Source organism: Phocoena sinus, chromosome 19 (assembly GCF_008692025.1).
Source record: "Phocoena sinus isolate mPhoSin1 chromosome 19, mPhoSin1.pri, whole genome shotgun sequence".
NCBI classification, from domain to species: Eukaryota; Metazoa; Chordata; class Mammalia; order Artiodactyla; family Phocoenidae; genus Phocoena; species Phocoena sinus.
Window position 1 is genome coordinate 1,615,062 of NC_045781.1, and position 144,179 is coordinate 1,759,240.

A 144,179-nucleotide genomic window follows, 5' to 3' on the forward strand; every position below is an offset into this window, starting at 1 on the left:
TGGTCGGGGGAACTAAGATCCCGCAAACCGCGCGGGCCGGCCAAAAAAAAAATTGAATAATTAATATCCCTCTCTCCTGCGGTCTTCGGGTAGTAATATATGGTCCTCCTATTCCTTGCTACCCAAAATGGGGTTAGCAGCGCTTGTGAACTTACTGAAAATGCAAGTTCTCGGATCCAACCTACACCTTCCGACACAGAAACCCCCCGGAGGTGGGAACTCTTATTAAAAGTCATTACCACCTCCCTCCCCCAAAGTACGACAACTAAAATGGAAAAATACTACAACCTACCTCATGGGAAGTGAGATGAAACATGCTTAGCACAAGGCCTGCTGCTAAATACACACAAGCTATTATTGTTATTATTCATCATCTCCACAAGGTTCTCACATATACAGCTATAGGAGGATGTCAGAGGCCTCTCTTTGCAGAATCACTGATCACGTTTTTTAAAACAGAAAATACAATCACTCCCTGAGTCAGCAAGTAGCGTTATAGATAATGGTAAAAATTTTGCATAGAGCACACCTGTATACCTGTAGGTTCATTCTACTTTTTTTTTTAAACATTAGATGAAGAAGTCTTGTCAAAGGGATGCATTTTTACAGAAGACTAATTGCTCTTAGGCTTAAGTGGGCAGTGGAGTTAACACAGTTTCATATCATGGTATACTTCATAAGATGACATCATAGTTCATGTCTAATTCACAAGAACAAAGACTCAAACTCCACCTGCCTTCCCCTCTAACTGTCAGGGCAGGCAGACCTAGGTACAAATGTATGATCATGACATGGTCCAGTCTGATCTCTAGTGGCTCAAGGTCACCAGGTCTGGTCCTCCTTCTCTTCAGCTCCCAAAAGAGCAATAATTCGTGGGGAGGTGTGAAAACTGGAAACAGTGAGGTCCAAAGAGGCAACCCCAGGAAGGAACATAAATGAGAAGATAAACTGAAGACACATTATTCACAATCACTCCTGCCCATTTCCATTGGCCAAAATTTATTTGCATGGTCCCAAATTAAATAAGGGAAGCTGGGACATGACTGTCCTCTTAGGTGTCCAGGAGGAGAAAACAGTATTGGTGAATGACTAGCCAGTTTCTAGCACAATCCTTGATTTGATCACCAGACACCCATTTTTTATTCATCTTCTACATTCTACACTCTTACACCCTCATTCATGTGACCAGATCATAATTTGTTTAAGCATGTTCCCATTTATGGTTGAGTGAGTTGTTTCAACCTCTTGGCTGTTATCAATAAAGTTGTTATAAACCTTCATGTATATATATTTAGGAGAAAAAAAAATGCCCTAATTTCTAATGGGTATATGCTTAGAATTGGAGTTGCTTGGTTATAATATATACATATGTTGAAATTTAATGGTAATCTTGACACATAAGAGTTAAAACTGAAATTAATGAAAGCACTGTGAGAATTAATTGGCATGTGGAATTTACAGTAGAGACTGTTGGATATATTATCATTTGTAAATTGCTATGCATCCTTTATATCTGTAAAGTTTGTAATGAATTTATGTAATCTGTGTGCACTTTCTTCTCAAGAGCAGGTGTTAAACATTTATTATCACATTCCTATGTGTACAGATCTGATTATCTGCATTTGGGAACGCCTGTGTAATTGTGTATGTGACCGAGTGAGCTCTTTTGTGTCTCTCTGGATTGCTGTACCTATTTATGTATGACCATTTGTACATCTGCTTCTGTCAACATGGCTGTGCAAAGGTGTCTACCTTTGGCTCTGTACATGGAGCCCTCTCTCAATGTACCTGTTTCCGCTGTCCCTGTGATCTCCTGTGTAGTCTTTCTGTGTGTCCAGGAGTTTTTCTCTGTGTCTCCATACTCTTTCTGCATGCCTGTGCCCGTGTCTGCAGGTACATGTTTGTGCCAGTGGGTGCATCTGCCTTTTGCCCATGCATGTCCCTGTGAGCACCGTTCTTGGTATGTATGGGATTTGTGTGCACACGTGTCTGTTTTCATGTGTGTGTCTTTAGTTAATATAAATATATCCTCTCTATTCTGCTTGTGTCCTGGTGGGAATTTGGGTGTGCCTCTGCATAGGATTTTGTGTCCCACATATGTGTCTGTGCACATCTGCCGATTCATTTGTGGGGAGTCCTATGTGTGATGGTCCTGTAGAGTCCACTCCTGGTCTATACATGTCCCACGGCGTGTCTGGGTGTGCCCTGCGTGTGCCTCCCTCTAGGTGCCTATGCTGACCCCATGTCCCTTGTTCTGCCCTAGCCCAGTCACCATAAGGGGACCTCTTCATGCCACTCAGGCTCTGCAAGCAGTTGGGCACTCCTGGAACAGGGTGTCTGCTGGGATATCTGTGCCCTCAGCTTGTCCCAACTCAGAATTCACCTGCTCTGAGAGGCCTCTCTGACCAGTCCCCAGGCCCTGGCCTCAGAGTTCCCTACACTGAACTTTCAATTTCTCAAGTGCCCCAGGATCACTCCCACACCCCCATCACTGCACAGGATGTTCCCTCTGCCTAGAACTCTGTGTGTGGTGCTGATCTGTATTACACGTTTAAATTATATGCCATGGAAGGGGTTATGACTGGAAGGGGGAAAGCAGAGTTCAGGGGGATCCTGGGGGCCAGGCTGCTGGTCTGGCACTCACCTCTGAACTCTGGGTTTCTCCTGTTGAATATTGTTCACCTAAAAGAAAGACTGCCATCTATTGTTCCAGCAAAGATTGGCTTACTCAGGGTCAGCTGAGAATTGTAACTCGGAGTCTGCAGCCATGGCGAGCCACCAGGCAAGGACCTGCACAGCAAAGGTAGGAGAACACTTTTATAGAGGGAAAAAGTAAATTAAGAGGGCTGTAGTAAAGAAAGAGTCGAGGGCTTTTCACTGGCTGAGTCCTTGCCAAGAAAGAGGAGGAGTCTTTCTTCTTCCTGTTGAGCTCTGCTGTCAGTTGCAGGGTGTGAGAGTTTCCCCTGCTGGCCTCCTTTTTTTTTTTTTAATGTTTTATTTTATTATTATTATTATTTTTTGGCTGTGCCACATGGCCTGTGGGATCTTAGTTCCCAGACCAGGGATGGAACCTGGGCCCTGGCAGTGAAAGCGCCGAGTCTTAACCACTGGACCGCCAGGGAATTCCCTCCTGACTCTATTTAACCTAGGTTTTTATTTACTATTTTTTACAATATAAACAAGTTCACAGAACACCAACCTCAGTCAGGGCCAATCAGTGACCATGATGAAATGAGACAATGACAAAACCACCCTATCATCATATCTGAGCACAGACAACCAGAGTCCTGTGCAAACAAGCAGATAGCCACCTTTTCTGGGTAACATGAGTTACAGCTCCATCTTCCAGTAGCTGCTGCTTTAGTGCCGCTGCCTTCCCCTGCCTTGTAAATAACAAATTTCAGGATATCTGATCATAAAACTAACTCCGTTTCCTGACAGCATCCAGTTCAGACCAAAGCTCCATTTCCTTAAACTCTTCTCCAAATCACTGAACACGAGCCCAGACCCTAGAAAATGTCCTAACACCTTCATACTGAGGGCCCCACATTTCCCACGGTGTGGTAACCCACACTGCAGCACACCAATAAACCTCACTGCTCCATCACAGGTGTCAGACACGTTCCTGGTGCTGGACGCACTAGCACCACATATCTGCAGACCCGAATGGCCCCCGAACTCCAGACTGCACATCCAACTAGATCGATCTTTCCTCTTAGATGTCTGACACGCATCTCAAACTGCACGAGTACAAAACCCAACTCACCTCTCCCTGCCCTGCTCTCACTGCCCACCCCTCTCCCCTCTACGGCTGCAGTGACTGTCAACTGGTTCCTGCACCAGACAATGCTCTTGTCAGTCTGTGTTGACACCTGTTACCTTTGCTGGAGATGTTCTTCTGCGACTCCAACCCTGCCTGGGGGTCCTGCATCATTCAGGGGTCTCCACATCAAGCTCTTCCTTCTTTCTAATTTGCTTCCTAAGCTTTAGTTCAATGTCCATCTTCCCATTTTACACACAAGAACACTGAACCCCGAAGATAAGTGACAAGACCAAGGTCATGTGGTTGGGGATAGGCATGGTGGAGACAGGCTGCAACCCCAATCAATCCCAACTCCAAACTGAAGGAAATAAAAACAGGTTTTTAAAGAGATATATGCACTTCCATGTTTATTGTAGTTCACAATCGCCAGGATATGGAAACAACCTAAGTGTCCATCAGTGGATGAATGGATAAAAATGTATATATACCTACAATGGAATACTACTACTCAGCCTTGAGAAAAAAGGAAATTCTGCCATTTTCGACAACACAGATGGACCTTGAGGATGTTATGCTAAGTGAGATATGTCAGACAGAGAAAGACAAATACCATACAATATCCCTTATATGTGGAATCTAAAAAAACAAAACAAAACCAAAAACTGAGCTGGAAAACAGTAGAATGACATTTACCAAAGGCTGGAGGTGGGTGAGGGGATGGGAGAGGTGATGATGTTTAAGGGTACCTACTTACAACTAATAATTCTTGGAGATGTAATATAAAGTACAGGGATTACAGACAACAAAACAGCATTATAAACATTAAACTTGCCAAGAGACAAGATCTTATTTGTTCCCACCACTAGAAGAAATGATACTTCTGTGGCACAACAGAGGCTAAGGCTACAATGGCACTCATACTGCAATATAAATGTATCGAATTAAATATGTTGTACATTCTTAAACTTACACACCGTTATGTCAATTATATCTCAATAATTAATGAATAAATTAAAAAATGAAAATGAAGCCTTAAATGGTTTTAAGCGGTACACTAAAATGTACCCATTCATAAGTGTGTCCTTATCTCCTTAGATCTAATTTTAAACAACATTCTTAGTATCCTAATTTCTTTTAAGTTTTAAATGCTTCATAATTCAAGGCTTCACATAAGACAATATTTTGTAATAAATAAATATTTGCAGGGCTGTTCTCAAGTGTCCAGCTCTCCCGCTCTCCTGGCATGGCATGGCAGACAGTGCATATGTAGTAATTCAGGTGTTTACCTCTCAAACACTGCTCCTCCCCTGCCACCCAATAACAATAAAAAACAACCAATAAATTGTCACAAGTTTGTCAGGAAAACTGGAAAGAAGTCATAAATATATTTCTTTTCCTGTTACATCTACTTCTTTTCTTCTTCCTCCCTTGTTTTTGTCTTTTAAATATTCCTGTGATTGCTTTTTCAGTGTATACTAAGGGTAGAGCTATAGCTGAAGATTTTTGAAATTGCACAATAGTCACTGGTTCTCTCTCCTTTATAAATTCTCAGGTGCAAAGTCCTAGGATGGGTCCATTTCCAGTATGACTCTTTAGATGACAATAAGTGATGATTGGCCTTAGAAGATTTTCTCACAGCAATGACACTTACATGGTTTCTCTTTGGTATAATTTCTCAGAGTAAGACGTTTCCTCTGGTCAGATGATTTTCCTTAGGAGTTACATTCGAAAGGTCTTTCCCCAGTATGAGTTCTCTGGTATCACAATAAGTCCACTTGTGAAAGGCTTTCCCCCATCTCTTACGCTCATGTGGTTTCTCCCCAGAATGAATACTTCGAGGCTTGGTGAAGGATGAACGAAGGCTGAAGGACTGTCCACATTCACTGTATTCATGGGGTTTCTCCTCAGTGTGATGCTTCATGTGTTGAGTCAGGGAAGAGCTGTTGAGAAAGGCTCTCTGATATTCTTACACTCAAAGGGTTTCTGTCCATTGTGGATCCTATTAGGCCAGATAGAAAAGGGTGAATGAAGGCCTTTCCACATTCATTGCACTCAGGGATCCTCTCCTGTGAGAACCCTCACATGATGAGTGAAAAAAACAGCTGTCAAAAAAGGTTTACCCGCATACTTTGCATTCAAAGTGACTTTTCCTGGAGTGGGAAATATTATTTGGGACAAAAACAGACCTGACACAAGAGACTTTCCCACATTCTTTGCATTCATAAGGCTTCTCCTCAGTGTGAATCTGTTGTAGCTGCATGAGCTCTGACCTGCAGTTGAAGGCCTTCCCACAGTGGAAGCAGTCACATGGTTCTGCTAAGCATAAATCCTCATGAGTTGACCGAGGTCTGCCCTCTTGAGAAAGGCACGTCAACGTTTGTTAAACCCTTTCCCACATTTCTTCCACTTGCAGAGATTCTTCCCTGCGTAGATCATGGAAGCTTTACCTGGTCCATGTTGAGTTCTGTTCATGAAAAGCATCTCCTGGAGGATTGCTCTAGTAAAACTCCTGAGTGGAGATTATCATCTGTCCTCACACCATTGTGTTCAGAGCTCATCCTCCGGAGAAAACTCTCCTTGTGGGAAACTGTCCCTGGGTTCTTCCTGCAGTTCTAATGGCCCTCACTGTTTCCTGGTTTGCCCCCAACAGAGAGTTAAAGAATCAAATGACCCTGGAGCAACATTCCCTCCATGAGGGCAGCTAAGAAGCTTTATGGCCTGAGGTTGTGCCTTCTGGCCTAATGGGAATCCAATACCCAAAAGGGCCTATTAGTGAGGACAGCAGAGAATAAGCTCCCAACACTCCGGTGTGGCTTCTCCCCATTGTGAGGGGCCAGGTGCTGGCCAAGAAGTTCTTCCAACCCTCCCTGCAAGTGAAGGCCTTCTCTGATACACTGGATCTGCAGCACTTCACAAACGAGGCCTGGATTTTCCCTTCTGAAGACTCCACTCCACTGCTTCTGCATCCAGTCAAGGTTTAAACTATACCAAAAGTCTCTCCTCCATGATTCACATGTTGGGAGTATGAGTGCTGCCCAGATGGTGTTCCCTGTGGCTCAGCCAGGTGCAAAAATGTCTTTCAAGACTGGGCCACACATGTCACAGGGGTGAGCCTTTCGGGTGGAAGGATCTGCCTTGGGAGTTCTCATGTGTGACACTCTCACAGAAACTCCCTGCTCAGAAGGTGCAGCCACATCCTCCACTCCATGCTAACAACCTGAAAAAAGATGAATGCTGGTGAAGTCCATGTTCAGTTGGTAGCAAATGGCATCCAATAACAAATATGTGTCTGATACAACTGGCAACTAGTCTATGGGACTATGGGCATCATAGGGGACCCAGAATCAGGATGAGGAAGGGCTGCTGTGTGCTGTGGGCCTCTATAGCTTAAAGAATGAAGGACAGGCTTCCCTGGTGGCACAGTGGCTGAGAGTCCACCTGCCGATGCAGGGGACACGGGTTCATGTCCCAGTCCGGGAAGATCCCACATGCCGCGGAGCAGCTGGACCCGTGAGCCATGGCCGCTGGGCCTGCACGTCCAGAGCCTGTGCTCCACAACAGGAGAGGCCACAACAGTGAGAGGCCCACATACCGCAAAAAAAAAAAAAAAGAATGAAGGAAACCTTGCAGGAGAGGATACCAGGATGGGATACAGTGTGAGCAGGAGAGGCATGCTCTCTGAATGACACCTTGCAAATGATCTCCCAGCAAGGCTCCTGGTTTCTTGTGACAGGTGAGTGCTATGAAAAAGGGTCTAGCCAGGACCAGAAAAATCTGGCCAGATAGAACATTTAGTGTTCAAGGAAAATTTAAGGATATGTGCACATCTCGTGACACGTTAAAAGAAACCCAGTGCTGTAGAGTGCCGCATGGAGCAGCAAGAGAATAGCAGATAAGATGCGCGACTAGAAAGGGGGGTGGGACTAACAGGTACCTAAGGTCAGAGTAAAAGTGACAAATGAGGAAGGCATCAAAATTGGGGAAGGACAAGTGGGATAAGGTTCGCCACTGGTGTTGCCACCTAAACACTAGTAGACGTGGCACAAAGTGCTGGTATAAAGTGAAGCCAGCGCTGGGCTTCCCTGGTGGTGCAGTGGTTAAGAATATGCCTGCCAGTGAAGGGGACACAGGTTTGAGCCCTGGGCCGGGAAGATCCCACATGCCGTGGAGCAACTAAGCCTGTGCACCACAACTACTGAGCCTGCACTCTAGAGCCCACGAGTCACAGCTACTGAGCCCACGTGCTGCAACTACTGAAGTCCGTGCTCCACAGCAAGAGAAGTCATTGCAAGGAGAAGCCCATGCACCGCAAGGAAGAGTAGCCCCTGCTCGCCGCAGCAACGAACCCAACACAGCCAAAAATAAATAAAATAAATAAATTTCTAAAAACATAAATAAATAAATAATAAAATAAAATAAAGTGAAGCCAGCCCTGATTCCCGCACCTTCCGCTCACCAGGGCTAGGCCTCCTCCAGGTCTTCTCTGCTGTGACTGGAGCCACGTCTACCTTCTCAGGCACCCTGGGCTCCCCTCTGGCTCCAGCTGGGTGGCTCCATGAGACCTGGAAACCGCAAGTCCTGATGGGAAGGAAGAGCTGGTGAGTGGCCAGCACTGACCCAGGGAGACACTCTCCGCAGAGAAGATAATTAAATATTAAAAAAAGAATCTTGGAAGAGGGCTTACAGGAAGAGCTCAGTGTTCACCACAAGGAGTGACCATATCAGCGCGTGCAATTCCATGTCAGACCTTAGAAAATTAGAGGAAGGACGCAGAACTTGGGCCAGGGATTTGGACAGACACCTAGCCAAGGAGCGGCCAGGCCATCTGGAATCTCTGGGGCAGAGGGGAAGACTTCTCACCCCCAAATTCTTCATCTCAAAGCTTTGGGGCAGTACAGGTTGGTGGTGCACATCGCCCAGCCCTGATACTCACACTATTTACCCCAGGGAACCAAGGAAAGAAGCCGTGCCGTGACAGAACTGTGAGACAGAGAGAACTGCCCCTTGAGAAAAACAAAAGCCAGCCCAGGAAACTGGGAATCATGTCCTTGTTAACTCTCTCCTGCTGAGTGTTGGCTGGACCTAAAAATTACTTTCTAATGAATAGAATATGGCAAAAACGATGAGATGGCACTTGCGAGATTAGGTGATAAAAATACCAGTTTCTATCTTGGATGCTGTTTCTTGCTCATTATCATGGCTATCAGCTGCCTTGTTGTGACCTGCTTATGGAGAAGACAACATGGCAAGAAACTGTGGGAGGGTTCTGGCCAGCAGCCAACAAGGAAATGACTAGTCTAACCAGGTGAGCTTTCAGATCAGATGGCAGCCCTGGGCAGCTTGCCAGCAAGGTCATGAAAGACCCTGAGCTAGGGGTATCCAAGCAGGATATGCCTGATTCCTGACCGAAACCAACTGTGAGATAAACGTTTGTCTTTCCAATGCACTTAGCTTTGGAGTAATTTGCCATGTAGCAACACATAACTAAAACAGAGACTTACCCAGTGATGACACAAGTGCAAAGTTCTCCAGCATCACATCACGGTACAAGAGTCTCTGAGCTTCCTCAAGGAGCTCCCACTCCTCCCGGGAGAAGTACACGAACACATCCTCGAAGGTCACACAGCCCTGCCACGATGGGGACAGTTGAGCTCACGGACAACAGGACTCCCCAGTCTACCCACTCATCTAATCCCCCCACCCCGTCCCTCTCCTCCCCAGCCTCCCAGCTCAGAGGCGATGCCAGCCTTGGCACCACTAGTGCCTGCTCTCTCTTCATGTCCCTCTGATTACTGTGTCCAGCCCAGAGCAAAACCAGGCACGTGGGCAGACAAAATACTATCTCAGCTGAGTATGGCATGACAGACCTCAAACACTCTCCTGCCAGCCAGTCCTCCTGGTGTTATCCAGAGCCTACCCCCGAGGCACAACTACACTTAGGCTCAGCCTTCCCCCACAAGCCCCCAGGACTTGGGCCTTAAGGCTGTCTGTTCACCCTCCTCCCCGGTCTCCCTGCCTCCTCCCTCACTTCCACAGTCTCCACTGTGCAGCCAGAGGAAAGCTTTCCAATGAATTTTGTGTTAAATCACCTCCACCTTCTGTCCAAACTTTCAGAAGGGAGGTCTAGCTCCTCGGGCTGCCATTCCAGGCCTGACTTCTGCCCGGCTGCTCTGTTCCCTGATCACTCCCAACTCAGTCTCACCGAGTATTTGCACATGCACTAGGACACCGTTCTGATATTTACTCCCTTGGTTGCCAGTACAGGAAACTATGCATAAAATCCTTGGTCTGAATTCAGTACCCTGCGCCACAAGTGACTCCCTCCAGAGACTCCACGACCAAGAACTGGGAGAAGAAAAGGCAGAGTCCCAGGACACCATCAGCTATCGCAAGGGGCGGGGACCATGAGGGTGTGGCCTTGGGTGACCCTCCACTCACCTGCGCTGGATTCATCAGTGCTGCTGCACCTGCCACCGCCAAGGGACCCAGTGGGCTGAATGGGGCCCTGAGAGGCGGGAGACCAGGGCGGAGTCACCTCGGGCTGCGTGTCACACTCCGAATCTCGCTATGAAATGTCAAACGCTAGAAAGGCCCAGGCCGCCGCCTTCGGGGGCCCTGTCAACGGAGCGCGTGAGAAGACCCGGGAAACCGTGAGGTCCCGGCAGGGCCTGGCAAACACGAGGCGCGAAGTCGCCTGTCCCACGGACGGGGACACAGTGTCACAGTGAAGGAGCCGGGGCTGGGGGCGTCACGGCCCGGACAAGGTGCGGAGATAGCCCCCGGCACCTCGCTCTCCTTCCCCGTCCTGCCCTAGAGATGCGGCCCCAGTGCAACGCTCGAGTCCACGTGGCCGCCGTCCAACCAGCACCCGCTCACGGACGGATGTTCTCCTGCAGCGAGGCCGGAAGTCCCGCCCCGAAGCCGAAGGAAACGCCCCCCTCCTAGGTCGTGATTGGCCCAGGGCTGGGGGCGATAGCGCCGGTGGCATCCGCTTTTGGGTTACGTAGTTAACGCCCAGCCTGTGCCCACGCGCGTGCGCCATTTCCCTTCTCCATGGCAACGGCCCAGCGGCACCGCGGGAAGAGACTGGGAAATAATTTAGCTCCAGGAATCCTCATACGGGGCGGGGCGGGGCTTCGCTTCCTTTTAAAGAAAAGTGCCCAGATTTCCGTAGGCCTGGGGGAAATGCCCCGCCCTCCCTAATCGTGTCACCGCAGGACCTGGGAACCTGTTAGCAATGCAAGCTCTGGGGCCTTACCCAGACCTAGAGAATCAGAAACCCTGGGGACGGGGCTCAGCACTCTCTGCTTTCAGGAATCCTGGTAGCGCTCATTCAAGTTTAAGAACCATGGCTCTACTGTGACTAGAATGGGAAATACTAAGTCCCTCGTGGTTATTTACATAAAAAGTGCCTATCTCATAGTTCATGCTCAGTAAATAAGAACGATTATTATTACTGTCATTAGCATTAACATCACAATGCTTTCGCGTACAGGGCTTGGGAGAATAAGTCAGGGATACCTCTTTGCAGGATCCTTGGCGTTATTTGTGAAAAAGCAATGATTCCTTGACTTGGCAAGTAGCCTCATAGGCATTGATTAAACGCTTTACATAAAATCATACATTTGTATGTACTACTTGGCGTATTTATTTCTTTAAGAGCACCGCAGGAAGGGTTTGTTTTTTTTTGTCATACCGAGTGCCATGCAGGATCTTAGTTGCCCGACCAGGGATTGAAGCCGAGCCCTCTGCAGTAGAAGCACAGAATCCTAACCACTGGACCACCATGGAAGTCCAGGACAGCTTCTTAAACTACAGGTAGGCATGATGCCCAAAGAGTTGCATCATTACAAATAAGGCCACATGATTCAGATCTTCAGACATCGGGACTAACTGCCCTCAGGTCTAAGTGGAGTGGAGCTGATATGGTTTCATGTTTGTGACATAAGATGACATGTCATCTAGTTCACAGTAACTGGGGCCTCCCTCTCCCCCTCCTGTCCTCCCCTTGACCTTCAGGACAGGTAGACCCAGGTACAAATATGTGATCAGGAGATGGCCCAGCTTGAAGCTTAGAGGTTTTTCAGGTCATCAGGTCCTGTCCTCATCAAAACACCATCAACCCATCTCCTGAACCTACAGTACGCAACGGAGCACTAAATCCTGGGGAGGTGTGAAATCTAGAACCACTGAGGAGATTCCCAGAATGGTGCACAAATGCAAGAACAGTTAAGACACACAGTCACAATCAATTCTGCCCGTATTCAACTGGCCATGTCTCATTCACATGGTCCCAAAGTTAACTGTAAAGAAAGCGGAGACACGCTGTCCTCCCAGGCATCCAGAAAGAGAAAACTGGGGTTGTTAATCATCTAGTCAGTTTATGTCACAATCCATCAACCTCGTCACCAGATACATATTATTTCTCCTATGCATTCTACACTGTCATCCTTTTATTATTCCAACAACTCAAAACCCCATCTAATGACTAAGCCCATCTCACCGTTACAGTTTCTAGGATGCGTTGTTCTTTGTATCAGGTTCAAGTACTGTTCCTTAACACCAGGAGACTATCAACACAAAATAAATCGTCTCCACTCACACCTAACATATAGTGGGGTCAGGGACATAATGGAAGGACATGTGAAGGTGCTGAAGAAATAACCGCCAACACAGATTTCTATACTCAACAAAAGTGTTTTTCAAAACAGAGCACGAAATATGAGAATCATAATAGAAAACTAACCCACACAAAATGAATCCTAAGGTTAAATTTAAGGCCAGAGGAAAGTGATTCCAGGTGAAAAGTCTGCAGTGACAGAAGGAATGAAGATCCAAGAGAAGGATGCACCTGTGAATCAATACAATTGATTCATTACCTGTGTAAAACATGAAAAACATCTCCTTGTTGAGAACAATAAAACTACCATGCAGGGGCTTCCCTGGTGGTGCAGTGGTTGAGAGTCCGCCTGCCGATGCAGGGGACACGGGTTCGTGCCCCGGTCTGGGAAGATCCCATATGCCGCGGAGCGGCTGGCTGGCCCCGTGAGCCATGGCCGCTAAGCCTGCGCGTCCAGAGCCTGTGCTCCGCAACGGGAGAGGCCACAACAGTGAGAGGCCCGTGTACCGCAAAAAACAAAACAAAACAAAAAAACCTACCATGCAATCCTCAATAACATCCCTTACATCGTGCAAAAGGAGGGTAATGGTATTAACTCTATACTTTTTTGTGTTAAAGACATTATAATTTTTAGCTTAAGCAATAATAAAATAGGAGTATATACATTCCCAACTAAAAGCGAAGTTTAGAATGTAAATAATCTACACAAATTTTTAAAAGAATGCATATAAGACACAGAACTGAAGTAAAGATAAGCACACAACAGGAAGATGCATCATACAGGAAATGTATATGGAATAAATGTTTGAATTAGTAGTCAGTAGTTTTCAGTGGGTTGAAAAATATACAGCAATATTCAGTTTATAAGTCACAGTTCGAAGATATGTTACAGAAATAAAGCAAATAAAAATTTGGAAAATATATACCTTATAATTATTAAACAAAAACACAAAAATGTGTATTTGTATCTGAAAAATAGATACAAGGAAGAAAATAGCAGGAAGACATTATACTTTAAAATTTGTACACAATGTTAAACATCAATTCAATTTACATAAAACAATTTTACTATAAGAATAAAGAGTTAAATCTATAAACAAATTAGAATATTTTAATGTTACCTCAGTAATTAATTTTTATAAGGCAGGAATAACATTGGTTATGTTCTGTTAGGTTCATACACCAAAATGCATAAATCTGACCTAACAGATACATATAGAACTGCATAAACCAACTGCAGGATGTTTGCTTTTTAGCACAAACTGAATATAGGTAAAACTGACAATTATAGGACCATAAAAAATAAATCTCTAACTTGCATAGAATGTAATAAAACAGAGACTGTAATAAAACAGAGACTGAAATAAAACAGGACAGAGAATAGAAACAGAAGATGTGATTGAAAACATTTAAAGATATAGGACCACAAAAAAACTCTTTAACTTGCATAGAATGAAACAAAACAGAGAATGAAATAAAACAGGACAGACGTTAGTAACAGAAGATGTGAATGAAAACATTTAAAGATGTGCTTGGAAATTAAGTTACGAAATACGAAATAAGCCATGCCTGAAGGAAGCAAAGATAATCAAAACTGGAGAACATGTTTTTTGAAAATAATGACATCCCCAATGCCAATTTGATGGGCTTTTTGGGGTTTTTTTCTTTGTTTGTTTGCTTTTGCGGTACACGGGCCTCTCACTGCTGTGACTTCTCCCGTTGCGGAGTGCTCCGGATGTGCAGGCCCAGCAGCCATGGCTCACAGGCTCAGCCGCTCCGCGGCATGTGGGATCTTCCCAGACTGGGGCACGAACCCGTGTCCCCTGCATCAGCAGGCGGACTCTCAACCACTGCGCCACCAGGGAAGCCCTGATAGGGCTTTTATAAGCAGTATAATGGACAGCAGTCCAGCAAGTTAGGAGAAACAGATGGGATCTGCCCTTGTCTTGAGAATATGGGCTTGGGCTGGTCACCTGGCTTCTCTGCACCTCAGTTTTCTAATCATTAAATTGAAGGGGTCTCTATGGTCCTTTAAAGTGTTCAAGCCCTATTATTCAAAGCATAATCTTGTTTTTAAATTATTACAGGATATTCAACTTGAGACTTCACTTTACAATGTTTGAGAACTAATGACATCCCTACATATTCTCATGAGATGCAATTAATAAGTTAAATTAAAAGGAATCTCCAGGCCCAAATGGTTTCACCAGAGAATTCTACCAAACATTTAGAGAAGAAATAAAACCAATTCCTCAAAATCTCATCCAGGTTGGGGGGAAGGGGGTGGGGGAACACTTCTTAGTTCATTTTGAGAGGCCAATACTACTCAGATACCAATAACAGTATAAAAATAAATAAAATATAGACCAATATGCTCATGATTTTACACATAAAATTTCTCAACAAAACACTGGCAAAAGGAATGTGTGTATATATACACACACACATACATATCATTATATTCCATGTTCCGTGACTGCAGGGATTACTGCAGATATGTAAGGCTGGTTCAACATTCAAATCCAGTCAATCCATCATATCAACAGGCTACAGAAGAAAAGACATATGATCACATCAACTGAAGGAGAAAAGGCATCTGACATAATTCAACACCTATTCATAATGAAAGCTCTTAGCAAATGAAGGAAACCTTCCAAACTAGATAAAAAACATCTATATAAAAACCCACACTATCATCTTATTTAATGGTCAAGCAACACTGAACGCTTTCCCCTTAACATTAAGAACATGACAAGTGGGCTTCCCTGGTGGCACACTAGTTGGGAATCTTCCTGCTAATGCAGGAGACATGGGTTTGAGCCCTGGTCTGGGAAGATCCCACATGCCACAGAGCAACTAAGCCCATGTGCCACAACTACTGAGCCTGCCTGCCACAGCTACTGAAACCTGCATGCCTAGAGCCCGTGCTCCACAAGAGAAGCCACTACAATGAGAAGCCCGTGTACTGCAATGAAGAATAGACCCCACTCGCCAGAACTAGGAAGAAGCCTGCATGCAGCAATGAAGACCCAATGCAGCCAAAAATAAATAAATTTATTAAAAAAAAAAAAAAGAATAAGACAAGTGTGTGCTCTTTCACCATTTCTATTCAACATTGGACAGGAAATTCTGGCTAGTAGAATAAAGACAGGAAAAGGAAATAAAACTGATACACATAAGGAAAAAGTAAGATGTTCACTATTCACTGATAACATTATTGCTTATGAAGAAAATCCTGATGAATCTACCAAAAAAAAAACTCTGCTAGAACTAATAACTGAGTCCAGCAAGGGCACAGGATACAAGGTCAACATATAAAAATTAATATTTCCCTCTAACAGTAATGATAATGAGCAAACTGAAATTAAAAATCTCAATACCACATATAAAGACTCCAAGAAAAGGTGCATGGATGAAGATCTAACAAAATATGTTCAGAATCTGTAAGGTGAAAATTATAAAACACTAATGAAATAAATCAGAGTATCTAAATAAATGGAGAGACATACCACGTTCATGGAATGGAAGACTCAACATAATAAAGAAGCCAAGTCTCACCAAAATGATCCACAATGTATCATCTATAAAAAATCCCACAAGATGTTTTTAAAATATAAACACATGATAAAATTTATATAGAAAATGAAAGGAAAAATTGACATGGAAAGCTAAATCAATCTTTAAAAACAATAAAGAAGATGGAATCACTTTACCTAATTTTAAGATTTAATGAGAGCTACAGTATTCAAGATAATGTGGTATTAGCAGAGGTTTAAATACCCAGATCAATGGGATAATATAAAGAACTCAGAAATAGACCAAAATGAATATGCCCAACTTATTTTTTACTAAGTTCACTTCAATAGAGGCAGGGCAGTCTTTTCCACGAATGGTACCAGAACTGAACATCCTGAGGCAAAAAACACAACCTAAACTTCACATGGTAATACAAAAATTAATTCAACATGGACTAGAGATTTAAATATAAAAGGTAAAACTATAAGACTTTTAGGAGAAAATATTCAGGACCTAGAGCTTGCTGAAGACTTCTTAGACAAGACATGAAAAGCATGAAGAAGGGGCCTTCACAATAATGCCATGGATTAACATAACAAAAATGACTTGGCCTTCAATGGGAATACAAAACTAGACATGCGGTCATTTGAAAGGCCCCGAGGAGGGTTCAGAGTGAATGCATGATTATTTTTATGTCTTTCTGTACAGTATATTTCTTAACATGAAGGAATACTATCACGTTGCTCAAAAAAAAAAAAAAAAAAACACAAAACAAAAACAACCAAAACTCCAAAGAAGTAATTTCAAAATACCCTGACAAAAGATACTAGTCATTTAGTCATTATACTGGGACTAAGCCAATGGCAACAACTGTGGAACACACATGTACCTGCACCCACACATGCTCATTTCATCTGTTAAAATTCTAGTCACTTTCCTTGACAGTGACTCTTCACATAATCTTTTATAAGATTAAAAATGAGACTACCTCTCTGCATGTATCATTATCCTTTAGCTTAATTTAGCTATGTGTTTTATTTTGTTCTGGCTCTAATTCGACCTCTAGAAAGTCACTGAGGTGGACCTGAAGAAACCTCTCTAAGGAAGAATCAGAGGGAAGAACTGGGATTCATCTGGGAAGGTCGCACAGCTACAGTCATCGTCACCCCACAGAAAAAAAAAAGAATAAACAAGTAGATTAAGTATGAGTGTTGGGTGGTTAATGACACAGTATGTTCTCAAAAAATCAGTCTTAAATATGCAGTAAAATGGGCCCACTCATACATACATCTTTATCTCCTTAAATATGAAAGTATTTCATAAGTCAAGCCTTAATATTTCTCATAAAGACATATGCTACTCAAGGATAGAGACGATGTTGTAGAACAAAGTTGGCTTGCAGTAAATATTTTCAGACATACCCTCAACTAACTCTCCTGACACTGGACAGCAGTGCATGTATATTCAAGACAAATAAAAGGAACAAGGCCCTCTGATCTCTGCAACAACACTCCCCTTACCTCTACTAAACTAAGGAAGGGATGACAAATTGCCACAGGCCCATCACTGAAATCTGAAAGCTGTGTTTGCATTTTTCTCCTCTCCTCCTCTTTTGTTTACAAATATCCCTGAGATAATTTTGTAGCGTAAGCTAATGAGAAAGATGTGGCTGAGGGTTTTGCTAAGTGCACAATAAAGATTGGATCACTCTCCTGTGTGAATTTTCAAATACAGAATAAGTTTCTAGGCTGAGGCCATTTCTAAGATGACTCTTTAGATGACAACTGATATCCTGCAATAGCTTTTCTCATGGAGAAGAAAAATGAGAGGTTTCTCTTTGGTATGAATGATCAGATTCTGAGTAAGATGCTACCTCTGGCAAAAGATTTTCCTCAGTCGTTACATGCAAAAAGTCTTCCCCCAATAGGAGTTCTTGAAGACTGACTGAGGACTGCCCACTTGTGAAGGTTCTTCCCACATCTGTCACACTGACAGGGTTTCTCCCAGTATGAACCCTCTGATGCTGAGTGAGGGATGAGCTGCGACTGAAGGCCTTTCCACACTCACTGCACTCATAGGGCTTCTCCCCTGTGTGGATGACGGAGTGTCGAATGAGGCTTGTGCTCCAGCAGAAGGTTTTCCCACACTCGAGGCATTCATAGGGCTTCTCTCCACTGTGAATCCGCTGGTGCCTGGTGAGGCCTGACCTGCGGTTAAAGGCCTTCCCACACTCCATGCACTCATAGGGCTTCTCTCCAGCATGGATGCTAATGTGTCGAATGAGGTCCTTCCTAGTGCTAAAAGCTTTCCCACATTCTTTGCACTCAAAAGGTTTTTCTCCAATATGGGCCCTTTTATGCAAAATAAAAGTATAGCAGTAGGTAAAGGCCTTTCCGCATTCAGTGCACACATAGGGCTTCTCTCCAGTGTGGATGATGGCATGTCGAATGAGGTTTGCCCTTTGGCAAAAGGCTTTGCCACATTCCATGCATTCATAGGGCTTCTCTCCACTGTGAATCCGCTGGTGTCTGGTGAGGTATGACCTACGGTTAAAGGCTTTCCCACACTCCATGCACTCATAAGGCTTCTCTTCAGTGTGGATGCTGAAGTGTCGAATGAGGTCTGACCGATTACTAAAGGCTTTCCCACATTCTTTGCATTCATAGGGTTTTTCTCCAGTGTGGGCTCTTTTATGTAAGATAAAAGTGGAACAGTGGGTAAAGGCCTTTCCACATTCACCACACACATAGGGCTTCTCCCCGGTATGACTCCGCTGGTGCTGCTTGAGGTGTGACCTGCGGTAGAAGGCCTTCCCGCACTCAAGGCACTTGTATGGCTTCTCTCCAGTGTGGATGACATAGTGTTGGATGAGGTCTGTGCTGTCACAAAAGCCTTTCCCACATTCGTTGCATTCAAAGGGTCTCACTCCACTATGACTCTGCTGGTGCCAGGTGAGATGTGATCTGCGGTTGAAGGATTTCCCACACTCCACACACTCAAAGGGCTTCTCTCCCGTGTGGATGATGTAGTGTCGAAGGAAACCTGTCTTATCTCGAAAGGCTTTCCCACATTCTTTGCACACAAAGGGTTTTTCACCAGTGTGGCTTCTGTTATGTAAGACTAAATTGGAGCGGTGGGTGAAGGCCTTTCCACACTCACTACACTTGTAAGGCTTCTCTCCAGTGTGAATCCGCTGGTGCCTCGTGAGGTGTGACCTGCGGTTGAAGGCCTTCCCGCACTCTGTGCACTCATAGGGCCTCTCCCTGGTGTGGATCATGTGGTGCTGGAGGAGGTGTGTGCTCTTAATAAAGGTTTTCCCACACTCTGTGCATTCATAGGGCTTCACGCCAGAGTGAATCTGCTCATGTCGAACAAGGAAGCAATTCTTGTTAAAAACTTTCCCACATTCCTCACACTTATAGAGGTGTTTTCCTTCATGTATCAAGGGTCCTTCATGTATCAAGGGTCCTTTCACTGGTCCACGTGAGTCACATTCATAAAGAGTATCTCCTGGAAAGACTCGCTGCTGAACAATCCTTGAGTGAAGACCATCATGTGTCCCTAAACCACCATGTTCAGGGCTCATTTTCCCAGAGAGCTTCTCCCTCTGGGGGTCCATCCCCGGTCTCAAGTGGCCTTCATGCATTTCCAGTGGCCCATCCTGATCCTTGGTTTGTCCCAACAGGGAGTCCCCTGAGGCTCGCTGAGTCAGTTGTTCCTGGGGCGAGACTTCCTCAGACAATGCCAGGTGAGAAGGGGTAGGCTCTGGGGTATCAGCTTTTGTGTTGCCACCTGAAGGGAATACAATACACAAAAGGCATATAAGTGATGGCAACACAGAAGAAACTAAATCACCATGTCAGTGAGAAGATGAAAATAGTGGCTCTGTACCTGCTGCGTTTTCAAATCTCTGAAACCCAGGTGTGCAATTTCTTTCTTTTTGGTTCTTAGATTCTTGAAAATTTTAGAGGGAAAACCCAAAGGGACAGCATGGGCAGGGGACAGAATGTCTGGAGACGAGGGGCAGGTAGACAGAGGAATGATGACACTGTGTGTGGTGTGTGCTCGAAGCCAGAACATCTCAAGGTGCTAGGAGGCCAGCAAAGGGGCACCTAGTGCAGTAGGTGGGAGACAGGAAGAGGTCATGCAGGCTTCCCAGATGCGGCCAGACCTACTGACGTATAGAGAAAATGGGAAGGCCCTTTCAGCCTTTGGAAATACAACGAACAAAGGCACAGAATCTTCCAGAATCAGGGAACTGCCGTGCATGAGAGGATAAGCTCCCAAGATGGGATTAGTGTCCTTACCAGGAAAGATACTAAGGAGCTTGCTTCTTTTCTCTGCCATGTGAGGACAGAATGAGAAGCCTGCCATCTGCACACCAAGGAGCAGGCCCTCATCAGATGCCAGATCTGCCAGCACCTTGATCCTGGATTTCCCAGACTCCCGAACTGCGAGAAATAAACGTTTGTTACTTGAGCTGCCCACTCCGTGGCATTCTTGTTACAGCAGCCAGACTAAGGACGGTATGAGTAATGTTCTCATTCTGGAGTTTGGTGATGTTAAGAATATTATTTTCAAAAAGAAACAAAGGAGCAAATAATTTAATTAATACATCAATTAATCAAGGTCATTGATTAATCAGTGATGACAATGTCCCCATAAAACCAAGGTTTATGATTAACTGAAACCTGTACCTGAGGTCCACTAAACAAAAGTTAGAGGTCACATGAGTATTATGGTTAAGAACATGGTCTCTGACCACAAAAACCCTAGGCCCAAATTCCAAAAGAACACAATATTAGCTTTGTGGCATCTGGTAAGGCACTCAAACTCCAAAGGCCTTCATTTTCCTCTTCTGAAAAATAAAGCTAAAAATAGAGCCCACCTTGTAGGACTGCTATGAGGATGAAGTGAAACACTACATATACCATGTTCTGGAGGGTGCCAGACACAGGGCAAAAAAGTCAATCAATTAGCTTTAATTTTTTATTATGGGTTAGTCCAATAATGTACACCTGGGACCTAACTAGGCAGCATGTAAATTGGAGATGTGAGAATGAGAATGTGTGGATTAACCTTGGAGAGCATTTAAGAGTAAAGAGAATGAGCCATGAGGTGCCCGATGAGCCAACATTCAAGTGATGACCAGAGAAGGAGAATGAAGGTCCAGTGAGAAGAGGGGCAACGAATCCAAGAGGGTCAAATGCTCAAACACGACACAGTCTGGAAAGTCTGTCTTGCGTCCTAAGCTCATATGGCGTGGCGGTCAAGAGTGCTTGCTCTGGAGCAGAACGACTCGACTCAAATTCTGCCTGTACCCAGCCAGCTAATGTTGGACAAATTCTTAGCTGTTTCCTGTCTAAGCTTCCTTGTCTGAAAAACTGAGAGGCTCTCAGTTTCTGCCTCATAGGCTGTTGTGAAAGCTAAATGAGAAAATGTCTGTAAAGCACTGGGCACAGTGCCAGGTGTGTTCAGTAAATTGTGGTCCATTGCTCATGATCGTTTATGGTTGTGCTGTATTTGAAGATTAGGAGCAAAGCAGTGACCGTGTAAGGAAGAGTTTCAGTGCTGTGGTGCAGAGGAACCTCCCCCAGACCTCAAAGAGCAAAGGGAACATTACCAAGAGCTGCCAAGGACAGGGACAGATGGGAGTCTTTCATAGATGAATGGTGGGGATGTTAAAGGGGGCAGACACTCTGCAGAACTGTCTGGCAGTTTCTATCAAAGCTGAACATACAGCTACTCCATGACCTGACCTGCACACATACCAGAATGTATTCCTAATGGAAATCAGTGCTTACATGCACCAAAAAACATAACATGAATATTCTCAGCAGCATTAAGTTGAAAACAACAGGAGTGCCCATCAGGAGGGGAATGGATCAATGAAGGGCAATTTTTCAAGCAATGAGCTATTACACCGTATTAAGAGTAAACAAATTCCAACCCCAGGTAACCACATGAAAAGAATCTCAGATATGATGATCAAAAGAAGACACATACGACAGACAGCATGCTATGGGGTTCAACAGTCAAAACGAATCGGTGCCGACAGTCTAAATAGGGATTACCAAGCACAAGGGGCTATCGAGGGCGTGAGATCCCAATGAGATGCTGGAAATATTCTACATATTGACTGAGGTGGTGCTTACATGGGTTAAACATACCCAAGCATTCATGAAGTTAACCTCTTAAGATTTTTACACAACACAGTGCTTCTGAGGAGTGCTTCTGGGTGTCTGACTGACACTCAGAGTGTGGGAGGATGGAGAAGGTGGGAAAGGGTAAGATACAGAGCATAGTTGGAAAGGCCCTGTTTACTTGCAGTTCAGAAGGAAATATGAGATACTATCATTACTCACTAGCACTAATCCCACGATGTTAATAATACTAATAGCTTACTTTTGCTGAGCCACTCACTATGGGTCAGGCCAAGTGAGAAGCAGTTTCATACATAATCTATTACATCCTCCAACCACCCAATGAGACAGAAACGATTATGACTACAATTTCTCAGGAACAGACTGAGTGTAACAGACCACACTAATCAAACCATTTCATTCCTTTCCTTGAAAACACTCAGCCTCATATCCCAGCCCCAGGCACCAAATGACAAAGTCGAGTATCTTGTCAGTGGAATGTGAGTGGAAACAATGTGTTGGAAGTGGGTGTGACATTTTCCCTTCTCTGTTTTCCCTCTGCCAGCTGGAGGATGCCAGGAACCCTGAAGGTCCCACGCTGATGACAGAAGGTAGCTGAGTCCCTGAATAACTGTGTGGTCAGAGCTCCCTACTGATCCGCATCACCCCTGGTTCAAGAAAAACACTTTTCATGTGCTGAGCCATGGAGATTTTGGAATACACCTGTTAGAACAGCTAGGTTTACCTTGGCCAAACTTATATACAAAGGCACAACGGGATCATGGAACTTCCCCCGGGCCACAAGGCTGTGTGGTGTGTCACACCTAGTTTTTAAGCCCAAGTACATGAGCCGAGAGCCTGAACTTACCTGATACGCCCCACATCTCCCCAGGAGCAGTGGAGAGTGTTATGGGGTAGAAGGACCACAGGTTAAAAGGTTCCACAGATCCCATGCCTCCAGAGAGGCCATGACAAGAAAATTCTCACAAATTTTATAGGCAATGGTCCTCCTGCTGTCTGCAACCTGCTGTGATGCCCGCTTGGCCAGCTGTTGGCACTTACCTGGGCAGGAGCTTGGGGAGAGGCCTCTCTTCCACGTCTGTAACTCTGGGCTGTGCTCCAGTGGGTGGATAAGCTCTGGCTTGGGCAAAGGACATCCTGTTCACAGAGAAAAAAAGAGAACATGAGGATTTTGGTGAAAATAAAGAAACCTCTCAACCCAGATTGGGACTGCAGGATTTGCAAGAGACCTCGGAATGCAGCTGCTCCCATCTAGGCAAACAAAATGCTGCAACTAGGAAACAAACTGTAAAAACACCTTCCTTTGTCCCCGAAGACTGTAGACATTAGTGCTGGCTGCATAGACAGCACCAACTCCCTTTGATCTCCATCCCACAGAACCCAGCACCGTTCAGACGTACCTCCTGCAGACGTTTTCTAATTCATTAAAGTCAGGGACTTCAACCTCCTGTGCATCAGCAACATCTGGGGTGCCCAGCTACCACCACACAGCAGTTCAAACAAAATCTCTGGGAAGGGCCTGGGCATCAGATTTTAAACGCTCCCCAGGTGATAGTAGCCAACCTGGCAGGCTAAGAAGCCCTGGTCTCCATCATCCCACAAACGGCATCATCAGTATCTGAGGTAGGCAGGTGACCTACGACAGCTGCTCTGAGTAAAAAGAAAGCTTTATTTCAGGAAGGGCTGAGTGAGGCCCCTGCAGCTTCTGCCATCCAGAAGCATCTTGTGACTCCTGTGAGGGAACCAGCCTGAGCATCAGAACCAAGGAAGAAAAGAAACAGATACCTGGGTTGGTACCCCCAACCTGGAAGCCAGCATCACCTCTGAGCTGCTTCTTTCAGGGTGTAGACTGTTTGAGCTGGTCTGTCATGTGTACCCAAACATATATCAACCGATGTGGGGGTAAAGGCTGTAGATAAATCAATGGCAAAGGTACCAGGACCCGCACAGAAAGCACATCTGCAGATCCTGAACCAAAGCTCAGGATTCGTTTGTCATCACTAAGCAAATGTTCACTCCTGTCTGCTACATGCTCAGCACGGGGCTCAGGGACAGGGCAGTGGAAAGCGAAGGAGTCTTTCTTCAGCTGTCAGGAGTCATGCTCCCTGCAACCACAGGGCCTTTGCACGTGCTGTCCCTTCTAACTGGAAGGCTGTTTTTTTCCCTACTTTGCTCGTTCTAGATTACTCTAATTCTTTGGGTCTCAGCTCAAATGTCACTTTCTGAGATTTCACTGAACTGTGGCTCCTGAGTCCAGGTGCTTCATCTATCTGCCATATTGCCATGGAATTTTTAAATCCTAACAGTTAAGTCAAAACTAATATTTAGTCGACTTCCTGTTTCCAGTTCTGCCTGTAAGGAGATTCCAGGTCGCCACTCCATCCTAACAACAAGTGGCAAACTGAACAGACTGAAAAGTCAACAAGTCTTCTTGGATCAATAACGGAGGGGAGGAAACAAGGTAAACTGCTATCCGCAGGACTGGAGACACCGGGAATACAGTGAGTCACAGCTTACAAGAGCAGAGACTCATGAGCAGAAACTGCCACAGGAACCAGCGCCAGGATAGGAAACCTGAACGATAATGAATGGATTGGTGGAGGTTCAGTGCAGACAACCCTGACAGTAAAAAAAAAAAAACTCCAGGGGATACAGTCACTATGAAATTTCTCTCCAGAAGCTCAACCAAGTTCCCACAAAAAATAGAAGAGAAAAATCCCCTTGGGCTTCTGGCAGGGGGGAAGGAAAAAGAACCAATTATGAAATATACCAGAGCACTCTCTTTAACCAGGCCTGTCCTCAGAAGAAACTAGTTAACCAGATCCTAAACTGCTGGGGTTTTATCAGAGCCTAAATGGCCTGGAAGAAGGGAAATACCCAACTCCAGTCAACTTTGGCCATCCTGTCCTACCTTAGTGGAGGAGATAAAACACTTGTGACATTCACAGTCCAGAGGGATAGGCCCACTAAAAGACTGAGACCAAATCATAGAACTATAAGAACACTCTTTCCCTCCTGCCCTGCCACTACATTTTTTTTTTAATTTATTTTATTTTTGGCTGTGTTGGGTCTTTGTTGCTGCATGTGGGCTTTCTCTAGTTGTGGTGAGCGGGGGCTACTCTTCGCGGCAGTGCGTGGGCTTCTCATTGCGGTGGCTTCTCTTGTTGTGTAGCATAGGCTCTAGGTGCACAGGCTTCAGTAGTTGTGGCTTGCGGGTTCTAGAGCACAGGCTCAGTAGTGGTGGCACACGGGCTCAGTAGTTGTGGCGCATGGGCTTAGTTGCTCCGCGGCATGTGGGCTCTTCCCAGATCAGGGCTCGAACCCGTGTCCCCTGCATTGGCAGGCAGATTCTTAACCACTGCACCACCAGGGAAGTCCCGCCCACCACATTTCTAAAGGCCTATTTACAGCAGTTACTTTTGCCCAATACATCATGGCCTATTTACAGCAGTTACTTTTGCCCAGTATATCATGTGCAGCTATCAAAAAAAATTATGAGTCACACTAAAAGTCAAAGAACACAATTTGTTTTTGTTTTTTTTTGTGGTATGCGGGCCTCTCACTGCCGTGGCCTCTCCCGCCGCAGACGCACAGGCTCCGGACGCACAGGCTCAGCGGCCATGGCTCACGGGCCCAGCCCCTCCGCGGCATGTGGGATCCTCCCAGACCGGGGCACAAACCCGCGTCCCCTGCATCGGCAGGCGGACTCTCAACCACTGCGCCACCAGGGAAGCCCCAAAGAACACAATTTGAAGAGACAGAGCAAGCATCAGAACCTGACATGTCAGGGATGCTAGAATTATCAGATCAGGGATTTTAAATGACACTGATTAATATGCTAAGGGCTTAATGAACAAGGTAGACAGCATGCAAAAACAGAGGGGGAATGTAAGCACATTGAAGGAAATCCTAATTAAGAACCAAAAAAAAATGCTACAGATCAAATAACACTGAAGAATGCCTCTGGTGGACTTATCAGCAGACTGGACACAGCTACAGAAAGAATCTCTGAGTTTGAGAATATATCAATAGAAACCTTCAAAACTGAAAGCAAAGAGGACAAAGACTGATAAAAACAGAATATCCAAGGACCACAGAACTATAAAAGGTGTAATATACAAGTAATGCGAATTTCAAAAGGAGAAAAAATGAGAAAAAGAAACAGAAGAAATACAGGAAACAATAATGACTGGGAATTTCCCAAAATTAATGTCAAACACCAAACCACAGATCCAGAAAGCCAAGAGAACACCAAGCATGATAAATGCCCACTACCCCCACCCCTGTCCCCCAACAAAAAAACCAAACAACCACACCTAGGCATACCATTTAAAAACTACAGAAAATTGAAGATAAAGAAAAAATCCAGAAAGAAGACGAAGGTCAAAACAAAACAAAACATCTTACCTATACAGGAACAAAGACAAGAATTACATATGATTTCTCCTCAGAAATCACATAAGAGAGTTGAAAGATTTAAAGCGTTCAGAGAAAAACCTCACCAATCTTGAATTCCACACCCTGTGAAATTATCCTTCAAAACTGAAAGAGAAATAAAGAATTTCTCAAAGAAACAAAAATTGAGGGAATCTGTTGCCAGTAGACCTATCTTATAAGAAATGTTAAAATAACTTCTGTAGAGAGAAGGAAAATGATACAGGTCAGAAACTCAGATCTAAATATAGAAAGGAGGAATACTGCAGGAGAAATAAAAGAAGGTAAAGTTAAAACTTTTAGTTGTCTAACCAATCTAACAAGTAACATTGTGTTCAGAATAATAATAGTAATAATGTATTCAATTATGCTTATGTACATAGCTTACACACACTTATACATATACATACATACATATAAATGCTTATTTTTATATATGTATAAAATATACATTCCCATTATATATGCACTTACATAGTGAAACAAATGGCAGCAATGATATGAAGGATGGGAGGACAGAATTAAGATTATTTTGTTATAAGGTTTCATGTTACCAGTGAAGTGATATAGTGTTATTTGAAAGCAGACTTAGATTAGTAGCCCTTTGGCACATTATCATTTACATTAACACTCCTACAAAACGAAATACTTAGGTATAAATCTAAGAAAATATGTACACTTTTTTTTTTTTTTTGTGTGGTACGTGGGCCTCTCACTGTTGTGGCCTCTCCCGTTGCGGATCACAGGCTCCGGACGTGCAGGCTCAGCGGCCATGGCTCACGGGCCTAGCCGCTCCGCGGCATGTGGGATCTTCCCAGACCGGGGCACGGACCTGTGTCCCCTGCATCGGCAGGCGGACTCTCAACCACTGCGCCACCAGGGAAGCCCATATGTACAAGATTTATATGAGGAACTCCACAAAGCTCTGATGAATGAAATCAAAGAACAAAATAAATGGAGAGAGATTTTATGTTCATGGATAAGAAGACTCAGTACTGTCAAGATGTCAGTTCTTCCCAATTTGATCTATAGATTCAATGCAATACCAATCAAAATCTCAGCAAATCATTTTGAGGATATCCAAAACTGATTAAGTTTATATGGAGAGGCAAAAGACCCAGAACAGCCAACACAATATTGAAGAAGAACAAAGTGGGAGGACTGACGCTAACCCAACCTCAAGACTTACAATAAAGTTATAGTAATGAAGACAGTGTGATGTTGGTGAAAGATCAATGGAACAGAATTGAAAGCCCAGAAATAGACCCACATAATACAGTCAACTGATCTTTGACAAAGGTACAAAAGCAATACAATAGCTAACAAAGCTAGTTTTTTTAACCAACGGTGCTAGAACAGGACATCCACATATAAAAAAAAAATTACCTAGACAGACCTTATACCCTTCACAAAAATTTACTCAAAATGGATCACAGATCTAAATGTAAAACACAAAACCACAAAATTCCTAGAAGATATTATAGGAGAAAACCTAGATGAGTATGGGTATGTGATAACTTTCTAGATACAACACCAAAGGCGTAATCCATGAAAGAAATGATTGATAAGCTGGACTTCATAAAAATTAAAAACTTCTGCTCTGCCAGAGGATGAGAAGACAAGCCACACAATAGGAGAAAATATTTGCAAAAGACATATCTGATAAAGGACAGTTATCCAAAATACACAAATATCTCTTAAAATTAGAAAGTAAGAAAACAAAAACGACCCAATTTTAAAATGAGCCAAATACCTTAACAGACACCTCACCAAAGACAAGAACAAAGACCTTAAAACACACCTCACCGAAGACAATATACACACAGCAAACAGGCACATGAAAAGATGCTCCACAGAATATATCATCAGAGAAATGCAAATTAAAAAAAGATACCACTACATACCTATTAGAATGGTCAAGGGACTTCCCTGGTGGTGCAATGGTGAAGAATCCACCTGCCAATGCAGGGGACACAGGTTCGAGCCCTGGTCTGGGAAGATCCCACATGCCGCAGAGCAACTAAGCCCGTGAGCCACAACTACTGAGCCTGAGTGTCACAGCGACTGAAGCCCACGGGCCTAGAGCTCATGCTCTGCAACAGGAGAAGCCACCGCAACGAGAAGGCTGCACACCACAACGAAGAGTAATCCACGCACCGCAACAAAGAGTAGCCCTTGCTCGCTGCAACTAGAGAAATCCCACACGCAGCAACGAAGATGCAAAGCAGTCATAAATAAATAAATATAAATGACAGAAAAGAAGGAAGGGAGGAAGGGAGGGAGGGAGGGAGGGAGGAAGGAAGGAAGGAAGGTCAAAACGTGGAACACTGACAACACCAAATGCTAGCAAGGATGCGGAGCAGCAGGAACTCTCATTTAATGCTGGTGGGGATGCAAAATAATATCACCATTTTGAAGACAGTTTGGTGGGTTCTTAAAAAACTAAATATACCTTCACCATAGGATCCATCAATCACAGTTCTCGCTATTTACCCAAAGGTGCTGAAAACTTATGTCCACATAAAAACCTGCACATGGATGTTTACAGCAGCTTTATTCATAATTGCCAAAACTTGGAAGCAACCAAGATGTTCTTCAGTAGGTAAATGGATAAACGATGGTAAATCTAGACAGTAAAATATTATTCAGCACTAAAAAGAAACATGCTATCAAGCCATGAAATGAGAAACAAATGCATATTACTAAGTGAAAGAAGCCAATCTAAAAAGCTTACATACTCTATGATTCCAGCTATATGACATTCTGGAAAACACAAATGGAGACTGTAAAAAAGATCAGTGGTTGGTGAGGGGGCAAGGATGAATAGAGAGGACTCTTAGGGCAACAAAAAAATTCTGTATGATACTATCATGGATACATGTCATTATATATTTGTCCAAACCCATGGAATGTACAACACCAAGAGTGAACCCTAATGTCAATTATGGACTTTGGGTGATCATGATGTGTCAGTGTAGATGCATTAACTGTAACAAATGTACCATTCTGGTGAGAATATTGAGAATGAGGGAGGGTATGCTCGTGTGGGGGGAGGGGGTATATGGGGAATCTCTATACTTACCTCTCAATTTTGCTGTGAACCTAAAACTGCTCAAAAAAAAACAAGCCTTAAAAAAACAATAACTATTAATAGGTGTAACCATATTCCAGGGACTGTGCCAAGCAATTTAAATGCATTAAAAAAAAATTGAATTAAGTTTATGAACTAATTTAGAAATGAAATGACATACATATTTAAAATATTGAGTCTTTTCATTCAGGAACAAGGTAAATGTCTTCATGGATCTAAGTCTTTTTTAGGTCCTAAGCAAAGCATTATATTGACCTTCCTGTGGGTCTTCCATGAAAAATTCTATTTTAGGATTTCCTTATAGCACCCACATGAAGTACATACTGCAATAAGCACCATTTTATAGATGAAGAAACAGAGGCTCAGGCAGATAAAATGATTTGCTGAAACCATGGACACGATGAATGGCTGAGCCAAGATGAAAACCAAAGTCTAGTCATCTCTGGCATCTGGCATCTGTATTTAACTACAAAGCTACACAACACTGTTCCAGAAAATGCTGAGTCCAAGTGTAGGGTGATGACCATGACAACAAGGATGACGATGATATCACTAACAGTAGTGACAGCAGCAGGAGTCACAATTGCTAACCCTGCACACAGCCAGGCATCACCACGCACTGTTCTGAGCCATTCACCTTCACGACAGACGTGTGAAGCAGGTACTGTATTACTTCATGAGATACTACCTATGAGATAACTGACATACAGAAGCGTTCAGTAACCTGCCCAGGAACACACAGCTCATAAGCAGCAGAGCAGGGATTAGACATCAGGGGTCTAGCACCAGAACCTGGACTCCCAAGTGCTACACGAAGAAGGAAACAGCAAACACTTCCCCGTGGGAGTCAGCAGCCTCAGACCAAGTGGGCTGTGGTGGTGAGAGGGGTACATGAGCAGAGGAGTCAATCCTCAGGAAACAGGGCCAGAGGAAGGAGCAGACGTGGAGGCGCCAGAATTCAGCATTTCATGAACTACTAAAAATAAAAACTTGGGTTCGGAATCCCACACAGTGATTTGGTCAAATAGAGACATTTGCACGAACATCATATATCATTTATTCTAATCAACAATTTCACAAAAGGACGGACAAAAAATGCAAAGCAGAGCTGTTGACAACCAAGATGTGCCTTTTAAGTTGAATGGATTAAGCTTCCATTCACAACAATGGAAGGACTCACAACAATGGCCCTATTTCCGTTACTTGCTAAGTACAGCGTGCTGGGAGAATTAAATGAGTACAGCATGAACAGAGAAACAAGATAAACATACAGCAAGAAACAGAGATGAGGAGTGAGTGAGCCTCAGAGAGCAAGGACTTAGTGACTACCTCCTGCAAAATAGCTGCAGCAGAAAAAACCGCTGTGAAAACAAAGTGACACGAGCAGGCCCACGAGAGAAGGCAGAACAAGAGACCCAGAAGCCAGGGCATAATCATGCTTCTCTAAGTCCCTATGTCAGTCCCTCAAGGAGCTCAGCAGGAATTCCTACCTCTGGGTTCTGTGAGACACCTCCATTTCCTCCCAACACATCCTTCTCCTTTGGCTGTGACCAAAGGCAAACTATGTTTCTTGTCCGACCCTCCCTAAGTGAGATACAAGGAGACCAGGCAGCAAGAGGTGAGTCCAGAAATTAACTGAAGCTGTGCGGAGGAGGGTAGATGGGCTACAGAGGGCTTCTCAACCACCAGGCCTGGAGCCGGAGGGTGGAATGAAGCAAGTGACAGGTCCCACATGGGTTGGGAAGGCCTTACCCAGAGAGACCAGGAGCCCGCAGGTCTCCAGCATCACCTCCTGGTACAGGGTCCTCTGGGCGGGGTCCAGCTGCCCCCACTCCTCCTGGGTAAAAGTCACGGCCACGTCCTCATAAGTAACAATCATCTGGAAAGTCAAGCAGACGCAGTTGTGTTGGTCTTGGGGCTATTGATTGAATCAGAGCCCATCTCTCTCCATGGCAAAGATGCAGAGACCAAACAGCCCCTGAAGGCCGAGCTCTGTGCTGGACTCCAGGAGGCAGACACTGCTCTAGACTGATCACAGCAGTGTAGCCGACAGAAGCCTCCTAGGCAGGAGGCGACGGAGAATGACACGAGGTCGGGACCCTCCTGCATGGACTGTGAGGCACAGAATGGTAAGCGTGCTAAGGTGTCAGACAAATGGGAAAGACTAATAATGACAACAAAACAATACCAATAATAATTACAGCAACAGTACCCCACACCCACTGGTCTTCATTGTGTGCCTGCCTCGTGCTGAGGCATTTACATGTCTTGTTAAAGTGTCTGAAAGTCCCCAGCTCTTAAGTCCCACCCACTCCTGAGGTTTGAATCCTAAGTCCTAAAGTCAGCACTTGCCTGCTGTGTGAACTTGGGGGCCTCGCTTAATTTCTCTGAACGTTGATTTCTGAATCAATACAATGATTCTCACTGAGCAATAATAGTTATGAGAATTAAAGAAAAAAGAAACACTGGGTGACTGGTCACAGCCAGTGAGGTCAATGCCGTTATCATCTTCATGTCAGTCGGGAGACATGAGGCCCAGGGAGCTCTACCAGTCCGCCCAAAGTTTACATGTGTTGTGATCAGAGGCAGGATTTAAAAGCAGGTTCCTCTGGTCTGAGGTCTAACAGCATAACCATGACCCACTGGCAAAGTAAAACCACAGTTAATGAAGATGTGAAGCATTTTAAATAAATTTCCCAGTTATATTCATTTCAGCCACTGCTGAAAATAATTCTGCAGACGTGGGCAGAGGAGCAGATTCATCATCACCCACCTCACAGGAGAGTCACCTGAGGTGGTGGTACCTGCTTGGGAAGTGGCAGGGCCTGGACCAGCTCCTGCTGCCATGTGAACCTTGGAGACTCCCAGGGAGAATCCACAATGAGCGATCACTTCTTTTTTCTACCTGAGACCTGACAGCATGTATCCCGGAGGAAAGAATACTTCAGGGACCAGGGAATAGGAATTGCTGAGGACACTGGAGGCTGTAGCCATGCTTATATCATGGCCTTTGATTGGCCATGATGTCTGTCCTGGCTGAGCAGGATGGAACATTCAGCCAACGGCCACAACGTCTGGCCCTCCCAGGACACGTCTCAGCAGATGGGGGAGTAGGGAGGATTCTGGCAATCGCAAAGACCCTCTGGGGGTTCCTTAAACAACCAATATACCTTTTATTTGGTCCACACTCTTCCTCATGCTGAAATGCCATGTCCTTGGTTCATGCCAAGACTGCCTACTGGAAGGAAGCCTGCTTGGCTTGCAAAGTTTACTTTAGGTGTCACCTCCAGGCAACCCTCTCCACTGTTCGTAGAGAAGAGGGTAAAAATACAGGCTGTGGTGGCGACATACTGGTTATTAGTTTCTGCTACTAAAGAACTGCAGTGAACTTGGGCAGGAAACTGAACTTCTCTGAGTCTCAAGTTGTTCTCGTACAAAACAGTGATAATAACAGAACTTAGCTCTGAAAAGGTGAGGATTACATGAGGTGATATATTATACCTGTCTACCTGCTAACAGCAAGGACTCAGTCGAGGCCGGCCGGCTATTATAGTTCTTTTCTCATTGTTTTCTCTTTGCTCCCACAGTATCCTGGACAAATTCAACCAGGCATTTTGCCAGGTTCCCTACACAAAAATGCCAGAACACAGGCAACAGGAAGGGGCCATTTTAAGCTAACTGCTAGAAAAGGCCTCTCCAAATAGGAGACATCTGCGCAGAGGCCAGAAGGATGTGAGAGGGAAGTCCTGCAAAGATATAGGAACAGTGGGACTTCCCTGGCGGTCCAATGGTTAGGGCTCCATGCTTCCACTGCAGGGGGCGCAGGTTCGATCCCTGGTTGGAGAACTAAGATCCCCCAAGCCCTGCAGCACGGCCAAAAAAAAAAAAAAGATACAGGAACAGTACTCCAGGCAAAGGCCAGTGCAAATATAAAGATTGGGGGCGGGGCGCGGGGACAGAGAACTTACCATGGTCAGGTTGGTGTGTCTGCAGAACAGTGAGCCAGGGAAGAACGGAAGGTCAGAGGTCGGCCGGGAGGATGGGGAAGCTGGAATTCTAGAATTTTAAGTGTGACGGGAAGGAAGGAAGCATCATTCATCCTTCACGCACTGATGAAACACCCGTCGGAGACCCAAAACTGTGGTAAGACCGCGGATAAAATAACGAGTCAGCGCCACTTGTTGTAAGTAAACGACGAGGACAAAGAGAAACCCAATGGCTTACTTAGCCTCCAGCCTGCCCAGGAGCCCTCTCCGAACCAGCGGAGAAGCGGCAATGCCAGCAATATGGCCCACTCACCCGTGCCGGGTCCAACCACGCCGCAGCCATCACGGGACCGTGAGGAGAGAGCGGGGCCAGAGAGGCGGCTCCAGGATTCAGCCGCCCGCCTCCTGCCCAGAGCAGGGGGGTGAGGGGGTTGGGGTTAGGGGGGTCACCTCGGCCGACGGTCGCACTCTGAGCCTGTTTCCCAGGCGCAAAATGCGCAAGAGGCCCAGGCCGTCGCGTCAGAGCTGCGGGGACGGGGTCGGGGCCCCGGCAGGCGCTCACGGGACACTCCCGTTACGGAGGACCCGGGGCGAGTGTTGGGCTAGTACACCGACGCGGAGGTAAGACACACCCTCCTCACTGGCCTGCCCAGCTCGGGGCTGGGAAACGCACCCGGCCCATCGCCACAGGACCCACAGCCCCGGAGGACCCAGCCGGCACAGATAGATGACGCAGCTCTCCAAACGGTCGGAGGTCCCGCCCCCGCCGGCGCGCGCCGCAGGAAACCACCCCCGTCCTGAGCCATCACTGGCCCAGCATCGGCGCAAACACGCGGCGCTCAGCCTTCTGGGTAACGTAGTATTTTTTTCCCCTGCAAACAACCAGGTGTGTGGAGCAACTTGCCTCAGAGCATCAGTGAAAGCAGTACTTCTGCACTCTCTCCTCAAACACCATGAATGGTCTCTATCGGTGGAAAAAGACTCCCAGACTCCCAGATTTTTTTCTAGCAAGGAATGTGAAAAATGTGTCCTGACCCTGGAATTCTGTCACCTGCTCCTTCCTGTTCACCCCTAGTATCACTTTAAAGCTCACTGTGTAAAGCCCTGTAGGCCACTGTAAAGAAGTCATAATATGTTCCTTGTGTGTTCTAGAATATACCCAGGAATTAATTTTGTATGTTAATATACACAGAAATGGGAATGATTGTCATGAAGGAAGTAGTTTATGCTCACACATTCCTAGAAACGGGCACATCACAAAGGGCCACGAGGAGAAGACCAGGATGGGTCAGGTCAGGAGGTAAGAGAGGTGAAGAAAGCATGGTCCACAGCTTTTATTGTGTTTTCAACAGGAAAGATAAGGCAGGGTAGGATAAATTTGGTATTGGCTAGTTTGAATACTGTCAACAGGTTTTGGAGCATACGGGCTGACTTATTTGCCCGGCACAGGCCCTTAGATGATGAGAAATATAGTCTCCTAAGTGTAAGAGTCAGAAAGAGGAGGGTTTCCAACTAGGGGCTTTGGGTTGCTTAATTTACACATGAAAGAAACAGCCCCTAAGAGTAGTTTGTTACCTCTAAGAATTGGCTAGTCCTGAAAGGGGCATTCTTGGGAATTTCCTGGCAGTCCAGTGGTTAGGACTTCATGATCTCACTGCTGAGGGCCCAGGTTCAATTCCTGGTTGGGAAACTAAGAGCCCACAAGCCACGCTGTGTATCTGGGGACCTCAATTATTTGTCTTTCGCCATTTTCAGACGTGTGGGTCTATGAGAAGGGCATGTGGAACAATCTCTCTAAAATACCAATCCCACGGGAGATAACTGGGATCTTACTAACACCATCATCCCTTGAATACCTGCTTTCTACTTGCTCACCTGGACAGCCCCTCCTTGGAATTGCTCCTTGCTCTGTCCATGACTCTCTACCTTGTTGCAACTCAAAGATCACATCTGGCTTGATGCACTGACACCCTGTTCTTTGAAAGTGACATAAAAATGGCCAATTTGGGGCTTCCCTGATGGCACAGTGGTTAAGAATCCACTTGCCAATGCAGGGGACACGAGTTCGAGCCCTGGTCTGGGAAGACCCAACATGTCGCAGAGCAACTAAGTCCGTGCGCCACAACTACTGAGCTTGCACTGTAGAGCCCGCGTGCCGCAACTACTGAGCCCGAGTGCCACAACTACTGAAGCCCGTGTGCCTAGAGCCCGTGCTCTGCAACAGAGAAGCCACCGCAATGAGAAGCCCGTGCACCTCAACAAAGAGTAGCCCCCGCTCGCCGCAACTAGAGAAAGCCCACGTGCAGCAACGAGGACCCAAAGCAGCCATAAATAAATAAATGTATATTTTTAAAAAAAGACTAAAAAGGGGGGTGGGGCACAACAAAAAATATGTGCTTAATACACGGATCTCCAAATTAAAAATCACAGCAGACAGAAATTTCCTTCAAGTCATCCAGCTCGTTAGAACAAGGCCAGGAAGTGTAACCAGTGGTCTGACTAGAGGGTCCATGCTCTTGACACTGCTCCAAGGAAGGGAAAATAGTGCCCATTTACAATTTAGCTTAGACCATTCAATTGTCAGGTGTGTAACATACCTGTGAACAGATCACAAATCTTTAACCCTCAAAACTCAAGGATGACGTCTTTGAGCATTCCAGAGGCACCTCAGCATCCGATAACTAAGACAGGAAAAGGCAGTCTGCGGGCCAGAGTATGAGTACAAAGGGGAGAGGCAAATACTCCCCGAGACCAGATTCCTACAGATCTCCAGCATCACGTCTCTGTAGAGGGCCCTCCCAGCTGGACCAAATGCTCCCATACCATCTCAGTAAAACTCACAGACAGGTCCATGAACTTGACTAAGCCTGCAACAAACCCTTTAATCTCCAGTTATGCACATTTAATGATGTAGGAATTATTATGACCCCATGTTCTTTAATTTTTTTGTTGAAGTCAAAGGCTACAAGTTTCAACAGTGGGAACAAAAAGTAAATGAGAAACTGTTGACACATGGGCAATGGAAATACACAGCATTGACCTGGTCGTTACATCTTTGTACAAATAAAAACAAATAAAGGGAATATTTGCAAGTCAAACCACTGACGACATATCTAAATAGACACAGATTTATTGAGAGGCAAGATTCTTTCTCACAAGACATTCTCTATATTTTGTCATCACTAAATTAAGTCTTGACCACTATGTAAGAATTTCCACTCTGACATAACTGATTGTTTTCGTTACAGTGATTTACATGTATATAAGCCTTCACCTCAAAGTTATGACTTATTTCTTGTTGTAGCAAACTGTATTTGTTAAAGAAATTTGAACTTCCTCAACATTTAGGTATCATTTAAGTCACTGTGAAGAAGAGTTAATATAGCATGCTATCATTTGAGCTTCAAAGTTTGCCCTTGGCTAAAGTTTGAGGCCTTAGATTTCGGGAGGCTTCCTATCATTCCTAGAAATGATGAATGGCTCAGTGCACCTATTGTTTGTGTAAACGAGGTGGCTTATGCTGCTAACCTGTTATGCTTCTGGAGGTCTAGAATTCTGTTATGCTCTAGACAGAGTGCCCAATAAAAATCATAGGCACTGAGGTTCTAGTAAGTTTCCCTAGTAGACATTTCACACATGCAGTCATAATTCCTTGACAGAAATTAAGCACTCAGAATTCCTAAAGCTTGTCCCTGGTTTCCTCTGGACTCCAGTCTTTGTATCTTTTCCCTTGACTGAGACTGCTTTGTATTCTTGTGCTGTCATAAACCTTCGATGTTCAGTATAATATGCTGAGTCCTTTGATGCTTCCTAGTAAGTCATAAACCTGGGTAGTCTTGAGGACTTTCAACACAGTCATTCATTATGACTTTTAAAGTCTTATAGATCTGTCCATAAAAGCCCATATAGTTTCTCTTTGTGGTCAACATAAGTCATATACTGTGCCAACTATACACACAGCTTTGTGTAAACTGTGAGGGAGGCAAACATAAAAATACACTACTGTGTGGCCATTCACTAACACACATATATTGAGTGTCTACTGAGGAAAATAAAAACGTAAAGTGAACAGAATCAGACAGTGGCTGGATGTGAGGATGATAAAAGAAAAATGGCTGTGAGGTGTCTGGCTTTGTCAACAAGACAGAAGATAGTGGAATTCACTGAGATTGTTTTTTCAGGCACCTCAAACACAATGTCTAAAACCAAATGCCAACCTTAGCCCTTTTCTACCTCCCTGCTTCCTCAGAGATTATATTTCCTACAAAGTTACAAGAGATGATGCAACCATTGAAGACTGAGTTTGGTTTCTCACTCAAACTGAAAGGATGGCCAAGATGTACTATAAAATGAGAAAGGGGGTTACAGATCAAATGAGTATTATTTGATCCGTTTTAGTAAAAATGAATTGTGATCAGGAAAACAAAGATTCTACAAGAAGGAATCTAGGAAAGTGATAAGGGTATGGACTCTGCAGCCAGCCTAAATGGCCTCCAATCCCTAATCTCATACGTTGTAATGACTGTACAATTTTTAGGCAAACTCCTTAATCTTTCTGTTCCTCAGTTTCCTGATTTGTAAAATGATATTACCTATCACATAGACTTGTTGCAAGGGTTAAGAGTTGATGTGTTTAAACATTCAAAACAATGGCTGATATACAGTAATACCACGTTTGCTTGCTCTTAGAATTATTATGGGTGCATCCTTATGGTGATGGTCTTGGCCAAATGACACATGCATAAACTCAGTGTATATGAATACACAGAAGGTGTGGAAGTATGAACAGAGGGTAACAGACATGAGAAATATTCAACCTGGAGACACAGATTTGGGGGAACTCTGTAGATCACTGAGTATAAAATGCATTGAGTGGGAATTAACTCACTCATGGAACACACCACAAGTGAGAAAGCAATGACCTTGGATGGACCCTGGGAAGCACATTGTTTAATACATGGGCTAAAGACACAGACTCTCTGAAGAAGGGTAAGAACTCACAGAAACCAGGAAAGGACCTTCAAGTCAGAGAGGTGGGCAGCAGTCCAACAGTGATGGGAGGGCGGGAGGAGGAGAGAGGACAAAAGGGAACTTTGTGAGACCTGCTTAAGCCAGGCAACCATGGTGGAGGTCATTCTTTAGTTGTCAGTGGAGCGAAAGGGACATGATGGGGTGAGGACAGGCAGTGGACAGAACAGTCACACAGGGTGTATCTGTGAGAGAAAAGAGAAGGGCAGAGCTCAATACACATGTAGGGCAGAAAGTGCTTGGGGGTGAGGAACACAGGTATAGATTGTGAGGACAGAAGGGGATTCAGAGGGAGAATTTAAAGACCAAGAAGTAGAGGCACAAAAGAAAGACAGTGGCCCTATACAAGTTGGGGAATATGGGAGAATGTGTTCAACAACAAAGAGGAAGACTGAACCTGGAAGACAAGTAGCCCATTCTCCTTTGAGGCTATAACAAGCCTTAGAGAGCTCGGAAATTTTACACACAAATCTTCCCTGGAGAACACAACTCTGAACAATCTGAAGGTTGCCCAGTTTTATTTTCTTGAGAAATATTTGTGGATAACAACACAGAAGATGGCAGGTCTTCCATTCCTCCAGATACTTCAGGATTTCTATTCCAGTATCAAGATAAACCACCAGAGAACCACTGACTTTGGACTACACAGTTTTGCTTGTTTTCTCAGAGTCCTTCTTTGGCATCATAAACTAGGCAAAGAAATAGAAGATGTGTAAAAGAACCAAACGGAAATCAGACAATTGAAAAATTCAAAAATCAAAACGAAAGTTCACTGGATGAGCTCAATAGCAGATTATATATGAGAGAGAAGGAATCAGTGAGCTCAAAGAGAAATCAATGGAAATTAATCAATGTGAGCAACAGAGAAAAGCAGACTGGGGGAAACAAAAAGATGGGAGCCTGAGAATCCTATGGAACAAGAACAAGAGAACAAAGGGCTGAAAAAAACTATTTGAAGAATAACTAAAAAGTTCCCAAATTTGCCAAGTGGCATACACCACAAAATGTGAAAAGCTGAGCAAACACCAAACAGGACAAGCCCTCCAAATTTTATGGCAGGTTACATCATAATCAAACTTCTGAACTCTATATACAAGGAAAAAACACTTTCAAAGCACTTGACATAAAGGATACATTACAGATAGGGAAATAATGAGTCAAATGGCAGCAGATTTCTCAACTGAAACAGATCAGATTTCCCATCTGGAAGACAGAAGGAAATTACTTATTTGCCTTTCAAGTACTAAAAGAAAAGAACTGCTGACCCTGAATCCTATATCCCACAAAAATATCCTTTGGGAATGAAGGAGACATAAAGACATTTTTAGATGAAGGAAAACAAAAACATTTGTTACCAGAAAATCTGCACAAAAGACAGGCTATAGATTTTCATGGGGCAAAAAATTTAAAAAGAAACTGTTAATGGAAGAAACTTGAGATTTCAAGAAGGGAGAAAGAACAATGTAATGAGACTGTGCTTCTGAGTTTTGTAAAAATTGTTTGACAGTTGAAGCAAAAAGAACATCATCCAATATGGTGTTCAGTATATGAAAAGGAAATACTTAAGACAATTATATTAAAAGAATGGGGAATGTAAAGGTACCCAATGGAAGTACGGTTTCTACGTGTCAAAGTGCTAAAGTGTTGATACCGTAGGCTGTGATAAGTTATGTATGTACAATACAATACCTAGAGTAACCACTAAAATACAAGAGATATACTCAAAAACATCACAGATATATCAAGTGGAATTCCTAACATTAAAGTAACCCACAAGAAGGCAAAACAAACAACAAAAAGTACCCCCTCAAAACCAAACAAAAACAGAGCAACAAAAACATCATAAAATGGTAGTTGTAAGCCCTAAAAATATCAATAATTATTTTAAACTTAAATGGCCTAAATATACCAATTTTAAAACAGAAATCAGTAAGATGGATATAAGAAAATGAGCCAAGTATATGCTATTCACAATATTCACATATTACATTACTTCAAATGTAACAATATAGATAAGGTTGAAAATAAAATTATGGAAAAATATAAACCATGCAAACATTAACCAAAAAACTCAATAGTGGCTATATTAATATCAGATAAAGTATACTTCAAAGCAAAAAATTTTAGAGGAGCAAAAAGAAAGCATAATGATAAAAGGGTTATTACACCAAGATGACACAGCAATTCTAAATGTGTATGTACCAAACAACAGAGCTTTGAAATACATGAAGTGAACACTGACAGAACTTAAAGGAGGAAGAGACGATTCTAGAATTAAACTGCAGGACTTCAACACCCCTTTCTCAGCTGTTGATAAAAATATGAGGCAGGAAATCAGCAGATATAGAAAATCTGAAAAACACCATCAATGAACAGTATCTAGTGCATACATATACAAACTCCACTCAATGACAGTAGGATACACACTCTTTTCAAGCAGCCTTACTGAACATTCATCAAATATCCTGGGTCATAAAACAAACCTCCAAAAATTTAAATAGCCAAATCAAACGTAAAAGAAATCAGAAGAAAGCACAAAATACTCCAAACACTGGGAAAGTAAACAACATCCTTCTAAATAATCCATGGGTTAGACAGTCTCGAATAAAGAAATATTTAGAACTGAATGAAATGTAATTAGAACATAAGACAAGAAGCTAAAACAGTACTGTGAGGGAAATTTATAGAACTTAATGCTTACATTAGTAAAGTGAAAAAAAAAACCCTCAAATCAATAACCTAAGCACCCACCTCAAGAAACTGCAAAGGAAACTACTATCAAAGCAAGTAGAAGAAAGGATATAATAAAGACCAGAAAAAAATAATAATTCAGTGAAATTAGGAAAAGATAGAGGAAAAAATGGTATAAAGTGCTGGTTCCTTGAAACAAAAAAATTGATAAATGTCTAAGAAGATTGACAAAGATAAAAGAGAGTTAACACATTTCCAATAATAGGAATAAAACAGGGGCTATAAGTACAGATTCTGCTGCCATCAAAAGGATAATAAAGGAATACTTTAAACAAATAAGAAAATTTAGATGAAATGGGACAATTCCTAGAAAAAGATAAACTATAAAAACTTATCCAATATGAAATAGATACTCTGAATAGTTCTATACATATTAAATAAAATAAATACATAATTAAAAAGCATCCAAAAGAAAAATCTCCAGGACTAAATGGTTCACTGGAGAATGCTACCAAACATTAAAAGAACAAATAAAACCAATTCTATACAACACACTGTCTTGTGAATAATACACCACCTGTTAACACATGTTAGGAGGCCAGAATCACCTAGACACCAAAACCAAACAATGACAATTGAAAAAAATATATATAGAGAAAGAAAACTACATATCACTGTCACTCATGAAATTAGAGGAAAACTTCCTCAACAAAATACTAGCATATTTAATACTGTAATATAATATATAAAAATAATTATACTCCATGACCAAGTGGGGCTTATTCCAAGCATACAAGGCTGGTTCGACATTCAAATCTCAAATGAATGTAATACATCATATCAACAGGCTACAGAAGAAAAAACACAGGATTCTATCAATTGATTACAAAAAAAAGCATTTGACAAAGTTCAACACTCATTCACAACAACAAAAAAAACACAGTAAATTAGGAACATGGGAAACTTTCTAAACTTGATAAAGAAAACTCTATGAAGAAAACCTTACAACTAACACCATAGTTAATGATGAAAATTGGAATGTTTTTCCCCTAATATCAGGACCCAGGCAAGAACATGTTTTCTCACTACTAGTATTTAACATCATATTGGAAATCTTAGCTAGTGCAGTAGGACAAGAAAAGGAAATAACAGGTATACAGATGGGAAGAAGTAAAACTGTCTCTAATTGCAGATGATACTTCTATGTAGAAAATCCCAAGCATTCTATCAAAAGAAACAGCAAGGTTGCAGGATAACAAAATAACATGAAAAATATACATATTTCTGTATACTACCAAAGACTGTGTGGAAATTCAAAGTTTAAAAATCAATGCCATTTATAATTACTCAAAAAACAAAAACACCAAAAAAAAACAAAAAAAAAAAAAAAACAAAAACACCTGTATATAAATCTTAAAAACATTGTACAGGACCTATTACTGAAACTTATAAAATAGTAATGAAGTAAATCAAGCCATATCAAATAAATGTACAGACATAATGTTTTCATGAATTGGAAGACTCAAAACAGCAAAGATGCCAACTCTCAACAAATAAATCTGCCAATTTAACTTAATTTCTATCAAAATTCAATACAGCTTTTTTTTCTGGTAAAAACAGACAAGCTTATCCAAAATTTTACATGGAAATTCAAAGTAACGAGGAATGTTAATCAGTTTTAAATAAGAAGACTGAAGACAGAGGACTCACTTTACCCGATTAAAAGATTTACCACATTAACTAGAGCAATTAGTAAACCAATAAAATAGTACAGGACCAAGAAAAAGTCTGAGTATTAGGTCTTTAAAACCACATGAAAAGGTTTGTTTTTAAAGAATCAAAGCCTAAATAGTCTAAAATGGTTCAACAGAACATGCCCATTCATATGTGTATTCTTATCTCCTTAAATATAAAGGCATTTGATGGCTCAAACCAAAAAATTAAGGTCCTTAAGAATAGAGACAATGTTTTAGAACAAAGGAGATGTTCAATGAAAGTTTTCAGACCTAACTCTCTTTAAACTGGATAGCAATGAATGTATATACAAGACACATAGAGTCTAGGTTCTTTACCATGGAAACAAAACTATCCTCCTGCCAATTAACTAAGGAATCAATGACAAAGTGCCATAGCTTGGCAAGGAAGTCTGAAAGAAACATTTTGTAGTTCATTTTCTATTTTAAGTCTCTCCCTTCTTTTTAAAAAAAATTCCTGAGATAACACTGAAGTGTAAACTAAGAAGAAAGATGTAGCTGAAGGTTTTCCTACGTGCATAATAACCACTGGGTCTCTCTCTTTGATGAATTCTCAGATGTAGAGTAAGGCTCTAGGTTGGGTCAATTTCCAATACGACTCTTTAGATGACAACTGATATCCTGCAATAGGTATTTTCACAGGGAAGAAAATTGTGGGGTTTCTCTTTGGTATGAATGATCAGATTCTGAGTAAGATGTTTCCTCTGGCAAAAGATTTTCCTCAGTGGTTACATGCAAAAAGTCTTTCCCCAATAGGAGTTCTTGAAGATTGACTGAGGACTGCCCACTTGTGAAGGTTCTTCCCACATCTGTCACACTGACAGGGTTTCTCCCAGTATGAACCCTCTGATGCTGAGTGAGGGATGAGCTGCGACTGAAGGCCTTTCCACACTCACTGCACTCATAGGGCTTCTCTCCAGTGTGGATGATGGAGTGTCGAATGAGGTTTGTGCTCCAGCAGAAGGTTTTCCCACACTCGAGGCATTCATAGGGCTTCTCTCCACTGTGAATCCGCTGGTGCCTGGTGAGGCCTGACCTGCGGTTAAAGGCCTTCCCACACTCCATGCACTCGTAGGGCTTCTCTCCAGTGTGGATGCTGAAGTGCCGAATGAGGTCTGCCCGATTGCTAAAGGCTTTCCCACATTCTTTGCACTCAAAAGGTTTCTCTCCAGTGTGGGCCCGTTTATGCAAGATAAAAGTGGAGCAGTGGGTGAAGGCCTTTCCACATTCAGTGCACACATAGGGCTTCTCCCCAGTGTGAATCCGCTGGTGCCTCTTGAGGTATGATCTGTGGTTGAAGGCCTTCCCACACTCGAGGCACTCAAAGGGCTTCTCCCCAGTGTGGATGACATAGTGGTGAATGAGGGCTGCGCTCTCACAGAAGGCTTTCCCACATTCACTGCATTCGTAGGGCTTCTCCCCAGTGTGAATCTGCTGGTGCCACATGAGGTATGACCTGTGTTTAAAGACCTTGCCACATTCAAAGCACTCATACGGATTCTCACCACTGTGGATAATGTAGTGTCGAATGAAACCTGGCCTATCTCGGAAGGCTTTTCCACATTCTTTGCACACAAAGGGTTTTTCTCCAGTGTGGCTCCTGTTATGCAAAACAAAAGTGGAGCGGTGGGTGAAGGCCTTTCCACATTCATTGCATTTATAAGGCTTTTCTCCACTGTGAATCCGCTGGTGTTGTGTAAGGTGTGACTTGCGGTTGAAGGCCTTGCCACACTCCATGCACTTATAGGGCTTCTCCCCGGTGTGGACCATGTGGTGTTGAAGGAGATAAGTGCTCTTACTAAAGGTTTTCCCACACTCTGTGCATTCATAGGGCTTCACTCCGGAGTGAATCCTCTCATGTCGAGCAAGGAGGCGTTTCTTATTAAAAATTTTCCCACATTCGTTGCATTTAAAAATACTTTCCTCTTCCTGAATCATGAGATCATTACCAGATCCACATGAGTCATGGTCATGGACAGCACCTCCTGGAGGGACTGGCTCCTCTACAATCTTTGAACACACACCACCAGGTGTCCCTAAGCTGCCATATTCAGAGCTTGGTTTCCCAGGGAGCTTGCCCTTCTGGGGTTCTATCTCTGGTCTCAAGTGTCCTTCTTGCATTTCCAGTGACCCTTCCTGATCATTGATTTGGCCCAACTGGGAGTCCTCTGAAACTCTTTGTATTAGTTGTTGCTGGAATGAGACTCCCTCAGACAGGGCTGGCTCACAAGTGGTAGGTTCTGTGGCCTTGGGCTTTCCTTTGTCACCTGAAAGAAATTCAATACACAAAAAGATCTGTTAATAATGCCAACATGGAAGAAAGAAAATCAGTATTTCAGTGAAAAAAATGAAGATGGAAATAGTGTCTCTGTGTCTGCCATGTTTCCCGACCTCTGAATCCCAGGATAACAATTTCTTTCTTTCCTGATCCTTGGACTGTTGGCACCTTGAAAGGGAGACCCAGAGAACTAGCTGGGTGAGAGGACAGGGGGCTGGAAAAAGACACGGTCAATTCCAGACTGGATAGTTATGCAAATAAGTAACTCATCTGGGCTCACAGAGAGTTCATGGTGAAGAGATGACTCAGTGCAAAGCCTGAAAGCCCAACTATGTGATCAGAAGGTTGGGGTTTTAAGCCATAAGATAACAACTAGACCTCCAGAAACAGAAGGAGGGCAGGAGACTGAGTCATACAGGCACTGATTTAATCAGCTGTGCTTATGTAATGAGACTTGGTGAAATTCTTAGGTTGGCAATATTTCATGCATATATTGCCATACATCAATGCCAGGAGGCTAACGAGTCTGAGGACATAGTAGCTTATGTTTGGAACCTCTCCAAAATCTGTTCCTAAAAAACATCTGATGCAAACCTATTGGACAAAGACTTTACAATAACCATCTTAAAAAAGCTCAAGGAGTTAAAGGAAGATACAGAGAAAGTCAAGAAAACTAGGTAAAAACAAAATGGAACCATCAATACAAAAAAAGAAAACCTAAAAAGAAATGAAAAAGAGGGAATTCCCTGGTGGTCCAGTGGTTAGGAGTCCATGCTCTCACTGTAGGGGGCCCAGGTTCGATCCCTGGTCAGGGAACTAAGATCCCGCAAGCCATGTGGTGCGGCAAACAAAAAAAGAGAAAAGAAATGAAAAAGAAATTCAGGAGCAACAAGTTCAGTAACTAAAATGAAAAACTCACCAGAGGGATTCAAAGAAAAATTTGAGCAGGAAGAAGAAATAATCTGCAAACTTGAAGACAGGACAATGGAAAATATTGAGTCTGAGAAACAGAAAAAAAGAAAAGATTGAAAAATAGTGAGTAGAGCCTAAGGGACCTGTGATACACCCAATGAATCAACATACTCATTAGGGAAGTCCCAGAAAGAGGAGAGAGAAAGGGTCAGAGAGAATATTTGAAGAAATAGCGGAAAACTTCCCAAATTTGATGAAACATCCAAGAAGCTCAATGAATTCCAAGAAAAATAAAGAGACTCACACTGAGAAAATTACAATCAAACTTTTGAAAGCCAAAGATAGAGTATGGCAAGCATGAAGCAACTTGTTACATACAAGGGGCACTCAATAAGATTATCAGCAGATTTCTCATCAGAAACTTGGGAGGCCAGAAAGCAGTGGTTCGATATATTCAAGTGTAAAACGAACAAAAAGTGTCAAGTAAGAATCCTGTATCTGGCAAAGCTGTCCTTCAAGAGGGGGGAAGAGGGACTTCCCTGGTGGTCGAGTGGTTAAGACTCCATGCTTCCAGGGGAGGGGGTGCAGGTTTGTCAGGGAATTAAAATCTCACATGCAGCTTAGCACGGCCAAAAAAAAAAAAAAGTGAGGAAGAAATTAAGACATTCCTATATATGAAGGCTAAAGGAGTTTGTTACCACTAGATCTGCTCTGTAAGAAATTCTTAAGGGAAAATTCTTCCAGGGTGAAATGTAAGGACACTAGACAGTAATTCAAAGCTATACCAAGAAACAGAGATCCTGATAAAGGTAAATACATGGGCAATTTTAAGAGCTAGTATGACTTTGTAACTCCACTTTTAAAAAATATATATATATGTATATATATATATATGTATTTATTTATTTATGGCTGTGTTGGGTCTTTGTTGCTGCACATGGGCTTTCTCTAGTGGCGAGGGGGGCTACTCTTTGTTGCGGTGCATGGGCTTCTCATTTTAGTGGCTCCTCTTGTTGTGGAGCACAGGCTCTAGGCACGCAGGCTTCAGTAGTTGTGGCACGCGGGCTCAGTAGCTGTGGCACACGGGCTTAATGGCTCCGCAGCATGTGGGATCCTCCCGGATCAGGGCTCGAACCCTTGTCCCCTGCATTGGCAGGCGGATTCTTAACCACTGTGCCACCAGGGAAGTCCCGTGTAACTCCACTTTTTGTTTTTACATGATTTAGAAGACTTTTTAAAATTGTTAATCTAAAGGCTACTATTATTGTAACTTTAGTTTATAACTCCATGTGTAGTTTCCTACATAATTTAAGAGACTAATGCATTCAAAAGAATTAGTGGTTTAAGTTTCTAGGCATACAATATATAAAGATGTAACTTTGTGACACGAACAATTGAAAGGGGAGATGACAGAGCTGTAAAGGATTTTTGTTTGTTACTGAAGTTAAGCTGGTATAAAATCAAATTAGTGTTAAAACTTTAATATGTTAGATGTCATTCCCATGGTAACCACAAATAGCTATAGAATATATGCAAAAAGGAATTTAAGTGTTTCACTACAAAATATCAACTAAACACAAGACTATAACACAGAAAATGAGAAAGAAAAAAGCTATAATGCATATAGAAATCAAATATCAAAATGACAGAAGTCTCTCCATATCAGCAATTACTTTAAATGTAAATGGATTAAACTCTTCAATTAAAAGACAGAGATTATCAGAATTGATAAAAACACATGATTCAGAGACTTCCTTGGTGATCCAGTGGTTAAGAATCTGCCTTCCAATGTAGGCGACACGGGTTTGATCCTTGGTCTAAGGAACTAAGATCCCACATGCCTTGGGGCAACTAAGCCCTGGCACCGCAACTACTGAGCCTGCACGCCAGAACTAGAGAGCCCACATGCCGCAACTATACAGCCCACGCACTCTACTACAGAGCCCATGTGCTACAACTACTGAGCCCGCAAGCTCTGGAACCCACGTACCACAACTAGAGAGAAGCCCACACATTGCAACAAAGAGCCCACGTGCTGCAGCAAAAGATCCCACGTGCCACAACTAAGACCCCGTGTAGCCAAAAATAAATAAATAAATATTAATTTCTTACAAAAACCCACATGATCCAACTATATGCTTTCCAAAAGAGACTCACTTTAGATCCAAAGACACAAACAGATTGAAAGTCAGAGGATGGAAAAAGATATTCCATGCAAATACTAACCAAAAGAGAGCAGAGGTTTCTATATTAAAATCAGACAAGATAGGCTTTAAATCAAAAAAGATTACAAGTGACAATGAAGGACATTATATAAATAAAAGGTATAATACAGCAAGAAGATATTACAATTGTAAACATTTACATAATGACAGAAGATCAAAATACATGAAGCAAAGAATGACAGAATGGAAGGGAGAAAGAGCACTACAACAACAGATGGAAACTTCAACGTCCCATTCTCAATAATGGAGAGAACAACCAGACAAAAGATAAGTAAAGAAATAGAGGACTTAAATAACATAATAAACCAACTAGATCTAACAGATACATACAGAACATTTTACCCAACAACAGTAGCATACACATTCTTCTCAAGTGTACATGGGACATTTTCCAGGGCAGACCATAGGTTAGGCCACAAATTAAGTAAGTCTCAACAGATTTAAAAAGATATCATACAGGGTTTCCCTGGTGGTGCAGTGGTTGAGAGTCCACCTGCCGATGCAGGGGACACAGGTTCGTGTCCCGGTCCGGGACGATCCCACATGCCGCAGAGTGGCTGGGCCCGTGGGCCATGACCACTGGGCCTGTGCGTCTGGAGCCTCTGCTCTGCAGTGGGAGAGGCCACAACAGTGAGAGGCCCACGTACCACAAAAAAAAAAAAAAAAAGGTATCATACAAAGTATGATTTGTGTCTAATGAAAACAAAAACTTAACATACCAAAACTTACAGGATGCAGAGAAAGCAGTGTTAAGAGGGAGAGTTGTAGCTATAGATGCTTCCAGTAAAAAAAAAAGACCTCAAATCAACAACCTAACAACATAATTAAGTAGGAAAAGAAAAGCAAACTAAACCCATACGTAGCAGTAGGGAATATGAAAGATTAAAGATAAATAATACAGGGGACTTCCCTGGCAGTCCAGTGGTTAAGACTCTGCGCCCTCAATGCAGGGGGCACGGGTTTGATCCCTGGTCAGGGAACTAAGATCCTGCATTCTGTGGCCAGTTAAATAAACAAACAAATATTTTTTAAAGGTAAATAGTGCAGAGAATAAAAAAATAGAGAAAAATCAGTGAAACAAAAAGTTAGTTATTTGAAAAGATCAACAAAATTGACAAACCTTTAGCTAGATGCACCAAGAAAAAAAAAATTCAAAATATTAAAATCCGAGATGAAAGTGGGGATATTACTTTTGATTCTATAGAAATCAAAACAGAGTATAAGAGAATACTGTGAAGAACTATACACCAATAAATTGGAAAACCTAGATGAAATGAACATATTCCTAGAAACACAAAACCTGTGAAGACTAAATCATGGAGAAATAGAAAATCTGAATAGACCTATAACTAAAAAGGGATTGAATTAATAATCAAATTCTCCCAACAAAGAAAAATCTTGGACTTGATGGCTTCACTGGTGAGTTCTAACCAAACATTTTTTAAGAAGAACTAAGACCAATCCTCAAACTCTTCCAGAAAACTAAAGTGGACAAAACACTTTAAAACTCATTCTGAGACAAGCATTACCCTAATAGCAAAGCCAAGTACGCTACAAGAAAACTACAGAGAAATATCCTTTATGAACACTGATGCAAAAATCTTGAACAAAATATTAGCAAAATGAATTCAGCAACATATCGAAAGGAATATACACCATGACCAAATGCAGTTTATTCCTGTAACGTAAGGACAGTTCAACATATGAAAATTGATCAGCGTTAACACATCACATTAACAGAATGAAGGAGAAAGTCCATATGATAATCTCAAATGATGCAGTAAAAGTCTTTGACAAAATTCATGATAAAAAAAAAAATCAATGATGAAAGTCTGAAAGCTTTTCCTCTAAGATCTGAAACAAGTTAAGGACATCCATTTTCACCACTTCTATTAAACATAATACTGGAAGTTCTAGACAGAGCAATTGGCAAGAAAGAGAAATCAAAAGCATCCAAACTGGAAAGGAAGAGGTAAAATTATCTTTGCTTGCAGATGGTAGTTTATTACATGTAAAAACCACAAAAACGTCACAAAATAACTGCTGAATAAATGAGTTCAGCAAAGTAGCAGGATACAAAGTCAACACACAAAAATCAGTTGCATTTATATACATGAATAATGAACAATCTGAAAATGAAATTACAAAACAGTTCTATTTACAATAGCATGAGAAAGAATACTTAGGAATTAATCAACGAAATGAAACACTTGCACAATGAAAACTACAAAACATTGCTAAAAGAGTTAAAGATGATGTAAATAAACAGAAACACATAGCATGTTCCCAATTTGGAAACCTAATATTGTTAAGATATCAATACTACCCAAAGTGATCTACAGATTCAATGCAATCCCTATCAAAATCCCAGCAACATTTTTTTTTAAATCTTTTGGCTGCGCCGCATTGCATGGGGGATCTTAGTTCCCCGATGACCGGGGATCAAACCTGCGCCCCCTGCATTGGAAGCCCAGAGACTTAACCACTGGACTGCCAGGGAAGTCCTCCAGCAAAATTTTTTGCAGAAATAAAAAAAAATCCCCCCTAAAATCTATAGTGCATCTGAAGAGACCCTGAATAGCGAAAACACTCTTGAAAAAGAAGAAGTTGAAGAACAGAAAATTCCCGATTTCAAAACTTACTACAAAACTACAATGATCAAATACAGTGTGCGACTGGCATAAAATCAGACAAATAGACCAAGGGAATAGAATCGACAGCCCAGAAATAAACCCTCACATATATCATGAAATGATTTTTGACAAGGGTGCCAAAACCATTAAACGGGGGAAAAGACAGTGTTTACAACAAATGGTGCCAGGAAAACTGAATACCTACATGCAAAAGAATGAAATTGGACCCTTACCTAACATCATATACAAAAATTAACTCAAAATGGAGAGAAGGGACTTCCCTGGTGGCACAGTGGTTGGGAGTCCGCCTGCCAGTGCAGGGGACACGGGTTCGAGCCCTGGTCCGGGAGGATCCAACATGCCGCGGAGCAGCTGGGCCCATGCGCCACAACTGCTGAGCCTGCGCTCTAGAGCCCATGAGACACAACTACTGAGCCGGCATGCCTAGAGCCTGTGCTCCGCAACGAGGAGTAGCCCCCGCTCACCGCAACTAGAGAAAAGCCCATGAACAGCAACAAAGACCCAACGCAGCCAAAAATAAAATAAATAAATTTATAAAAAAAAAATGAAGAGAAGAAAACATAGGGCAAATGTGGCATGGCACTGGAGTTGGCAAAAATTTCTCAGATATGACACCAAAGGCACAGGCAACACAAGAAAAAACAGAAAAATTGTAGTTCATGAAAATTAGGAAAATTTGTGATCAAGACACTACCAACAGAGTAAAAAGATAATCCAAAGAATGTGACAAAATATTTGCAAATCATGTATCTGAAAAGGGATTAATAACCAGAATATACAGAGAACTCAAACTTAACAAAACAAATAAACAAAAAAACAGCCTGATACAAAAATGGGCAAAGGACTTGAATAGACATTTCTTCAAAGATATACAAATGGCTAACAAGCACAAGAAAAGATGTTCAACATCACTAATCATTAGGGAAATGAAAATCAAAACTATAATGAGATACCAGCTCACAACCATTAGGACAGCTATTATCAGAAAAAACAGAATAACAAATGTTGAAGATGTGGAGAAACTGAAACCCTTGTGCACTGTTGGTAGGAATGCAAATTGGCACAGACTGTGGAAAACAGTATGGCAGTTCCTCAAAAAATTAAAAAAGGAAATATTGATACTACATGATTCAGTAATTCCATTTCTTGTTATATGAATTCTTTCAATTCAAAAGAATTGAAATCAGGGTCTCAAAGACATTTGTACACCCATGTTCACAGCAGCATCATTCACAATAGCTAAAACATAGAAGCAACCCAAGTTTCCACCAAGGGATGAATGGATAAGTAAAATGTGAGACTGAGACACACACACACACACACACACACACACACACACACACACAAGAATATTACTGAGCCTTAAAAGGGAATGACATTTTAACACATACTACAACATGGATAAACCTTGAGGACGTTATGTTGAGTGAAATAAGCCAGTCACACACACAAAATAGTGTGTGACTCCATTTACATGAGGTACATAGAATAGTCAAAAATCACGGACACAGAAAGATTGTGGTTGCCAGGGGCAGGGAATGGTAGGGACATAGGGGGATTACTGTATAATGGGCACAGAGTTTCAAATGATGAAGAGTTATGGAGAAGGCTGGTGGTGATAGCTGCACGACATTATGACTCTATTTAATACCACTCAATGTATACTTAAAAATGGCTAAGATGATAAATTTTACACTATCTGCGTTTTACCATACCCACAAAAAAAGATAACATGAGTAATGCACAAAGAATCCCTACAAATCAGAAAGAAAATGCAGGGCTTCCCTGGTAGCACAGTCTGCCTGCCAACGCAGGGGACATGGGTTTGAGCCCTGGTCTGGGAAGATCCCACATGCCACGTAGCCACTAAGCCTGTGCGCCACAACTACTGAGCCTGTACTCTAGAGGCCAAAAGCCATAACTACTGAGCCTGCGTGCCTCAACTACTGAAGCCCGCACACCTAGAACTTGTGCTCCACAACAAGAGAAGCCACCGCAATCAGAAGGCCACACACCACAACAAAGAGTAGCCCCCGCTCGCCGCAACTAGAGAAAGCCTGCACGCAGCAACAAAGACCCAACGCAGCCAAAAATAAATAAATAAATAAATTTGTTAAAACACAAGAAAATGCAAACAATAGAATAAAAGAGACGTTTATCACGAAATGACATTTCAAAGAAGAAAACTTAATTCATAGATTGACTCACAATCATATGATAAGGTGCTAAAGTTCCTTATGAATGAAGGAAAAGCAAATCAAAACCATGTGGGATACAATTCTGTATTCACTTGATTGTCAAAAATTGAGGAGCCTTATAATAGCAGGTATTGGTCAAGGTATGGGTTGAAGAAACCTCCATTCTTTCCTGGTGGAAGTGTAATTGGTTTAGCCCCTTTAGAACACAACAGGAATTATCTTGTAAACTTGAGAATTTGCACAGCCTATAATCCAACAATTTCACTCTAAGAAACATTAAAAGACAGCCTAAACATGAGCAAGATGACCAATATATACAAATGTTCTTGGCAGCACTGTGAGAGTGAAAAAACGTGAACAATTAAATGCTACAGACAATGGATGAATACAGTGTGAGACAGGAATATTTTTAATTTATTTTCTTCACTGTAAGGAACTTCAGCATATTTTTACTTTGAGCAGAGAAAAGGATAAAGTTATAAAACAAGCAGAATATAAGTGATGAAGGCACTTTCATGAAAAGCTATTTTCCAGATTCTGATGTCGGAACTGGCCATGCACAGGGGCAACACCTCTTCAACTAGGTGAAAAGAGAAGCTACAGATAAGGGAGTCCAAATGAGTGTGGAAGGGCTGAAGATCAAGCAATATGAGGCAGACTTTACTTTCAACATGAAAACTTGCTGACACATTAGTGGTCACATGCTCAGGCATCTGTGGCTACACCTGGGGTAGCTCATGCAGGACAGAGAACTGACCAGAGGCATAAAGCAGATGTAGAGACCAGTTAGGGGAACTACTAGCATCCCGCAAGGAAAAGATGATGAGAGCTTGGACTCAGAATGTGGGGACAGATCTGATGGGAGGTGGTAGAAGTGACAGATTCAGGAGATGTACATGATGTAAAATGGACGGGATGTGGGAGGTAGCCGGATATAGGGGCCGATAGAGGTGGAGGGGTGAGGATACAGTCTCTGGGGCTGTATCCAGTCTCCAACCTGCCTAGACGGCAGGACTGTGCGCTCTAACTTGGGAGAGGAAGGAATGAGCATCGTGACGGGTTCCTTGCCAGGCATGCTGACTGGGTGCCTCTGAGATATTCAGGTGGAGAAGGGCAGAGAGCAGAGGGCAGAAGCTCGGAACTGCCTCTCTGAGGGGCTGTCGACGGGCTGCACACAGACACTCGCAGGCTGGTGGGGCCACCCGAGGGACTAGGAGGGAAAGAGCACGACTCTGTTGGGGCCCCATCACCACACACGGCGGCCCCAGTACCCTCAGCAGCCCAGATGTGGGGCACAGCAGGACAGGTGTCACCGTCAGGTTTTACCAAACAGGAGGAGTAGGGAGACATGCAACAAGGGAAGGCTTCTTGAGTGTCTGGACGGACAGGGTGGGAAAGGGGAGGCAGACGAGAGCTGGAGAGGAGCTGGGAGAGGAAGGAAGGCCCTTTTCCTCAGAGGTCAGAGGGAAACGTGAGATGCATTACTCATTACGATACAGGGACATGAATGACACCAACGGCTTACTTCCCACGAGCCACTGACTGCAGCGCAGACGCTGTGCTAAGCGGTTTTAAGCTTTAACGCATTATGTGACCACGTCCCCAACAACCCGGAGACGGAGCAACTATCAGGAACAGACTGAGCGCAGCAGACCACACTCGCCAAACCATCTGCTCCTCCACCTGGACACATGGCTCAGCCCCATCTCCCAGCCCCGTCCCCCGAGTGTGGCCAAGCGCCTAGTGCCTGTCAGTGGAAGCGGGGGGCTGGTGTTTGTGCGAGTCTTCCTTGCCCTCTCACTCTCCTCTGCCTGCTGCAGGAGGTCAGGACAACCTTCAAGCCACATGCTGCCGGCAGAGTGGACCCAGGTTCCTGAACAGCTGTGTGATGCACAGTCACACGGACCGGGTGTGCCTCAGAAAAAGTGCTTCCAGGGACATCCCTGGTGGTCCAGTGGTTAAGACGCCGAGCTTCCACTGCAGGGGTCACGGGTTCGACCCCTGGTCTGGGAACTAAGATCCTGCACGCTGCGAGGCATGGCAAAGAAAGAAATACAAAAAAAGAACAAGTGCTTCCACATGCTGAGCACCAAGATGCTGAAGTCTGTCTGACATGGCAGCTAAGATTTAACGTAGTCATACGTATATATACAAAGACACAACGAGATCCCGAAGTTCACTAGGGCCACAGAGCTGGTGATCGGTGAAGCCCAGGCAGCTGGAGCCCAAGACACATCTCAGCTCATGCACCCCTATCCTCCAGGAGGACAGAGGGACCTGGAGTCAAAGGGCTCCGTGGCCTCCAGACCACCACAGAGGCCCGAACAAGACGCTTCCCCAAGGAACCAGGGCCAGCGACCTTCCCCTGCAGGGTCTCCCAGCTGCCCAAACCTTGGCTCCTACCTGGACAGGTGCTTCGGGAGAGGTCTTTCTTCACTGTCCACAACTCCTGCCCCTGCTCCAGTTGGTAGATCAGCTCAGATCTGGGAACAGGACACCCTGTTCATGAAGAAAGGAAGAAGACACTAGGATTTCTGTGAAAACAAAGAAAACCTCTCGATCTAGTGTGGGACCTCAGGATGTGGACAAGACCTCAGAATGAAGCTGCTCCCATGCATATACAAAATGCTGCACTGTGAACTGGAAACCAAAGACATGCCACACTGCAATGGAGTTTTTATTCCTAAGTCAAAAACTAACATATAGTGTATAATCGTAGTAAAAGGACTGTGTTCAAGCAACTTAAATGCATTACATCATTTCAAAATTGAAATAAATTTATGGAGTAATTTAAACAACTAACGTATTTAAAATATTGACTCTTGGGAATTCCCTGGCGGTCCAGTGATTAGGACTCTGTGCTTCCACTGCAGGGGGCAATGGGTTCAATTCCTGCTGTGGAACTAAGATCCCGCAAGCTGCATCGTGCAGCCAAAAAAAAAAGAAAATTGACTCTTTTCATTCAAAACAAGTTATGTGTCTTCATTGATCCAGTTCTTTTTTTAGAACCCAAGCAAAGTTTTGTATTGTTCTTCCTATAGGCCACAGAGGATTCTATCCTAGGGTTTCCTCACAGCATTCCCAGCAAGTACATATTGTGATCAGTACCATTTTTAAAAAAATTATAGTTCATTTACAATGTCAGATTAGTTTCAGGTGTACAGCAAAGTGATTCAGTGTATTTACACACACACACACACACACACACATATATTCTTTTTCAGATTCTTTTCCATTATAGGTTATTATAACATATTGAATATATATAGTTCCTTGTGCTATACGGTAGAACCTTGTTGTTTATCTATTTTATATATGGTAGTGTGTATCTGTTGATCCCAAACTCCTAATTTATCCCTCACACCCCACCCCCCAACTTTGCTTACCATAAGTTTGTATTCTATGTCTGTGAGTAGCCCTATTTTATAGATAAAAACCATACAGAAACCAATGCTCAGGCAGATAATGTGATTTGCCAAAGAGGCCAGAATTGGTGAATGGCTGAGCCAATATGGAGCCCAGGTCTAGCCATCTCTGCTCTGTGTGCTGTTTTACCACAAGGCTACACACACTGTTCCAGAAGGTGCTGGATCTAGGCACGGGGATGATGAGACTCCTGAGGAGTAACAACGGCAGTGATGGCAGCGAGCTTCTCAACGGCTAACCTGCATGTAACCTGGTCACACGAGGCACTGTTCTGACCCCTGCCCGTAAGTTAGCCATGTACCCTTGCTACGGCCCTGGCAAGTAGATACCATCTTACCCCATTTTACCAACGAGCACCCCAAGGCACAGACAGCTTCAGTAACTTGCCCAGGACCACAAGGTTTTAAGGAGCAGAGTGGGGACTGAACATAAGAGTCTGGCTCTGGAGCCTGGGCTCCCCAGCACCACACTAAGGAGGAAACAGCAACACCCCTGAGTGGGGCCGGCATCCTGAGACCGAGTGCAGGGCAGCCGTGAGGCAGGGATGTGAGCACGAAGATTCACCCGCTGGGAACAGGGGCCGGGGTGGTGGGGCAGACTCAGTGACCCTAGATTTCAGCGTTTCATGAACAACTAGAAAATAATAAAATTGAGAATCTTACACAGTGGTGTATGGTCACATCGGACATTTATAGAAACATCAAATAACATCTACTTTCATCAGTATTTCATAAAAGGATTGTTGCTTAAAATAAACCCACAGAGGACAGCTTCATCAATGAAAGTGTATGTTCTTTACTGGGTAAGTTCAGCTGTATGAGACTCAGTGCAGTAGCTGAGTTTTCCTGACTTTGCTAAGGACCAGGAGAGCATGAGAATCAAATGGGTGCCTGGAACAGGGCTGATATGCAGTCAGTCCTCCAATGACCAGAGTGAGCTGTGACTAGCATTAACATTAATATTTTTCTTAAAAGTGACCCACTTTTTATTTTTCTTACATTCGTTCAAAAAGGGAATCCTCATTGTAAAAACAAAACAAAACAAAAGGGAATCCTGGGCTTCCCTGGTGGCGCAGTGGTTGAGAGTCCGCCTGCCAATGCAGGGGTCACGGGTTCGTGCCCCGGCCCAGGAAGATCCCACATGCCGCGGAGCAGCTGGGCCCGTGAGCCATGGCCGCTGAGCCTGCGCGTCCAGAGCCTGTGCTCCGCAGCAGGAGAGGCCACAACAATGAGAGGCCCGCGTACCGCAAAAACAACAACAACAAAAAGGGAATCCTGTTTAGCTCTGATAAATGGGAAACAGAAACCCAGAGTCACTTGAGTCGATGGCAGGTCAACCTGAAAAGGCAGCAATAAAATCCAAAGGATGGGGCTTCCCTGGTGGCGCAGTGGTTGAGAGTCCGCCTGCCGACGCAGGGGACACGGTTTCGTGCCCCGGTCTGGGAGGATCCCACATGCCGCGGAGCGGCTGGGCCCGTGAGCCATGGCCGCTGAGCCTGCGCGTCCGGAGCCTGTGCTCCGCAACGGGAGAGGCCACTACAGTGAGAGGCCCACGTACCAAACAAAACAAAAGAAAACAAAACAACAACAACAACAACAACAAAAAACTCCAAAGGGTGAGGTTAAGTGCCAGCGAGCTTATGCTGCTGCTCAGGGACGGGGATCCCTCTGTTGAAAATGGGAAATTAGCAATAGTGGGGGTGGGGGGAGGTGTTCAGTACTGAACCCGGATTTTCACTACATAATCAGGAAGGACACAGAATAAAGGAATGGCTTCCTCGGGGTGTCTCTCAGTGTCCCTGGTGAAGTGTCCGTGAGCCTTCAGAAACAGGGTTTCTCAGCCTCTGTTCAACTGACATTTAGATCCAGGCAATTCTTTGTTGAGGAGAAGGGGAGGGAGTACGTATGTCCTGTGCAGCATAAGGATGTGTAGAAGCGCTCCAGGTCTCCACTCAATAGATGCCTGTAGCATCTACATCCCAGTTGGGACAACCCAAATGTCTCCAGACATTGTCATGTGTCCTCTGGGGGACATCATCCTTGGATGAGAACCACTGGCTTACAAGGATATAAATAGGGTGACGGGAAAAAGCGACTGTGACAGGGAAGGGGCCTCCAAGAGATTTCGTGATCAGGAAACAGCTGGTGAGGAGGTGGTGACTGTGCTGAGAAGGGGTAGCCATGTGAAAAGCCCAAGCACACCCACACCCACCAGGCATAGAGAACAGCAACTGCAGAGGCCCGAGGCAAGTACGTTAAGTATGTGCACAGGAAATAGCAAGACACCAGCGTGATCAGAGCAGACTGAGCTCGGGGAAAGCATGGGGAGGAGAGTGAAGGGTGAGCAGGGCCAGATAGTGGACATTCTTATTTTTTAAATTTTGTTATAAAATATCTAAATATGTCAAACGTTTCCTAATTTTGTGTAACCTCTTCTCATTAACACAGAATACAATCCCAATTCTCTAAAAACAGGCATGTCTTACCCTATGCCCTGGATTTACAGCTCTCCTTTCCCTCAAACTGAGAGGTCTAAAGTGATTATCCTCAGGCTGCTGTTTCTCCACCTTGGCTCTCTTGCCCTTGTGGGCTGGATTATCCTTTGTTGAATGGGGCTGTCTTGTCCATCCTCAGGTACTAAGCAGCATCTCTGGACTCTAACCTGCTAGATGCCGGGACCACCCACACCCCAGGTGTGACAGTCAAATGTGGCTGCAGACTTCCAAATGTCTCCTGGGGATAAAACTGCCAAGTACTGAGAAGCACTACTCTCTCAGCTTCTCTCTCTTGGACTAGCAGAGGATCTTGGCCAGGACTCAGGGAACAAGAGACAATCATGAAGGCACAGGAGAACAGAAAAGCCCCATAACCGAGATCCTGTGGTTTAGAACAATACCTGTTGGCACTGAAGGCAAACACCTCCCAAGGCCCCACCTGCCTCACCCTCTTCCTGGAGACCATCCCATCACTCACAGCCCCGTGGACTGGGTTGCAGGGGATACGTGAGCCAACCAGTCCCACCCAGTCAGCTCCCTGTCTGGAATGTGAAACAAGAACCTCAGACAGAGGCCAGTCTGTGCTGGGCACTGGGGTGGAGGCTCAGGGAAGTATGGGCTCAGGTGGCCACTCCTGCACTGCCTCCATCCCTGGAGCCCAGCAGCAGAGAAAGAAAAAAAGAGAAACAATATAAGTATGCAAAGAAGTAGAAACAAGGTATCTTGGGGCCCCAGAGAGCAGGGACTGGGGTGGCCACTCCTGTCACAAACTTGCTGAGGCACAAAAGCCATTTTGAAAAGACAGAGACATGAACAAAGCCAGAGGGAAAACCAGGACAGGAGATCCAGAAGTCAGGGCATAATCCTGGTGGTTCCCAGTTCCTACATCAGTCCATCATATGGCCCAACAAGAAATTCTGCCTTTGGGTTCTGCAGAACACCCCTGTTTCCTTCCATCATTTTCTAGGAGCCAAAAAGGAACTTTATTCAAAGAGACACAGGGATAGCAGGCAGGAAGAGATGAATCTCAAAAATGACTGAAGTTGTGAGGAAGAGGGAGGAAGGGCTCCTGAGGCCGTCGTGACCAGCCAAGACGGAGCCAGAGTTTGGGATAAAGGAGGTGGCAGGTCCTCTGCATAGCAAAGTGGCAAGGCCTTACCCAGAGACACCAGAAGCCCACAGTTTTCCAGCATCACCTCCTGGTACAGGGTCCTCTGATCCAGGTCCAGCTGCCCCCACTCCTCCTGGGTAAAAGTCACGGCCACATCATCGAACGTCACAGACACCTGGAATGTCAAACAGAGATAGTAGCATTAGCCTTGGGATGGTTGGATGGGATCAGAACCAGTCTCTGCATCGCTGGTAAAGGTGCAGCAAGATCAAGGCCCTAATCACTGGGTACTTCCTCTGCACTGGGCTGAAGGGGAGGTGGACAATGCTTTGGACATAATACGATACAGCTATACTTTGGAGATATTGGGGGTTTGGTTCCAGACCACTCCAATAAAGCCAGTCACATGACTTTTTTTTGGTTTCCAGGAGCATATAAAAGTTATATTTACACTATACTGCAGTCTATTAAGTGTATGATAGCATTATGTCTAAAAAAATAATGTAGACACCTTAATTAAAAATTACTTTAAAAAAAAAAATTACTTTAGGGACTTCCCCGGTGGCGCAGTGGTTAAGAATCCACCTGCCAAAGCAGGGGACACAGGTTTGATCCCTGGTCTGGGAAGATTCCACATGCCGCGGAGCAACTAAGCCCATGTGCCACAACTACTGAGTCTGCACTCTAGAGCCTGAGAGCCACAACTACTGAAGCCCGCACGCCTAGAGCCCATGCTCCACAACAAGAGAAGCCACCGCAGTGAGGAGTCCGCGCACTGCAACAAAGAGTAGCCCCCGCTTGCCACAACTAGAGAAAGCCCGTGCACACCAATGAAGACCCAACGGAGCCAAAAAATTAAAAAAAAAAAAAAAAAAGTACTTTATTGCCACCTACTGTATAGCACAGGGAACTCTACTCAATGCTCTGTGGTGACCTAAATGAGAAGGAAATCCAAAAGAGGGGATATATGTATACGTATAGCTGAATCACTTTGCTGTACAGTATAAACTAACACAATACTGTAAAGCAACTATACTCCAATAAAAATAAAATTTAAAAAAAGGAATAAACTGAAAAGAAGGAAAAAAAATTTTTTTAAGTACTTTATTGCTAAAAAATGCTACCCATCATCTTGAGCCTTTAGTGAGCTGTAATTTTTTTGTGGGTGGAGGGTCTGAACTATTGTGAGAACTACCAAAATGTGACACAGAGACACGAGGTAAGTGAATGCTGAAACGCTTGCTGGACGCAGGGTTGCCACAAAACTTCAATCCGTAAAAACACAGTATCTATGAAGTACAATACAGCGAGTTATGCCTATAGTGTAAGAGAGAGGAGCCTACTATGCAGGAGCCATTGGAAAATGACACAAGTCAATGGAAATGACATTGGAACTGTGAGATGCAGACAGAAAGGACTCTAGGATGTCAGAGGACTGAGTAAGTGATGATAATATCAATAACGTTAACAACAGCAGTACCTGAGCTTCACTGGTCCTACTACCTGCTGGTCCCCATGCTGAGTGCTTTATGTTGTCTAAAAGCAACTAAGTCCCTAGCCGTCGTTTTCACCAGTATCTCCTGATTAAACACACTCCATACAGAGTTTTCCTTGTTAATGTTACTTCCACCACCATATTCTATACATTCTCCTCAATGTGAAATGTCCAGCAGATGCAGGACCACATCCCTATGTGACCAGAACCACTAAGTAAATATAAAAAATCCAGCCACTCCACTCTCAGATGAACAGCCCCACCAATGCAGATCTATCATTTAAATGCTCCAAGACATCGCCTCATGGTTTTTCACCTGCACTTTCAGTGCTCACATATCTCTGCATTCTAGCTTCATCCTAACAGCTTTCTTGAGTTAATATTTCAATTAAAGACCTAGAAATTCCTAATAAATTGGTTCATACCTAGGAACCCTGCAATATTACTCATTTCTGGTACTGGATAAACTCATATTACTGCGCACATTTTGGGCAGGTAGGTAAGGATAGAAAAATTAACTAGGGCGTCAACATTGACTACCAGATGATATGCGTTTAATTAATTAAAACTCTCCGGCAGGTAATCCTACAGCATCCTCTATGATTGTTTAAGGGCGCACATATGGATGGCTTTCTCTGGTTGGTTTTAAGTTGGAAGTGGGGACAAGGATTAGGGAAAGGGTCAATTATTAATCAAGTCCTGGCCATTTGGGGCCGATGTTACATAAGTCACTGTTTCTTTTTCTGGACTGTCTCTAGAGATAGGAATCTGGCTTCTGGCAAGTCTGACTTAGGCCGGGCTAGACTCCTGGGTTGTTGATTGTAGATAAGGGACTGGATTACGGGGCAGGTTGTTTGTCAAAGTTCTATTTTTACACGCGGTCTATTTTCCATTTGCATATTCAGTCTCGCATGTTCTAAGACTGGAAATAAAGTCAGTGACGAGCCAGCTTCACCGGTCGTACACAAACACAACTGCAAAGAGAAATCTAGCGCCTCTCTTGACTTCCATCCTGCTCAGGAGCCCTCTCCGAACCAGAAGAGAAGCAGCAAGGCCAGAAACATGGTCCACTCACCCGCGTCGGGTCCATCCACGCCGACGCCATCATGGGACCCTGAGGAGAGAGCGGGGCCCGTAGAGGCGGCGACAGAGGCGGGTACCGCGGGCTCAGCCGACCACCACCCGTTCCCTGCCCTGGGCTGGGTGGCCGATCGAGCGGAGGCTCACCGCTCGCTCAAACGCGCGGAGGGGAGCCCTAGCCTCCTTTCTGCTCATTTGCGAAGAGCCGCACTAGAAGCGGCCACGGAACTGCTATCGCCTGCCCACAGCTGGCGTGGACGGAACAGTCGCGCGCTAATGACATCTACAGCCAAAGGGGTCGGAAGTCCCGCCCCTGCGCAGGAAATGCCCCCGCCCTGGGCCGTCATTGGTCCAGCGCCTGCTATAGACGCGCGGTGCACCGCCTTCTGGGTAATGTAGTTTTTTCTTAACAAACAACCGGCCTCGGAGCGCGTTCCAGAGCCGTTATTCCTCCATGTAAACGACCTAGGAGGCCCAGGGGTACTTCCCTGGCAGTCCAGTGATTAGGACTCCGCGCTTCCACTGCTCGGGACCTGGGTTCGATCCCTGGTGGGGGAATTAAGATCCCACAAGTTGCAAGGCACAGCAAAAAGAAAAAAGACTTACGAGACCCAGAGCCCTGAAACAGACCCGCCTCTTCACAGGGGACACAACTTTGGGGAACCAAGGAGCACTGAAGGTGCAGGTGAAAAAACTATGAGCCAATGTCTTGGAGCATTTTTTTTTTTTTTTTTGGTTGCACACAGTGAAAGCGCGGAGTTTCAACCACTGGCCCGCCAGGGAATTCCCTTGGAGCATTTAAATGATGGATCTGCAATGGTAGGGCTGTTCATCTTAGAGTGGAGTGGCTGAATAGCTTGTATTTACTTAGTGGTTCTGGTCATATAGGAATGTGGTCCTGCATCTGCTGGACATTTCACATTGAGGAGAATGTATAGGATATGGTGGTGGAAGTAACATTAACAGGGTAAACTCTAAATGGAGTGTTTTTAGTCAGGAGACACAGTGGTGAAAAAATGCCCAAAATGATCAGAAAACATGTTTGAGCTCCTCGCTGAGTAGTCTGGATGTTTACTCTGGTGCAGTCAAGCTTATTGTAAATGAAGGGAGCAGCTGCCACAAAAAACTGCAACAGGAGGATATAGGGGAATGTTGGAAGAAAACTCCCAAAATTGCTGCAAGCAGAGCACATGATTTCAGAAGAGGTTGAAGATACATTTATTATCAGGGATGATTTATCCTGACGCAATAATATGACAACACCGCGTAAGTGCTAGTGAATTCATTTGAGAATTGGATGGCATTGATGTGCAGTGAAACATTTTATCTTGAAGATGGCACCATGTTGGATGTCAGTATAAAGAGAATGGACCTCTGGATTGATTAGTGTCCTGTTTTACAAATGACATACTCCTGAAAATATGGGGAAAGTTGAGTTGAGTCTAGGAGCCACTGGGATAGGTGGTAGGTTATGTATGCACCACTAGGGTGGTTATTTGCATAAAGTAGTAATTTGTTTTCAAGAAGAGTCGTTAAGTCACAAAACCTGCGGCCCAGGAAGGGCATCATTTTGGGCTGCTCTCGTGGGAAACAGTTTCTACAGAAATAAAGATTCTAGGGACTTCCCTGGTAAGACTCTGTGCTGCCACTGCAGGGGGCGTGGGTTCAATCCCTGGTCGGGGAACTAAGATCCCGCATGCTGTGTGGTGCGACCAAAAATAAATAAATAAATAAAATAAAGATTCTACTCAATCACACACCAACTCATGCAACTATAAAGACCTGGTACAAAATGATTCAGCTTTTATTAATTAGCAAGATGCATCTTAAAAGAGAAGAAACAAAAGACAGAGTAGATACCAGAGCCAGGGGTGCTCCATGAGCAATCACAAAGGATTAGGCGTACACAGGGCTCAGGAAACCATTTGAGCAGATGGGGGCAGCACCCTCCGAGAGTGGGCCCGGACCCACGGGTGCTCCAAGATCTGGACCAAGGGCAACCGCTCCGAGGGCTGGTATCTGAGAAGCTTGGAGATCAAGTCCTGAGCCCCCAAAGGCATTGATGGGGGAAACCTTACATCTACCTGATGAGGCCACAGAAGAAAGGGAAATATGGTTAATTTCCTTCGTCCATTCAAGGCACTGTTCGGGATCTTAGCAGACAATCTTTGTGTGTGCCCTGGGCTACGCAGGCCCACCAGCCCCCACTGACTAGCTCCCACATGAATGCCCAGAGTGTGGCCTTCCCACCTGGAGGATGCGTCTGTAGGTCTCATTATGGGAGGGGCTCTCAAAGGGCGGATTTCCCACCAGCAGCTCATAGCAGAGCACCCCAATGCACCATAGATCCACCTTCTCATTGTATGTTCTCCCCTCAATCATTTCTGGGGGCAAGTAGTCCAGTGTCCCACACATTGTCCTTCTCCTAGAGGGCAGAGAAAGGAGCACTAAGCAGAGGATCAGTATAAGGGAAACTCCTTCCCCAGCTTTCAATGAGACAGGAGACCCTAGGAAATCCTGGCAGCCCTCTCCCAGGCACAGGAATTTGGAAACACCAAATTTCAATACAGATCAAGGTTTGAAGAAGGCAAGTACTGGGATCCACCAACTCCATATTTTAGAACTTTTTTTTTTTTTGGAGGTGCTGCACGTCATGAAGGATCTTAGTTCCCCAACCAGGGATCAAACCCGTGCCCCCCTGCAGTGGAAGCACAGAGTCTTAACCACTGGATCACCAGGGAAGTCCCTCCATATTTTAGAATTCTTCATACAATTATTTAGCTCACAATCCAGGATATTTTCACAAGGAAGATTTGGAACAAACTGATGGTACACCAAGAGGGACGAAGTAAATTAATTATGGTTTATTCATACAGTAAAATTTCTGGAATTATGGAGCAATGGTTCTTAATTTATTTACATGGAAAGTTATTGGTAAAGTTGTATGTTAACAGAGATTAATCTCTGTTAAATGGTTGAACCACATTCTTTCAGTCTACAAATACACATTAAATATAGGCATTTGAAAAAGGTAGTATTTAAATACAAACCTAGGCTTGTATCTGGATCTTACGTGTGAAATAAATCAAACTGGATCATTCTTAACTGGCACCCAGGGTGCCACCACCTGACCTACCTTAGAGAGGGGGTGTGCACAGACCAGCCAAAGTCTGCGATCTTCACCTCGCCCCTGAACCCCAGCAGCAGGTTCTCCGGCTTAATATCCCTATGAATCACCTTCTTTTCATGGCAGTAGGTCAGAGCATCTGCCAACTCCTCCATTACCTGTGTGAGCAAAGAAAAAGCAGTTTGGAAATGGAGCTGGCCATGGGATGATTATTGCTGTGATTTCCCATCTGGAGCCCCCAAAAATCTCTTGCTTCCTATTTCTAAGTCAGTTCCACTCATTTATTCAGTGAACTGCCGTAGAGCCTTTCATGTTTCTTTCCATAAGGTAGCACACTTAGATTCTGTTGCTTACAACCAAAGAATCCAAACTTACACACACAATTTATTAATATTCTGGGGGTAATTAGGGTATCCAAATGTGAAGTTGTAGGATATGAGTCATTATATAAAATTTATAGATTGAAATTCAGAAATAAAGAAAAAAGCAATCTGGATACTCATGACCGCCACAAGCAGTGACCCCCATCAGCCCATAGGAAACTCATGAACCCAAGCCCTCAGCCTCCCACCTCACCGTAGCTGTACGCTGTTCGTCTAATGTGTGGCTCTTTTGCAGCTCCTTGTAGAGCTCACCCCTTGGAGCATATTCTAGAATCAGGTACATCCGGCGTGCGTCATGGAAGTAGTTGTACAGGCGTAGGATATTGGGGTGTCTGTGCAACAGAAGGAGGAAGTGTCAAGACTCCTCCCTGAGGCCCAATTCATGATGCTATTACAAGTGACTGGTCACACAAGGGGCAAATTGTGCTGGGACCAGAATAGTAACAGCATGATCTGGAAGTTTGTGAGGGGAAAATGAAACAGGCATCAAGATTCTGATGTCTGACACAGGGAGCTTTACATGGTGTAACTGGAATGAACTGCAGAGAAAAAAAATCTTCGTAAAGCAATTATACTCCAATAAGGATGTTAAAAAAAAAAATCTTCAAGGTGAAAGCAAAGGGCCTATTTGGGGGTAGTATTGGGGGAAATGATGAGTTCAGATGTCGGAGATGGAAGAGGAAACAGGAACAAGTGAAAAAAAGAACCTGTAACAGGAATCTCATACAGAGACTGTCCTTACTGTAGATGTGCCTGGATTTCAATTTCTCTGCGCAGCTGGTGTTCCAGTCCTTCCTTCTCTATCTGGGACTTGAAGAGGACTTTCAGGGCCACAATGAAATGGCTTTCCTTGAGCCGAGCCAGGTACACATTCCCAAATTTTCCCTTGCCGAGAGGACGCCCGATTTCAAAATCATCAATTGTAAGGCGCCGCCTGATAGGAGAGAAGGAAAAGAGCCTCCGTTTCGGAGGTGGGTGGAGAGTCAGGGAAACTTCATGCTCGCCTTCCTCTTTCACTTTACCCTCCCTGGGCCCCTTTCCCTTCTCAAGGGCCCTGTCAGGGTGTTTGGTCAATAACTGTCAGTCCCATGAGGCAACCTTCACACGTGGAGCTTGCTCTTCATCCCTCGGTCCCACTCCCCTTCCTTTTTCAGATACAAAACAAAAGCGCTCACATGGTTGGGATGCTGGGCATCGTTTGACCTGCTACAGCTACGGAAAAAAGAAAAGAGACGTCAATACTTTCTTCTGTGCACACCCACCCCCAACAACTGACACCAGGCCTTTCTTCTAAACCCTCTTTCTCTGGTCCTGGTACTTATCCCTTTCACCTGCGGGCTGCGCACTGCCCGACTTCATCACAGTTTTCGAGAGGCTCACTAGACAAGATGGTGGTGAGGAGGACGCCTTCCTGAGCCCTGAGGAGCTGGGTGTCCAGGAAGGAGGTAACCCTCAGGCTGAGGCTCTTCCAGTCCCGACCTGCTCCCACGCAGCCTCGGGGCAGTCACTGGTCGGGCACCGCCTGCGGGCTCCCCTGAGGCTCACCTGCGAACAGACCCACTACTGAATTAGATAAGATCCTAGACAACGCGGGCCAGGCCCTTTATACTAAGTGCTCTGGCCCCATTGGCTGAGCGGATAGTTCCTGGTTGACTCCCACTGGTTGAAATGTCTGAGGCTTAGGCAGCGTGCCCAATAGAAGAGACAGGAATGAGAGCTCCCGCCCGTGGTTGGGGGGCGGGACTTAAGGCGCTGGGCCAATGAGAGGGCAGGGCGCGGAGACAGGAAAGCGGGAGCCAGGGCAGAAAGACACGAGAGGAGGGAGCGCCAGAAACCGGAAGGGGAGAGAGGGTGGGGGGGTGTGGAGAGTCTGTAATGCAAGAAGCCTGAATGAATGAGCAAACATATAAATCCGTGACTGAGTGATTGCTTTAACGAACTCAGTGACGTGACGCAGGTGTGACTGAATATAAACCAACCGTAGGAAGCTGCCGGGGTACGTTATGCAGTTGGCAAACTCCAGAACCACGTGCAGCCCAACTGGCCCCAGCTTGAAGGGCGTGTCCTATTCAGGCCGCTCCCCAGGGTCCTCCTCAGTCACTCGCTTATGTGAGGGTCACCACTGTGGAGCTCCCCGAAATTTGTGCCTCTGTCCCCCAGTATCCTGTGGCTTGTGTGCCCTCCCCCAATACACCTGCCTCCCCCAGCCCAGGACTGCCCGGGCCACTTGAAGTGGGGGCACGGACCACAGCTGCATTCAGCCCTCCTGTCTCATGTACTTACTACAGCACAGCTGATCCTTGAACAAGCGGGATGGGGCGGGGGTGGTATTTAAGGGTGCTGACCTTCAGCATATAACTTATGGTTGGCCCTCAGCGTTACCACCAGGGTTCTTGGACTCCCTAATCAATAGAAATTGATATGAGGCCTGAGGAGAAATTCAGGTAAGGCTTTATTGGGACTCCTGCAGCAGGAGGGAGAAAACAAGTAGCAGGTTCGCTGGCTCGCTCCCTGAAGCGGGGCAGGCTGGGCCCTTAAACGAGGTGAGCCCAGGGGTGGGGCTGGAGGGGTGGCTTAGGTAATCTGCCCACCTCCTTAGTGGTGCTGTGTGCAGGGGGCATGCACAGTACCGTTTTTGCTCCCAGTACCTTGTTTTTGCTCCTGGTACCCCTGCTTCTGTTCCCAGCTCCTTAGAAGTGACAGTTGGATTTTTGGTCTTTTTGTATCTTGTTGCTCATAATTTGCCCCAATTGCACATGCACGCAGTTATTTTTAGTCCCTTATAGTTTCTTTGTATTTTGTTGCTGGAGGAGATGTTTCTCCAGGTGCAAGCACTGCAGCAAATGGTCCCACGTTCCAGCTTGTCTTATCAGTATTTGAGATTCCTCCATATCTGCGGGTCTGCATCCAGGGAGGGGTTCAAACAACCCCAAGTGGTGCAGTGCTATAGCATTTACTATTGAAAAAAACCTGCCTTAAGTGGACCTAGGCAGTTCAACCCCTTTTGTTCAAGGGTCAAGTGTATTTGTTGGACCCAGTAATCAGTTTGCATTCTGGGTCTCAAATAGTAAAATCATCCCCCATATTTATTTGTTTGGCATACACAGAAATTTCAAAAACATTTGCAATTGAATTCTTTTAGACAGGTAATAGTGTGAATTGGTGGGGAAATTTAAAAAGGAAAAAATCTCCTCCAACTCAGAAAAACCTCTCCGAAAAGATAGTAGAGAAATAAAATAGTTTAATATTGTATAAGCATTAAACCAGAATGTGATGCACAGCACAGTTGCTAAGAGATTGCAAAGAATAAAACTCACCCTTTCATATAGCCAAACAGACACAACCCATTACATACATTTTCAAACAATAATTAGTTCTCAAGTATTGACAGCACCATTTGTTACACATAGTTCATCCTAAATTTACCTGGTAATTGGGGTGACTATCTGCTGTTACATTGGCTTTCTAGAAGGGAAAACTAACTTCTCAATTCCTTATGACAGAGGTAGTTTTGCTACTTGGAGCAAGGTGCCTGTCAAAGTTAGGCTCCTACCCTCCCACAGAAGCTGGGATGTAGGGATGCTATCTCCTTTGATGTCTTCATTTCAAAGAGATGGATTCCTAGGTCTTTGAGAAAGACATTCCTGGGTTCGGAGTGTATTGGGGTGTTTGCGAAAAGCAAGGCTAGTGTGGCTTAGAGCTGCATCTTCAGGGGTTAGAGTGGTATGAGGTAAGTTGGAGAGATAAAGGGAGGCAAATTGTGTAGAACTTTGTCAGCCATAGTAACGAGGTTCTAATATGCACCTGAACGTGTTCTAAAATGTACCTGTGGGGGACTTCCCTGGTGGTCCAGTGGTTAGGACTCTGCACTTTCATTGCTGAGGGCCTGGGTTCAATCCCTGGCTGGGGAAATAAGATCCCACAAGCCGTGCAGTGTGGCAAAAAGAAAGAAAAAAATAAGGACTTGCCCTTGACCAGCTCCAGGAAGACCACTTCTGAGTCCTTGGAATATCTTGACTAGTGAGAGCGATTTTTATGCTTACGCCTGTAGGCCCCACTGTATCATTATGACCAGATAATTTATGCTAACAATGTGACTCATGATGAAGGGTGGACTTTGTATTGCCTGAGGCAGCACTACATCTTTGCCTTCTGCGGATCCTGAGTATCCATGGTAGGTCACTTAGGTGCTGCGAGCCTCAGTAAAGGAATCTGTGGACTCTGAAGCTTGGGTGACCTTCCTTTGTTGGCGATAACTGAACATATTGTCACACATCTTTGCTGAAATTTGAGTTCCTGTGAACTGCACAGGGAGGGATCACCTGGAAGGGGTGCTTGGTTTCTCCCGGACTTCATTACACGTGCCTTCTCCCTTTGGTGATCTTGGTCTGTGTCTTTTTGTTGTAATAAACTGTCATCATGAGTATCACAGCTCTTCTGAGTCTAGTGAATCCTCCTAGCAAACCACCAAGCCTGAAGGTGGTCTTGGGCAGCAAAGAACCATGAAAGTTTCCCTGAAAAAGAAAAGTTATGACCTAGGTGGATATTCTGGTAAAGGCTTCCCTAGGGAAGTGTTATTTGAGGTGAGATGTGAAGGATAAGCACTCACTCACTAGCCAAAGTGGGTAAGGAAGAGCCCTACAGCAGGGGGGGAAATGAAAAGAAATGGAAACAGGAAGTGGAGAGAGAAGAGCAGTCAGACACATGCAAGAGAAAAGGCAGTAAATTAGGCACATCCCTTACCAGGTAAGACCCCATGGACGGGCTATGTTAAGGATTCGGTTTTTATCCCAAGAGTTAAGGGAAGTCATGAAACACTTTAACGGTGTGTGTGTTGGGCAGGTAGCAGGGAGTGAGATGCATCATCTGAGTTTCATCTCTGGTTACACTGTGGAGAATGGATTGAAGAGGAAACGGGTAAAACAAGACCTAATTACTAAACAGAATTAGAGGTGATAAATGATGGTATTATGGTCTAGGAAGGAAGTGGTGGATTACAGAGAAGAGGATAGACTTGAGAGGCATTAAAGAGGCAAAACTGGCAACTTTGCATGTGGGGGATGAGGAAACAGAGGTAACCAGGCTGAGTAAGGGATTTTTTTTTTTTTTTTTGTCTGTGCTGCGTGGCATGTGGAATCTTAGTTCCTCAACCAGGGATCAAACCTGTGCCCTCTGCAGTGGAAACCTGGAGTCTTAACTACTGGCCCGCCAGGGAAGTCCCCTGGGATTTCTATCCTTGGTAACCAAACAGTGCCATGTAGTGTAGAGGCAAGACTAAAAGTGGATCAGGGGCTTCCCTGGTGACGCAGTGGTTAAGAATCCGCTTGCCAATGCAGGGGACACGGGTTTGAGCCCTGGTCCGGGAAGATCCCACAGGCCACCAAGCAACTAAGCCCGTGTGCCACAACTACTGAGCCTGCGCTCTACAGTCCACGAGCCACAACTACTGAAGCCCGCATGCCTAGAGCCCATGCTCCACAGCAAGAGAAGCCACCGCAATGAGAAGCCCGTGCACTGCAATGAAGAGTAGCCCCCATTCACTGCAACTAGAGAAAGCCTACGCGCAGCAACAAAGACCCAACGCAGCCAAAAATAAATTTAAAAAAACTTAATATTTGATTTAAAAATAAAGACATGGCCTTATCTCATTCTTTAAAAAACATAAAAGTAGATCAGAATCAGGGAGAAGTGGAAGCCACTTTAGGAATCTTTAAAAAGTCAAGTGGAGAATGAGACATCTTTGAAACATCCAAGTGGGGACAGTAAGAAGAAAATCAGGGGTTCAGGTCTAGAGCTCCAATAAGTCAGGACTGGGAAAATAAATTTCAATTTGTTCAAAGTAAAGAAGATAACTGAAGCCAAGGGTGCAGATGAAGCCTTGGGAGAGACCACAGAGTGAGAAAAAGGCCTATGAAAAGTATTTAGAAATTTCAAAACTGAATGGGTGACTAGAATTGGATGTTAGCAAGTTAGAAAAAAAGAAAGAGGGAGAGAGAAACCCAGGAGAGTGATGTTACAGAACCAAAGAAAAAGAGTATTTCAAGAATGGAGTGGTCAACGGGGTCAAGTTCAGTCTCAAGAAAGACAAGGGCTTAAATTTTTTTTCTTTTTTTCGGTATGCGGGACTCACTGTTGTGGCCTCTCCTGTTGCGGAGCACAGGCTCCGGACGTGCAGGCTCCGCGGCATGTGGGATCTTCCCGGACCGGGGCACGAACCCGTGTCCCCTGCATGAGCAGGCGGACTGTCAACCATCGCGCCACCAGGGAAGCCCCAAGGGCTTAAATTTTACAAACATGGGAGTCACCACCAACCTTGCCCAGAGTGGTGTAGAGGGTGGGACTGTACCAAGGAGGTTCACAAGGTAGGGAGGCTTGGGAAGTGGAGAAAAATAGAAGAGGTAATGGTGAAGTGCAATCGCAAGGAAAGGAAAATAGGTCCAAGGGGACTCCTCAGTTAAAGGGAGAGGGAGGAATAAAGAAGTGAGATGTGGGATAGAGAGTGGTGCCTGACACTCAAGGCCATGTGTGAGGACAAACCAGAGAGTGAAGGACAAAAGAACATGCAGATGAGAAAGAGGCTTTAGGCAGCTGAGATCACAGGCACAGCAAACATTGGGCAGACTACGATGGGGAAAATGTTGACGATTGCTTAAGTGTGATTCCAGGTTTCAAGCAGAGAGAAAGTGAGGAGAGCACATCAAATGTGTATGAAGATTTATACCTAAAATCAAGAGCATGAAATGGAACTAGAATGAGCAATAATAAGCAGAAAGGTTGAAAGACCACGTGGCTACAGATGCCATAAGGGACAAGGGAGGAAAGTGATGAGGATGCCTGTTAACCAGGAGGTGAACAAGAAAACAAATGATGTAGCAGGACTCGGGAGACAGCACACAGAAAGGCGTTTCTTCCTTCACGTCTCAGAAAGTTGGAATCATACAAGGAGACTATCTGAAGTTGTCATTAATGAATTTGTGGCCCCCAGCTAGTCACACTTGGTCATTGTCTGAAGTGTGTGACTTTGAGAAGGAAATCTGGAACCATCTTTCTAAAAGACAAACACCTGGGGGTGGAGGTAAGTGGCATCTTACTAACACCTTGGCCTGTCAAATACTTGCTATTTGCTCACCTGGACAGCCTCTCCTTGGCATTGTTCTTTCCTCTGTCCATGACTCTCCACACCGTTCCAATTTAAAAATTGCATCTGGCTGGGTGCACTGACACCCTGGTTTCTGGAAATGCCTGATTTGCTCTGTTATATTCCTAGTATTTATCCTCTCATTAACGCTTTCAGGCAGTTTTAAAATGTAGAATTTAGTATCCTGATATGAGGCCAACAGATGATTGCCGTTGAAGAAATACAGTGCTGTAAGATGAGGTCACGCCATGCTCTACAGGGTCACATGGGGACGCACTAGTGTGGAGTCAGAGGCAAAAGGATGGAGGCGGAAGTGTAGGCAAAGACTGTGTTGTCATTTTCACTGGGAGCAGTGGGCCAGGGGAAGCAAGCAGGCTAAGTAGGTTTAGGGTTAGCTAGCTGGGATAATTTCAGCACAGTTCAGAGTGCAGGGGCTGTCCTTAGTTTCCTGGGATCTAGGGAAGGGTCTTGAAGCATGAGAACTTGATAAAGGCAGTAGTAGTGGGGTCTGGGCTCTGGAATGGCTGGCTTGCATTTAAAAGGCACACCCAGTGGGGAAAATTATCTGGAGGAATCAGCTAGCTCTAGGAGGAGCAGTCTCTACAGGATCAGCAAGGTCCCAAATGTTAGAACTTCAGAATAAAAGCACATATCCAAAACAAAGGGAAGGAGGCGTGGCCAGGAATTTTCTAAAAAGTCTTCCAGCAGGTAAGAACCAGGTCAGGACGTACCAACAGGAAGTCACACCACAGGGCCCATGGCACTGACACTGCTCTGAGGGAGGCAAAGTTGCCCATCTACCATTTAGACCTTTAACTGTGAGGTGTGTAACCTACCTGTGAACAGATTACAAATCTTTAACCCTCAACTCTCAAGGATGACATCATTGAGCATTCCAGAGCCGCACCACACCCCCATCCCACAACTGAGACAGGAAAGGTCATCTGCAGGCCAGAGTGTGAGTACAAAGGGGAGAGGCACATACTCCCAGAGACCAGATTCCTGTAGGGGTCCAGCACCATGTCTCCAGCAAGGGCCCTCCCCGCTGGAGCCACCGGCTCCCACTCTCTCCAAGGGAAACTCACACATAGATCATGAAGGCGACTAAGCCTGAAACGAAGTCTTTAATTAAATCTTGTCAGGTGCACTGAATGATGCACATATTCCTTATTTCTCTTTGTTGAAGACAGAGGCAAACAGCATCAACAGCAGGAACAAAGAGACAAGAAATTGTTGACTTGCGTGCTATAGGAACACACAGCACTGATGTGGCATTTACATCTTTATAGATAAGGGTAAGCAAGCAGTGGGTGTATTTGCAAGTCAGACCACTTGAAGCCATGTATCTGTATATATATACACACACAGAAATATATATTAGGTCTATACACATTTATATACATATATATGGCCTCAAGTGGTGTACATACATACACATACATATACATACATATATTAATATTGGGAAGAGATAAGGAACTTTGTCACCAGACTGCCTCTGTACTTTGTCATCACTAAACTAAATCCTGGCTAGCTTGTTAAGTTCTACTTTGGCTTACTGATTTTTTTTTTTTTACAACAATTTCACCTCAGAGTTATGATTCACTTTTTGTTGTAGGAAACTGTATTTGCTTAACGTTTGTTACAGAAGTCTGAATTATTCAGCATCTTAGTACCATTTAAGTCACTATGAAGACGTAACACAGCAGGCCTGAGACTGCTATTCTCTCGAGCTTGCAAGGTTCACCTTTGCAAGGGCTGGGGTTTGGGACCTTAGATTTTGGGAGATTTCCCATCATTCCCACAAACGACGAGTGGCTCAGTGTGCCCAGGTTTTTTGTTTAACTGTGTGGCTTAATGCCAAAGATCTATCTATCCTTCTAGAGGTCTAGAATTTGGTATGTGCTAGTGTGTCCCCAAGAAACCCTGGGCACTGGGTCTCTAATTAGCGTCCCCAGTAGACATTTCAATCTATTGCTGTTAACTCCTTGATGGAGCTTAAATTAGGCCCGTCCTGTGTGACTTCCCTGAGACAGGACCACTGCAGATTGTCCCTGGTTTCCTCTGGACTTCAGTCCTTGTGCCTTTTCCCTTGGCTGAGTTTGCTTTGCACCGTTTTGGTGTAATAAAGCACAGCTGTTGACTGTAAAAATACGCAGAGTACTGAGAATCAGCGAATTACTGCAACTGAGCGTGGTCTTTGATGACCCAAAACAATCATTCATTATGACTATGATCTGGCCATAAAAGCTTGTGTGGATTTTCTTCAAGGTCAACATATGTTCTATACGGTGCCAACTATATACACAGCTTTGTGTAAACACTGTGAGGGAGCCAAACATTATAATATAAATTCCCTGCTGCATGTAGCCATTCACTAGAACACACATATACTGAGTGTCTACTAGGAAAAAAAGAACAGAATGGGACAGTGGCTGGATGTGGGTGATGATGAAAAAATGGCTGCAAAGTGTGTCTGGCTTGGGCAACAAGGCAGAAGACAGTAGGATTCACGGAGAATCCAGGCACCTTAAACACAACTCTGAACAATCTACGGGTCTCAGTTGTAAGATCTGTTCTCAGAAATTCTTGTGGATACCAGGCTTTTCATTTCTCCAGTTAATCTAGGATTTCTATCCCAACATCAAGATAAACCACCAGAGAACCATGACCTTGGACTATACAGTTTTGCCTGCTTTCTCAGAGTCCTTCTTTGGCATTATAAGCTAGGCAAAAATACAGAAGAAGTATAAAAGAACCAAATGGAAATCAAACAACTGGAAAATTCAAAAACCAAAATGAAAACTCACTGGGTGAGCTCAATAGTAGATTATATATGAGACAGAAAGAAACCAGTAAGATCAATGAAAGTTAATCAATGTGCGGAACAGAGAAAAACAGACTGGTGGAAACAAAAAGATGGGAGCCTGAGGGTCCTATGGAACAAGAATGTGAGAATTATCATTCACGTTACTGGAGTCCCTGAGAGGAGAAAAAGCGTGGGGTTGAAAAAATATTTGAAAAAAAACTAAAAATCTCCCAAATTTGGCAAAGAGCATACACCACATGATTCAAAAAGCTGAGAAAACACCAAACAGGATAAACCCTAAAAATGCTATGCCAGGACACATCATAAACTGAATATTATAATAAAAAACACTTCGAAAGCACCTGACGGAAAGGATGCCTTTCAAATAGAGGAACAATGAGTTGAAAGGCAGGATTCTCATCTGAAACCATGCTGGACAAAAGGAGATGGACAGAAGAAAAAACAGACATGTTTTCTTTTGTCCTAAAAGAACTGTGGACCCCAAGTCTTATGTCGCACAAAAATATCCTTCAGGAATGAAGTGAACATAAAGACAGTTTTAGATGAAGAAAGAAAAAACATTTGTTAACAGCAGACATACCCTAGAAAAAAGGCCACAGGAAATTTGCCGAACAGAATGGAAATGTTAACAGAAGACTTGGGACTTCAAGAATGGAGAAACAACAATGGAATGGTAAAAGTAGAGGTAAACAGACTATGCTTCTCATGAATTTTGTGGGGGGGGGGGGGGAAACTTAGTTGAGGCAAAAATTACAATATCCAATATAGTTCTCAGTATACAACGAGAAAATACAACAATTATATTAAGAATAGGGAATGTAGGTGAACCTAATGGAATCAAGGTTTCTATACATCAAAGTGCTAAAATGCTGGTAACAGTCTGTGATAAGTTATGTATACATAATACAATACGTAAAGAAAATTAAGATATATACTCAAAAACATTACAGACGTATCAAATGGAATTCTAAAAAATATTAAATAACCACAGGAAATGGGGTGGGGGAACCCAAATAATAAAAACTGGAAAACAAGAGGAATAATACAAAGGGAACACACACAAAAAAAAGATTAATAAAATGCTACAGTTAAGCTCTAACATATAATTATTTTAAATTTAGATGATCTAAACCTACGAATTAAAAGTGGCATAATGGATTAAAAAAAAAAGTATGACCCCAACTACATGCTGTCACAAGAAACTTACTTCAAATATAATGATGTAAATGTTAAAAATAAAATTATGGAAAAATATAAACTACAAACATTAATAAAAAAATGCAGTAGTGGGCTTCCCTGGTGGCACAGTGGTTGAAAGTCCGCCTGCCGATGCAGGGGACACAGGTTCATGCCCTGGTCCGGGAAGATCCCACATGCCGCGGAGCGGCTGGGCCCGTGAGCCATGGCTGCTGAGCCTGCCCGTCCGGAGCCCGTGCTCTGCAACGGGAGAGGCCACAACAGTGAGAGGCTCGCGTACCACAAAAAAAAATAAATAAAAGGAAGAAATAAAAATGCAGTAGTGACTATACTAATATCAGATAAAGTATGCTTCAAAGGCAAGAAAATGAACCCTTTTATTATGATTAAAGGGTCAATACACCAAGATGACATAGCAATCCTGTATGTGTATGCACCAAACAACAGAACTTTGGAATACATGAAGCAGAAACTTACAGAACTTGTAAGGAATAGACAATTTCTCAATTATACTTCAGGACTTCATCATCCATCTCTCTGCAACGGACAGAAACACTACACAGAAAGTCAGCAAGGATGTAAACAATCTGAGCAATAACCCCAACCAAGAGGATTGTGCAGACATTTATAGAAACTTCACCCAGGAACAGCAGAATACACATTCGTTTCGAGAAGCCTTACAGAACAAGATATACCACACCCTGGGTCATAAAACAAACTTCAACAAATTTAAACAAACCAAACATGAAACAAGTAATAAATCAGTAACAAAAGATACCAGAAAATGCTCCAAACAGTAGGAAATGAAACAATATACTTCTGAATAATACATGGGTGTCAGAGGAAGTCTCTAAGGGAATCAAGGGATATTTAGAACTGAATAAATTGTAATGAAAACTTTTGGGATAAGGCTGGAACAGTGCTGAAGGAACTTTATAATACTTAATGATCCATTAGAAAAGAAAAAAAAAGTTTCAAATCAATAATCTTAGCATCCCTCAAAAAATAAAAAGAGCAAAATACAACCAAAGCAAAGTAGAAGATATGCTATCATAAAGATCTGAACAGAAATCAGTGAAATTAAGGACAGAAAGGTAAAGGGACTTCCCTGGCGGGCCAGTGGTTAAGACTCTGTGCTCTCAATGCAGGGGGCATAGGTTCGATCCCTGGTCGGGGAACTAAGATCCCACATGCTGCGTGGTGCGATAAAAAAAAATAAAATAAAACAAACAAAAAAAAACACCCAGAAAGGCAATAGAGAAAAATCAATAAAGTGCTGGTTCTTCAAAATGATCAGTAAAATTGGTAAATGTCTAAGACTGACAATGATTAAAAAGAGAGGTGACGTATTTCCAAAATCAGGAATAAAATGCGATATAAGTACGGACCCTGTTACCATTAAAAAGATAATAAGGGAATACTCCCAACAAGTCTCCAAATAAGAAAAGTTAGATGAAATGAAACATTTCCTTGAAGAGGACCAACTATCCAATTTATCCAATATGAAAACAGACACTCTGAATAGTTCCATACTTATCAAATAATATGTAACTAAAAAGTATCCAGAAAATCTCCAGGCTCAACTGGTTCACTGGAGGATATTATGAAACATTAAAACAACAATTAAAAACAATTACATAGTCTTCCTAAAAAACAGAACTTGGGAAGCCACTATCACCTTGACACCAAAACCAGACAATGACAGTAGTTAAAAACAAGCAAAGAATGACAACTACATATCATCAAACAAGAGATTATAGGAAAACCTGCTCAAAAAAATATAATCAAATGGAATGCTTTAATATATATTAAAAAATTTATACTCCACAACCAAGTGGGGTTTATTCCAAGGATGCAAGGCTGGTTTAGTATTCAAAACTCAATGTAATACACTATATCAATAGGCTAAAGAAGAAAAACCAGATGATCACATTAACTGATGGAGCTAAAGTATCTGACAAAATCCAACATTCATTCATGACAGCAAAAATCTCAGCAAATTAACAGAGGGAAACTTTCTAGACTTGACAGGAAAACTCTATGGAAAAAAAACCACCTTACAACTAACATTGTACTTGATGAAAAACTGACCATTTTCCCCCTAATATCAGAAACCAGTCAAGGATGTCCTCTCTTACTACTCTTACTCAACATCATACTGAGAGTCCTAGCTAAGTGCATAAGAAAAAGAAATCATACATATACAAATAGGAAGAAAGAAAACTATTTGCAGTTGACATTTCTATGCAGAAAATACCAAGGATTCTATCCAAAGAAATGGCTAGAAATAACTGAGTTCAGCCAAGGCTGCAAGATACTAAAATATCACCCCCCAGAACAATTATCTTTCTGTATACTACTAAAGATCATGTGGAAATGAAAGTTTAAAACAATGCCAATAGGGAATTCCCTGGCAGTCCAGTGGTTAGGACTCCTCGCTTTCACTGTAGGGGGCCTGGGTTTTATCCCTGGTGGGAGAACTAAGATCCCACAAGCCTCGAGGCAAAAAAAAAAAAAAAAAAAAAAAAAAAAAAAAAGCCATTTACAAATCACAAAAAAAAAAAAAACCCCAACAACCTAGACATAAACCCTAACAAGAATGTACAGAACCTGTATTGATCAATGTTATAAAATGGTAATGAAATATCAAGAATTACTTAGATACATGAAACACCATACTATGTACTGTGTTCATGGTGCTGCTTTTAAACAAACTGCTCTACAGGTTTAAATCAATTTCTATAAACACGTGAGCAAGGCTTTTTTGCATCCTAAGATTTATATGGCAAGTCCAAGGAACTAGAAAGCAGAGTTAATTTAAATAAAAAAGTATTCACTTTACCCAATAAAAAGATTTACCGTATAGTTACAGAAATTAAACAACAGGTTGAATCAATAAAAAGTCTGAATGTTTGGTGTTTAAAACCACCAAAAGAACCGTTTGTTTTTTAAAAAAACCAAAGCCTGAAACAGTCTTAACTGGTGCAATAAAACGTGCCCGTGTGTCATATGTGTATCTTTATCTACTTAAATACCTGGCTTCAAGTGTCTAACTCTCCCAATACTGGACAGCAACGAATGTATATATAAGACACATAAAGGGTCAAGGCCCTTTGCCTGTGAAATAACATTCCCCTCACCCCAAGTAAACTAAGGGATCCATGACAAAGTGCCATAACCTTGACAGAGAAGTCTCAAACTATGTTTGCATTTCATTTTTTCATCTAAGTTTCCACCTTCGTTTTATAAAAATTCCTGAGATAACACTACAGTGTAAACTAAGGGAAAAACGTAGCTAAAGTTTTCCTTAGTGCACAATAAACACTGGTCTCTCCCTCACAGATGAACTCTCAGATGTAGAGTAAGGCTCTAGGCTGGGTCAATTTCTACAATGCGTCTTTACACAACTACTGATGATCCGTGACAGGTTTTCTCACAGAGAAGATACTTGTGGGGTTTCTCTTTGGTATGTACGATCAGATGTTGGTAGGTGTTTTCTCCTGCAAAAGATTTTCCTCGGTGTTTACATTCAAAAATTCTTTCCCCAACAGGAGTTCTCGGAGGGTGACTGAGGTTTGCCCACTGGTGAAGGTTCTTCCTACATCTGTCACACTGACAGGGTTTCTCCCAGTATGAATCCTTTGATGCTGAGTGAGGGATGAGCTGCGACTGAAGGCCTTTCCACATTCACTGCACTTATAAGGCTTCTCTCCGGTGTGGATGATGGCATGTCGAATGAGGTTTGTGCTCCAGCAAAAGGACTTCCCACACTCCATGCATTCATAGGGCTTCTCTCCACTGTGAATCCGCTGGTGCCTGGTGAGGCCTGACCTGCGGTTGAAGGCCTTCCCACACTCCGTGCACTCAAAGGGCTTCTCCCCAGTGTGGATGCTGAAGTGCCGAATGAGGTCTTTCCTAGTGCTAAAGGCTTTCCCACATTCTTTGCACTCAAAAGGTTTCTCTCCAGTGTGGGCCCGTTTATGCAAGATAAAAGTGGAGCAGTGGGTGAAGGCCCTTCCACATTCAGTGCACACAAAAGGCTTCTCCCCAGTGTGAATCCGCTGGTGCCTCTTGAGGTATGATCTGTGGTTGAAGGCCTTCCCACACTCGAGGCATGCAAAGGGCTTCTCCCCAGTGTGGATGACATAGTGGTGAATGAGGGCTGCGCTCTCACAGAAGGCTTTACCGCATTCACTGCACTTGTAGGGCTTCTCCCCAGTGTGAGTCTGCTGGTGCCACACGAGGTATGACTTGTGTTTAAAAACCTTGCCACATTCAAAGCACTCATACGGATTCTCACCACTGTGGATGATGTGATGTCGAAGGAAACCTGGCCTATGTCGGAAGACTTGCCCACATTCTTTGCACACAAAGGGTTTTTCCCCGGTGTGTCTCCTCTTATGCAAGACAAAGTTGGAGCGGTGGGTGAAGGCCTTTCCACATTCATTGCACTTGTAAGGCTTCTCTCCAGTGTGAATCCGCTGGTGTTGTGTAAGGTAGGACCTGCGGTTGAAGGCCTTCCCACACTCTGTGCACTCATAGGGCCTCTCCCCGGTGTGGATCATGTGGTGCTGGAGGAGGTGTGTGCTCTTAATAAAGGTTTTCCCACACTCTGTGCATTCATAGGGCTTCACACCAGAGTGAATCTTTTCATGTCCAGCAAGAAGGTGTTTCTTGTTAAAAACTTTCCCACATTCGCTGCATTTAAAGATACTTTCCTCTTCCTGAATCATGTGATCATTACCAGATCCACATAAGTCATGGTCATGGACAGCACCTCCTGCAGGGACCAGCTCCTCTACAATCCTTGAACACACACCACCAGCTGTCCCTAAGCTGCCATGTTCAGGACTCATTTTCTCAGGAAGCTTCTCCCTCTGGGGGTCCATCCCTGGTCCCAAGTGTCCTTCCTGCATTTCCAACAGCCCATCCTGATCCTTGGCTTGTCCGAACTGGGAGTCCCCTGGGCCTCCTTGTATTAGTTCCTGGATAGAGGCTCCCTCAAATAGGGTTGGCTCACAAGTGGTAGGTTCTGTGGTCTTGGGTTTTCCTTTGTCAACTGAAAGAAACCCAATAAACAAGGCCCATTAGTAATACCAACAAGGAAGAAACAAAATCGGCATTTCAGTGAAAAAGATAAAGATGAAAACAGTGCCTCTGTGTCTGTTTTGCTACCTCTGAATCTCAACATTGTAACTTCTTTCTTTCTTGGTCATTAGACTGCTGACACCTTGAAAGCCAGACCCAGTAAGAGAGTCTGCAATGGACATAACGCCACAATTTCACAGGCTTGGCTGGACAGAGTAATAATGCCTCTGTGGGCTTTCAGTTTCCTTTAATCAAAGACATCCCATGTTGCTGTAAGAACACGAGGAAAAGGAAATTCCATAATGGTACAGTGGTTAGGACTCTGTGCTTTCACTGCCTGCCAGGCCCAGGTTCAATCCCAGGTGGGGGAACTACAATCCCGCAAGCCAAGTGGCACGGCTGAAAAAAAAAACACAAAAAAAAAACCCACTAGGAAAAGGCATCTAATGCAGCCCTGATAAAGGACAGAAAGTGTATAATGCCAATTCAACTATCTCCAAAGAGAAGTATGGTCCTTGCCCCAGCTCTAAGGAAGTAACCTGTAAACTGGGTATCTCCAGAGAGACAGGCATGTCTTTGTTGTTCATGGTGAGTCCCTAGGGATGTACATGATACTTTACGACAACAGATGACTCACTATGGGCCCCTAGATAGTTTATGCTAAAGAGATGACATTAGGTCTGGGTAAGGTCTGGGCACAGCAGAAAGACCAAACATGTAATTAGAAAGCTGGGGCTTTGAACCACGAGTTATCAGCTGGATCTCTGGAAAGGGAAGAAGGGTGGAGACTGAGTCCCATGTACAATGACTCAATCAATCATGCTTCTGTAATGAAAACTCAACAAAAATCTGGATACCGAGGCTCTGGTGAGTTTCCTGGGTTGGCAACACTCCGTGCACATACTGCCAGATATCGATTCCAGGAGGTAACGAGACGCCGAAGACACGGAAGCTTTGTGTCTGGAACACCTCCGGACCCTCTTCTACTCTGCATCTTTTGCCTGTAACAAACACGATTTGTGAGCATAACAGGTTTTAGGGAGTTTTGTGAGTCTCCTAGCAAATCACTGAACCTGAGGGTGGACTGGGAAACCCCTCGACTTGCAGATGGTTCACAACATCTGGGCAGACTTGGCAGTCCTGGAGTTCTGTATTTCTAACCTTGAGTTTGGCTAACTGTCTGCAGGAAGAGACCAGGGGAGTCCTACTGGCACCACTGGAGTTGCCAGAGAGGAGGTGGGAAGGACACTATAGCCTTAGGACACAGAATGTACAAAGGCCCCCCCAGGCCATGAGGATGGTATTGACAAGAATCCAGGGAAACTGATTCCCATGGTTTTGACTTGGGTTACAGTGAGGACTCCCAGGACAGGGCTCATAAGGCAGGAGTGAGCAGGACTGGGATGGACACATTAGGTCTGTTATGCCCAACAGTTTGGTGAAAAGACTAGAAAAATACACATGATCTAGACGGAGAAAATATTAATAGTTTACTTGAAAACATTAAAGAGGAGCTATACCAATGAAGAATTTAACGTGGGGGGAGGTGAAATTGGAGAAAGATGGTCAAAAGGTACAAAATTCCAGTTTTAAGATAAACAAGTCCTAGGGATGCAGTGTACAACTCAATAACTGTAGCTAACACTGCTGTATGCTATAAAGAAGCACTGTTAAGAGAGTAATCCTAAGAGTCCTCATCACAAGGAGCAATTTTTTTTCCTTTTCTCTTTTCCTCTTTACTTTTTTTTCTATCTATATGGGTGTCAGCTGAACCTACTGTGGTAATCATTTCACAATATATGTAAATCAAACCATCAGGCTATATGACTTAAAACTTATACAGAGGACTTCCCTGGCGGCACAGTGGTTAAGAACCCACCTGCCAATGCAAGGGACATGGGTTGGATCCCTGGTCCGGGAAAATCCCACATGCTGTGGAACAACTAAGCCCATGCGCCACAACTACTGAAGCCTGCGCGCCTAGAGCCCATGCTCTGCAACGAGAAGCCACCGCAATGAGAAGCCCGCACACTGCAACAAAGAGTAGCCCCCACTCGCCACAACTAGAGAAAGCCCGCACGCAGCAACGAAGACCCAACACAGCCAAAAAAATAAAATAAATAAAAATAAATAAATTAGACAAGCCTCTTAGATAGCCTCATCCACCAGAGGGCAGACAGCAGAAGCAAGAACTACAATCCTGCAGCCTGTGGAACAAAAACCACATTCACAGAAAGACAAGATGAAAAGGCAGAAGGCTATGTACCAGATGAAGGAACACGATAAAACCCCAGAAAAACAACAAAATGAAGTGGAGATAGGCAACCTTCCAGAAAAAGAATTCAGAATACTGATAGTGAAGATGATCCAGGACCTTGGAAAAAGAATGGAGGCAAAGATCGAAAAGGTGCAAGAAATGTTTAACAAAGACCTAGAAGAATTAAAGAACAAACAAACAGAGATGAACAATACAATACAATAACTGAAATGAAAAATACACTAGAAGGAATCAACAGCAGGATAACTGAGGCAGAAGAACGGATAAGTGACCTGGAAGACAGAATGGTGGAATTCACTGCTGCAGAACAGAAGAAAGAAAAAAGAATGAAAAGAGATGAAGACGGCCTAAGAGACCTCTGGGACAACATTAAATGCAACAACATTTGCATTATAGGGGTCCCAGAAGGAGACGAGAGAGAGAAAGGACCAGAGAAAATATTTGAAGAGATTAGTCGAAAACTTCCCTAACATGCGAAAGGAAATAGCCACCCAAGTCCAGGAAGCGCAGAGAGCCCCATACAGGATAAACCCAAGGAGAAACACGTCAAGACACATAGCAATCAAATTGGCAAAAATTAAAGACAAAGAAAAATTATTGAAAGCAGCAAGGGAAAAACGACAAATAACATACAAGGGAACTCCCATAAGGTTAACAGCTGATTTCTCAGCAGAAACTCTACAAGCCAGAAGGGAGTGGAATGATATACTTAAAGTGATGAAAGGGAAGAATCTACAACCAAGATTACTCTACCTGGCAAAGATCTCATTCAGATTCGATGGAGAAATCAAAAGCTTTACAGACAAGCAAAAGCTAAGAGAATTCAGCACCACCAAACCGGCTCTACAACAAATGCTAAAGGAACTTCTCTAAGTGGGAAACACAAAAGAAAAGGACCTACAAAAACAATTAAGAAAATGGTCATAGGAACATACATATTGAAAATTACCTTAAATGTGAATGGATTAAATGCTCCAACCAAAAGACACAGGCTTGCTGAATGGATACAAAAACAAAACCCGTATATATGCTGTCTACAAGAGACTCACTTCAGACTTAGGGACATATACAGAGTGAAAGTGAGGGGATGGAAAAAGATATTCCATGCAAATGGAAATCAAAAGACAGCTAGAGTAGCAATACTCATATCAGATAAAATAGGCTTTAAAATAAATGTTAGAAGAGACAAGGAAGGACACTACATAATGAACAAGGGATCAATCCAAGAAGAAAATATAACAATTATAAATACATATGCACCCAACATAGGAGCACCCTAATACATAAGGCATCTGCTAACAGCTATAAAAGAGGAAATCAACAGTAACACAATAATAGTGTGGGACTTTAACACCTCACTTACACCAATGGACAGATCATCCAAACAGAAAATTAATAAGGAAACACAAGCTTTAAATGACACAATAGACCAGATAGATTTGATATTTATAGGACATTCCATCCAAAAATAGCAGATTACACTTTCTTCTCAAGTGCACATGGAACATTCTCTAGGATAGATCACATCTTGGGTCACAAATCAAGCCTCGGTAAATTTAAGAAAACTGAAATCATATCAAGCATCTTTTCTGACCACAATGCTGAGATTAGAAATCAGTTACAGAGAAAAAAACGTAAAAAACACAAACACATGGAGGCTAAACAGTACGTTATTAAATAACCAAGAGATCACTGAAGAAATCAAAGAGGAAATCAAAAAATACCTAGAGACAAATGACAATGAAAACACGAAGATCCAAAACCTATGGGATACAGCAAAAGCAGTTCTAAGAGGGAAGTTTATAGCAATACAAGCCTACCTCAAGAAACAAGAAAAATCTCAAACAATCTAACCTTACACCTAAAGGAACTAGAGAAAGAAGAACAAACAAACCCCCCCAAAAAAAAGTTTGCAGAAGGAAAGAAATCATAAAGATCAGGGCAGAAATAAATGAAACATAAACAAAGAAAACATTAGCAAAGATCAATGAAACTAAAAGCTGGTTCTTTGAGAAGATAAGCAAAATTGATAAACCATTAGCCAGACTCATCAAAAAGAGGGAAAGGACTCAAATCAATAAAATTAGAAATGAAAAAGGATAAGTTACAATAAACACCGTAGAAATGCAAAGCATCCTAAGAGACCAACTACAAGCAACTGTATGCCAATAAAATGGACAACCTGGAAGAAATGGACAAACTCTTAGAAAGGTATAACCTTCCAAGACTGAACCAGGAAGAAATAGAAGATATGAACAGACCAATCACAAGTAATGAAATTGAAACTGATTAAAAATCTTCCAACAAACAAAAGTCCAGGACCACGTGGCTTCACAGGTGAATTCTATCAAACAGTTAGAGAAGAGCTAACACCTATCCTTCTCAAACTATTCCTAAAAATTGCAGAGGAAGGAACACTCCCAAACTCATTCTATGAGGCCACCATCACCCTGATACCAAAACCAGACAAAGATACCACACAAAAAAAGAAAATTACAGACCAATATCACTGATGAATATAGATGCAAAAATCCTCAACAAAATACTAGCAAACAGAGACTCTGGGATGGCTCACACCAAGGAGTACTTCCCTAAACTTCTGCGGTCAGTGTCCTTGTCCCCAGGTGAGCCACAGCCTCTCCTTGCCTCTGCAGGAGACCCTCCAACACTAGAAAGATGGACCCCAACCTCCAAACTTGATTCATATGTTGAACCTGAAGACAGTTCACACACCAAGAGAATCTGACAGAACGTCACCACATGAGGGACTCCTGGTGAAATCAGTTTGTGGAAACAGACTAAATTTTCCATATTGGATCAAGGATGGCAACACGTTAAAAGAGCTGAACAAAGAAAGAAGACATGAGAGGAGGGTACAAAAGACAGACACTACTGGGATCACAATGAATCTGAGGTCACAAAACTCTACCCCATGCTGCTTCTGGGCCTTGGAGCTCCATGTTATTTTTCCAGCACACCACCTTCCATTCCTGATGAAGAATGCTACTCATCAGTATAAAGAAAAAAGGAGATGAGGGAACCGCATGGCCACCTAATGATGGTGGTCCTGAACCGAACATGCATCTCTCTGAAGTATGCCTGTTATCGCACCAATAAAAGAAGCCAGCATGACAGAAGTGGAAGCAAGAGATGTGAAAGTACAACCTTCAGAAATTATCTTGGGGAGAGAATTAACATTGAACACAGTAACTATAATTATGACGCACTGCAAAGTTTGACACTAGTAACCACCTAAACTTATCTCCCTCTTTTGATTTCTGCTCTTCCCCCAGCTCTTTAGTATTCTTTGTGTACTTCTTTTTTCATCTCCTTCAAGGTTTTACTAAGGGAACTTATAAATTGTCTCATTCGACCTCAAAAACAAAACAAAACACTAACAAACAGAATCCAACAACACATTAAAAGGATCATAAAAAAATTAATTTAAAAAAGTAAAAAAAAACCAAAAAACTGTATTCCTATCTCACATTATACTCAAATTCTACCTCAGACCAAAAAGAGTTAAATGTCAAGTGCCAAACTTAGAACATCTTAGAATAAAACAAGAATATATTTTTGATATTGGGGATAGAGCAGCATCTATAACTGATAAAAGTATCAAGAATGTACAAAAAAAATCCCTACAAACAAAAGAGAAACAAGGTAACAGAAACAGGCATTTCCCATGAAAGGACATTTCAAAGAAGTTGTTTCTCAGTATCCACAGCAGATTAACTGGTTCCAGAAACCCCCTGCTCAATACTAAAATCTGCAGATGCTCAAGTTCTTTATATAAAATGGTGGAGTATTTGCATATAACCTACACACATCCTCCTGTGTACCTTAAATCATCTCTAGATTGCTTATAATATCTAATACAATGTAAATGCTATATATTGATAAATAGTTGCCAGCACAAGGCAAATTCAAGTTTTTTTTTTTTTTTTTTTTTTTTTTGCGGTATATGGGCTTCTCATTGTTGTGGCCTCTCCCGTTGCGGAGCACAGGCTCCGGAAGCGCAAGGTCTGCGGCCATGGCTCACGGGCCCAGCCGCTCCGCAGCATGTGGGATCTTCCCAGACCGGGGCACGAACCCGTGTCCCCTGCATCAGCAGGCAGACTCTCAACCACTGTGCCACCAGGGAAGCCCCAAGTTTTTGTTTTTTTTTAATTTATTTTTTTGGCTGCACTGGGCCTTTGTTGCTGCATGTGGGCTTTCTCTAGGTACGGCGTGCAGGCTTCTCATTGCAGTGGCTTCTTTTGTTGCAGAGCACAGGCTCTAGGCGCACGGGCTTCAGTAGTTGTGGCACGCGGGCTCAGTAGTTGTGGCTCACAGACTCTAGAGCGCAGGCTAAGTAGTTGTGGCACACGGGCTTAGCTGCTCGGTGGCATGGGGGATCTTCCCGGACCAGGGCTCGAACCCATGTCCCCTACATTGGCAGGCAGATTCTTAACCACTGTGCCACCAGGGAAGCCCCAAATTCAAGTTTTGTTTTTTTGAACTTTCTGGTATTTTCTCTTCCCCCCAATGTTTTCAATCTGTGCTCAGTTGAATCTGCAGAGGCAGAACCTGCGGATACGAGGGGACAATTGTACAAATGGGCCTATAATCACATGATAAGGTGCTAAAGGTTGTGAATGAGGGAAATGCAAAGCAAGCTCACCTAAGATATAATTTTGTGTCAGTCTGTTAAGCAAAAATTGAGGAGCCTTACAGCATCAAGGACTGAACAGGACATAACTGGTGGAATCTGGAGAATTATAAATAGGTACATCCCTTTTAGAAAACATTATCACCTAAACTTGAAAATTTGCATAACCTATAATCCAACAATTTTACTCCAAGAAATAACAAAAGACAAGCCTAACCGTGTGCAAGATGACCAATATATATGAATGTTCTTGGCAGCACTGTTTGTGAGGGTGAAAAAATGTAAAAAATTAAATGCCTCAGAGAGTGGATGAATACAATATGAAATAGGAGCATTTTTTATTTGCTTCAAGTGTAAGAAACACGGGCACATTTTTACCTTGAGCAGAGCAAGGATGAAATTGCTAAACAAGCAGAAAGTAAGTGAAGAAATAATTTCCCTAAAAGGTGTACTCTAGACTATGGTTCAACAACTGGCCATGGCCTGGGCCAAGACCTCTTCCACTAGGTGAAAGGAAAACTATAAACTGAGAGTCTGAATGAGTGTGGAAGGGTAGAAGACCAAGCAAGACAAGGGGATAGATTTTTAACATGAAAACTTGCTGACACATGAGGGGTCACAGGCTGAGACACCTGTCCTGGGGAAGTGGTCACTGCGAGGATGGCCGGATGTAGGGGCCGATAGAGGTGGAGGGGTGAGGATACAGTCTCTGGGGCTGTATCCCGTCTCTAATCTGCTTGGATGGCAGGACCATGCGCTCTAACTCAGGAGGGGAAGTAGTGAGCATCGTAACGGGTTCCTTGCCAGGCATGCTGACTGGGTGCCTCTGAGATATTCAGGTGGAGAAGGGCAGAGAGCAGAGGGCAGAGGCTCGGAACTGCCTCTCTGAGGGGCTGTCGACGGGCTGCACACAGACACTCGCAGGCTGGTGGGGCCACCCGAGGGACTAGGAGGGAAAGAGCACGACTCTGTTGGGGCCCCATCACCACACACGGCGGCCCCAGTACCCTCAGCAGCCCAGATGTGGGGCACAGCAGGACAGGTGTCACCGTCAGGTTTTACCAAACAGGAGGAGTAGGGAGACATGCAACAAGGGAAGGCTTCTTGAGTGTCTGGACGGACAGGGTGGGAAAGGGGAGGCAGACGAGAGCTGGAGAGGAGCTGGGAGAGGAAGGAAGGCCCTTTTCCTCAGAGGTCAGAGGGAAACGTGAGATGCATTACTCATTACGATACAGGGACATGAATGACACCAACGGCTTACTTCCCACGAGCCACTGACTGCAGCGCAGACGCTGTGCTAAGCGGTTTTAAGCTTTAACGCATTATGTGACCACGTCCCCAACAACCCGGAGACGGAGCAACTATCAGGAACAGACTGAGCGCAGCAGACCACACTCGCCAAACCATCTGCTCCTCCACCTGGACACATGGCTCAGCCCCATCTCCCAGCCCCGTCCCCCGAGTGTGGCCAAGCGCCTAGTGCCTGTCAGTGGAAGCGGGGGGCTGGTGTTTGTGCGAGTCTTCCTTGCCCTCTCACTCTCCTCTGCCTGCTGCAGGAGGTCAGGACAACCTTCAAGCCACATGCTGCCGGCAGAGTGGACCCAGGTTCCTGAACAGCTGTGTGATGCACAGTCACACGGACCGGGTGTGCCTCAGAAAAAGTGCTTCCAGGGACATCCCTGGTGGTCCAGTGGTTAAGACGCCGAGCTTCCACTGCAGGGGTCACGGGTTCGACCCCTGGTCTGGGAACTAAGATCCTGCACGCTGCGAGGCATGGCAAAGAAAGAAATACAAAAAAAGAACAAGTGCTTCCACATGCTGAGCACCAAGATGCTGAAGTCTGTCTGACATGGCAGCTAAGATTTAACGTAGTCATACGTATATATACAAAGACACAACGAGATCCCGAAGTTCACTAGGGCCACAGAGCTGGTGATCGGTGAAGCCCAGGCAGCTGGAGCCCAAGACACATCTCAGCTCATGCACCCCTATCCTCCAGGAGGACAGAGGGACCTGGAGTCAAAGGGCTCCGTGGCCTCCAGACCACCACAGAGGCCCGAACAAGACGCTTCCCCAAGGAACCAGGGCCAGCGACCTTCCCCTGCAGGGTCTCCCAGCTGCCCAAACCTTGGCTCCTACCTGGACAGGTGCTTCGGGAGAGGTCTTTCTTCACTGTCCACAACTCCTGCCCCTGCTCCAGTTGGTAGATCAGCTCAGATCTGGGAACAGGACACCCTGTTCATGAAGAAAGGAAGAAGACACTAGGATTTCTGTGAAAACAAAGAAAACCTCTCGATCTAGTGTGGGACCTCAGGATGTGGACAAGACCTCTGAATGAAGCTGATTCCATCCACAGAAATCCTGACCTGGAACCTGGAAACCAAGGTCAAAAATACCAATGTTGCAGCTTCCCTGGTGGCGCAGTGGTTAAAAATCCGCCTGTCAATGCAGGAGACACGTGTTCAAGCCCTGGTCCGGGAAGATCCCCCATGCCACTGAGCAACTAAGCCCCTGTGCCACAACTACTGAGCCTGCGAGCCACAACTACTGAGCCCGTGTGCTGCAACTACTGAAGCCCACATGCCTAGAACCCGCGTTCCCAACAAGAGAAGCCCACAATGAGAAGCCTGGACACCAGAACGAAGAATAGCCCCCGCTTGCCGCAACCAGAGAAAAGCCCGCATGCAACAACGAAGACCCAACGAAGCCAAAAAAAAAAAAAAAAGAAAAAAAAAAAAACACCACCAATGTTGGGATCCAAAGACTTTAGACTGCAGTGCTGGTTGTGTAGACAACACCTATTCCCTTTGACCTCCATTGCACAGAGTTCCAACTCTATTCAGCTGCAGCCAAGAGACACAGAGAATATGACCACCTCCTTCCAGAAGGTGTTTACTAATTAACCCAAGTGAATTTCAACCACCTGTGCATTAAAACCTCCTGAGATGTCTGGTTCACATCCAACTGAAACCAAATAGGGACTTCCCTGGTGGCACAGTGGTTAAAGAATCCGCCTGCCAATGCAGGGGACACAGGCTCAAGCCCTGGTCTGGGAAGATCCCACATGCCACGGAGCAACTAAGCCCGTGCACCACAACTACTGAGCCCGTGTGCCACAACTACTGAAGCCCACGCACCTAGAGCCCATGCTCTGCAACAAGAGAAGCCACCACAGTGAGAAGCCTGCACACCACAACTAAGATTAGCCCCCACTCGCTGCAACTAAAAAAAAGTCTGTGAGCAACAACGACCCAACGCAGCCAAAAATAAATAAATTTATTTATTAAAAAAAAAGAGAAAGAAACCAAATCTCTGCAGATGAGGCCTGCATACCTACAGATTTAAAAAAACCATCCCAGATTCTGGCATCAAGGGAGGGCTGAAAACTCTGGTTTCCACCAACTTGCAGGTGACCTACACCAGCCCTCTGGAGGAGAAAGCTCTAGTCCAGGATGGCTGAGTGAGGGGACCGGCCAGTGCTGTAGTCCTGCAGCAGCCTGGGTCGCCTGTGAGGGAACCTGCCCGAGGCCCTAGACCAGGAAGAAGCAGACAACTGGGCTGGCACCCACCAACCCGGTAGCCAGCCCCACCTCTGAGCTTCCTACTGGTGAGATAATAAATTTCCTCCAGGGTGAAGACTGAGCCGGTCTGTCACATACAGCCAAACACAGATGCAGGGGAAAGACACACAGACTCGGCAGGAAGTCGACGGCAGAGGTGCCAGGACTTGCCGACAGCTTCTCTGTCAGGTCCAGGGTTCATCAGTCATCACTAAGCAATGTGCTCTCCTGTGTGCTCCGTGCTCAGCACGGGGCTCAGCGACAGCAACTAAGACCTCCCTTCAGCTGTCAGGAGTCACGTTCCCTAGGACCTCAGGGCCTTTGCACATGCTGGCCCTTCTCCCTGGAAGGCTGTTCTCTATCCACCTTGCTCCTTCCAGCTACTTCTCTTTGGGTCTCAGCTCAAGTGTCACTCCCTGAGAAGAGTCTGCTGAACAGTGGCTGAGTCCACATGCTTAACCAATCCACCACGTCACTATGAACTTTTAACCTTAATAATAATTGAAAAGTTAACATTTATAGGGTGTTACCATATCCCAGGGACTGTACCAAGCAATTTAAATGCATTACGTTGTTTAAAATGGATGGAATAATTTAAAGAACTCACATATTTAAAATATTGACTCTTTTCGGTCAAAGTAAGGTATGTCTCCATTGAGCTAAGTCTTTTTTTAGATACCCAGCAAAATTCTGAAGAGCGCTCCTCCTGTCTAGGTCCGCAAGGGCTGTGAGTCCCTAGCTGCCACCTGATCTGGGAAGAGACGGAGCACTTAGTCTGTCTCGCCATTGTCAACACACCAAGTTTCTGGGCTGGTGACGCCGGGGCAACCAGGTAACTGGCTACTGCCTAACGCCGAGGCCCCCCAGTAGACGGTTGGGATTCAAGTGTGATCAACTGAGCCAACAACACTGAAGTCCATGGGGGGCTGCTCAACTGAGCTGCCCACCACCCTGTGAGAGACTGATGGCACTGCCTGCCCTCTGAGGGCACACCTGGCCAGAGTCCAGGCACTGGTCCCTGGAGCAATACAGGGATGCGAGTGGCATAGGGCACCCCCCTCACACATGCCATGGCACAGAAGAGGCTTAGACTGCTTCACAGGCAAACCTTGCCATGGCTGCTTGCCTTACTGTTGTTGCAGTTTGCCCCAACCACGTAGCGGATAAGAGATCCCATCTCTGGAGACTGCTAGTTCAACGTATAATGGGGGGAGAAATAAAGGAATAAGGAATATTGTTTTTGCTGCCCTCTGAGACACCTGAGGATGTTTCTCAACCTACTCCAGATTGTGTAAGCCTGGCCAGTGTGTCCGGCACTCGTGAGTGCTGCTGCAGACCAGCACGTGGAGAGCTCTTCCTCAACACCAAACTGTCACCCCGTCAGGACACTGCCACCACCACTGCTGTCCTGAGGCATGAGCCCCAGCCCCTCCCTAAAAAGGCAGGCTGCCACTCACAGTGGTTGCCACTTGGGACTGCTAAGAGCCTACCAGGTAAATACCCAAATAAAAGAAAGAAAAATGGTGGTGGTGGGGGCGGAAAGGTGACCCCCCACCCCCCAAAAAAGATTTTGTTTGGAGGCAGAAAAAAAAGGAGTGGGGAGGAAGGGGCTCGTTATGCTGTGGACCAGGGCCATCCAGGGGAGAGGCTGCATCTTGGAGGCCCCAGGCCCCTCCACCCTTTCCTCTCCTCAGCAGGAGACAAACTAAAACTAAAAACCAGGGTTTTAAATGGCTGAAAAGCTCAAAAGGAAGAAAGAAGGGAAGGGGGCACATTATTAATCTTACATATCAAGCAAACGCCGGGTCTAGCAAACATAATACTGGTTCTAGACTACTTATTGATTTATAAGCAGTAACAACAACAAAAAACCCTAGATAACAGGGAGAGAATAAAAATTTAAATAACATACAACATATAACTAAGTTAGAACTCTGTCTATACTGACCCAATTGGAAATCCAAAATTTATATACTAAAATTTATATAATTATTATATAATAACTACATATGGTATAACAAAACTTATATATCAAAAAAATTTTATCACCAAAACAAAACAGAGCACTAATTGGTTTGTCTGACTCCACAACACAGGTTCTAAATTATCTTTAGAATTTGCTAAAATGCATCAACTGACAAAACTTCATGAATTTAATACAGGGCTCAAATCATAGTTATACCTGGGGATCCCACTAAAATGAAACACTACTCTACCACTGTAAAAAGTACCTAAATATTAAAGAGAAAAAATAGGTATATCTTACTTTGACTGTAGTTTTACCTGAATTTCCTATAGCCCTAGTACCCACTGTCCTAAAGTATCCCATATTGGGCATAGATGCTCTGACACAATACACAATTAAAATAATTTTTTGGCACTTACAAATTAATTGGCTTGATAAAATGGGACCCTACAGACCCGAGTTAAAATAATAATTCAGCCCAATGTAAGTTGAAAAGGGGCCTTTGGGGAATAAAACTTTTATGTAAGACCTAATTAATCAAGGGGTGGTGATCCCCACTGCTTCTCCACGTTGACAGCCCAGCTGTGCGTGTTCTTAAACCTAAAAAAACACAGGGCACCTCGCTGTGAGTTACTGCAATCTTAATGCCATGGTCCCATCTGTTAGGGTTCCTGTTACTGACTGAATTGTGTCTCCCTAAACTGCATGTGTTAAACCCTAATCCCCAGTGTGATCCTATATGAACTTAGGGCCTTTAAGGAGGTAGTTAAGGTTAAATGAGGTCACGGGGTGGGGCCCTGATCTGGTAGGACCCATATCCTTTTAAGAGGAAGAGAAGGCCTCTCCAAGCCAGATGAAAAGTCAGGTAAGGACACAGCAAGAAGGTGGCCAGCAAGAGATCCTTATCAGCAACTGAACTGGGACTTCCAGCCTCCAGAACTGTGCAAAAATAAAGCTGCTGTTTAACCATACAGTAATGGCAGCCTGAGCTGACTAACAAGATCCACACACCCAATACCCAGTATTATTAGAACCCGGTAATTGCTCTTCAATTACAGATCTGGCTAACGTGTTCTGCTGGTGTGTATTTTGACAGCCTCTCAACCTCGGTTTGCCTTCGCTCTGAAGGCAAATAGGACTCCTCCCCAGGCTGCCCCGTGGGGTGGCTCAACAGCTCTGCCAACACCCACACCCTCTGCAGCCAAGACCTCAGCTGCACCCACCCACCTCTCTCCAGGAGCACAGGCGATGTTATATCAATGACAACCTCGTCTAAGGAGATTCATTTGACACGCTTGTGACAGTGAGTCCAACACCTTTTAATCCTTTGGGGACTAGTTTTAGATAAAAATACTATTCAGTATTACTTTGGGTCTGCTGGCCACATATCCCTCATTTATAAATTTTATTTACTCTCCCTGATGCTGATACTTGCAAATCAGCCCGACTTAAATGGGACTCCCTCCAACAAAAGCTCTAAAATCTGCTCAAAATACTGTTAAATAGCCAGTCCCATCAGTGTCCTCAGATACTCCTTCACCAAAGAGGCTTTGACAACCTCTTCTCACACCTCCTCGAGTTTCTGAATCACCTACCGGGGCCACAGATGCCCAGACTGTCCCCTCAGCTTGGTACTATATGCTACTAAAACAACAACTAACTATACACAAGGCTCTCCGGATAATGAAGGCTGTTGCAGACCCCGAGCCACTGACCGCCACACCCAGCTGCCCATCAAGCTTTGGATCATGGCAACAGCACATCACAAGCTCAGCACAGCTCCTGAGGCCCCAGGACAGGATGGAACCCAACCTGGGCCCTCTGACATATTCCTCTTGTAGGACAAGGTGGGTCCTTGCCAGATGCTGTGGTGCTGGAGGAGGGCACCCCTCCCCACAGCCCTTGGCTACCTGGGGAGCACCTTGGGATTAAGTGAGTGAACAGTTGTGGGAGTTTGTGGATCTCTTGCATCCACAGCACATGATGGAGCTCAGTAGATTGCTGCTGCTTTCTATCCTGTAGCCAGAATGTCCAAATAAAAAATGGGATCTAAGAAACATTTCTTGGCCTATTCAGGGGGTCATCTTAGTACTAGATGCCCTGATCAACAAACGGCCTCCTCTTCACATTCATTATAAACTGCTGGGCCATTGCTTAAAAACTGCTTCCTTCAGGGTAAAGAAACTCTTGTCTCACCAACACCCCAAAAGTAAGTAAGTCAAAATCACATGTCCTTACATTTATAAAGGCCACACGATAGGCCTTGCCAGGAAGCTCCTTACTCCCTTTGGAATTACAGACATTACTGACAATAACCAAGATACACATTTCACTTCTCAAATTACACAATGCTGGGCTCTGGAGAGAAGTAGTCAATAGAGCTTCATGGCCCCAATAGGCCCCAAATAGCTGGTTTAACTGAAAAACGACGATTTCCTTAAACAGCTCCTTTTCAAACTCCAGTCTGACAAACAAACCCCTCATTGGGCCTCTATCTCACCCCTTAGCCTTAACTCAAGGCTCCTTGAATCACATACCTTTAAAAATGTCCCACTGCCCTTTCCTACTCTGGAAGGGAATGTGCCTCACCTCTATGTACACAAAGACTCGTTCTACAGGAGGTCATTCACACTGTCTCCCCTGCAGTTACACACAGAGCTTCCCATCATTCCATGAGGCCGGAGACCAGAAGGAGGGAGCACACGCTCCCGGCACCCATTAGCCACAGACTGCCCCACAGGCCAGGCAGCTGGTCACCTGATACGGAATCCATTTGCCCTGAACTTCAAAACAAAACAAACCAAACCAAACCTTGAAGAGCAGCCATATGGCATTCTGGTAACTGTTGCTCTTACTATAACTGGTCTGGGTACTTTCATTGGTTTATAAGTCAGAGGCCTGAACCCTCTGAGGAAGCCACTGTTTCAACCAAACACGGCAAATACTGAGGCCCACATCAAGTCAAGTGCGTACGTACCCACTTGCAAAGGATACCCTGCCCCACGTCCCAGAGCAAGACCTCACTGATGAAGATGACTTCGCCTGGGGACACGAAAACCTTCACCCCAGCAGATACCCATGGACTTCCTCTCCTAAGACAGAAATCAGACCTGGGACCTTTTTGCTTTCTTCTATTAGGGATTCTATCATGTTCCTGAGCTGCTGTCTGTGACCCTAGTATATGCCTCAATCTGCCAAAAGGGAAATCTCCAATTTATAGCTGGTTGGTCAGGACAGGTTGTGAGGACTTGTGACTGACATCTGAAGTGGGTGGGTGGGTGGGAGGTGGAGGGGCTGTCTATGGGACTGAATCCTTAATACCCTGTGGAGTCTGTGCTAACTCCAGGTAGTTAGGGTCAGAATTGCCTGGTATGGAAAACCCAGACGTTTTATATCAGAAGTGTTATGAGGAAAAAAGATTTTGTTGGTTTGTTTTTTAATTAATTAATTAGTGGCTGCATTGGGTCTTCATTGCACATGGGCTTTCTCTAGTTGCAGCGAGTGGGGGCTACTCTCCATGGCGGTGCACGGGCTTCTCATTGCAGTGGCTTCTTTTGTTGCAGAGCATGGGCACTAGGCACGCACGTTACAGTAGCTGTGGCACACGGGCTCAGTAGTTGTGGCTCGCGGGCTCTAGAGCACAGGCTCAGTAGTCGTGGTGCATGGGCTTAGCTGGTCCTCAGCATGTGGGATCTTCCCGGACCAGGCTCGAACCTGTGTTCCCTGCATTCAGAGGCAGGTTCTTAACCACTGCGCCACCAGGAAGTCCCATGTTTGTTTATTTTTTACAAATACCACACTAACATGCACACACATGTATACATACAAAGCCATACTTTTAGCACACCTTATAACTCCTGAAAGATTCTCTTAAACACTCCCTAAATTACATATCGATTTTCTTGGCTAATGCTACATAAATGGGAAACTTAGTTATGAGCCTGCCTGCAAGGACTTCCTGTATCTCTACTTATGTTCTTCTTTTTCATTCTCAAAATGGTTTTCTATACTCTACAAGACAACTTATGCCATACCTTCTAAAACTCTCCACTATTATCCCCCAAAGTTTCCTTAATATGATGTGAAATATCAGAGCACACCCTTCATGTGCAAACCAAACAATCCAAAACCACACCCTTGCCCACCTCTTTAAACCTCACACACCAGGCCACTATTCCTCCTGCCTTAACTCAAGCAGATCCAGGTTCCAGACAATTAGGGACACCCCTAGTGCCCCAAAGCCTGTTGGAAATATTCAAATCTCACAGATACTAATTAATACAGTGGGGACCCTGTGACAATTTCAATGAGTGGAGCATGAATAGTGCCTGAACAGTCCTGACACCTGGTCAGGGCTCAGGGTACCTGCACAGTGACAGTTATCAATTGCTTATTAAAAGTGACCCACTTAATAAATGTTTTCTTAGATTTCTTCAAAAAGGGAATCCCGCATTACTCTGATAAATAGGAAACCCGGGGTCACTTCCGTTGATGGCAGGTCACCATGAAAAAAATGCAGAAGTGAAATCAAAACAGTGTTCTTAAGTTCCAGAGAGCTCAGATGCCTGCTGCTCAGGGCTCCTGGCCTAAGGCTACTGCCTCTGTTGACAAGGGGAAAGTAGCAACAGTCGCAGGGGTAGGGAGTGTGGGGAAGGCAGACTATGTTAGAAGGGAGCACTAAACAAACCCAGACTTCCCGTCAAACACATTCAGGAGGCAGGAAGAGAAGAAATGATGGAATGGTTACATCAGGCTGTATCGCAATGCCAGCTGAACAAGTGTCCCTGCACTCTCAGAAATAGGGTTTCTCAAGCTGACATGATAATTTAGGTCAAGATAATTCTTTGTTGGAAAGGTGGGGAGGAGCCCATCCTGCGAATTATAAGGATGGTGTAGGATCCACGTGCAGATTGTAATAACCAAAACTATCTCCAGATGTTGCTGAGTTTCCTCTGGGGAGCAACATCATCTCTGGTTGAGAACCACTTTTATGGTTATAAATAGGATGATGAGAGAAAGTGAGAGGGATGGGTGGACGGACACTCCATGAAGTCTGGTGGTCAGAACACAGCTGGTGAGGAGGTGGCAACTGGGCTGAGAAGGGGCAGCCATGTAAAAAGCCAAAATGGAGAGGGCAGACAGCAGAAGCAAGAAGAAATACAATTCTGCACCCTGTGGAAGGAAAACCACATTCACAGAAAAATAAAATGAAAAAGCAGAGGACTTTGTACCAGATGAAGGAAGAAGATAAAACCCCAGAAAAATAACTAAATGAAGTGGAGATAGGCAATCTTCCAGAAAAAGAATTCAGAGTAATGACAGTGAAGATGATATGATGCAGGACCTCGGAAAAAGAATGGAGGCAAAGTTCGAAAAGATGCAAGAAATATTTAACAAAGACCTAGAAGAATTAAAGAACAAACAAACAGAGATGAACAATAAAATAACTAAAATACAGAATACACTAGAAGGAATCAATAGCAGAATAACTGAGGCAGGAGGACAGATAAGTGACCTGGAAGACAGAATGGTGGAATTCACTGCTGCGGAACAGAAGGAAGAAAAAAGATGAAAGGACTTAAGAGACCTCTGGGACAACATTAAATGCAATAACATTCATATTATAGGGGTCCCAGAAGGAGAAGAGAGGGAAAAAGGACCCGAGAAAATATCTGAAGAGATTATAGTCGAAACCTTCCCTAACCTAGGAAAGGAAATAGCCACCCAAGTCCAAGAAGTGCAGAGAGTCCCAGGCAGGATAAACCCAAGGAGAAAAACGCCAAGACCCATAGTAATCAAACTGACAAAAATTAAAGATAAAGAAAAATTATTGAAAGCAACAAAAGAAAAACAACAAATAACATACAAGGGAACTCCCATAAGGTTAACAGCTGACTTCTCAGCAGAAACTCTACAAGCCAAAGGGAGTGGCATAATATATTTAAAGTGATAAAAGGGAAGAACCTACAACCAAGGTTACTTTACCTGGCAAGGATCTCATTCAGATTCCAAGGAGAAATCAAAAGCTTTACAGACAAGCAAAGGCTGAGAATTCAGCACCACCAAACCAGCTCTACAACAAATGCTAAAGGAACTTCGCTCAGTGGGAAACACAAGAGAAGAAAAGGACCTACAAAAACAAACCCATAACAATTAAGAAAATGGTAACAGGAACATACACATCAATAATTACCTTAAATGTGAATGGGTTAAATGTTCCAACCAAAAGACAGAGGCTCACTGAATGGATACAAAAACAAGACCCATATATATGCTGTCTATGAGACCCACTTCAGACCTAGGGACACATAAGACTGAAGAGGGGATGAAAAAAGATATTACAAGCAAATGGAAATGAAAAGACAGCTGGAGTAGCAATACTCATATCAAATAAAATACTTTAAAATAAAGAACGTTACAAGAGAAAAGGAAGGACACTACATAATGACCAAGAAATCAATCCAAGAAGGAGATATAACAATTATAAATATATACGCACCCAACGTAGGAGCACCTCAATACGTAAGAGCACCTCAATACGTAAGGCAAATGCTAACAGCTATAAAAGAGGAAACAGACAGTAACACAGTAATAGTGGGGCCTTTAACACCTCATTTACACCAACGGACAGACCACCCAAACAGAAAATAAGGAAACACAAGCTTTAAATGACACAGTAGACCAGATAGATTTAATTGATACTCATAGGACATTCCATCCCAAAACAGCAGATTACTTTCTTCTCAAGTGCACACGGAACATTCTCCAGGATAGATCACATCTTGGGTGACAAATCAAGCCTCAGTAAATTCAAGAAAATTTAAATCATATCAAGCATCTTTTCTGACCACAACGCTATGAGATTTTCAATTACAGGGGAAAAAACGTAAAAAAAAAAAAAAAAAAAAAACACATGGAGGCTAAATAACACGTTACTAAATAACCAAGAGATCACTGAAGAAATTGAAGAACTCAAAAAATACCTAGAGACAAATTACAACAAAAACACGACAATCCAAAACCTATGGGATGCAGCAAAAGCAGTTCTAAGAGAGAAGTTTATAGCAATACAAGCCTACCACAGGAACAAGAAAAATTTCAAATAAACAATCTAAACTTCACTTAAAAGAACTAGAGAATGAAGAACAAAACCCAAAGTTAGTAGAAGGAAAGAAATCATAAAGATCAGAGCAGAAAAAAATGAACAAGAAAATAGCAAAGATCAATAAAACTAAAAGTTGGTTCTTTGAGAAGATAAACAAAATTGATAAACCATTAGCCAGACTCATGAAGAAAAAGTGGGAGAGGACTCAAATCAATAAAATTAGAAATGAAAAAGAAGTTACAACAGACACCACAGAAATACAAAGCATCCTAAGAGACCAACTACAAGCAACTGTATGCCAATAAAATGGACAACCTGGAAGAAATGGACAAAATCTTAGAAAGGTATAACCTTCCAAGACTGAACCAGGAAGAAATAGAAAATATGAACAGACCAATCACAGTAATGAAATTGAAGCTGTGATTAAAAATCTTCCAACAAACAAAAGTCCAGGACCACATGGCTTCACAGGTAAATTCTATCAAACATTTAGAGAAGAGCTAACGCCCATCCTTCTCAAACTCTTCCAAAAAATTGCAGAGGAAGGAACACTCCCAAACTCATTCTATGAGGCCACCATCACCCTGATACCAAAACCAGACAAAGATACCACAAAAAAAGAAAATTACAGACCAATATCACTGATGAATATAGATGTAAAAATCCTCAACAAAATACTAGCAAACAGAATCTAACAATACATTAAAAGGATCATACACCATGATCAAGTGGGATTTATCCCAGGGATGCAAGGATTCTTCAACATACGCAAAACAATCAATGTGATACACCATGTTAACAAGCTGAAGATTAAAAACCATATGATCATCTCAATAGATGCAGAAAAAGCTTCTGACAAAATCCAATTATGATAAAAGCTCTCCAGAAGTGGGTATAGAGGGAACCTACCTCAATAAAATCCATATACAACAAACAGTAAACAGCAAACATCATTCTCAATGGTGAAAAACTGAAAGCATTTCCTCTAAGATCAGGAACAAGACAAGGATGTCCACTCTCGCCACTACTATTCAATATAATTTTGGAAGTCCTAGCCACGGCAGAGAAGAAAAACAAAAGGAGTACAACTTGGAAAAAAAGAAGTAAAACTGTCACTGTCTGCAGATGACATACTATACATAGAAAATCCTAAAGATGCCACCAGAAAACTACTAGAGCTAATCAATGAATTTGGTAAAGTTGCAGGATACAAAATTAATGCACAGAAACCTCTTGCATTCCTATACATTAATGATGAAAAATCTGAAAGAGAAATTAAGGAAATACTCCCATTTACCACTGCAACAAAAAGAATAAAATACCTAGGAATAAACCTATCTAGGGAGACAAAAGACCTGTATGCAGAAAACTATAAGACACTGATGAAAGAAATTAAAGATTACACAAACAGATGGAGAGATACACCATGCTCTTGGATTGGAAAAATCAATATTGTGAAAATGACTATACTACACAAAGCAATCCACAGATTAAATGCAATCCCTATCAAATTACCAATGGCATTTTTTACAGAACTAGAACAAAAAAAATCTTAAAATTTGTATGGAGACACAAAAGACCCTGAATAGCCAAAGCAGTCTTGAGGGAAAAAAAACGGAGCTGGAGGAATCAGACTCCAGACTATACTGGACTTCAGACTATACTACAAAACTACAGTGATCAAGACAATATGGTACTGGTACAAAAACAGAACAATAGATCAATGGAACAGGATAGAAAGCCCAGAGATAAACCCACCTATGGTCAACTAATCTATGACAAAGGAGGCAAGGATATACAATGGAGAAAAGACAGTGTCTTCAGTAAGTGGTGCTGGGAAAACTGGACAGCTACATGTAGAAGAATGAAACTAGAACACTCCCTAACACCACACACAAAAATAAACTCAAAATGGATTAGAGACCTAAATGTAAGACTGGACACTATAAAACTCTTAGAGGAAAACATAGGTAGAACATTCTTTGACATAAATCACAGCAAGATCTTTTTTGATCCACCTTCTAGAGTAATGGAAATAAAAACAAAAATAAACAAATGGGACCTAATGAAACTTAAAAGCTTTTGCAAAGCAAAGGCAACTACAAACAGACGAAAAGACAACCCTCAGAATGGGAGAAAATACTTGCAAACAAATCAATGGACAAAGGATTAATCTCCAAAATATATAAACAGTTCATGCAGCTCAATATTAAAAAAACAAACAACACAATCAAAAAATGGGCAGAAGACCTAAGCAGACATTTCTCCAAAGAAGACATACAGATGGCCAAGAAGTACATGAAAAGCTACTCAACGTCACTAATTATTAGAGAAATGCAAGTCAAAACTACAAGGAGGTATCACCTCATACCAGTTAGAATGCTCATAAGAAAATCTACTACTTCCCTGGTGGCGCAGTGGTTGAGAGTCCACCTGCCAATGCAGGGGCACGGGTTCGTGCCCCAGTCCGGGAAGATCCCACGTGCCGCGGAGCGGCTGGGCCCGTGAGCCATGGCTGTTGAGCCTGCGCGTCTGCAGCCTGTGCTCCCCAATGGGAGAGGCCACAGCAGTGAGCGGCCCGCGTACCGCAAAAAAAAAAAAAAAAAAAAAAAAAAGAAAATCTACAAACAAGTGCTGGAGAGGGTGTGGAGAAAAGGGAACCCTCTTGCACTGTTGGTGGGAATGTAAATTGATACAGCCACTATGGAGAACGGTACAGAGGTTCCTTAAAAAACTAAAAACAGAATTACCATATGACCCAGCAATCCCACTACTGGGCATATACCCAGAGAAAACCATAATTCAGAAAGACACATGCACCCCAATGTTCATTGCAGCACTATTTACAATAGCCAGGTCATGGAAGCAACCTAAATGCCCATCGACAGACTAATGGATAAAGAAGATGTGGTACATATACACAATGGAATACTACTCAGCCATAAAAAGGAACGAAATTGGGTCATTTGCAGAGACACGGAGGGATCTAGAGACTGTCATACTGAGTGAAGTAAGTCAGAAAGAGAAAAACAAATATCGTATATTAACGTATATATGTGGAACCTAGAAAAATGGTACAGATGAACCGGTTTGCAGGGCAGAAACTGAGACACAGATGTAGAGAACAAACGTATGGACACCAAGGGGGGAAGCGGCGGGGGTCGGTGGTGGTGTGATGAATTGGGAGATTGAGATTGACATATATACATTAATATGTATAAAATGGATAACTAATAAGAAACTGCTGTATAAAAAATATATATAGAATTAAATTTTAAAATTCAGAAAAAAGGGGCTTCCCTGGTGGCACAGTGGTTGGGAGTCCGCCTGCCGATGCAGGGGACGCAGGTTCGTACCCCGGTCCGGGAGGATCCCATGTGCTGCGGAGCAGCTGGGCCCGTGAGCCATGGCCGCTGAGCCTGCACATCGGGAGCCTGTGCTCCGCAACAGGAAAGGCCACAACAGTGAGAAGCCCGTGTACCGCCAAAAAAAAAAAAAATCAGAAAAAAGAAAAGAAAAGAAAAGCCAAAACGCCCAAGCACACTCACCAGGCACAGAGAACAGCAAGTGGAGAGGCCCAAGGCAAGTATGTTAAGTATGTGCACAGGAAACAGCAAGACGCTGGCATGACCAGAGCAGACTGAGCTCAGGGAAAAGTGTGGGGAGGTGAGTGAAGGGTCAGCAGGGTCAGATAATGGGCCTTCTTATTTTTAAAATTTTGTTATAAAATATCTAAATATGTCAAACGTTTCCTAATTTTGTGTAACCTCTTCTCATTAACACAGAATACAATCCCAATTCTCTAAAAACAGGCATGTCTTACCCTATGCCCTGGATTTACAGCTCTCCTTTCCCTCAAACTGAGAGGTCTAAAGTGATTATCCTCAGGCTGCTGTTTCTCCACCTTGGCTCTCTTGCCCTTGTGGGCTGGATCAACCTTTGTTGAATGCGGCTGTCTCGTCCATCCTCAGGTACTAAGCAGCATCTCTGGACTCTAACCTGCTAGATGCCGGGACCACCCACACCCCAGGTGTGACAGTCAAATGTGGCTGCAGACTTCCAAATGTCACCTGGGGATAAAACTGCCAAGTACTGAGAAGCACTACTCTCTCTCAGCTTCTCTCTCTTGGACTAGCAGAGGATCTTGGCCAGGACTCAGGGAACAAGAGACAATCATGAAGGCACAGGAGAACAGAAAAGCCCCATAACCGAGATCCTGTGGTTTAGAACAATACCTGTTGGCACTGAAGGCAAACACCTCCCGAGGCCCCACCTGCCTCACCCTCTTCCTGGAGACCATCCCATCACTCACAGCCCTGTGGACTGGGTTGCAGGGGATACGTGAGCCCACCAGTCCCACCCAGTCAGCTCCCTGTCTGGAATGTGAAACAAGAACCTCAGACAGAGGCCAGTCTGTGCTGGGCACTGGGGTGGAGGCTCAGGGAAGTATGGGCTCAGGTGGCCACTCCTGCCTCAGGGACAACCCCCTAGAGCCCAGCAGTAGAAAAAGAAAAAGTAACAATGTTAAGTATGGAAAGAAGTAAAAACAAGGCATCTGGGGGCCACAGAGAGCAGGGACTGGGGTGGCCACTCCGGCCACAAACTTGCTGAGACACAAAAGCCATTCTGAAAAAACAGACATGAGCAAAGCTAGAGGGAGAAGTCAGGACAAGAGATCCAGAAGCCGGCATACTCCTGGTGGTTCCCAGTCCTTATTTCAGTCCCATGTGGCCCAACTGGAAATTCTGCCTTTGGGTTCTGAAGAACACCCCCATTTCCTTCCACCACCTTTTAGGAGCCAAAGGGGAACTGTTTCTTGCTCAAAGAAACACAGAGATAGCAGGCAGGAAAAGATGAATCTCAAAAATGACTGAAGCTGTAGGGGAAAGGGTAAGCTTCTCGATCAGCCCGGCATGGAGCCAGAGCATGTCTGACAAGGAGATAGCAGGTCCTCTGCATGGCAGAGTGGCAAGGCCTTACCCAGAGACACCAAGAGCCTGCAGTTTTCCAGCATCACCTCCTGGTACAGGGTCCTCTGAGCCGGGTCCAGCTGCCTCCACTCCTCCTGGGTAAAAGTCACGGCCACATCATCGAAAGTCACAGACACCTGTCAAATAGAGGTAGTAGTGCTGACCCTGGGGCTGTTGGATGGGATCAGAGCTTGTTTCTGGAAGGCTGTTAAAGGTGCAGAGAGATCAAGACCCTAACCACTTAGCACCTCCGGAGGGCCAAGCTCTAGGCTGGGCTGAAGTGGAAGTGGACAATGTTTTGGACATAATACAGTAGTGTAAGAAGAAAGAAGTCTCCTATGCCGGAGCCACTGGAAAGTCACACAAGACAATGGAAGTGATGTGTGGGCTGTCAGACGCAGACAGGAGAGGCTGTAGGACCTCAGAGGAATGAATAATGATAATAACAGTATCAATAATGGTAACAACAACAGTACCTGAGCCTCCCTGGTCCTGCTAGCTGCCTGCCCCATGGTGAGGGCTGCACTTCCTGGTTAAAGTGATTAAGAGTCCCCAGTTCTTTCTTCACTCTCTTGTTAACATCCCAACTCTTGAAACCTGACACTTACCAGCTGTGTTACCTCGGAGACATCACTTCATCTCTCTGAGCCTTGGTTTCTGGATCAATACAACAATCGTTCCCACTTCACTAATATCAGTTGTGACATTTAGACAGAAATTATTCAATGTTCGGTGTGCTTGGGGATTTTCATTAATTGTCCCACAGCCCCTTAGGTAAACATCTCCATGCCAGCCGACGACAGGAGACTAAGGGAGCTCCACCAAATCCACCAAGAGTCTTGTGTCTTACAAACGAGGAGCAAGATTTTAACACAGTTAACCTTGATACGCGGTCTAATAAAGTAACCCGACACGCTTCCATCGTCAACATGAATACTTAATGACGAAGTTGTGAAGCATTTACACCAATTTTTGCTGTTAAGTCCATTTCATCACGCCTGAAAATATTCCTGTGAACATGCACAGAGAAGCAGAGCCTTCATCATTGACCTCCCTGGAGAGACCCCTGAAGGGGTGGAACTACCTGGGTAATGGCAGGGCCTGGACCAGCTTCCCACACCCTCCTGGGTCTCCCAGACTCCGGGGAGGTTCCACAATGAACCATTAGCCGCTTCCTTCCTGAACCCTGACAGCACTTAGCCCTACGCCAGGAATACTTCAGGACCAGAGAGCACAAATGGCTAAAGATAACACTGGCTTTGGCCATGAGACTGGCCACAACGTCTGACCTGGCTGAAGGTGAGTGGAACATTCGACAACAGACTACAGGACCTCGCCCTCCCCAGACACGTCTTAACATTTAGGAGGCACCATGGCAACCTCACAGGCCCTCATGGGCCTTGTGAAACAACCAATATACCTTGGCTTTGTCCATGCGCTTATCTCTCCCTCCATTTCCCAAAGCCACCGGGTGGAGAAAAGCGGGGGCGGGGTGGGGGCAGGGTACATCCCTGCAGCACATGGCGGAGTTGGGGATTTACTATGATGGAAACCCCTGAAGGATACATCACTCATTTTTCCACAACTTACTGAGCATGTGTCAGAGACCCAACAGCTTTTAGGACCAAAGATAAATTAAGTAGCAAAGCAGCTCCACACGCCAGACCACACGACCACGAAGACAAACCCAGGGGATGCCTCCCTTCCGGAACCGTCTCCGCCCTCGGAAAGAAGCAGCTCCGCAACCAGCGTCCACTCACCTGTGTCTTGTGGGTCGGCGCCGCCGCCATGATGGGACCCTGCGTTCCAGCCACGCTGGGAGAGGCGAGCACCGGGCGGCCTGCTGCTCCTCGCCTCCGCCCCGCCTTGGCCGGGCGACCTCGGCTGACAGCCGCTCTCCGAGAGAAAGGCGCACCAGACCTGGCGCCGCCCTCGGGAACTGCGGGGACGAAGGGCGGGTGCTGAGGGCCCGGAGAGGCCATGGCCCGGCGGGCGACCAGTGCACACGCCCGTTTAGGGAGTCACGGCCCGTTCCAAGGCACGAAAGGAAGTCCCATCCCCCTTTCCTGCTCAGTCCCCACGAAATGCCCTAGTAGCCACGCAGGCCAGCTCTCGGCACCTAGAAGCCACCCAGCAGCGAAAGGCTGAGGCAAATGGCGTCCTCTGAGAGAAACCGGAAGTCCCACCCACGTACGTGCGCCGCAGGAAACGCCTCTACGACTGGCCGTCATTGGCCAGCGACCTCCTCAGACGCACAACGCACACCTCTGGGTAATGTAGTCTCCCCTAGATCCGCAGAAGTGAGGAGCGCCTTAACTGGGGGGAGGGAGTGGGGCGGAGGGAGGAGAGGGAGTGGGGCGGAGGGAAGGGGTAAGGGGTGGGTCTTCCTCCACCTAAGAGCCACGGGAGGAGCTGAGCGCCGGCCCAGACCTGTTTCTTAACAGTGGGTTCAAGTGGAGAGGACTAGGCGGTGGGGGCGAGAGCGTCCATGCTGTGCCTCGGGGAAATTGAGGCTTGGAATGCTGGGACAGTCGCCCAGGTGGGTGCAAAGGGTGTAGGGCTGTGACTAGGCTCGCAGCCCGCATAGTGATTTTTCCCCCTTCCCCTCCTTACGCTTTCCCAGATCCTGTTCTATTTTTTAGGTCCCCAAACAGGGACCCAACCGGGATCCACAGAAGTGAAAGCACGGAGTCCTAACCACTGGACTGCCAGGGAATCCCCAAGAGCCTCTTCTTGAAACCTAGCAGGGCCCTGTGGAGCCTTCTCCCACCCCTCCCCCGCAAGCCTCTCTGCGTCCCCTACTTCTTGTCTGTGGAAAAAGCTTTAGCGGACTGGGCCTCCCTCAGTTCCAAAGAGTGGGCTCAAACAGTTAATTATTTAAGGGGCAGCAATGGGAACAAAGAAGAGGCATTCAAGGAGGGAAGGGGATAATAACTAAAGCAATAAGTCAACCTTTGGGATGGGGTCACAAGACCATAGTTCTCCTTAAGGAAAACAGTTAACAATGTCTGATGCATGTTCTTAAGTTGTTTTTATAGAACCCAGACTCCCACCAGGTGGAAACTGCTGACCTCAAACACATCAGAAGCTAGGCTGGTTGGAATCAGAAGACTGATGGTGAGATTCCTGAAACACCACCCTGCTACCTCACCACCAACCGAAAAGAAAATTGTCCATGAGCTGATATTGCATCCTAGGACCCTCTCCCCTAACAGTCTTTAAAAACCCTTTCCTGAAGCCATTAGGGTGTTCAGATCTTTTTGAGCATGAACTGCCTGTTCTCCTTGCTTGGCACCCTGCAATAAATGCTATACTTTCCTTCACCACAACCCGGTGTCAATAGATTGGCTTTGCTATGCATGGAGTGAATGAACCCGAGTTTGGTTTGGTAGCATTCTAGGGGAACAGATTTTTAAAAAGTAGCTTCCCTGGTGGTCCAGTGAGTAAGACTGGGCCCACTTACCCAGTGGGTAAGACTCCGTGCTCCCAATGCCTTTGCCCCCCAATGCCCCCCAATGCAGGGGGCCTGGGTTCAGTCCCTGGTCAGGGAACTAGATCTTACATGCGTGCTGCAACTAAGAGTCCACATGCTGCAACTAAGACCTGGCGCAGCCAAAATAAAATAAATAAATATTTTTAAAAGTCTTTTAAAAAAAAAAAAGGTAGCTTAAAAATTCTCCTGGGGAGGAAACCAGAAGGCCCATCTTGATACACAGCACACTTGTCTACTGCACCCTCCTGAGTCTTCTTTGGCCCAGAGCCTCCTTCATATGTAGTTGGCCTAGATCACCTGAGGAATGGATTTTCCATCCCCTGGGATGGGGAAGCCACATGTGGAGGAGACTTGGAGGGAAACTCAAGACTCCAGTTTTAAGCATGGTCAATTTGAAATGTTTATGAGACTACAAAGTATGTGTCACTTAATCATTTCAACCTATGACTGAACATTAGGAGAGAGTTCAAGCTTGGATATATAAATTTGAGAGTTGTTAGTTTACACTGTTATTTCAAGTCATGACTAGATGAGACTGTCAAGGGAATGAGTGTAGTCTGGAGAAGAAAATGATCAGAGCATGAACACTGGACCAGCCTGACTTCATTAAGTGGCTGATGACAGGAAACCAACAAACTCATGTCAGAGCTTCTAGTGTCCACCCAGAGGTATATTAGGGAATTTTAGAAGTCCCCATCGATGATTTTTTTTCATAACTGTGGAGCTGAAAGAGTAAAACGCACTTTTTTTTTTTTTTTTTTTTGCGGTACGCGGGCCTCTCACTGTTGTGGCCTCTCCCGTTGCGGAGCACAGGCTCCGGACGTGCAGGCCCAGTGGCCATGGCTCACGGGCCCAGCCGCTCTGCGGCATGTGGGATCTTCCCGGACCGGGGCACGAACCCGTGTCCCCTGCATCGGCAGGCGGACTCTCAACCACTGTGCCTCGAGGGAAGCCCGTAAAATGCACTTTTCATGATTTCAGTGTGCATACACATTGAGAAATGGAATCAGAGAGTGCAGAAAATGCCCTTAAGGGATTTAATTTTTTTTAAGATGAGAGAGAAGTATAGTGACATGATGTTAATTATGTCAAAGGAATGAAGAGTGTATGATATGAGTCAGTTCTGCAGAGAACTAGTGGAATTTACATATAAACATTTATGTGTGTATATATATGTACATGCAATATATAAATAAAATACATTATATATATATGAGATTTATTTCAAGGAATTGACTTATGCAGTTGTGGGGCCTGGCAAGTCCAAAATCCATAGGGTAGAGGACAGGCTGGAAACTCTGTAGCCAGAACTAATGCTGCAGTCTTGAGGCTGAATTTCTTCCTCAGGGAAACCTTACTTTTCCTCTTAAGGCCTTTCAACTGATTGGATAAGGCCCAACCACTTAATCAAAATAGAATCCTTTGCTTAAAGTCAACTGATTGTAGATGTTGAGCACATCTACAAAATACCTTCACAGCAACACCCTAGATTAGTGTTTGATCCAATAACTGAGTAGTATAGCCTAGTCCAGTTTACACATAAAACAAGCCATCACATTCCACTCCTTGTCAACTTGGCACCCATACATACTACCTAAAACCAGACTTAATCTCCAGATGAAGACATGCTTCAAGATCAAATCCAGTATTGATCCATTGTTATGATGGATCCTATTACATATGGTGGATTACATATGATGAATGTAATGTGAATCATATGTATCTATTGATTTAAAGCTAAATTCTCTGATATTGGAAATTTCTTCTGGTTGTGTAAGATAATGTCTTTCTTCTCAGAAAATACAAACAAATATTTAGGAAGAAAGAGACATTAAGTGTAAAGCTCTCAAAAGGTTCAGAAAAATATAAATTGATGGATAATGGGAAGGAGAAAGAGAATGAGACGATAAAGCAAATGTGACAAAATGTTAGTTGATAAATCTATTTTAAGGGTATACAGAGTCTCTTTGTGCTTTTCTTAAAATTCTCCTGTAATTTTGAGATCATTTACAAACAAAAAGTATGGTGGGGTGTGGCAGAGCGAAGTGAGGTGGGACTTTTCTCCACCTTCTCACTCCACTACAGTCTGTTCTTGCAGTAACCTGAGTGAGCCTCGTAAAAACGTGTGGAAGATAGACTCTAGGATGACCGGTGTGGGCCTCATCATTGCTGCCTATTGGTGTTCTCGCCTTTGTATGACCTCTCTCCTTGATTGTGGGCCAGACCTGTAACTTGCGTCTAGACACATAGAATATACCAAAGGTGATAGGTTATGCATGATTATGTGTACAGGGTGAGGCCCATCTTGCTGGATTCTCTCTATCCCTTGCAGTCTTGATGAAGCAAACAACCATGATGGCAGGCTCACATAGTAAGGAACTGCAGGCAGTTTTTAGAAGCTGAGGGTGACCTTCATCGACAGACAACAAGAAACGAAAGCCTTCGGTCCTACAACCACCAGAAAATAAATTCTAGCAACAACCTGAATGAGTTTTGAAGCATCTTGTTCCTCAGTAGAGTCTCTGTTGAGACTTCAGTCCTGACTGACGACTTGAGCACAACTTTGTAAGATCTTGAGGCAGGCAACTCAGTTAAGCCATGACCAAACTCCTAATCCACTAAAAATGTGAAATAATTGGTGTGTGTTGTTTTAAGCCATACATTTATGATAGCTTTTACATAGCAGTAGAAAAGTAATACACACATAAGTTTGGAGTATGTCTTCTTCTATACAGAATCCAACTGCAATGGCCTCATCATCCCAGAGTCAAAGTCAAAGTCCTCACAGTCTTTTACACCTTTCTGCTTTACTCCACATTAGTTTCCTGCTCCATGCACTGGCTGGATACACACTTGCTTTAAATCCTATGCCAGGACAGTCCCTGTCCCCTCCCATCTCCACATGGCTCACACTTTCACCTTCTTATTGACTTTGGTCATGTATCACCTTCTCCATAAGCTCTTCCCTGATTATCCTAATAAAAATTGCAAACCGATACCCCCAATTCTGGCACCCACGTCCACCTTACTGTTCTCTTCCTTATCATTTTCTTTGTCATAGCACCGATTAACTTCTGATATATCCTTTGCTTGTTTATTATAATTATTGTTTATTTTCTGTCTCCCTCTCTTGATGTTCGCGAGGTCAAGGCTCTTTGTTTTGTTCACTACTGTATACCAAAAATTTAAAACAATGTCTAGTACAAAGCAGACACACTACAGACGTTTCAGTAAGGTACGGTGGAACCCTGGTTCACAATCTTGAAAAATTATGTGTATAATTTTAAGCACTGCAATTGAGATTTTGAACTGAAAAAAAATTTTTTGTGCTTATGGCACAAAACCAAAATGATGGGACATCCGTGGTGGCGCAGTGGTTGAGAATCCACCTGCCAATGCAGGGGACACGGGTTCGAGCCCTGGTACGGGAAGATCCCACATGCCGTGGAGCAACTAGGCCCGTGTGCCACAACTACTGAGCCTGCACTCTAGAGCCTGCGAGCCACAACTACTGAGCCCACGTGCCACAACTACTGAAGCCCACGCACCTAGAGTCCGTGCTCCCAACAAGAGAAGCCACCACAATGAGAAGCACACGCACCACAACGAAGACTAGCCCCTGCTCGCCGCAACTAGAGAAAGCCCGCGCACAGCAACGAAGACCCAACACAGCCAAAAATAAATTTAAAAGAAAACCCAAAATGATATGACTCATTTATTTTGTAACTGGAAGTTTATACCTCCTAACCTCCCTCACCTATTTCACTCATTTCCCCCACCCCATCCCTCTATGTTCTGGCAACCAAGTGTTTGTTCTCTGTATCTATGACTTTGTTTCTGTTTAGTTATGTTTGTTCACTTAGTTGTTTTTTTAAAAAATATATTTATTTATTTATTTATTTTTGGCTTGTTGAGTCTTTGTTGCTGCGTGTGGGCTTTCTCTAGTTGCAGAGAGCAAGGACTACTCTTCATTGTGGTGCGTGGGCTTCTCATTGCGGTGGCTTCTCTTGTTGCAGAGCACGGGCTGTAGGCGTGCAGGCTTCAGGAGTTGTGGCTCACGGGCTCTAGAGCACAGGTTCAGTAGTTGTGGTTCACGAGCTTCCTTGCTCCACGGCATGTGGGATCTTCCCAGACCAGGGCTTGAACCCGTGTCCCCTGCGTTGGCAGGCAGATTCCCAACCACTGTGCCACCAGGGAAGTCCCTTGTTTTGTTTGTTAGATTCCACATATAGGGGATGCGTACATTTGTTCAAGCAATGAAACCATATCTGGTACAGCAGGTGCAGTTGGAGTCACCACCTGGTGAAGCTTATGCTAATCCACTGACATTTTCCAAGATCCATCTGTCTTCTTCACAGGCTAAATAGGATAGCTGAATAGGGATGTGGTGGGAATCACCACCCCTGTACCTTTCAAGTCCTTGATGATGGCACTCTCTGAAATCTCTCCAGGAAAGTAGTATGTCTTTTAATTAGTTTCCTAGGTAGAGGTAGTCCTAATAGCTTCCACTTGGCCTTTCCCACCATAAAAGCCCTTACTCCACAGGTCAGGAATGTAGGAATTCTGCCATCTGCTATGTACGTCTATTCTAATTATGCATTCTGGAACTGTGGGAATAACCACAGGTCAGGAATGTAGGAATTCTGCCATCTGCTATGTACGTCTATTCTAATTATGCATTCTGGAACTGTGGGAATAACCACAGGATATGTTTGAGGATCCACTGGACCCCACTATAAGACGGATCTGAGATAATACTCCATGGATCACCTGAACTCCATAACTAGTAGATTAGGGACATTTTGGGTCTCCTGGAATTAGTGTCAGTTCAGAGCCAGAGTCCAGTAGTCCTTAAAAGGTCTGATTTTATCCTTTTCCATAATGGACATTTACCCTAGTAAAAGGTCGCTTTGGAGAAGACCAGGAGAAGGAGTAACAATATAAATTTTCTGTGATGTACTGTGGTTCTTCCTCAAGGGGACCCTCCCTCCCCTTCACCTAAGATGTTCTGAGCTTACAAACTGGCTCAAGTCTTGGAATTGATTGAGGGGCATTTCTTGATTGGACTATTCCATAACCTCTAGGAAAATATATCTTCTCATAGCATAATTTCTTTCCTCAATGTGGTACAAGACATGTCTAATAAATTCAAACATCTTTAGTTTCCCTCATGTAAGGAGACAAAAATAGGTAAATTTACACCTGTTTAGCAATTAACGTTCCAGTATTTTATCTTATTTGAAATGACCTGGATATTCATTGAAATCCCATCAGTTAACTTAACATCAAAACTCAAGCTACCAAAAATCTGGAGAAACTATTTTAGATAGACATACCCAAAGCATAATTATTCCTAAAAAGATCACCTGAAAACTCTTACCTCGCTTACCTTTATTTTATAACTTGTGAAAGTATCACCGTACCAAGTTAACTTTTTCTTGCTGACAAACTGCAACAGAAATAACACAAGCTTATTGACCTTTAGTTAACCTAGGTACAATAAAAGTAAGACATCTATATTGATTAAACCAACAAGCTTAAGTTAGCTTTAATACCAGGTATTAATTTAATATTGAATATTTCCTAGATCACACAAACCTGAAATTTATTCTGGCCAGTTTCCTTTACATTTAGAAATATTGAATTTGTAAGCATTTACCATTAAGTCAATTAAATACAGCTTTTTTAAAAATTAAATTTTGGTAACATTATACAGAGGTAGAGACATATCAAATGTATGATGTGTACACAGACATACAAACAGGCAAAATTAGAGTTCTCATAGCTTCACTTTAACACTTAGCTATGAATCAGGTATTACAATGTAAACTTACTAGCTTATAAATAACAGTTGGAATAAGTTAAATTTGCTTGCCCAGATGACTACGGCCTTATTATTTGTGGAAAAGACTTTTAAGATTTGTATTTTTCCTTGATAAACCCTTAAAGAGATGATGAATTAGATTTTAGGCTAGGGAGACTTTCCAGCAAATTCTTCCCAGCCTTTCAACTTAAAATAACCTATTCAGTGTCTAAACTGAACAAAATCATCCCAGCCTTTCAACTTAGGATAACCCACTCAATATCTACACGGAGCAAAAATCTTCCCAGTCTTTCAACTTAGGATAACCCAGGTACCTCTTTTTGAAACTAAGCTTCAAGGATAATCTACTCCAGAGTGGAGTTTAACACACCCCAACAAAACTTAGCTGCATCCGTCAAGAAGGGGAGACCTGAGAACCAGGAAAGATGTCTGCTGTGGGTCACTTCATTGGTAGTCAAAACTGTCAACTGAAAGAAAAAAGTACAACTTAAAAGTTGGGAATTGCAAAAAGACACATGCACCCCAATGTTCATTGCAGCACTATTTACAATAGCCAGGTCATGGAAGCAGCCTAAATGCCCAGCGACAGACTGATGGATAAAGAAGATGTGGTACATATATACAATGGAAGATTACTCAGCCATAAAAAGGAATGAAATTGGGTCATTTGTAGAGATGTGGATGGATCTAGAGACTGTCATACCAAATGAAGTAAGTCAGAAAGGGAAAAACAAATATCGTATATTAATGCATATATGTGGAACCTAGAAAAATGGTACAGATGAACCAGTTTGCAGGGCAGAAATTGAAACACAGATGTAGAGAACAAAAGTATGGACACCAAGGGGGGAAGCGGCAGGGGGTGGGGTGGTGGTGTGATGAATTGAGCGATTGGGATTGACATGTATACACTGATGTGTATAAAATGGATGACTAATAAGAACCTGCTGTATAAAAAAATAAATAAAATAAAAATTTTAAAAACAGTTGGGAATTGTATTTTATTCTGAGAATTTACTGAGGACTTATGTAAGGGATACAGCCTCCCAGCGCTGAGATACTGTTCCGAGAGGTAACTGAGGAGACAGGATATGTAGAATTTTTTGCGAAAAACAAAACAAAACAAAAATCCAGGTAGTTGAACCTCAAAAGATTACCGTTAATTAAAGAATACCAGAGGGGGCTTCCCTGGTGGTGCAGTGGTTAAGAATCCGCCTGCCAGTGCAGGGGACACGGGTTCAAGCCCTGGTTTGGGAAGATCCCACATGCCGCAGAGCAACGAAGCCTGCACGCTCTGGAGCCCTCACCACAACTAGAGAAGAGCCTGAGCGCTGCAACTAACACCCGATATAGCCAAATAAATAAATAAGTAAATAATTAAAAAAAAATACCAGACATCTCAAGTTAATGAACTTAGTGCATTTTTACATATGGGAAGACACAGGAGTCTGGGCTTCTTGAAATTATTCCTTTGATATACACCTTAACTATCTAGGGCCAGTATACTGTTCTCGTCTATCCTGAATCCCCTCAGAGATACTTTGTGTATGTCTATAAACACCCCACACCATGTATTTATTCTCAGTGCTCTCTTTACTACTAGAAAGAGAGCCATCATCATCTTTAAATCTAATGTGATTAGAGAGCCAATTCTAGAAACCCAAAAACCAATTCAGAAAACTCATCCTTAAATTCTCTTCCTGTAGAACCACTCTTGGTTCCCAAATCTGTGTTAATCCGGGGTCTTCAGAGAAACAGAAGGAACAGAAAAGATATATAGATAGAAAGGGATTTATTATGAGGAATTGGCTTACATTCTTATGGAGGCATCTTGAGGAGGGGTTTGTGCCTGAGTGGGTCCTCAATGCTGCATACTTGTAAACGACAGTTAGTTAAGAGGAAATTTATGAGAAAATATTCATGGCAGAGGCTCATGCCTAGAAGCAGTTATTAGCTTACACCACTCAAGGAGATTGCTTTAGCTCTCTAAGTGGTTTTCTCTACTTACTAGATGGCTTAGGTGGCTCTATAAGGGACTGAGTTTTTGTTTTTTTTCCTTGGCCACAGCGCTGAGGCTTGCTGAGGATCTTAGTTCCCTGACCAGGGATCAAACCCAGGCCCTGGCAGTGAAAGCGCAGAGTCCTAACCACCGGACCGCCAGGGAATTCTCATCAGCTTCTTTACATTAGTTTCCATGGTCGTGTTTTCATCTCTTAAGTGCATCATCGCCCTTGTGGAACAAAGGTGCTGCTTAAAGTATTGGGCCTCCTTGGTAGTGTCACCTGACACTTTGACGTCTCCTGAATCACACAAGCTTATATGGGTAATAAATTAAAATTTCTCTTTTATTCTGCAGTGCTGTGGAAGACAGCTATAAACAATTGAACAATCTTGTCAACTTCCCTCAGGACTGATCAATGACCTTGAGAAGACTGCAAAGGAAAGCAATTACACGTATGCCCTCACATGCATAATTCCTGCCAGTGCAGGATAGGATCCTGTTTTTATTTATAATTTTTATATTTTGTAAACATGGGCTTTTTGCAATTAATTTTTTAAGTATTGCATTCAAATATTATTTATATTTTTTTGCTTTTTTCTTTTCCTGTTTTTCTTTTCATACAATTGATTTTTTTTTTGTAATTAGTTTTTTTAATTGAAGTAGAGTTGACTTACAAGGTTTTGCCAATCTCTGCTGAACAACAAAGTGACTCAGTTTTACACATAAATACATTCTTTTCTTTACGTTCTTTTCCATGATGGTTTAACACAGGCTACTCAGTATAGTTCCCTGTGCTACACATTAGGACCTTGTTTATCCATTCTAAACGTAATAGTTTGCCTCTACCAACCCCAAACTCTCAGTCCATCCCTCCCCCACCCCCCTCCCCCTTAGCAACCACAGGTCTGTTCTCTATGTCTGTGAGTTTCTGTTTTGTAGATAGGTTCATTAGTGCCACAAGTATTATCTACCTTGATCACAGAATTTTTAGCACCTCCCTTAAACATTGCTCCCTGGAAATGAGAGCCTCACTTGCCTCACCCTAATCCTGGTACCAGTTATTAATTTAATAAGAAAAGGCTACCACTTCAAAAGATAAGTGAAGGGCTTCCCTGATGGCGCAGTGGTTGACAGTCCGCCTGCCGATGCAGTGGACACGGGTTCGTGCCCCGGTCCGGGAAGATCCCACATGCCGCAGAGCGGCTGGGCCCGGGAGCCATGGCCGCTGAGCCTGCGCGTCCAGAGCCTGTGCTCCGCAACGGGAGAGGCCACAACAGTGAGAGGCCCGCGTACCACAAAAAAAAAAAAAAAAAAAGTGAAGACCATGAATAAGCAATTTCTAAAAGAATATGTATGTATATAATAAACATTGGAAAAACGAGGCGTGTAAATGCAATAGTACTCAAAAGTGTGCTTGTTCAGGTGTAGAGGTTGGTATAAATGATTAAATCTCTATCAAGGGAAGAAAAGAAAATCCTATCTAGTCCTTCCTAGATTAAGTGGGTGTATGCCTAAGTAAGTGGGAGGGGCCATTCCAGCTCATCATATAAAGCCAGCCTCGCCAAGGCTGTTTATCTCTCTTTTGGTGGAACCAGGCTTCGGAGCTCCCTTCCAAGATGACTGAAGACAATTCTCCATACAGTAAGTTCCTCACACATCAGATTGCAGTTGTGGTTTCCTTGGTTTGGGGCGGTGGGTTGGGCTGAAAACATAATGGGCTTGTTAGAAGTTGTGGGAGTCCCATTTTTCAAACTTTCAAATAACTGTGCTAGGGTAAGGGAAAATCAGTTTCTTTCATGTAATATGAAAATATGCTGTTTTCTGTGCATCTGAGCATTGGGAATTTCAGAAAGATGCAGGCATGTAAGAACTAAACAATACAAATTATTGTTTAGGGGAGGGAGATGGGAGGAAAAAATAGATGGGAAGAAGAAAAAGGAGAGAAACACACTAAAAGAAACTAAGGGAGGCATCAAAAAGTCCTGAGACCAGAATGTCTTTGGAATCAAGGTAGCTTCCTGATTTCTCTCTCCAGACTGAACTTTTCTCCTGAACTTCCGGCTTTGTCTACATCTGCTTACTCGTCTGTAACAGGCATCTCAAACTCAACATGTCCCAAACTGAACTCCCGATGTTCAGACCCAAACTCTTCCTCCTACTGTTTTCCTTGCACAAGAAATGTCAATTGTTCATGCCAAAACCCTAGGAAACATCCTTGACCTTGTCTTCCTTTCATAACCTATATCTAATCAGGCTGAAAATTCTGTTGGCTTTAACGAAATATTTTAGGGATCTTCTGACTATTTCTTGGACTGTTTCCACCATCGTCACTGGATTATTTTTTTAATAAATCTATTTATTTTATTTACCTTTTTATTTTATTTTTTAAATTTTCGGCTGCATTGGGTCTTTGTTGCTGCACGCGGGCTTTCTCTAGTTGTGGCGAGTGGGGGCTACTCTTAGGTGCGTGTACAGGCTTCTCATCGCGGTGGCTTCTCTTGTTGCCAGAGCACAGGCTCTAGGCACGCGGGCTTCAGTAGTTGTGGCTTGTGGGCTCTAGAGCTCAGGCTCAGTAGTTGTGGTGCAGGGGCTTAGTTGTTCCACGGCATGTGGGATCTTCCCAGACCAGGGCTCGAACCCGTGTCCCCTGCACTGGCAGGCGGATTCTTAACCACTGCGCCATGAGGGAAGCCCTTGTCACTGGATTATTGCAAGAATTGATCTCTCTGCTTCCATCCTGGCCCTGATTTAATCTGTTCTCAACCCTGTAGCCCACGTGATCTTATCAAACTGTCTGATCAAGTCTTTTATCTACTCCAAACCCCTCGGGGACTTCCCACCATACTAAGAGTCAAAGGCACATGGTTGGAAGAGGTCCTGTATAATCTGCCCTGCCTGGGAGGTCTAGGACCTCATCTGTTTCTGCTTCGTTTTCTCTTCTCCAGACTTATAGCCTTCTTGCTCTTCCTATCTATCTTATTTCTCTGTCATTTTTTCCTCATTACTTTGGTCTTATGCATAAAATTCTATCACGGGAATATACCATATTTTACTTATCCATTCTCCTAGCAATGGGCATTCAGTTGCTTCAGCTGTTACTACAAACAGCATTCTGAAAAATGTCATGCAGATGTAGGCAAGAAATGGATTGCAGGGTTACAATTACTTACTATACATAATTTAAACAAGCATACCCTGATTGCCCTACAGATTATCTTAAATAAATTACATTCCACCCAGCTCTCAAGAAGGGTTCTGATCTCCCCATCTTACCCCACCCCCATCATTGCAAGCTGCTGACTTTTATCTGGTTTTCTACCTTTTTGAACTGAAGGTTTCAATTACGATATCATTAGTTCCAGCAATTTTTCCCATTATGCATTTTGGTATCTTATTTTGTATATAACTTTTTCTATCTCAGTGTAACATAGGTTTTCTTGTACATTATCTTTCTATTTTTAGCTTTCATATGTATTTAATTTTTTGGCATTTATTTTTATATACTGTATACTGTGTGACCCAACTTAATTTTTCTTCATATAGTAAGTCATTTTCTGTATCCAACACTACCCTTTCACATTGATTTTGGAGGCTATAGCTATCCCAATTCTAAGTGTGGACTTTAGTTACTAATAATGTATCAATATTGATTCATTAGTTGTGACAAATGTACAGTACTGATATAAGATGTTAATAATAGGGGAAGGGCTTCCCTGGTGGCGCAGTGGTTGAGAGTCCGCCTGCCAATGCAGGGGACACGGGTTCATGCCCCGGTCCGGGAAGATCCCACATGCTGCGGAGCGGCTAGGCCCATGAGCCATAGCCACTGAGCCTGCGTGTCCAGAGCCTGTGCTCCGCAACGGAAGAGGCCACAGCAGTGAGACGCCCGCGTACCGCAAAATAATAATAATAAAATAGGGGAAACTGGGTGTGCAATATATGGGAACTCCCCATACTGTTTTATTTGTTAAATGATATTCATTTATTTATTTAAATTAATTAATTCATTTATTATTTTATTTTTGGCTGCGTTGGGTCTTCGTTGCTGTGCGCGGGCTTTCTCTAGTTGCGGCGAGCAGGGGCTACTCTTCATTGCGGTGTGCAGGCTTCTCACTGCAGAGGCTTCTCTTGTTGTGGAGCACGGGCTCTAGGCGCACAAGCTTCAGTAGCTGTGGCTCGTGGGCTCTAGAGCGCGGGCTCAGTAGTTGTGGCACATGGCCTTAGTTGCTCCGTGGCATGTGGGATCTTCCCGGACCAGGGATCGAACCCGTGTCCCCTGCAGTGGCAGGCGGGTTCTTAACCACGGAGCCACCAGGGAAGCCCCTCACCTGCATTTTCTTGACTCATATCTTTCCTGATCCATATGAACAGAACACATCAATTTTTCATGTTGTTTGAAAACAGAAGACCTTGACTTCCTAGTCATGGCATTCAGATCAGCTGAAGAAGTTCAAGAATCACCCATGTTCTTAAGGGCTTTATAGTTGAGAGTTCTTTCCTCCTGGGTTCTCATGGATTCAAAATGAAAAGAAGAAATGAGAGACAAGCTCGAACCTGAAGTTGGAATACATAAAATGGCCTATTTAATGCTTCTCTCCTAATCTTTCCACAGAGGCCGTGGCAACAAAGTGTAGACGCAGCCGCACCAAATTCACAGAAGAGCAATTGAAAATCCTCATCGATGCATTCAACAAAAAACCTTACCCGGGTTATGCCATCAAACAAAGACTTGCTTTGGAAGTCAACACCGAAGAGTCTAGGATCCAGGTAAGTTACAAGTTCTGTATCTCCAAGACGAGAACTAGAAAGGGAGGGGGGAACCATTCAGTGAGCACATATCATGTGCCAGTGTGACAAGGGCTTTTTTTAAAACAACATTTGTTATTTATTAATTTGGTTGCACCAGGTCTTAGTTGTGGCACATGGGCTCCTTAGTTGCAGCAGGCGGGCTCCTTAGTTGTGGAATGCGAACACTTAGTTGCAGCATGTGTGCAGGATCTAGTTCCCTGACCAGGGATTGAACCTGGGCCCCTTGCATTGGGAGTGCAGAGTCCTAACCACTCTGCTACCAGGGAAGTCCCGTGAAAAGGGCTTTGAGTGGCATGTCCTACTTGACACTCAGAATGAACTCCCAAGAATGTTGCTCTTAATCTCACTTCGTGAATGTGGATACTGAGGGTGAAGGAGCTCCCAGGAGTGGGCAAGAAATATGTAGGTACACCTCCAGAAAAGAGGAAGTATGTGATGTGGCGGCACACTTATTCCAGGGTGTGAATCCAAGTAAGTCATTATAAGCAATGTGGTCATAGATAGGCAAGTGTCTGATGACATGGTAATAGTCCAGAGGAATTGTGGGTGATGTGAGGGTTAACCTTCCCCTTTCAATGAAATACAATAGACCAGAGAGTAGTGGACTGGTGTGCCATTGCAGATTTAGGCTGGAGGGGGTTCTTAAATACATAATAATTGCAGCATTTATTTATTAATTTAAAAAGATTATTAGAGTAAGTCATGTTGGAACCAGGTCATGAAGATGCTAAATGCCAAGCCTTGATCTAAGACTTAGTCGAATGTGACAGGGATCAGTAATAGTAACCCTGAGCTTAGGGCTCATAAGAATCATTCACAACCCCCTATTTTTTTGGCCACGTCGAGGCATATGGGATCTTAGTTCCCCAGCCAAGGATTGAACCCTTGCCCCCTGCAGTGGAAGCACAAAGTTCTAACCACTGGACTGCCAGGGAATTCCCAGAATCACTCCCTTTGGAGAAAGGCAGCAACGGGGCTGAGATGACATAAATATGCTTAATTCTCTCATTTTCTTTTCCTCTTGTAGATATGGTTTCAGAATCGAAGAGCTAGGCACAGTTTCCTGAAAAGACCTGAGAAGAACTTAGACTTAAGACAAGACCGAGCTTACCCTGAAGAGAACATTCAAGGTGAATAGCCTGCTCGAGTCCTGCTACCCAGCAGAGCCTCTTGGGTACCCAAGTGCCTTTTTATAGTGAAGCCAACCACTGCTCTGAGTGGGAAAAGAATGTTTTCTCCTTCAGGGCCTCCTGTTCAGGGTCTTTGGTAGCAAAGGGCTCAACATGGCCCCTGGAAATTCTTCCCCACAAGGTCCAGGGACCTTCTGAGGCTTACCTGATTTGCACCGGAGTCCAGCAGCTCAGCCAAATATTGCCTCTTCTCTAGAACCTTCTGTCTTGAATAGGCTGGGACAAGGCCCTCCCAAGGAGAGGCAACATGTTCCAAGTTAGATGGTGGGACGTGTTTGGGTTCCTTGTTTGAACATGTAAACTGATCTCAAATGTTCCTCTGCCTTCAATCTTTCACCTCCTCCAGGTGTGAGAGACAGACGATGTCGTACCAGCTATACTTCTTCCCAATTACAAACTCTTATGAATGCGTTCATGGAAAACCCTTATCCTGGGATTGATTCCAGAAAGCAACTTGCTGAAGATATTGGGGTTCCAGAGTCAAGAGTCCAGGTAAGTGATAAGCAATTTGATATTGGTAGGAACATATATAGTGAGACATCTCGGAATGACTTCTCCAACAGGGATAAATTCTCATAGATATCATAAGCAGGACAGATGGGAAAATGGGATTTCTGGTTTGGATAGGTGCAGCTCTTCCAAAACAATCAATCATTTATCTGTAGAGTGGTATCAATATATACCTTCAGGAAGGAGGTCAAAGTTCAGTGCTATTAGGTGACTTTTCTAAAGTCTGGTTTGGGGGCTCCTACAATAGACCTGTGTTTAAAAAAAAAAATAGACCTGTGTTTATTCTGCTTGGAACCTCTGAAAACCAAAAGTAGTAGCTGTGAAACATGAGGGGTGTGTGTGGGGGGGGGGGGGCACAAGCAAGGGGTAGCAATTAATGACAGCTTATGGAAGGAAAAATGTCTTCCTTGGGACTTCCCTGGCGGTTCAGTGGTTAAATGTCTGCGCTTCCACTGCAGGGGGTGCAGGTTCGATCCCTGGTCGTGGAACTAAGATCCTTCATGCCATGCGGTGCAGACAAAAAGAAAAAGAAAAAAAGAAAAATGTCTTCCTAGAAGATATTACTCTATCCTGCATCATGGAATAAAAATAGGTGTTTTAGGGAGGAAGAAAAGAAGTGGAAAGAGAATTCTAGGCAGAGGAGAGAGTTGCAATATAGGCATGGCACTTTAGGGAAAGACTAATACTTGTAGTGAGGGGATCGTGGGGACTTTCAGGATATGAAACCCATCACTAGATCATAAAGGTACTTGGTACAAGATTCAGAATCTTGAGCTTTATCTTGAGACATGATAGGCTTTCCCAGACATCATATGGAATGTCAATGATTTGGGAATTCAGCCTAAAAGAAGCCACCTCTTCCTCCCCTTTGCCTTATGAGAAGAGCAATGGTGAGGCTCGCATGACATCGTTTTCATTAAATCTCTTTGTTTTACCCACTTAGATTTGGTTTCAAAACCGAAGATCTAGACTCCGTATCCAGAAAAAAAGAGAACCCGAAGAAGCTTCAGCCCAAAGACAAAACCAGGGACAAGATCTCTGAGATGGGAGCATTCAAGGTACCAGCCTGTTGTTCCCAATCTGGCTCACAAGCGGAGTGTCCTGAGTGCTCAGTCCTTCCACATGGTGTGGTCAACTCCAGGTTCCTCTCAGGAGGTGGACGACGTTTCCACACATGTGCCTCCAGAGAGTCAGGGGCTTGATTGGTCACAGCCCCTGAAGGCTTTTCCCAAATCTGTGGTCCTCCCAAGGAATTCCACTGCCCACTTTTCAAGCTCTGAACCGGAACCCAGACAACCCATTAGTATGTGAACTTTGTTCATTGATGTTTTCCCAGTGCCTGGCACATAGTAGACAATCCATAAACTTTTGTGGCAGGTATGACCGAGTGAACGGAGGAATGAATCCTCAGGCGTGTTCTGCCGGGGGCCGGCTAATGCGTGGCTTTCCCAAGAGGTAGGAGGTTCCATATTTGACTGGAAGGTGGGAAAGAGCTGACCTCCCTTTCTGTATGTATAAATTGGCTTCTTCGATTTTTCTTTCCCTTTCCTCTTTAGGTTTACAGAATGGCACTCCCTAGTGACTGTTTTATTTCCCTGGAGCCAGAACAAGGTGAACAGAGAGACAAATTCAGTGTATTTGATGTCATCAGCCTGGACTCCAGATCAGTTCTCTTCCTGGCAACATACCCTTCCAAACATACTTTCACCTTCTTCTTCATCTTCTGGAGATGGTAAACAGGACTTCAGGACTCAGAGGCAGATGATACAAAGTACCACACAGCCCTAGTGACTGAACCTAGATTTAGAGTTCAACAGATCTCGAAGACGATGAAAATAAACTTATTAACACCATTTTTATGGTCATACAAATAAATGACCGATTCAAGTAAAAATCACCAAAACATATGTGGTATTGTGACTTTGATCAACTGTGCTGATGTACTGAAGCCTCCATAAAAACCCAGAAGGATGGGGTTCAGAGCTTCTGGGTTAGTGAACGCATGGCGGAGAGGAGAGCGATGTACTTGAAGAGGGCATGGAAGCTCGAGCCCCTTCTCACATACCTCGCCCTATGTATCCATCTGGCTGTTGACTCATATCCTTTAATATCTTTTGTAACAAATCTGTAATCTAGTGAGTTTCCTGAGTTCTGTGAGCCACTGTAGCAAATTAATCAGACCCAAGGAGAGGGGTTCGTGGGAAACTCTGATTTATAGCCTGGTGGTCAGAAGTACAGGTAATAACCTGAACTTGAGATTGGCGTCTGAAGTCGGAGGAGTTGTAACGGAGCAGGAGCTTATGGTGATTTCCCAGGACAGATCCCCCCACCCCCATATCCTCTGCCTGCTTTTTGTCTGTAGAAAAACTTTAGCTGAAGAATAAATTTAATCAGAGAAATGCGAAAAATGCAGAAACGAAGGAAAACAGTCAAACAAGATGAAATAATAGTTCAGCTATTAAACAAAGTCAAGGATCTTTAGTTCCTTCTCAAGGCTATAGATCATATTCTGAGCCATATCCTTTAAGCTGTTTTGTAGATACTGAAACCCCACCAGAAGCAAGAAGTTAACTACATGATGACCAGACTGTAGCCACAACATAAGCTTCTCCATCTTACACAATTCTGAGAACTCACCTCGAGGAAGTGGGAACAAACTGACCCTGGAATTGAAGACTAACCGTACTTAAAACAATCCAGATGATGCTGACCAGACACCGCGTGAACAACTTCAAGATGACTGTCAGAGATGACTGCTACTCTTCACGCAGCCACCCCCGCCAGACCTGTGCATTCCTGAAATTCCCCTTTAAAATCTCTTGCCCTGGATCAGCAGTGGAGATTTGTTTTTTTTGGAACATGAGTCTAGCTTCTCCCCAGGATGGTCGGCTTCCCCAATAAAGCCATCTTTGTTTTCACTCAACACTTGTCTCTCTGTATTGGATTCTTGAGTGATGAGCAGCAGAACCTGAGTTCAGCAACACAGGGTCTCAGGACTGAGCCCCTAACCTGTGGAATATGATACTATCCCTAAGTAGATAAGAGTCAGAATTGGGTTGAATGGTAGGATACCCAGCTGGTGTCCCCAGCATTGCTTGGTAGTGTCAGGGGAACCTCCCCCCCTCCACACATTGGAATTGGGTCCAGAAGCCAAATAGGATGCCCAATAGAGTAGCCACAAAAAAACAAAAATCAAAACAATATAGTAGGGCTTCCCTGGTGGCGCAGTGGTTGAGAGTCCGCCTGCCGATGCAGGGGACGCGGGTTCGTGCCCCGGTCCGGGAAGATCCCACATGCCGCGGAGCGGCTGGGCCCGTGAGCCATGGCCGCTGAGCCTGCGCGTCCGGAGCCTGTGCTCCGCAACGGGAGAGGCCACAACAGTGAGAGGCCTGCGTACCGCAAAAAAAAAAAAAAAACAAAAAAAGAATATAGTAGCCACAAGCCACAATGGACTTCTGGGCACTAGAAATGTGCTAATGTGACAGGAACTGAATTTTTAATTCAATTAATTTTTAATTAAAATTTATTTAGCTACATATAGCTAGTGGCTATCCTATTGATCAGTGCAGATCTGGAAAGCGTTTTAGTAACCATTTCATTCAAGAATACATGAACAGGGCTTCCCTGGTGGCACAGTGGTTGAGAGTCCGCCTGCCAATGTTCGTGTGCCGGTCCGGGAAGATCCCACATGCCGCGAAGCGGCTGGGCCCGTGAGCCATGGCCGCTGAGCCTGTGTGTCCGGAGCCTGTGCTCTGCAACGGGAGAGGCCACAACAGTGAGAGGCCCGTGAACCGCAAAAAAAAAAAAAAAAAAAGATGATCAAAGATTCTTTTTCTTTTTTTACTTTAATATGTGTAGATCTGCCTTATTTCAATGCATTTTTAAAAATTCTTCTCCTAGATACCTCCTCTTCCCCTCCTTTTGTCATAAAATTTTGCAGATTCATTAACATTTCATGCCTTAGTTCCTTTTCCCTCCATTGACTTCAGTCTCATATCCCCTTGCATCTACCAAAATATTCATTTGAAAGTCACCATGTTCGGGATTTCCCTGGTGGTCCAGTGGTAAAGAATGCACTTTGCAATGCAGGGGACACTGGTTCAATCCCTGGTTGGAGAACTAAGAGCCCACATGCCGTAGGCAACTAAGCCTGCGTGCTACAACTACTGAGCCGCGTGAAGCAAATTACAGAGCCCATGCGCTCTGGAGCCCCGTGCGCCACAACTAGAGAGAAGCCCGCATGCCGCAACTAAGAGCCAGCACAGTCAAAATATTAATTAATTATTTAAAAAGACACCATTTTCTTTCTCTTGGCTAAGTTGTTCTTGACTTTATCAAACCCAGGGGTCACTTTTTATAACAGATATTTTATACCTCTCCATGTACCATACTGAGAGAAACTCCTATTTAATTTTGCCTTTATAGGGAATTCCCTGGCGGTCCAGTGGTTAGGACTCCGTGCTTTCACTGGTGGGACCCCAGGGACAATCCCTGGTCGGGGACTAAGGAATCCTGCAAGCAAAGAAAACAAAAACAAAACGAAAACAAACAAACCCAAAAAACTGCCTTTTCTAGATGCATAATATTAAAACATCAACATAATGTTCTGACTATTGATGGAAAAATTAAAACAAAGTCGTTTATAATAAAAAAGAAGTGTACTTCACTGTGTAAGTGTTTCTGGCATGATTCTGCTTGAGGTCAAACACAAGTAGCTAAATTACTGCTCAGCTGTAGATTGACCTTGATACAACAGATGCAGCGTATGTATTGGCAACTCAGATGACCTGCGTGGCATTGCTTGGAGGTGTTATGATTTTTTTTTTTTGTTTTTTTTGTTTTTTTTGTTTTGTTTTGTTTTTGCGGTACGCGGGCCTCTCGCTGTTGTGGCCTCTCCCGTTGCGGAGCACAGGCTCCAGATACGCAGGCTCAGCGGCCATGGCTCACGGGCCCAGCCGCTCTGCGGCATGTGGGATCTTCCCGGACCGGGGCATGAACCCGCGTCCCCTGCATCAGCGGCGGACTCTCAACCACTGCGCCACCAGGGAAGCCCGGTGTTATGATTTTTGAAATGATGTCCCCCACTTGGCAACATCTCAACTAAAGCAGTGTTCCCTCATATCTTGATCATCAATATCTCTTAGGAGTTTCAGCATAAATTAAAGCATGGAAAAATGCTCAGTGTTTATATGTAAAATAAGGTTCAGTTTCAGTTACTTATCAACAGGATTTCCACCCATCATATCTACCTGCATGAATGTCCAACAGAACATTCAAAGGTTATGTGTTTGTTCCTTCATTTTCTCTTCACCTTCATCTTTATCCCATCACCTTCTCTGCCTCCACAACTTTTTTTGGGGGAAGTGGGGGCCGTGCTGAGCGGCTTGCAGGATCTTAGTTCCCCGATCAGGGATTGAACCCATGCCCCCTGCAGTGCAAGCGCAGAGTCTTAACCACTGGACCACCAGGGAAGTCCCAACACAACTTTTCTCCATTGATTAGTTCCTCTTCCTTTTGACTGTTTTCCTCCCTCCCCTCTTCCCTCAGCCTTAAGTCTCAGCTCCTCAAGCAACAACAAAAAATTCTCTCTACTCCTCCACTTTCTGAGACCTGGCTGCTCCCACCCCATTCTGCTGTCTTGCGTTTCTCCTTCCCAGGCAAGCATTGCCTCTGTTCTTTCTGTACCCCCTCACCTCCCACGATCCACTGCCATCAGACCTCTACCAACACCTCCCCACTGAAACTGTTCCCAAAACGTCACCAGTGTTCCTCCCTTCGACCAAATCTAAGGGAAGTTTTCAACCCTTAGTTTACTGGATTTCTGCTATATTTTATAGGGCTGACTACTGCTTCTTTCTTAAACTGCTCCTGTCCTTATTCATCTGGTCCTCAGACCTTTCTGGCTGATCCATCTTTTTTTTTTTTAATTCGGGTATAGTTGTTTTACAATGTTGTGTTAGTTTCTACTGTACAACAAAGTGGAGTTCCCTGTACCATACAGCAGGTTCTTATTAGTTATCTATTTTATACATATTAGTGTGTATATGTCAATCCCAATCTCCCATTTCATCCCACCCTCCATCTGGCTGTTCCATCTTGATTATTTCAAGCATGTCTCTTCCTCTCTGTAAGCACTGTGAATCCCTGGGCTTCATCTTTGCAGTAGTCTGATTTCCTTTCTGCAGGCTCTCCCAGAGAGAGTTTATCCATTCCCTTCTTTTCCTAACTACTGCTTTTTGTAGAAGATAGATAGACAGATAGTTACAGATAGATCTCTCTCTCTCTCTCTTTTTACTAGAATGATTTCGAGCAACACAGGATTTGCTCCCTCAATATATTGGGGAAACTTTCTAAAGCAACAAATACTTCTATCCCTTATCCTTAGTTGTGGATACACATCATTCCCTTGTACTTTGTACAAAAAGAACTTATTGAGTCAGATTCTTAAAGATGGATAAACTGTTTCTGATGTTTTTACCCATGAGAAACAGTGCTGTGATACGTGTGTTAATGTATTTTGCATACTCTCTAACATATAAATTGCTAAAAGTGTAACTTGGCTGGTAAGAGTAGGCTTTACTGGAAGATTCTCAATAGATATTGCCAAGTTGCCCTCAAAAAAGGATGATAACACATTACAGCCCACCACCTCTGTTTTCACAAGGACAGTTTCAGGAAGCCCTGAAAAGGTCATCCAGCATCTTTACTCCTCCTGTTTATGATGATAAAGTGTGTATGGTGTGAATACTTTCATTTTTTTTACTCCTAGTGAATGCAAACTTTCTTTAATGCTTATCCATCCCTCCCCTCCCTTTTTTGTGGGAAGGGGTGTACTGCACAGCTTCTGGGAACTTATTTCTCCAACCAGGGATTGAGCCTGGGCCCATGGCAGTGACAGCACTGAGTCTTAACCACCTAACAAGCCAAGGAATTCCGTCCCCTCCCTTTTTTGGTTCTTTTGTGAACTGTGTTTATATCCATTGTCAACTCTTCCATTGGAGTACTTAGGGTTTTTTGGGATTTTTTAATGAGCACTCTTTCAGTGTGGCTGTATTTGGAGATGAGGCCTTTATGGAGGGAATTAAGGTTAAATGAGATTATAAGGGTGGGGCTCTGATAGGATTAATTTCCCTATAAGAGACAGCAGAGGCCCTCTCACTCTCCCTCTCCCTTTTTCTCTGTTTCTCTCTCTCTCTCTTTTGCTATTATCTTGTATTTATTGCACCTGCTGCAGTGTTCCATTGAAAATGACGTACCTTTTAAAATGTGTTTTTGATACAAGTAGATATTATCATACTAAGTGAAGTAAGTCAGAAAGAGAAAGATAAAAACCACATGATATCGCTCATATGTGGAATCTAAAATATGACACAAATGAACCTATCTATGAAACAGAATCACGGACATAGAAAACAGACTGGTGGTTGCCAAGGGGGAGGGGTTGGGGGAAGGATGGAGTGGGAGTATGGGATGAGCAGATGTAAGCTATTATACATAGGATGGATAAACAACAAGGTCCTACTGTGTAGCACAGGGAATTATATTCAATATCCAGTGATAAACAATAATGGAAAAGAATATAAAAAAAGAATGTATATCTATGTAGAGCTGAATCACTTCACTGAACAGCAGAAATTAACACATTGTAAATCAACTATACATCAATAAAAAAATAAAATGCGTTTGTAAAGTGCACCTATTTAAAGAAAAACTGTTAGGCAGAATCGGATGACATGGAAAACTGTGGTGATGGTGTTGAAGTGTCTAACTTGTGGGGCTTCATGATTTAACGGGGCGGGGCGGGGCGGGGGCCCAAACAAGAGTGTAAATTTCTCGCTGGAGACAAAACTAAAAGATCACTTTATTACTGGTCTTCTATCACCACCTAGTGGTAACACATAGCAGCTGCCACAGAAATTCACGGACCCAGGCTCACACATGTAGACAAATAAAATAAAATACAATGAAATAAAATAAATCGAAGGAGGCATTTGTGTGCTCAGGAATGCTGAGTTATTGCTCTCTCACAAACTGCATGCACATTAAAGGCTTAGCAAAATGCAAACGTCCCACTGGGCTCTTAACTAGCCTCATATGTTGATGATTTAAATACTTCCGTGCACAATGAAAGAAACTTTTATTTTAAAAAAAGAAGAAAAGGAAAGAAATCCTGATTGTTTAGAGTAGGGACTTCTCAAGGTAAGGTTCCCAGACTTCCTGAACCAGGATCTCTAGTTTTGGGGCTCAGCCCTGTGTTTATTCTCCCCACCTTGTGGGATCCACTGATTTAGAGCAGTGGTCCTCAACCAGGGGCGATTCTGCCTCCTAGTGGACATTCGGGGATGTCTGGAGACATTTCGGTTGTCACAAGAGGCATGAGTGGGGCGCCGGAGGCCAGGACACAGGACGTCCTCCTGGGACAAAGAATCATCTGACTCCAAATGTCAATAGTGCCAGGTTGAGAAAGCCCACCGATAGTACGGAATTTCCTCCACGCCCCAGCCACTGCCCCACCCTACTTTCTTACCTCTGCCAACTTTACTTGTCCACCTGATGTTCATCCGTGCGCTCGACCCTGATAGGCAAGGAAGATATTCAAAATGTGTAACCACTGTGTGAGCATTAACCCACCCTCGTGGGGCCCTGACTAACTGTACGAGCCCCTGCTTCTCCGTTCATCAGTCCTGCCTGCGGGCATTTGCCTTTTTAACCTTTGCTTAATCGTAAGTATGTTTCAGATTTATAATTTAGAAGAACCAGGGGGATTCCCTTTTGGCGCAGTGGTTGAGAATCCTCCTGCCAATGCAGGGGACACGGGTTCGAGCCCTGATCTGGGAAGATCCCACATGCCACGGAGCAACTAAGCCCGTGCGCCACAACTACTGAGCCTGCGCTCTAGAGCCCGCGAGCCACAACTACTGAAGCCCGCGTGCCTAGAGCCCGGACTCCGCAACAAGACAAGCCACTGCAATGAAAAGCCTGCGCACCGCAATGAAGACCCAACGCAGCCATAAATAAATAAAAAGTTTTAAAAAGTAAAATAAAAGAACCAGGGGCACAGCATAACCACAGTTGAGGGGAACACATGTACACGATGGGGAGGAAGCCAAGACGGTGAGAAATTTTCTCATATTGAGGTATGGGGAAGTCATTCTGGCTTACACATGATTTAATTTACCACCAGCCGTTCTCAAAACAATATCTACTGATAGTTGCCAGCTGCAACCTTATCGTCTCAAGGTCTCCCCTGGTAACTACGCAACCATTTCAGACCCAGCCAATCCTTGTTTCACAAGCACACATTTTTCTTGCCAGATCCAATGATAATTCTGGACAAACAACTTGTAACATTTTGGGTTTTGCCTTTATAAGGCTCCCCCATTTTGTAGTCCAGTGGAATACAAGTCCAGTGCTTCCTGAATCTGTATCTCCTGGGCTATAGTCTTCAGTTTGGCTCAAATAAAACTCTTTTCTATTCCTACTATAGATTTGTGTGTGTGTGTGTGTGTGTGTGTGTGTGGCCTGCGGGCGTGCGGGATCTTAATTTCCCGAGCAGGGATCGAACCCGTGGCCCCTGCAGTGGAAGCCCGGAGTCCTAACCACTGGACTGCCAGGAAAGTCCCTTCAGTTCTTTTTGTTTGTTTGTTCCCTGGACAATAGTACATCCACACCTGTGCACATTCAGCATCACCCCTTAATGAGACTGGAGAAGATGCCTCTGTTTTCCTTACCTGTTAATGCCACTAATGATGGTAACCTCCTGCTAGAAAACAAAAAGTGAGCAAGATGACTTACAATTGTGATAAAATGCTCTGAAGGCTAGACAACGATTGGGTGAGAGAGACAGTGCGGTGCCTGGCAAGGTTACTCTGCTTGGGGTGTCCCACAGAGGCTTCTCGGAGGAGGTGACATTTGATATGAGGCTTGAGTGATGTAAGGGAATCAGGTCTGTGAGAAACCTGGGGTAAGAACCTGAGTCACGAAAGAGTGACCCCAGCCCTAGTTAAGGAATAAATTCTGATGGGTCTGATCCAGTCAGGGAGGCCCCCATCTCCTTGCTAAGGATTGGATTGGGGTGGTTACCATGACCCAGATCAGGCCAACGGGACAGGAGATCGTGTCCTGCTGAGAGAGGTGTTCAGAGAAAGTTTTCCTTACTCCTGAAATGGCTTCCTTTAGACTCTGGACGCTTCTGTGGCTGGAGAGGGTCCTTTAAACCACAGCTGCCATCATGCAACCAACCCTGGGCGTGTGGCTCCCCTCTGAGGTCCGTGAGTTGCCTGCGGTTCACGGAAAAGACCAGGTTTTCCTCAGACCTCTGCAGTCTGCTGCTTCTGGGGTTTCTGCTAGAAAGAACGAGGCAGAGAGGGAGAGAGAGAGGGTGGAGACAGAGAGAGCAAGATACACGCAGAGAGGAGAGAGGCAGACATGAGAAAAACATAAATGGGAAGAAAAAGAAAGTTCATTTTTTGTTTTTGTTTTGGTCTATTTTCCCTTAAGGGGGGGAGTGGAGGGAAACAAATAGAGGCCAGAGGAAAATAATTTGAAGAAAGGGAAAGGGCAGAGCAGGGCAGGTGAGATTGAAATGCTAAGCTTGAGCCCTCCCCCCACTAACACACACACACACACACACACACACACACACACACACACACACACGCATTGAGGCATCCCATGCCATGTCCTGTGTATTATACGGACATAAAAAATGAACAAGAGTATTTCACAGCGTACCAAATTTACTTATGCAGATGTGGGAACCACCACCAGCAGGGATCCCTTGCTACATTGGAAAAACAAAAGGACCTTTCCACAGCCCAGCGCCCCCCTCGGGAATGCAGTGCCTTTGTTTGTTTGCCTTTACTTATCCATTTATCTCATAAATATTTATTTTATTTTTAAAATTGGTGTCCAGGGACTTCCTTGGCAGTCCAGTGGTTAAGACTCCGTGCTTCCAATGCAGGGGGCACCGGTTCCATCCCTGATTGGGGAACTAAGATCCCCCATGCAGTACGGTGTGGGGAAAAAAAAATTTTTTTTTGGTGTCCAGTTTGGTTTTATCTGAGTAATTGTGTGTGTGTGTGTGTGTGTGTGTGTGAACTCTCTTAGCAAATCTCAAGTATATGACACAGTATTAACTACAGTCACCATGCTGTACATTACTGTACGTTAGAGCCCCAGAATTTATTCACCTTGTAACTGAAGGCTTCTACACCTCGGCCAGCATTCTCCCATTCCCCCGACCCCCACCCCAGCCCCTGGCAACCACCTTTCTACTCTTTCCATGAGTTCGATTTATTTTTTTTTTTTTAATAAGATTCCACGTATGTATAAGTGAGATCATACAGCATTTGTCTTTTCTGTCTGGCTAATTTCACTTAGCCTGACGCCCTGACGTTTCATCCATGTTGTCACAAATTGCAGGACTTTCTTCTCAGGGCTGAATAATATCCCATTGTATGCTTTATGTTTAATTATTTAAATAAGTATACTTTAAGCCACTGGCACTTTCAGGCTCTGCCAACTAGAACCTGGGATTTCTTTAGCATCTGCAAAAGACTACAAAGCCATTTTATTTTATTTTTGGCCGTGCCAGGCGGCTTGCGGGATCTTAGTTCCCCAACCAGGGACCTGAATCCAGGCCCCAGCAGTGAAAGCATGGAGTCCTCACCACTGGACCGCTAGGAAACTCCCAAAGCCATTTTATTTTCTATCCTTTTGTAAGACTATAAGTTTCATTTAACAGCAGCAAAAGCATCCATGATATACTTCTTAGGGCAACTGGAGGTTTGAGCCTTTGCTCAACCCTTCCCTTTCCAGCCATGCTGGTCTGGCATCCACCTCTGCTATGGACTCAATGTGTTTGTGTCCCCCCAAATTCATATGCTGAATCCTAACCGTCAGTGTGGTGGTGTCAGGAGGTGGAGCCTTTGGTGAGTGATTAGGTCACAAGGGTGGAGCCCTCATGATGGGATTAGTGCCCCTGAGAGCTCCCTCTGGAGGACACAGAAAGAAGATGGCCATTTATGAACTAGGAAGTCGGTTCCTCACCAGACGCGGATCTGCTGGCGCCTTGATCTTGGACTTCCAGCCTCCGGAACTGTGAGAATAAACGTCTGTTGGTTCATGAACCACCAAATCTATGGTATTCTGTTATAATGGCCCGAAGGGACTAAGACAAACGCTACCCTCTTCAGGTCACAGAAGCTCCCTCCCACCTGGGTGAGCGAGAGGCTGTTGCCATGGAAACCAAGGCTGGCAGCCCAGGAGGAGGGGGTCGGGGAAGGGACAGAAGGAGCCCCAGAGACTGAGATTTCCCGGGCTTTGCAGACTTTGTGCGATCCCAATCACAACCTATCCACGCAGGAGGTGTGCAAGGTATGAATACAAAATAGAGAAACTCTGCAAGCGGCTTTGCCTCTCCAAGCTCCAGCTTCCTCTTCTAGAGCACAAACTACAAACGTTCCTTGATCATGAGGTTGGTGTGAGCATAAAACAAATCATCTTATACAGTGCTCAGCACCAGATCTGACTCCTTTTAGCCTGTGTTCCTCCAAGTGGAGCCCAGAGACCATGTGCCTCAAGGCACTTGGCTGGAGGGGGGGTTGTTGTTAAAAATGGAGAATCCTGGGGTCCCTAAAACTAAGGAGGCAAAAGCTTTTCCTCTTCACTTGTTTAAATGTTTTAAGAAGTTAATTTATTTTATTTATTCATTTTTTTTTGGCTGCATTGGGTCTCCATTGCTGTGTGCAGGCTTTCTCTAGTTGCCGGGAGCGGGGGCTACTCATTGCGGTGGCTTCTAGGCGCACGGGCTCAGTAGTTGTGGCACACAGGCTCAGTACTTGTGGTTCGTGGGCTCTAGAGCGCAGGCTCAGTAGCTGTGGTGCATGGGCTTAGTTTGCTCTGCAGCATGTGGGATCTTCCCTGACCAGGGCTGGAACCCATGTTCCCTGAATTGGCAGGTGGATTATTAACCACTGCGCCACCAGGGAAGCCCCGTATTCATTTTTAAAATATCACCCTGCTTCATTTTCCTCAGAGCATGTGCCCATATCCAGAATGAGTTTTGAAAATTGGTTCATCTGCTAATGATCTGTCTTCCTGCACTATGGTGTGAGCTCCATACAGCATAGAGCCTGTCCTGTTCCCCAGGGTACACCCCCACCCCCGATCCTCCACCTAGAGCGGGTCTTACAGCTTAGCTAATCTTCAGTGTATTCTTTTTTTTTTCAGTGTCCAAAATTAAAGTTTTATTGGAACACAGCCACACCAAGTAATTTCCATATTGTCTGTGCCTGCTTTCCCCTTACAATAGCGAGAGAACTATGGGCCACAAAGCCTAAAAAATGTACAACCTGGCCCTTTTCAGAAGTGTTTGCTGATCCCTAAAAACAGAGAACAACAGAGTCAGACATGCTTTACAGGGGGTAATCTGGGAGGACTTCTCCATGGAGGTGAGGTTGAAGTGGCAAAGAGTCAGGAGGCATCTGGGACAGTCTGAATGTGGGTGAACCGATCAAACCAATGTTAAATATCCTGAGTGTAAATTTAACTACTCTAGGTACCCCATATAGGTGGACTCCTACAGTATCTGTCCTTTTGTGACTGGTTTATTCCATTTAGCATAACGACCTCAAGGTTCAGTCATGTTGTACATATGTCAAAATCTCCTTCCTTTTTAAGACTGAATAATATCTTATTATATGGATACATTACATTTTGTTTACCCATTTATTAGTCGATGGACACTTGGGTCACTTCCATGGGTCAGCTTTTGTGAATAATGATGCTATGAGTATGGGTGTACAAATCTTCATGTATTCTTGTTGAAAGGGTGGAAATACCAGAAACTTATTTTGAAAGAGGGCAGATCTATGGGATCCTAAAGTCATAGGGAAGAGTCCCTGCCCAAGTTGGTAAGGGAGAGGGACAGAGGGAGCTGGCGAACTGCAGAGTAGCCAGGAGTGAGGTGGTCATTGGCTTGGGATGGAGACATCAGGTGAGAGAATGCCTCCATCCAAACCTGGACCAGCCAGAAGAACGACAAGTGGGTAGAGGGGCAGTCGGAGGTGCCCCTCCCCCGGTGGAATCAGCTCACGTATTCTCAGCTACTTCTGACCTGAGGGACAGGGCAGGGACTACATCTCAAACGAGCCAGGACCAGGCCAGAAACGCAAGAACAAAACTCCCCGATTCCCGCCCCTTGGTTCAGTCGCTTCCGGTTAAGGCGTCGCGCTTTGGCACCAAACATTCACCGTGATTGAGGTCAACTGTCAAAAGAGGTGCAGATTTATTTCCACATTTATTTCAATCCATTTTTTTGTCCCCAAAAGAGGGAAATCAGTTCCCAGAGGGGAAACACATGAACTTAGAGAAGAAGGCAGGGGAGCGAATTCCACCCACTGCCTACGTGTCATGGCGCCAACACAGCAGCAGGGCCCAGGAGCAAGAGCTCCCAAGGTTGCATTTACAACCTGGCTCCGCTACTTAAGGACTGTGGGCCGTTGCCCAACTGCACTGCTGCTTCTGAACTTCAATTTCCTCAGGGATATTTCTTTCAAAAATTCGTGGAGCCCTTGCTCTGCCAGTCAAGGAGTCCTCAAGGAGCTTATGTTCTAATGAGGAGGCAGACAGTAAATATGATAAAATGAAATATACAGGCTGTTAGTGTTGGACGTTAAGGAGTGTCAGTGCCCCAAGCCAAAGATCACCAGGAAGACACCTATAGTTGAATACGTTGGTTATTGTTAAAATGAGGGAAAAAGCACACAATAGGAAACTGTGAGTAAGATGGTGTTAAAAAAACTATTATAGGATTTGGATTTGAGTTGGGGATTTTGAGGAGAGCTTACGGAAGCTGGGCTCTGTTCTAGATTGTATGTCATCAGGAAGCGAGGTTACTTCTACGACTGAGTTTCTTAATACATCTTCTGGAGAAGGAGGGTCCGCCAGAGTAAGACTAAAGTTGTAATTGGTTAAGACGCAGCATCAGCCGGGAGAGAGGACTGTTTGGTCATTTTCGTGGCTTAGATGATGTTCGTGTCTTGTCTGTGTTCAGACATGATTACAGAGTGGTTGTGTTCTGTCTTGATCTATAACGATTACTGAGTGGCCTTTTCTGAGGTTGATGTTCTGTGAGAACACTTTTTTTTTTTAATTGAAGTATAGTTTTGTGTGTTTGTTTGTTTTTGTTTTTGCTGTGTTGAGAATAGACTCAGGAGGACAGGACAGAGGTTGGGAAAACATATTGGGGGTGGAGGGTTCTTGAAATCATTCAGCTAAGAGCTGTTGGTGTCATGGACCAGGGCAGTGACATTGGTCATGGTGAGGAGTTGTTGAATTTTTGGATATATTTTTAGATGAGGATTGGACCTGATTTTTCTGATGGACTGGCTATGGGATGTGAGAGAAGGAATCGAAGATGGATCCCAGGTTCTAGGGCCTGGGCAACTGGAGAAATGAGATACCATTATAGGAACAATGCAGGAGTTGTTGGTTGAGTGGGTGAGGGTGGACATCAGTGGCTTAGTTTTTTTTTTTTTTTTGGTACACGGGCCTCTCACTGTTGTGGCCTCTCCCGTTGCGGAGCACAGGCTCCGGACGCGCAGGCTCAGCGGCCATGGCTCACGGGCCCAGCCGCTCCGCGGCACGCGGGATCCTCCCGGACCGGGACATGAACCCGTGTCCCCTGCATCGGCAGGCGGACTCTCAACTACTGCGCCACCAGGGAAGTCCAGTGGCTTAGATTTGAATTTATTATTTATTTATTTATAAATTTATTTATTTAATTTATTTATTCTCAACCACTACGCCACCAGGGAAGCCCAGGATTTGTTATTTATTTATTTTTCTTTTTTGGCTGCACCCTGTGGCTTGTGGGATCTCAGTTCCCTGACCAGGGATCGAATTCTGGCCCTCAGCAGTGAGAGCACGGAGTCCTAACCACTGGACCACTAGGGAATTCCCTGGATTTGTTATTTTGAGACGCCTGTTAGATGCTCAAGTGAAGATGTAAAAAATGCAGATAGAGGGCTCCCCTGGTGTTGCAGTGGTTAAGAATCCGCCTGCCAATGCAGGGGACACAGGTTTGAGCCCTGGTCCGGGAAGATCCCACACGCTGCCGAGCAACTAAGCCCGTGCGCCACAACTACTGAGCCCGCGTGCCACAACTACTGAGCCCGCTTGCCTAGAGCCTGCGCTCGGCAACAAGAGAAGCCACCACAATGAGAAGCACACACACTGCAATGAAGAGTAGCCCCCGCTCACCGCGACTAGAGAAAGCCCGCGCGCAGCAACGCAGACCCAATGCAGCCAAAAAAAAAAAAGTTTTAAGTATGTGTCAATATTGCATGAGACACATACACTGAAAAAATTACTTTTGTGGGGAGAACAAATTTCTTGTACATAAAAATTCCAAATAATTTATGTAGATACTCCACCCCCAAGGAGGTGGAGCATAGCTCTTTACTTTTTAAGAGCAGGTGACTTCCTTTGAAAGAGTATAATATGGAAAGGGAGAAAAAAAGAATAACTTTACAGTAGAGAAACCTGACACACCTCATCGTGGTAGTAACCACGGTTACCAAGAGTAAACTTGATCACAGTATGTACTCGTGATACGGTGTGATAAAAGTGGTATTTTTCCTCTAGTCTTCTTCCACAAAACCCATAACCCTAGTCTAATCATGAGAAAAATATCAGACAGCCCTAAATGAAGAATATTCTACAAAATACCTGACGAGTCCTGAAAACTGTCGAGGTCATCAAATACAAGGAGAGTTTGAGAAACTGTCACAGCCGAGAGGAGCCCAAGGAAACATGATGACAAAAGGCAGGGACTTCCCTGGCGGTCCAGTGGTTAAGCCTCCACGCTCCCAATGTAGGGGGCAAGGGTTCGATCCCTGGTCGGGGAACTAAGATCCTACATGCCGTGTGGCGTGGCAAAAAAAAAAAAAACAAAAAATGTACCGTAGGGTCCTGGATGGGACCCTAGAACAGAAAAACGGCATTAGGTAAAAACAAAGGAAATCTGCATAAAGCATGGACTTTTGTTGATAATATTAGTTCATTAATTGTGATAAGCCATATTAATGTAAGATGCTAATCAGAGGGAAACCAGGTGCAGCCTCTACGGGAGCTCTGTCTACTGTCTTTGCAGCTTTCCTCCAAAGTGAAATCTATCTTAAAATTAAAAGTTTATTCAAAATTAGTAGTTATCTGAAATTCATATTTAACTGGGCACCCCGTATTTTCACAACTCTATTCTGAGTTATCTAACTCAGTTATGCATTTTGGAGCCATCAGTGTGCTTGTGATCAAAGCCAGGAGCCTGCATGTGGGTCACCAAGGGAGTGTGTGTGATTAAAGGATACAGTGTCAGATGTTGATGGGAATGAAAACGGGTGCAGCCACTGTGGAAGACAGTATGGAGGGTCCTCAGAAAACTAAAGATAGAGCTGCCATAGGACCCAGCAATCCCAGTCTGGGACATATATCCAGACAAAAGTATAGTTCAAAAAGATACATGCATACACCCCTATGTTCATAGCAGCACTAGTCAAAATAGCCAAGACATGGAAACAACCTAAATGTCCATCAACAGATGAATGGATAAAGAAGATGTGGTACATATATAAAATGGAATATTACTCAGCCATAAAAAAGAACGAAATAATGCCATTTGCAGCAACATGGATGGAACTATGATCATACTAAGTGAAGTAAGTCAGAAAGAGAAAGACAAATACCATATGATATTGCTTATATGTGGAATCTGAAAAAAATAGTACAAATGAACTTATCTGTGAAACAGACTCGCGGTCATAGAGAACAGACTTGTGGTTGCCAAGGGGGAGGAGAGCGGGTGAGGGATGGACTGGGAGTTGGGGATTAGCAGTTGCAAACTATTATATATGGGATGGATAAACAACAAGGTCCTACTGTATAGCACAGGGAACTACAGTCAACATCCTGGGATAAACCATAATGGAAGAAAATATGAAAAATAATATATATATATATGTATAACTGAATCAATTTGCTGTACAGCAGAAATTAACCCAACATTGTAAATCAACTATACTTCAATAAAATAAATTTTTTAAAAATTGAAAAAAAAAAATAGTGCCAGGAGGTGGAAACACAGCTAGAGGAGGTGTTAGGTGTGGTGTTAGGTGTTTGAGCAAAGTGTTTAAGGGCGTCCATTCACTGCTGTGTGACTCACTCTCTCTAAGCCTCAGTTTCCTCACCTGTAACATGCAGTTTAGAATTGTGCCTGCCTTTTGGGCTCCTCTGGAGGAGAAACGGAGATGACCTTGATAAAACATTTAGCATCCCATCCAGTGCACAAAACCCAAACAATGAAAGTTGACGTTTACCCTCATTTATCAACCCAATCTTCTTTACGGATATGCCTCTACATATGCACATACATACATGTACTTAGGTAATATGAAATAGATGTTTATTTATTTTAAACATTTTACTAGTCCTATTTAATTAATTTATTTTGGGCTGCATTTTTGGTCTTTGTTGCTGCGTGCGGGCTTTCTCTAGTTGCGGCGAGGAGGGGCTACTCTTTGTTGTGGAACATAGGCTCTAGGCACCCGGGCTTCAGTAGTTGTGGCATGCGGGCTCTAGAGCGCAGGCTCAATAGTTGTGGAGCACGGGCTTAGTTGTTCCGCGACATGTGGGATCTTCCCAGACCAGGGATCGAACCCATGTCCCTTGCATTGGCAGGCAGATTCTTAACCCTTAACCAACAGGGAAGTACTGAAATAGATGTTTATATATTCAAAAACAGGGTACACATTAGGTAACGTGAAATGTTTCACTCCTGTTGACTACATTAGGGAAATTGATTCCAGAAGCATTCCATCGTGCATTTATTGTGTGCCAGACACCATGATTAACACTTCCAAATAAATAAAGCCTGCAGATTATAAAATTCAATGTTGTCAGTTCCCAAAATTTGGATGAAAACTGGTGGAGGATTGAATCCAGGGATAATTTGCTAAACAGGTGGGCATTCAGACAAATGAATGATTTAAACAGATGTCTGCAGAATACTGTCCGCATTGTTTTGGTGTCTTAGAGAAGCCTTCCCTATTCTTAATTACACCGGTATGTATATCATTCT

At 44.0% G+C, this 144,179-nt stretch overlaps 4 protein-coding genes across 14 annotated transcripts; 1 reads left to right on the top strand and 3 right to left on the bottom strand.

Annotated features, from left to right (window-relative positions):
- Positions 1–4,141: 4,141 nt before the first annotated feature.
- LOC116744200 (zinc finger protein 805-like) lies at positions 4,142–63,143 on the bottom strand. Of its 10 annotated transcripts, none has more exons than XM_032613613.1 (9): positions 33,888–34,286; positions 33,557–33,644; positions 31,341–31,467; positions 23,105–23,200; positions 20,207–20,350; positions 17,773–19,691; positions 9,265–9,391; positions 8,209–8,341; positions 4,142–6,980 (listed from the first exon to the last, which is right to left on the bottom strand). In XM_032613613.1, exons 2-8 carry the CDS (start codon positions 33,557–33,559, stop codon positions 8,268–8,270), a joined length of 2,490 nt encoding a protein of 829 aa, XP_032469504.1. In that variant the 5' UTR covers positions 33,560–33,644; positions 33,888–34,286; the 3' UTR covers positions 4,142–6,980; positions 8,209–8,267. The 10 variants fall into 10 exon arrangements, with proteins under 10 accessions (XP_032469504.1, XP_032469506.1, XP_032469503.1 ...); XM_032613615.1 differs by having other exon boundaries at positions 31,341–33,451; XM_032613612.1 differs by having other exon boundaries at positions 33,557–33,726.
- Positions 63,144–64,701: 1,558 nt separating this feature from the next.
- Positions 64,702–68,559, bottom strand: AURKC (aurora kinase C). Its single transcript, XM_032613623.1, has 7 exons — positions 67,762–68,559; positions 67,606–67,642; positions 67,173–67,364; positions 66,624–66,762; positions 66,057–66,205; positions 65,171–65,345; positions 64,702–65,004 (listed from the first exon to the last, which is right to left on the bottom strand). The coding sequence occupies exons 1-7, from the start codon at positions 67,787–67,789 to the stop codon at positions 64,834–64,836; spliced, it is 891 nt and encodes a 296-aa protein (XP_032469514.1). The 5' UTR covers positions 67,790–68,559; the 3' UTR covers positions 64,702–64,833.
- Positions 68,560–69,651: 1,092 nt separating this feature from the next.
- Positions 69,652–109,378, bottom strand: LOC116744202 (zinc finger protein 264-like). 2 transcript variants are annotated; one of them, XM_032613621.1, is made up of 6 exons: positions 108,974–109,368; positions 107,224–107,350; positions 91,752–91,847; positions 83,541–83,684; positions 81,123–82,654; positions 69,652–71,544 (listed from the first exon to the last, which is right to left on the bottom strand). In XM_032613621.1, the coding sequence occupies exons 1-6, from the start codon at positions 109,193–109,195 to the stop codon at positions 71,455–71,457; spliced, it is 2,211 nt and encodes a 736-aa protein (XP_032469512.1). In that variant the 5' UTR covers positions 109,196–109,368; the 3' UTR covers positions 69,652–71,454. The 2 variants fall into 2 exon arrangements, with proteins under 2 accessions (XP_032469512.1, XP_032469513.1); XM_032613622.1 differs by lacking the exon at positions 69,652–71,544 and having other exon boundaries at positions 74,674–82,654; positions 108,974–109,378.
- Positions 109,379–120,148: 10,770 nt separating this feature from the next.
- Positions 120,149–126,620, top strand: DUXA (double homeobox A). The gene is given in 6 exon segments (XM_032613317.1): positions 120,149–120,173; positions 123,145–123,299; positions 124,369–124,471; positions 124,878–125,023; positions 125,985–126,099; positions 126,598–126,620. Coding segments are annotated over 6 exon segments (567 nt in total).
- Positions 126,621–144,179: the final 17,559 nt, after the last annotated feature.

What these genes read in the sequence shown, in the direction of transcription:
- LOC116744200 (XM_032613619.1), bottom strand. Translation starts at nt 62,948, where the DNA reads ATGATGGCGTCGGCGTGGATGGACCCGACGCGG. An exon ending in TGGGCTTCTGGTGTCTCTGG is followed by an intron (nt 55,814 to 60,393) that starts GTAAGGCCTTGC and finishes CTTCATGAACAG; the next exon opens with GGTGTCCTGTTCCCAGATCT. An exon ending in TGCACTTGTGTCATCACTGG is followed by an intron (nt 8,342 to 9,264) that starts GTAAGTCTCTGT and finishes CCTTCCCATCAG; the next exon opens with GACTTGCGGTTTCCAGGTCT.
- AURKC (XM_032613623.1), bottom strand. Translation starts at nt 67,789, where the DNA reads ATGAAGTCGGGCAGTGCGCAGCCCGCAG. An exon ending in ATGCCCAGCATCCCAACCAT is followed by an intron (nt 67,365 to 67,605) that starts GTGAGCGCTTTT and finishes CTCTCCTATCAG; the next exon opens with GCGGCGCCTTACAATTGATG. An exon ending in GAAATCCAGGCACATCTACA is followed by an intron (nt 66,763 to 67,172) that starts GTAAGGACAGTC and finishes TCTGTTGCACAG; the next exon opens with ACACCCCAATATCCTACGCC.
- LOC116744202 (XM_032613621.1), bottom strand. Translation starts at nt 109,195, where the DNA reads ATGGCCTCTCCGGGCCCTCAGCACCCGCCCTTCGTCCCCGCAGTTCCC. An exon ending in CTCCCGAAGCACCTGTCCAG is followed by an intron (nt 83,685 to 91,751) that starts GTAGGAGCCAAG and finishes TGTTTGTTACAG; the next exon opens with GCAAAAGATGCAGAGTAGAA. An exon ending in GGAAACTCACCAGAGCCTCG is followed by an intron (nt 82,655 to 83,540) that starts GTATCCAGATTT and finishes GGTTTCTTTCAG; the next exon opens with TTGACAAAGGAAAACCCAAG.